Genomic DNA, 140,520 nt, shown 5'->3' on the forward strand with positions numbered 1-140,520 from the left:
GAGGGAGTAGTTACTTCCATGGCGTGTGGCCATGCTATGTCCACCATGAGTCCATAGGCACCCGAGAAATCACAAATAGATATTGACCAGGAGGGGAGGGGTGAAGAAGGACGGTCGAGGTGACATCAAAGTTTTGGTTACTGAGTCGGTTACCACATTTTCCAGTTCCCTCAGGAAAAATGGGGTTATATTGAACAAAAACTCCCTATATAAGTAAATTTAAGCATTATCTTGTGGCCCTTGAATTATAAGAGATGGCTATATCCATTATACTATGTATGATTGTATTTGCAGAACGACATATCTGCAATACACATAATCATCTTCAAAAGGAAAATTAACTTAATTCAAATTTCGATTATAAAATCTTAACCGCTAAATGCCCGAGATTTGCCGGTTATTACGGTTACCGCAATTCCTGGTTTTCGGTCCATCCCCCTACATAGGAGCTGAATGAGGGGGAGAATCGTCCAATAATTTACTGATCGTGCATACTGTGTGATAAATGGATTGATCTCTGATTGTATTGGGAGGCCGGACTGTTGCAAGCCTACAACATAAAAGGGGTATAAAAGGATAACAAGTGGTAGAGGCCAGGGGATTTTCCTCCTTTTCAAAAAGAAAAAGTATAACAAGTGGTTAAAAAAATGGTATATCGTAGGCAACGCGCGAGATCACTTTTTTGCGAGAAGATGGAGAGTGATCTTCAGGAGGTTGCAAAAATCAGGAGCGATGACAAAGATGTAAATCCAGTAAAGAAAAAAACGAACTCGACGACGATCGGAATTATATATAGCATGGCAAAATGTGTGGCTAAGGATGTTCCAGCACTAAACGACATTCTTGAAGAGGACTAGCCACTTGCAATGTCTGGTGGAGAGACTGGAAGACGCCGGAGCAGAAAATTCACAAGATGACAAGATTAGTTTAGAATATCTGTGGAGTTAATTTTGACTACTTGCTCCGTCCAATAAAGGATGTCTCAACTTTGATTAAATTTGAATGTATCTATACATTAAGTTATGTCTAGATACATCCAAATTATCACAAAATTAAAATATTTTTGTTTTGTTGGAGTACATTAATTGTCCAGGAAAGCACACACTTCACGCACAATCTAGATACCTTCAATTAGAAAATCGTGGAAAGCGACAATGTCACTCACTCCAATGAGGAAGAGTCAGAGGTCCGTATTTGAAAAGAAAATGCACTGAAAGCTTCGTGCTGTGAATAGGTAGTTTTTGTTCACCGGCCGGTACCGCATTCTCGGTCCCCGGGAATAGGTTCATCAAGCCATGAATGAACACGTGGACATCAAATTAGGTGTTGAATTATGTGTCCAATATGTTTACAGGGTTACAATTGTACTTTGTAATAGTGGATGGTTAAGTGGAGTCAAACACGTGTAATCCGGGTTTATATATAAAAGCACCGTTAGTAACCAAAGAGACAAGACTAACTGGTGGGCATATAAGGGCGGTCCGTCGCGATGCGTGACCGTAGAGACATTCTCGGAGACCTTGACGGTTTTGTCGCCATGCTTCTATTATGTCGATTTAATACACGGGAAAGAGCGTCTGAGGTAGGCTCCCGAACATTTACGCTTCTGCGAGTTATGTTAACAAACATCGTCTCGCCATTTCTACTTTCTGCAATGTTCTCGAAATATCTTATGTCTAATTTCGTAACAACTGGAGTATCGCTCCATGTACCATCACTACCGGAAAACCGGACTTTGCTGGCGGCAACGGACTTTGCCGCCGGCTTTTTATCAGGCCGCCGGCAAAGGTACCGATATGCCGTGGGCCGACAAGAAGACCGCCGGCAAAGGCTGCACCGCCGGCAAAGGGCCAAATAAGCCGTCGGCAAACAACGGCCCACGGCAAATAGAAGCCTATGGCGAAGAATGCCTGCACGTGGGCCCCTGTGCGCGCTTAAGGGCAATCATCTTAAAAAACCTAAATTTTAATTTTTAAAAATCCCGTCCAATGAAAAAAAAGGAGCCAGCCAAACCCGGCTGGCTGTCATAAGTACACAACGTTCACACAGCATGTATGTATTGATTAGCCCTTAAAATGTCAGGTCAAAATTCAATTGACGCATCAAATAACCCAGAACAAAAACTCAAAGGAGATATTCTTTACGATTTTTTACCGTTCGTTTAATATAGCGAAATTCTGATCCCAAATTTAGAATGTTCCAGGTGTACACCTTATCTCGTGTGAATGTAAGAAAGTTTAAATCTTTGTGTACAGGTTTTCCATATGATAAACTAGCTAGAGATCTAGCGCACGTGACGATCCAGTAGTTTCTCTATTTCCATTTTCAGTCCAACATCCACAATTCCTAAAAAGTCCAACCTAATGTAGCTGACAAGGCAGTCCCAATCAATCAGTGAGACGTGCAACGACTTGCTCCTGGAGAAGGCTGCATCCAGTCGGGGCGTTGCTCTGTTTTTGTATGAATAAGCCTAATATGCAGTTTTCTGGAAAAAAGTGAGATCTTTATTGATCCAGTATTCCTTGGATGGGTTGATTAGTATAACACGTCTAACTCCAAAGAGCGACCATAGACTTTTATATATTGAAAATCAGTCGCTTTTGAACTTCAGTATTTACTATTACCTCCGATCCAAAAGAAGTGTCACAGTTTTGAACTAGGTTTGAACTATGCTTTGTTCAGACGTAGTTTAAAACTGCGACACTTATTTTGGACTGAAAGGAGTAGAATTTTAAGCAATAAGTATAATGACCCACAGATTCCTCTGCGGGAGAATTTGACGTTGTTTTCAAGAGAATAGCCAATTCTATTATTTTTAGAGAACTACTATATGCACATAAAAATTGTACAATTTTCGTACTATTGCATGATCACCATTGATTGCAGTTGTTGTGTGGCCTCGATGCGTTGTCATCGTAGGCATAGCCATTTTATTGTTTTTATAATTTCTTTTGGATTACAGGAACGCCTCTACTCTCTCTGATAACAATCCCTTGTTTTTCTACTTCTTTGAGTTTCTCTTTTCCTAAATCATACTGAGCGGACGCACAATCGTTCATTCTACGCGAACGCTTCAGACGCTTCGCACAACACAGATGCACTAAGTATTCTAAAGCATGCATGCGGAACCTTACGCGCAAGCAGAAAATTAGCTTTGGATGCATGGCGAATGCATGCATGCACTAAGTGTATTAGAGCATTTTGTACGAATTGATTTCCAAGATTCAAAATGTTTTGTAGCTCAAATCATCTGTCCGATTCACAATCCATTTTTACCGTTGGCTTCGTATCAACGAATACCTCAAATCTAGATCCCACTTTGGTGCGTTTCGACAAAAAAAAATCGACTATGTTACTACAATGCACAAGTTACCATCATATTTTGAAAGAAGTTTCTCCTTGTTAACGTGTTACTAACATAGTGGTTGTACTTTAAAAGAAGTTACCATGTGTGATAAATTATTACTAACATGATGTAAACATAATATATTACTGATCGGTAACTTCAACGCAGAAGTTACCATCCTATTTTTGTATGAAGTCACCATGCCATAACTTCATATATTATTCGATGGTGATTTGTTTTGTTGAAACATACCAATATGAGATCTAGTTTTGAAGGATCTCATTGAAACAAAGCTAATCATGCATGAAGACGGATCGTTTATTGGTTACACTTTGAGAGTGACAACATTTTAAAGCTTCGATTTGCAAAAGACCATGCATGGATGCATTAGATATCTACATGCCATTAGGTACGCCTCCGATCGTACCGTCGTCGAGCCTTCCCAATGGGGTGCACACTCTTTCTGCGTGGATGGTATGTAAGGTCGGAGGCACACAATTGTTATATGACCTACAAACTATATCAAAATTAAATATAAGATGTTAGGTATCCATGTTTTATCAGAACTGACTTTTTTTATCAACAAGACCTACAAATTATATTATTTACTACTCACTCCGCTTCTGGATATAAGATGTTCCAACTTTGTCTTAAGTTATATATACTACTTCTTACAATTTGAACAAGTTTATAAAAAAGTCTACCAACATTTAGAACTCCAAGTTAGTTTTATTAGACTGTCATGGTATATATTTTCATATTATACTTATTTGATATTGTAAATATGAGTACATTTTATATAAATTTGGTCAAACTTTAAGGACTTTCTTGACTTAGGATAAAAATAGAACATCTTATATTTAAAAACAGAAGTAGTATTTAGACCTGGTAGGCAGAAAACCCCAAGAGACCTAGTCTCTCCACTTGCATGAAAGATGCATGACGTCTATCTTGCAACATGTGTCCAATCCACTATATTAAAATCGTGATTCTAGTATTTTTTTTTCTTTTCTCAATTCTGATGTTTTGAAATTTGTTTCAAAGGCTAATCCAACTACGTGTCAATGCCCCCTCTGGGCTGGTCCACATAGTTCTCGATCTAAGAGGACGAAGAACAAAATATCCCAGCCATTGCCTTCCCGGATACATATATAGCCAAAAGTTTTACTCCGTATTAAAAAAGAAAATCCCAGACATGAGGGCCGAACCAAGCATAATTAAGCATCAGGGCCGAGCTACTATATCGATCATCAAGAGTGCATGTGCTAAAGAAAAAACAGCGCAAATTAAAAGAAATATCGATCACCGGCCGAGACCTGCATGCGCATGACGAGGTCAGAACTGTTCTTGGTCTGATTCCGGCGGCTGGAGAACTCGCGGCGGGCGGCTTCCACGGCTGGAGACTCGTCGACGGAGTCGTCAGGGTCGAACTCCCATACCTGCCTGCCAGTGTGATCGTTGGTGGTGCGCAGCAGCGGGTTGCCGCACCCCTCTGCGATCTTTAGCTTCCACATTACTTAACTACTATCGGTGGCACTATACAACGACGAATCTAGCCTGCCTCGCTCACCCCTCTAGCTAGCCGATATCTGGAGCGAGCGCGGCTAATTTATAGTAGTATAGACGTCAATGGAAGAAGTCTGAGATTATGCTAGCTGCAGGCCGGGATCGCGATGTTATGTAACCTGACGTTACTTAATTGCTTCGCGTAACATGATATGATAGAATAATGACTTACTGGATCCGTAGATGCATCGCTAGCTTGTGGCTGCGGGTTGGATCAACACTCTTAATTTACCACACTTTGCAATTAAATTTTGCAAATTAAACATAATCTTCGGAGATGGTTACAGTTTACTTCCTGGGTTCTAGCGGGTTCACCATGGCAGAATTTAGTTTGACGAGAAACAGTAATTAAGAGATATCCGGCCTACTGTAATAAGTTGAACCTAAAAATATTTCCATGGGGAAGGCCGGAGACAAAGAAAAGGAAGAATATGGGTGATGATGTATCCGACAATTGCAGAAAACCTGCAGGAGATTATTTTACTCTGTTTACATCATACTCCCTCCGTTTTATAATTCTTGTCAAAATATTACATGCATTTAGACGTTTTAAAAAAATAAATATATCCATTTTTTTGACAAATTTGACTCAAGAATTATGAAACGGAGGTAGTATCATGTTTGTATTAGGGAGTACTAATTTATCAAGTGAAAAGTCATTGTCGTCCTATGAGCTATGTTTCAGTTAGTGATGTGCATATTGCGAAGCTGCAGGGGTGGAAATTAGTCTCTGAGCTGGCTCCCCTGGCAGTTATTATACTCACTCTGTCCTGAAATAAGTGACGTGGATTTACATAACAATCTATACAAATCTACGTCACTTATTTTGAGACGGAGGGAATATATGTTTTTCTTGCACTAGCTATGCAATTGACAAATCTCAACGAGTGCTTCAATCGTCTTGTGATACGTAATTAAGTACGAGTTATGTGACACGAACTTGGTACGTGCTCAAACGTACTATTTATGACAGTGATTTGGTAATATAACTACTGACAAAATACCATAGAACAATTTTACAGTAAAAAATTGAACTAAGACAATCAAACATCTATATACTGGATAAACACACTGAAGTTATCCCTTTGGTGTCAGTTTGCTAATAAGATACACAAGTCTAGAAGGACAAACAATTATTGGTACAAGGCCTCGTGGGGCTTCGGTGGGGCCCTTTCTGAAATTACTAAATTAATGAATTTTAGTGAAAATAGAGTAAAGAACATAGTATAATCTATTTTCATTTACTTTTCGTTCCCGTTGCACTAAAATTTCAGTAAGATATTTTCAAATTTTATTATTATTTGAAACCAAAGTGAAATAAAAGTGAAACCGAAATGAATCATTAATGAATTTTCAAAATTTGAAATTAATACCATTCCAGTTTTACTAATATTCCACTTTGGATTCAATGTATTTAGCAATTCGGGGAGGGGCCTCATAGGAGTTGTCTTTTTGTTAAAGGAGTTGTCTTAGTTGTTAACACGGTGGATGGTAATTAATCTGTTAACATGGTTTTTGAATAGTAGAAGTTGCTGTTGCCTCACAATTTTTCTTAACTTTAACACCTAGTATGGATGGATAGTATAATTTTAAGTACAAAATAAAGTAATAGGTTGTTCCTTTTGGAATTCACTGAAAACATATTTGTCTAAAATTTCAGATTTTAAAATACAACCTATCAAATCTTGCATGGAGCAGAGTGGGAAAAGAAATAAAAAAAAGTCAAGAGGGAGAAGTAAATCAGATAAGGTGAACCCGGATTCATCCTGTATGAGTTGAATTAAAAGTCTTTCGGCATGTACATTCAGCCTCAATTAATGAGCTGAAAAGTCTTTCAGCCTGTACGTTACTCACTCTGTCCAACAAAAGATGTCTCAACTTTGCTAAATTTGAATACATCTATACATTAAGTCGCACCAAATTTTGACAAACTTGAGTGTATAGATGCAAGATTTTGACAAACTTTGAGACATTACGTGTACAAGTTGAGACATCCTTTGTTGGACGGAATATAAATAAAATAAAATAAGGGTAACACAGATTTGAGAAATTACGTGTACAAGTTAAGTAAAATTATAAAATTTGTTACATGCACTCTATATGTGTTTGTGCTAGTATCACATAAATATACAAGTAACTCTACTTATGATGAATGGCCGTACAAACTAATTGGACTTGCACAAATTGTTACATGCACTCTTATATATATGTAGTATATCATATATTATAAAAATTTGTAGAATTTTTAAAAGATAGAAGTGCCTTTGCATATGATGATAATTAAACTTAGATACAGCAACGGAAGGTAATACGTTTAGCTAGCTTTAATCTGGAAAGTCGAGGGACGCAGTCCAAATTGAACGCTACACACAACTCATAAGTCGTAGCGGCCGGGCGTCTAGGTCAAATCTATCTCAGGGAAGCTAGATGTAGATACCTGACATGACCGCCCACTAAAGAATACGGAAGATATATTCGGTTGCGTTCAGTTCCGGCCGCCACGTCGGGTCGCATTCTAGCAGCTGCTAGGAAACCGGCCTCTGGTTCCACACGAGTACACGATGGGGGCGGCTAATGATTGACCAAAACCTCGGTTTGTACACTGAACTTCCAGTAGAAAGCCACTCCTGTCCAGATCGACGGACGTGGTTCACGTGGGGCTGCCACGCACGGACAAAGCAACGGCCCTCCTGCAGATCCGGTTCATCATGTTCTGACTTCGATCGGCTCCCGTTGCTCGTGGGCTGCTAAACATTTACGTTGCACGCATAAATTCCACCGCGCTGGACCTGAATCTGCCCGACAGAGATGTGTATTTTTTTCAGATAAACGCTATGGAGTACTCTTAATTTTAATTACGTACCTCTGGTCCATATTGTTAACCTATTTGCACTTCTCTAGTCCCACCTCCCACGGCTCGTTGTCTCACCACGTTTGGCGCGCCGAACATGCGTACGTTTGCGTGCCACTCCATCGACGCCTTCCGAGTTCCGACCCTGATGTGATGGCTTCAACAGGAATCGTGTTTGGCGCAAGTTTGTTTGACGCCGCGGACATACGTTGGTACGTTTCGACTGCGGACTACCTACGCGAGGTAACGGACACAAACGTTAATGGGTGTGTGTGTGTGTGTGTGTGTGGGGGGGGGGGGGGGGGGGTACAGATGCTCAATCTCCCACCGCCTATGCCTCCGGCGAACTTAATTAGATGTTTTCCGCCTACTGCAGCACTTGCACGCTGAGTCAAGCGGCGTGCAACACCCAGGAGCGCCAAACCAAAGGACGCCAACACCTCCTATGGCTCTAGCCTCTCCAACACGCACCAACCACCTCAGTACCGTAGTGGACGGCGCGGGCATACTGACGAGGCGGCGTCACCATTGGCGCACAATCTTCTCAAAGCCTCTCGGCTGGATTTCAGGCAGTGATGTGAATGCCCTCGCTAATGGCACAACATATTGCTTGGAGGGCTTTGATACCTCGTAAACGTATCTATTCCTTTTGAAGTTTAATAGTTCCTCCGTCCAACAAAGGATGTGTCTCAACTTTGACTAAATTTGAATGCATCTATACAATAAGTCATGTCTAGATACATTCAATTTGTTTTGACAAACTTGAGATATCTTTTGTTCGACGGAGGAAGTATTATGTTTTCATTGATTTCTACAACCCTTTATTAGATTTTTGCGGTAAACTCTACTGAATTCTATTAATCACTGAAATGCAGAAAATACCGTATTCTTGCTATCATATTTTAGTAATCTTGAAGAGTAGATAAAGATATGAAAAAAATCAGCCATGCGTTTTGGATAGGTATGAGCTTACTTGCAAAAGGAGGTAACCAGGAGGGCTCCGTAGGCCTCACACGTCCTATTAATGTGGCTAGGGGCCCACCCGCGAGGATGGGCTGTTGGTCCCAAAGTGCACCCTTGAACGCACCATGCTTCGGCTGAGAGATTTCCTGTCAAGGAATAATCATATATATATATTGTATGTGTCGCATAAACAAGTCCTATGTGCCTGTGGGTACACCAACCCTAGCAACCCGACGTGGCCGGCAGCGCAACGCGTCGGGCGTAGGAAGAGGGAGAGAATATGAGGCCGGATCACCAGACTACGAGGCGATGGCCGGCGGGGAAGAAGAGGAATGCAGTGGCTACGGCGGCCGTCGAGGCGGTCGTTGTCGTCCGCCGATGACTTGGCGGCGGCTTGGGCTTGGCCCAGTGGCTGGGTAGGGTAGGATACGTAGGTAAGGTGTACAAATAATAGGCTGGTCCAAGGCTGACGAGTTGAATCCTCTGGATGACGTGGCATGCTCTTGAGGGACCGATCCACGAAATAGGTTGACCGACGTATAGGAGAGTGGCGAATGGCAGGGTTTTTCCATTTTTCAGGCTGGAAAACACAAAATGTGCTTTCTTTACCATTTTAAAACGCCGGTTTGAGTTAAACTATTCGGAAAATTTACGGGAGTATGTGAAATGTCATACCCTAAGCACAGTAAAATTTTCAAATATTTGGAGTATTGAAAAAATGTTTAAAACTTACTTTTGTTTGGAAAAGGTTGAACTAAAATGGAAATTAATTTGGACTTTCATAGGCTTGAATTAAAGTTTGAGAAAATTCCCAAGGGTCTAGCTTGTCCTTAAATCTCATGTTTGACATGTTTTGAAATATTTAGACAAATTTGAATATTAATCAAATGGAGCTTGAATAGAAAATAATTGGTTGAGCATTAAAATTAATGAGCTCCAAAATTCTAAATTTTTGCAGGGGGTCAACTACTATTATTGAGAGTATGTTATATATAGACGGTTGTAGCCTTGTGAACTCTGTTTGAACGATTTTGAGTAGAAAACCGTTTATCTTTATTACCACCGATGCATTCTCACAACCGTCTTTGATGGCCCGTCTAATAGAGGCATTTCTATAGTATTGTTTGTCCATGCCTAAAACATCTAGTAGTCTGGAGCTGCGCGTGAGAAGTAGCGATTGAGCACCTAGTCTTCTCTATCCATCTACTAGTAGCTCTCGGCCTCTTGCATTGACTTCATACTCGGATCTTAGTTTCCTTAGCCGGCTCCCTGTTTCCCTCGAATAACATCATGTTATATATAATCGACATACTTTGAGGCCTTCTTATTCTGGAGGCGTGTGTGCATGCATACTTCAACAAGGATCTATCTCCATACAGTGCAGTATTTCAGGTATGCTCGAACTTTTATTTGCATTCTCCGTGGCATAATTTTCGGTAGAATCTCTCTAACTTTCTCGCTGATACAAATTAAATTAACTGTTGGTCGATCGCCATCCAACTCCAATGTATATCTTCTTGCATGCAGTACAAAGATCTTATTGCCCTCGTCGCTACTCGCTAGGACCATGTTCATGACAAGTAGCGCCATGTGGTTCACCGTGTCTCTTGTTTTCATCACCATCGTGCTCATCAGGATCATCAGAGGGAAGGCAGCTGGTGGTGTTGATCCAACTTCTGGGAAACAACACCCGCCTGTGGTGAATGGCTTTGCTTTACTAGGACTTTTACCTAGGCTTTTGAACAAGGATCTTCCAACTAAGATAAATTGTCTATATAGTAAGTATGGTAGCGTGTTCACGGTAAGTCTGTTTGGACGGAACGTAACCTTCTTGATCGGGCCTGAGGTCTCAGCTCATTTCTTTCAAGGATTGGACTCAGAGATTAGCCATGGCAATCTTCTTGAGTTCACTGTCCCCATGTTTGGCCAAGAGGTCGCTCATGGTGTCGATACAGCCACTCGGAATGAGCAGGCCCGGTTCTATCTTGACGCATTAAAGCAATCAAAGTTGAGAAGCCATTTTGATCCCATGCTTCAAGAGGTAGAGGTGCGTAACATATTTTTGACATCTCACATTTCCATTCAGAAGCTCGAAAGTCTAATCACTCGTTCTCTATGTTTTGTTTTCAAAAAGGGAGAATTTGTTAATTAACATGCAGTTATGTTTCCTTTGTTGGTAGGAATACTTTAGCAAATGGGGGCAGGAAGGCATAGTTGATCTGAAGCACGAATTTGAGCAGTTACTTATGTTGATCTCAAGCCGATGTCTACTCGGCAAAGAGGTCCGAGAGAAGATGTTTGACGAGTTCTATACCCTGTTTCGTGACATTGAAAACGGTGTGAACTTGGTCAGTGTCTTCTTCCCATATATCCCAATCCCAGCAAACCGGAGACGCGACAGAGCACGCGTGAAGCTCATTGAGCTGCTCTCTGAAATCGTGAGGTCACGTAAGAGCTCAGGCAGAGTGGAGGAGGACGCCCTGCAGAAACTGATAGATTCCAAGTACAAAGACGGCCGCTCCACAAGCGAAACAGAAGTCACCGGGATGATAATTGGACTGATCTTTGGGGGAAAACACACAAGCTCTCATGCCACTACCTGGACCGGAGCCTGCCTACTCAGCCATGAGAAGTTCTTAGCAGCCTCATCCGAAGAGCAAAAGCAAATCATGAAGAAATACAAGGGGAGATTAGAATATGAAGCTCTGTTAGAGATGAATACACTCCATAGTTGCATCAAGGAGGCGCTTCGGATGCACCCGCCATCGCCGATGCTGGTTCGCAAGGCAAATAAGCATTTCACTGTGAAGACAAGAGAGGGCCAGGAGTATGATATTCCAAAAGGGAATACTATTGCAAGCCCTATAGTACAAAACAATATCATGCCATACATTTATAAGGACCCTCACTTGTATGATCCAGATAGGTTTGGACCCGCGAGGCAGGAGGACGTAGCTGGTGGGAAATTCTCTTACACGTCTTTTGGAGGTGGAAGGCATGTCTGCGTTGGCGAGGGCTATGCTTACATGCAGATTAAAATCATATGGAGCCATTTGCTCAAGAACTTTGAGCTCGAGTTGCTGTCTCCTTTTCCCAACACCGATTGGAATAAGTTAATCCCAGAGCCTCAAGGGAATATGATGGTTAGCTATAAGAGACATCGGCTGTTGGGCTAGTTTTTACTTGACAACACTATGTATGTACTTATGTGCAACCTGTGTCACGTCTGTTTCAGTGTTTGTATGGGTGTATCACTTATATTTCTGAAGAGGTTTGTATGTTTTTATGCCTTGTAGTCCAATTCACTATATATTATCTTCTCCCATGGTTGTGCTGATATTTTTGAAGAGGTTTGTATGCTTTTATGCCTTGTAGGCTTGTAGCCCTCTTTACTAATAAATATATTATCTTCTTCCATGGTTTGTGCTTATATTTCTGAAGAGATATGTGTATATTTTTTTGACAGCAAGGTTTCTATGCTTTATGCTTGTACTCTTCAATAATTAATATACGGCAATGCCTCTTCACAAAGGCTGTCAAAACACAGTTAAAGAAATGCCCTCTACAAGGAATTCCTTATTTGTAATAGTTCTAGTTATGTAACTCATATTCACATGTAGTTTATTGAGTTTCATGCATCGAACAAGTTCACTCAAAAAAGATCAAGTTGATGGGGTAAATGAGGGCAATTCACTTATACTTCAACAGTCTCCCTCCCTTGTGGCTTCCTCAGGTTTAACGTGGACCGAAAGTGGGTCGTGATTTAATGGCGTCAACCTAGTAATGAACTTAAGACCTCTTGGCTTTGATAGCATATTAACTTTCATGCATCGGACCAGTTCACCGAAAAGCTAAATCTGATGGGGAAATAAGAGCAATTTAGTTATACTTCACTCACATATGGCTCCCTCAGGCCTAAACGTTGATCGGAAGTAAACTGCAAAATCAACAGTCCCCTCACGTGTGGCTCCTTCAGGTCTAATTAAATGTCGACTGAAAGTGGGTCGTAATTTATTGTGCCAGTTAGGTCTTAAATTCAGACCTCTTGGATCCGATACTATATTGAGCTTCGTGCACAGATCGAACAAGTTCACCCAAAAGATCAAGCTCGTGGGCAATGAGGGCAATTCACTTACAGCTTGTTTGCCATCCACTCTTTCATTTCATTTGGTAGAAATGAAATGAAATCCAATTTTTGATAAGATTTCATTGGCTGAATTTGACTTCCAGGTTCAAAAATCATGTTTGTCTACCACGTGAATTTGTATAGTGACAGACAATTCCAAAAAAATGATGACTTTTAGAGAGGAATTGAGGTTAGTTATAATGTGATTCCATGGAATTTGAGATTGAATTCCTGTGACCAATTCTGTGCCAACCAAATAAGTTTGTTTCTGAAATTCAAAATGAATTCTAGAATTCTATGTCCAAATGATGGATGCCAAACGGGCTGTATACTTTAACATAGTTCCGTTTTACAAGCCGTTATTAACAAATTGCAAACTATATTTACCTGAAAATTTCTGACTGAATAAATAGCAAATTAAAATTTAGTCATCATTCACGATTTAGTCCTCTATAGTCTATTTTCTTCCACCCATCTGTCATCATTCACGATATACACTCTTGATGAGTGCTGCGGGGTCAGCCAAATGAATGATGACATTTTGGTAATTATTCTCTCCATTCATGTGTTCTAGCTTTGTCATAAGTCAAATATTAAAAAAAATACCGACGTCTATAACTTCAAATTAGTTTTACTAAATCTATTATGATGTGTATCTTCATAGCATACTTCTTCATATTGTAGACATTAATAAATTTTCTTTATAAACTTGGTCAAACTTGAAGCTTAGAACAAATCTAGCTAGAACATCTTATACTTATGGACGTTTTAGGAAAGGAGGTAATAGCATTTTTAGACAATGTTTTGTTCATACACTGTAGTCTTTTGTATGATTAAAATAATTAACTAAAAGGGCATTCTTGCAAGAGTACACGATAGGCGCAAAGAAGTCACACACGGCACAATCAGAGGACCCATTTTGTTTGACCACATGTGTTAGGATTCATCTATATTATTTGTTTATTATTAAGCGCTTTTGCATTGATGATGGCCAATATCTAGCCAGTCCATCAAATGTGAATAGATCTGTACTTTGCAACGGTACGATACATTCGATTTATTCAGTTGCAGTCATACACTCAAGGATGTCTAGACATAGGTTTATTTAGGTTCGGGTCCGGACATGATGGGTAACAGCCATACTCCATTTTGGTTGGATTATATAGAGATCATAGAGTACAATTGTGTTTGTAAATAGTAGTACCTTGCGAGTTGGAAAACTAACTCAACAGCTAAGATTCGTCAACACAAGAATCGGCTTATGTAGGACGACGTATCCTATGCATCCACCTGACTCCGTGCATCCCTGCACCCCCTCAATTTCAGTCATTGGATTAGAATCAAGCGCTTCAGCGTAGCCTCTTGTAAATTTTGCACTTGCCAGCCCGCCCCTAGCCTAATCCACCGCCATTGTATGACATATATAATGTATTTATATGGTGGTATCATAAATTTTCCTCACGATGCTTGTAAAAAGGAGCTCATATTTTTTCTGTTATGTTTCGCCCATCAAAACTAACATCCTTGAAACATAGCTGAAATAGTCAGCAGAAATGATTTGGAGTATATGTTTTTTTATCAACCTTCTTCTCATATTATTTCAACAATCTTATCGGTTGATAAACGTGCATCGTAGGAAAGAAACACAAGGGTCTTCCGTAAGACCTCGACTGTGCCGGGAGAGTAAGCATTTGTTGTCTTTTTCCCCCCCTTTCCAACCTTGTTTGAACTTGTCTTATTCAATAAAATGAGGCAAAACTTTTGTCTCCGTTTCAAAATAAGTAAATAAAATTAGATGCAGAACACCTAGTCTATGTAAAAGCCATCGAATCCGGAAGTTAATGCACAAAGTAAATTCCATTCACCATATGAAAAAACCTATATTATGGGTACTATTAGATTAATCTTGGGCAAATCTTGCAAAAGTAACAATATACACGTCCATCCTAAAATTGCACTAGCTTGTCGATAATGCATATCTGTTAGATCCACATAAGTCAGATCGATATATACTCAGTAGTCAGTAGACAAACATCCAAAAATAATAATTCTTCATTGCTTGAAGCAGACGATCGACCTCACTGACATTACATGAGACGCCGAGCAGTCACAGGCAAGCTGAATTCGACAAGCCCGCCATATCACCATCCTCTCTTGTCAGGGAGGGACGACCAAGCGGAATAGCATACAAACGAGGCGTGTACTAGGCGCTTTCTTCCGTGATAGAAATGTGTGCATCGTGTGGAGAAAAGATTGGATGGATGGTCTGCAACACCGTGCGTGCAGCCTCCTATCGTGTGACAAAAAAGTCTAGCTTGCTAGTAGTGACTGATAGTGAAAAAGATACGTACAGAACATTTTTTCCCCGAAAAGTCTAGCTTCTTTTATTGTCGCGATACCATTTTTAGTTCACCATCTTGTGACAAAGAGTCCTCCTGTATGCTGCAGTTGTCGGATGGAAGAATCTTGGACCACGGATTAACGTAGACACTACCGATGGAAATTATTTGGGGCTGACTCAAGATGTCATTGTACCCTAAATTGGAAGAGACTTTTCCTCCACAAACCAACCATGTCACAATCCTATCTTGCTTATCGGGGGCCGGGGACGACCAAACGGAGAAGCATACAAATGAGGGTTGTAATCTTTCTATCGTGATTGAAAATGTGTACATCGACGGGAGAACACAAAGTCTTGTCTTGGTAGGAGGGAGAGAAAGATAGGGAATTGAACATGCTTGTTCAAAAAGTCTAGTTTTTTGTTGTCACGAAACCTTTTTTTAGTTTAGCATCTTGTGACAAAGAGTCCCTCTCCATGCAACTGTAGGATGGAGGAATCTTGGACCACGGATATTTGCCCATAGCACTACACCACGTTTGAGATTTGGAGGCATATTAAAATGCCTCAAAATGATGAAATAATGCCTTCGAAAATATTTGGAGGCTTTTAAATATATGACAAGAAAGTTGGGGAGGGAAAAGTCATTTCAGGCTTTTGGAAAAAAAGCCTCCAAATATAGAAACTAAGGTTTTTTAGAAATACCTTCAATTGTTAATTGCGGTGTTTGCAAAAATGCCTCCGATTGTCAAACTAGGCTTCTACAAAAATCGGGTCTGACCAATTCTCCCTATTTCACTTTCCAGCCTTAATTGTGATTTTCACTAGCGCAAATCATGTTGATTATTATCTACCTTTATTAGTTACTGCGGAGTATATGAATTTGCTATAGGACGTGATTGGCCTCTTTTAAGGTAAGTTCCAGATTTTCTTACCTTCCATTCTTCGTATGGCCTTCTATACTGGTGGGAATTTTCGTTGATTGCCGATGTGGGACTAAAGATACCATGCTCCAGAACAATCGAAACCCATATGATGGCTTGCCTTTCGTCATGTGCGGAAGCCAGAAGGGAGCAGCGCATGTGCGCCGGCGGCCGCAGCGTCTCTGATGAAGGGAGAGGATTTGGGATTTGCCGACGGACTGCAGAGAGCAGTGATGGCGGCGGCGGCCTCCGTGGAAAAGAGTGGCCGGCGGGGACGGCAGAGGAGCAAGTGCCGGCGGGGCGGCTAGCACTTCAGCGGTACGAGCCACGCCGTCGCCGGGAAAGGCGTGGTCCCAGATCTAGGCCCGGCGGAAGCGGCACGAAGGCTGCTCGTGGGCGCGACGGTGGTGCTGCCGCCAAGGCTCGACGATGCGCGTGTGAGAGATCTCGAGAAAATCGGGAAGAAGACCCTGTGTCAAATTGGTTGAAGGGTAGGTTAAAAAAAAGGAAAAACTAAGGTCTTTTTTGCATAATGCACAGACATTTGAAGGCATTTTTATTGAATAGCCTCAAAACTTGTCGTGGCATTTTTCAAATAGCCCCAAAATGATTATATATGTGGCTATTTTTCAAAATGCCTTCGATCATTAGATTTTTATGAGGCTTTTTCCTCCTAATGCATTTGATGTTAAAAGTTTTTGAGGCTTTTTATTTAAATTGCCTCCTTATGTTTGTTCTTTCTGGGCTTTTTATGAAATTGCCTGCCATAATGAGTAATTAAGGCAATTTTAAAAAAACCCTATAGCAAAATGCCTTCAAAGTTTGTACGTGTATAGTGTAGAAATTATCAGGGGCTGATCTCGAGATGTCATTGTACCGTAAAATGGCAAGGTACCTCCGTGGTGCATCTAGACGGAGGAAGTAACGTACGCCACTACGAGATGCACAAAAGTTAGCTGCCCACGAGAAAAATGGAATCGCAGCAGGCAGCACCATGTCAGAGTAAAAGTTAAATTTAGCAGCCCACGAGCAACTGGAATCACTCACTTGTGCTAGCAGAAGCCGTGCACGCGCACCCGAGATCGGTGGACACAGGATAGCAGCCCATATTGCCCGTCGATCTCTACCAGTTGGAGGAATGCGACGTGGCGTGCAGCAGAGAGCGGGAATTAATCGCCACAGAATCGATGATCCAGGCTGCCTAATTTTCCTATCCGAAAGCAACAGAAAGGGATTTAATTAGTCAACTAGTCACCATCATGATACTAATTTTGGCATGGCGGCTCGGCCGACTAACGGCCGTACCATTGCACGTGGACAACTATTTGCTGACCCATATGCATTTTTCGTTGAAGAAAAAACATACGGAGTACTCCAGCCAATTTTTTATTGGGGGTTTGAAGATTTGGTTCAGGGATTTAGTTTAGCTCAGACCACGAGTAACTTAGAGCAACAAGCAGCTGACAAGTCATCTATAGTTTGTGCAATAGCTAACATGTATAGTAGTTGGGTATAAAATTGTACTACTTTATCAATACATGGCTCATACTACATTCTCACATGGTTCCTACGAGCACGCGCTGCAGATGGCTACTCCATCCATTCAAAAATACACTTCATATACAGTTTTTTTATTTGTTCCACAATACATCTCATTTTTTTCTTGATACCCGCACCCGGTCAATATATAACTACTCACATTCATTTACTATTAATCTAATATGAGTGGTCAGACACTAGAAACGAGAACTATCTTGGTCCAAGTGCACAAATCTATATAAGGTGTATTTTGAAATGGAGCGAGTATTAGGTAATGATATAATTTTTGTGATATAATATTTATATTATATTGATTGATATAAATCTACAAAAAATATCATTAGAAATTTCAAATGTTCTATTTTTTAATGATATAACTTTTGCGATATAATATTTATATTATATTGATCGAATTAATGATCTTGTATACCGGAAATGAGTACTTTTTCTATCTTCAGTTTTTCTCGGACTAAGAGGCGTTTCCTTGCACATTAGCGTCTGTTCATCTACAGCTCAAGCCTAATTGAGGATAGAAGAAGAGTAAATTTCATGAACCATTTTTTTTTGCCATTGGTAACATGAAACCATATTTGTGACCAATTTTCTCATGACAACGCAACTTTTGAAATGATGCTTCTCAAGTAACCCAAATCTCCTAATTTAGGGCAATTGAGAGGATTTCTGAACATATGAGTCCCACTTGTCAGATGGCAGGCTACTAAAAGGCCCAATCAGCTATGGGACCTGACCTAACCTTTAAGCACTACTAGAAATGTGCTGATTTGTGACCCTCCATTTTGGTCACTAAATCATCACTGTTTTCTGTTTATTAACCTCCACTTGTTAACTTCTATCCAATCCCCGAACCTACCACCCTCCTCTTCCCAGACACCAAGACGACGACTTAGCTGTCAGAGAAAGAGAGTAGTGTGGCAGACGAACTAGCCGCGGCAACTTGCCCGGACAGGTTTGCGCCTCGCCGATAATAACGTACCGTAGTAGCACCGCCGCCATGTCTATATGAAGCCGCCTGGCCGCCGCCGCCGCGCCTGGACGGAGCTGCCTGACCACAATTGCAGACACGTCTGGCCGTAGCCTCCGCTGCCACGCCTGGAAGTATTCCGGATAAGGGGTGGCCCGATCTTCTCAGAGAGGAACGTGGATAACTTGTATGATTCTACAAATTTTGCGGCTGTTCACCCGTCGCCGCACGACGAACTTGCAACCCAATGGAAATTCGCAATGCCACACACTTGCGCAGTCGTCCGCCGACCACAAGCGGTTTCGCAATCTTCCAATTCCCAGCGGAACGACAGATTACGCTCGAAATTTCAGTAGATAACAAACACCCTATCGAAACGAATATGCATGGTGTATAGGATTCCAGATAAATGCTTCTCGCAATCAACAAGAGTCTCAAAAATAGCTAAAACGTGGTCTAACCCTAACACTTGGCGTACCCCTTGTGTATATATGCGAGGGGCAGCCCAAACACACAAACGGACTCGGACTCAGACTCAAACTCAAATTAGGTTCGACTCAAAGTCATACAACCAATCCAAATAGGACTGGGCATCAACAAGGACTCGCAGGTCCGGGCGCCCCTTAGACGTGTCGGGCTCGTCGTAGGCTGTCCTGGTGCACCTCATAGTCGTACTCAACTTGTGGTCGACAGATCACTCTTGTCGTTGGCTGCCCCTTGCACACAAGTTGCTCTTCTAGCGTTTTGTATCCTCCATCTTCATTTGTGGTGCGCCTGCCTCCCTATCCTCCCTCGCGCATATCTTGATGTTGGATAACAGCACATGATGATCCTCACACGCGGCTTCCTCTCCTCCATGCTCCACGGTGCCTCAGCCTCAAACCTGATTACACAAAGATACAAAGACTTAGGCAATATAAAATTCTCATCAATATAAACATTAGGTGCAGCGAGGAGTGAGTTCACCTGTTGTTCTAATAACTTGGCACGTGCTCGTGTAATTGGTCCAATACGTAGATCATTGGGTTTATCTTGAACAGCAAGATCATCATTAGGCAAAGATGACAAACGACTAGGGATGCCCTCATCATCCTCCCCCTCTTCAAAAGGCGTCGACCTCGACGCTCCAAGGTCTTCTCCATCATATGGCGTCAAATCAGCAAGGTTGAACGATTACTCACACCAAACTTATCGGTTGGAAGATCTATCTTGTAAGCATTATGATTGATCTTGGCAAGCACCTTGTATGGTCCATCTCCTCTTGGCAGCAACTTGGACTTACGTTGTTCAGGAAATCTATCCTTGCAAAAATGAACCCATACTAGATCGCCGGGCTGAAAGAGCACTTCTTTTCCCTTTGTATTGACACGTGCAGCATTGTACTTGCCCTTCTTCTCTATTGCTTCTTTAGTCTTCTTATGTATCTTCCGAACAAAATCAGCACGCTTGGACGCCTCCATATTCACACGCTCTTGACTTGGAAGTGGCAGCAAATCAAGCGGCGTAATGGGTTTGAAACCATATACCACCTCAAACGGACAGAGCTGCGTTGTGGAATGTACCGCCCTGTTATATGCAAATTCCACATGCGGCAAACACTCCTCCCATGCACGCAGGCTCTTCTTGATCATTGATCGCAACAACGTTGAAAGTGTGCGATTCACCACCTCCGTTTGGCCATCAGTTTGGGGATGACAAGTAGTGCTGAACAGCAACTTCGTTCCTAACTTCCCCCAAAGCGTCTTCCAAAAATAGCTCATGAACTTCACATCACGATCAGAAACAATCGTCCTTGATACTCCATGCAATCTCATGATGTCCCTGAAAAACAGATTAGCAATATGCGACGCACCGTCGCTCTTGTGGCAGGAAGTAAAATGCGTCATCTTAGAAAAACGATCCACTACCACAAATATAAAATTATGTCCTCTCCTGGTCCTAAGCAATCCCAACACAAAATCCATGCTAATATCTTCCCATGGAACACTAGGAGCAGGAAGAGGGGTATACAAACCGTGAGGCTTCAGCTTGGACTTAGCCTTATGATAAGTAATACACCTTTTGACAAACCTGTCCACATCACGCCTCATCTTTGGCCAATAAAATTTCTCATTAAGCATAAGCAAAGTCTTTTCACGTCCAAAGTGACCCATCAAGCCGTCGGCATGTGATTCTTGCAGCAATAACAAACGCACAGACGACTCGGGTACACAAAGTTTGTTAGCCCGAAACAAAAACCCATCATGTATGTGAAACTTATCCCATCATTTCCCATCCTTACAAAGAGTATAAGGTGCAGCAAAGTCACGATCAGAAGTATATAAATCACGTAAACTCTCTAATCCAGGAACTTTAACATCTAATTGATTCAAAAGCACAACTTTCTTAGAAAGAGCATCAGCAACCACGTTTTCTTTACCTGTTTTATGCTTAATAATGTAAGGAAAATATTCAATTAATTCCACCCACTTAGCATGTCGTCGGTTCAACTTAGCTTGCCCTTTCAAATACTTTAAAGCCTCATGATCAGAATGTACAATGAACTCTTTAGGCCATAAATAGTGTTGCCAAACCTCAAGAACACGAACAAGAGCATATAGTTCTTTGTCATAAACAGATTGTTCAATTGTGCACCATTCAATTTCTCACTAAAATATGCAATCGGACGACCCTCTTGCATCAAAACACCACCAATACCTATTCCACTAGCATCACACTCAATCTCAAATTATTTAGCGAAATTAGGTAAAACAAGCAAAGGTGCAGCAGTTAAACGATTCTTTAATTCATCAAAAGCATTATCTTGAGCTGGTTCCCAAACAAAATCAACACCCTTTTTAGTTAGTTCATTCAATGTAGCAGCAATGGTGCTGAAATCTTTCACAAAATATCTATAAAAACTAGGAAGGCCATGAAAACTTCTAACTTGACTAACATTGACAGGAGTAGGCCAATTTTTAATTGCTTCAATTTTAGATTCATCAACCTCAACTCCATGGGCAGAAACAACATAACCCAAGAAAATGACCCTATCCTTGCAAAATGTGCACTTTTCCATGTTACCAAATAATTTAGCATCACGCAACACTTGCAAGACTTGTCTAATATGATCGACATGTTCAGATTCGGTGCGACTATAAATAAGTATATCATCAAAATACACAACCACAAATTTGCCTATGAAATGCCTTAAAACATCATTCATTAAACGCATGAAAGTATTAGGTGCATTAGTTAACCCAAAAGGCATGATGGACCACTCAAATAAACCGAATTTAGTTTTAAAGGTTGTTTTCCACTCATCCCTTTCTTTCATCCTAATTTGATGGTATCCACTACGCAAATCAATTTTAGAGAATATAGCAGCACCACTCAACTCATCTAACATATCTTCTAAACGCGGAATATGATGACGATATCGAATAGTGATGTTATTAATCGCTCTACAATCTACACACATGCGTCAAGTACCATCTTTCTTAGGCACTAAAATAACAGGAACCGCTCAGGGACTTAAGCGTACGCGAATATAACCTTTGTCGAGAAGCGCTTGTACTTGTTTATGAATTTCCTTCGTCTCGTCAGGGTTCGTACGGTATGGTGGACGATTGGGCAGTGACGCTCCTGGAATCAAGTCAATTTGATGCTCAATCCCTCTCAACGGTGGCAAACCGGCGGGGACTTCATCCGGAAACACATTGCTGAATTCCTGTAAAACATGACAAACACTAATAGGCAGCGGGGTTATCTCGTTAGTAGAAAGAAGGACACCTTTGCACATAAGCACAAAAGGCTCCAAAGTAGGATCCTCACTGAACTCTCTCAAATCTGATTTGGTGGCTAGCTACTAAGGAATTCTCTCCCTCACCATTCTGTTTACCACTCAAATTTGGCTTATGGCACTCACTCACCGAAAGTGGAATCGCTCGCCTATCTAATCTCTCACGCTCATTCTCACGATTTACTTCAACTTTCTGTCGTGATTCATTAACAATCTGTTGTGGTGTCATCGGACGCAATATCACCTCCTTGCCATGCCAATGGAGACTATAAGTGTTAACTCTCCCATTGTGACGAACATCTCTATCGGATTGCCACGGACATCCCAACAGCAAATGGCACACGGTCATTGGAACCACATCACACTCGACGGTGTCCTTATTTGGTCCAATCCGAAACTCAACACGCACCATGTGGCTAATCTTCATCTCGCCGTGATCACTAAGCCACTGAATATAGTATGGATTGGGGTGCGGTAAATACTTCAACTTCAGTTTCGTGCAAAGCTCTTTACTAGCTAGATTGTGACAACTTCCTCCATCGATAATCATCTTGCACACCTTGTCGTGTCCCACAGCGGCCTTGGTTTGAAACAAATTGCAGCGCTGCTCCTCGGCCGAACTAGGTACCACACTCAAAACTTTCGGCGTACAAACTATGGTTGGAAGATGTGTAGCATCAGCATAAACAGTAGCATGGGGATCGTCCTCATCTTCCTCAAAAACAGATTCGGGATCAACCTCATCATCGGATTCATATTCACCGGTTTCTTCATTCACAAGCATAATCCTCTTATTGGGGCAATCTCGCTGGATATGGCCTCGTCCGCCGCAGGTGTGGCAAATTGTATCCCTGTTACGAGCGGTAGAATTAGAGGACGACGCAGAACTATCAGCGGGCTGCACCGGCTTCTTGGCATTAGAAACAGCAACCTCGGGCTTGGTATTGAAAGGGCCATGTGACCCGGATGCCGTACTAGGAGTAGACGTGCTGCTCGCTGTCCGTGGTGTAAAACGACCCTTGGCAGCAGTAGTACGTGCAACAAACTTCGCATCCTCCTCCAACTGAGCCTCCGCTTCACGTGCTTGATGCAGCAACTCCGTGATATCATGATATTGGTAATGCCGGACAATGCGCTTGACATTGAAGTTCAGACCAGAAAGGAAACGCTGCATGGTTTCTTCGGCATCTTCACACACTCGGGCACGCTATATAATAAGCTCCATCTCCTGATGATAGTCATCCAGGGACTTGGTACCTTACTTCAAATTCTGCAACTTATCGTAAAGAGAACGGATCATTGGGTTTATCTTGAACAGCAAGATCATCATTAGGCAAAGATGACAAAGGACTAGAGATGCCCTCATCAATTCCTCATGCCCGCGCCAAGATGTAGCCGTCGCCGTGTTCTTTTGCGGGCTGCTGCTTTCGAAAAAGGTCGCCACAGGCTGCCGCTTTCTGATTTCTTCAGTGGGTCGGGTCGGAAGGTGTACTATGACTCGAGGATAATTATTGTAGCTTTATAATATTATTAAACCTACTACATTACAAATTTTCAATATTCTTAAATGTACATTAGTGCCTAAATAAAATAGAACGTGGAGCGAGTTGTCCTTCCATGGAGCACAGGGGTCTGAAGTATAGGTGGTTGGTTTAGTCATCACATACGATAATTATGGTGGCTTGAAACAATTTTAGATGACTAATAAGTACAAGTTTTAAGATATTTGAAGGAACATTAATGCCTATAGAAAATACTAGAATGTGCATCGAGCTGTCACTTTTGACGGATCTCTCTGCAGATCTCTTAGTCACTACTGCACATAGGCGCTTTGCCGAAGGCCACAGACACTCAGCAAAGCCCATTTGGCCTTTGGCAAAGCTTTTGCCGAAGGCTTTAATTTTGTGATGGCTCACGACAAAGAGCACATGTCGTAGCTCCTCATGGCAAACGGGCTCTTTTTCCAGTAGTTAGTGGTGACTCAGTCGGTGTTGTTTCACCCGAGGATGGAATGCCAAATCACCTCTAACAGTCCATAAACAAAGCCTGTCGACGATGACCCGGCCTATCAATCCTGACGAGCCTATTCCAGGTGCAATAGAGATGGGAATCCATCAAGTCTGCAAAACTCGAAGGTGCTACAAGAAGTCATTGTGGAAAGCTCTTGTAAAGACCTATCAATGATGACTTTTTAATGTGGGTCATGGGCAGTTATGGCTGACAAACTGTCAGTGACAACCTATAATGTTGACATCTCTGCTAGATCCGTCAGAGATAGCTTCTATGGCTGACGGCTCAGCTAAACTCGTCAGGGATGAGCTGTCAAGACGAGGGGTTTTAGAGTAGGGCTCATACTACAGCCTTGGCTAGCGACCTAGCATCCGCATCGCAACTGTTTCCAGTAAGTTTATTTTTTTGAATGTAACCCATCATAATCCATATTAATTATATAGCCAATTGTAGCCTGGATAATTTAGTTTATATAGGCGAACATGATAAGTTATTTTGCCATTGTTCTGTGATAGATAGATCACTGATTTAGCGACACAAATAAAGCAAACACGGCTGATTGTACCCTAAATTGGAAGGAACTTTTTCCTCCACATACCAACCGTGTCACAATCCTATCTTGCTTGTCAGGGGGACAACCAAACGGAGAAGCATACAAACGAGTTTATTTGATGAAACAAACATTTTTTTAATGTAAATACAAACGAGGGTTGTAATAAATTTTCTTTCGTAATAGAAATGTGTGCATCGACGGGAGAAAAATGGTAGGAGTGAGAAAGGTAGGGAACATACTTGTTCAAAAAAGTCTAGTCGCTTGTTTTCTGTTTCTTTTTATGGCTTTGTAAGTAACTTTGTTCTACTTTCTTAAGAAATGAAAAGCAGCGTTGCTGCATTTTCGTCAAGAAAAAAAAGTCTAGTTTTTTGTGGTCGCGAAACCTTCTTTTGTCGAGACAAAGTGTCCCTCTCCATGCATCCTTGGACCTTGGTTAGCAACTTTGTACATATGTACTTTCATAGTATTAATAAAATTTGTTAAGGTCTTATGACCTAAAGCTTTCCCTAATCTGTAGGATGGAGGAATCTTGGACCACGGATTCACCCATAGTAGAAATTATTAGGGGCTGACCTCAAGATGTCATTGTAGCGTAAAATGGCAAGGTACCTCCGTGCCGCGCGAGAAATTTTTCATCCACAAACCAACCATGTCACCATATTATCTTGCACGCGAGGGAGAGGGACGATCAAACAGAGAAGCACACCATTGCCAATTTACCTGCTTCTGGACGATAAATTTGGTAAGGTTGATTGCTACCCCTCCGATCGACGACCGATCAGGCAGTGGCGAAGATTGTTTTTCCTAGATAAAATAAATAAATGTAAAACTAGAAAAGTTACTGATGCCCGGAACACTATAGCCTATGTAGGAGGAGGATTATGCTTTTGCTTTGTAGAAGATTAAACTAGAAAGGTTACTGCCGCGCGATTAACCTTTCTTGATTATGCTTTTGCTTTAGCAGCCCACGCGAAAAGTGGAATCGCAGCACCATGTCAGAGTACAAGTTATATTTAGCAGCCCACGAGCAACTGGAATCACTCACTTGTGCTAGCAGAAGCCGTGCACGCGCACCCGAGATCGGTGGACACAGGATAGCAGCCCATATTGCCCGTCGATCTCTACCAGTTGGAGGAATACGATGTGGCGTGCAGCAGAGAGCGAGAATTAATTGCCACAGAATCGATGGATCCGGGCTGCCTGATTTTCCTATCCGAAAGCAACAGAAAGGGATTTAATTAGTCACCTAGTCACCGATACTAATTTTGTCAAGGCGGCTAACGTCCGTATCGTTGCACATGGACAACTATTATTTGTTGACCCATATGCATCTTTCGTTGAACAAAAAACATACGGAGTACTCCAGCCAATTTTTTATGGGGTTTTGAAGATTCGGTTCTGGCTTTAGCTTAGACTGATGCAGAAAGAAGCGGCTGCGTGTGGGAGGAACTCAACATGCTAGGCTGCTAATGTCGTGCCTATCCACGTGGTTTGAGTTTGACTAAGACTGATCGAGTGCCGACTTGCCGTCCATGAACGGGTATCTTGCTCCTCCGTTCCATAAAGTGCCAATCTTCATGGAACGGAGGGAGTAATTAATTAATTGCTACTCGTTATTTTCTGGTATACAAAGTCTACATATATTCATACATCGATTTGATCAATGTAACATAGTTATATATCATAAAAGATTATCATTAGAAGTTTAAATTTTTAGTGGTATAAATTTTGTGATACAAATTTATAAATTGATCGAGTTAGCTGTCTTGTATACCGCAGAGGACGGAGTAAAAAAATTTCTTCGTTTTTCCCGGACTAAGAGGCGTTTCCTTGCACGTTGGTATCTACTCGTAGACAATTCAAGCCTCATAGAGGATAGAAGAAGAGTAAATTTCATGAACCATACTTTCGTGTCATTGGTAACATGAGACCATATTTGTGACTAATTTTCTTATGAAATCGCAACTTTTGAAACAATGCTTCTGAAGTAACCCAAATCTCCTAGTTTAGGGCAATTGAGAGGATTTCTGATAGATGGGTCCCACTTGTCAGATGTCACGAGCTAAAATGCCCAATTAGCTGCCCGACCTAACCTGAAACCACTACTAGAATATTAGATGACTAAGTACAAGTTTTCAAAAGAATTGAAGGGCGATTAGTGGCTACACATGCATCAAGCTGTTACTTCTGACATATATCTCTGGAGATCTCACACTCACCACCGTGCATAGGCGCTTTGCCAAATGCCAAAGGCACTTGGCAAAGGATTTGCCGAAGGCTTTTGTCGTGGCTCACGACAAAGTGCACGTCGTAGCTTACTCCTCGCGACAAATGGCTTCTTTTCTAGGTAGTGATTGGTGACTCATTGTCACTGTTCCCAAGGATGGCATGCCAAGATACCTCTAACAGTCCTTAAACAAAACTCGTCAATCATGACCCCATTAGGGTCCATTCGAGATGGGAGCTCATCACAGGTCCGTAAAACTCGAAATTAGTGACAAAAAAATCATTGTGGATAGCTCTTGTAAAGACCCCATCAATGATGGCTCTTTAATGTGGGTTATGGGCGCTCATGACCGACGGACCGTCAGTGACAGCCTCTACCGCTAGGCACTGACTGCTTTGCTAGATCCGTCAGTGATAGAAACTATCACTGACAACTCGGCTAAAACCCACCAATGATTAGCTGTCAACTACGAGGGTTTTAGAGAGTGCTCATACTACAACCTTGGTTAGCGACCTAGCATCCTAATCGCAACCGTATTGTAAAAAATACTTTTGATAACGGATCTAACGATACTAATTTCGTGCCATATAAATCATATCTTAACATAATAATTTGTGGTTAAACCCTTGTCTTAATGAAAGCTAATATGCCCAATTTGAAGAAACAGGAGGAGTACATATTAGGGCGCGTACAATGAGGTGACATCAGCGTTTTTTTAGCGATGCCCACATAGATAAAATCTGACGTGGAAGATAGAGAAATGAAGAAAAGGCACAAACCTTCTCTTAATTAAGAGATGATATTTTCACAAGAATGATAAGGCAAATTCACCATTGTACTAGATTTCACCTTTTCTTAGCATTTATTTGGTTAATTTTATTCATTTAAGCATTAATTTTATGATATACATTAAGAGATAACCCATTGTACAACTTATTTTGCTGTTTTTTCTAATTGTCTTACCAACCATTGTACATGCCTAGTCGAGAAGACATGTAGGGCCTGGACAGAAACGCTGACGACAAGAGGAACAAAAAGAGCTAGAGAAAAGAAAAGAAAATACTACTCAGATCATGAATCAAGTAGTGCTGGCGTCCTGCTGCTTAACGCTAATTCCGCGAGGAAGGCGTCGGCGTGCTCCTTCCTGACGCAGCCGGACAGAACGTTGGCCCCGTCGTTCCCACGGAACGGCGGGCACGCCACGCAGGCCGGCGCCGTCACCTCCTGCCTGGTGTGGCTCGTCACGCGCGCGGGCCTCCCTCCCCCGAAATCCGCCTCGTCGACGCCGAGGTTCCGCCAGCACGTAACGATAAACAGATTGTACCCAACCAAACCGTCAACATTAACCTGCTGCTGCCGAACGCCGTCGTTGCCGTTGCCAATGCCGGCGCCTTCCTTGAACTGCTCGGGGATCTGCTCCTTGGCCCGCCGGATCATCTCCACCACGTCGACCAGGTCACCGTTGGCCACGGTTCCGCCCGTGGCCACGACGAACCGCCCGGTGACGCAGTTCCCGTAGTAGCCCTCTCTGGCCCCCGCGTAATTCCGGGCGTTCACCGTGAAATAGAGCGCCACCACGGGGTTTATTTCCGATGAATCTGAGGAGCTGCCGGAGAGGATCGCGCGGGTGCGGCACCGCCATAGCACGGCCGCGACAGCCTCGAACGTCGTGCACGGCGACTTGCCGCGGCGGCGGAAGGCGTCCTTGACGGAGCCGATCAGCCGGGACGGGACGGTGACGTCAAGGATGGCCACGTCCGCCATGGGCTTGAGGCCCATCATGAGCTCCACGAAACCGGCGGCGGCAGGAGGGGCCGCTTTCAGGGCCGCGTCCCAACGGACCGGAACGACGGACGACGCCAGCGTCAGCCCACGGGCCCGCTCGCCGACGGCCCGCAGGAACTGGCCCATGCCAGCCGCGTCGGCGATGACGTGGTTCCACGTCACCCCGACGACGAACCCGCCGCAGGTGAACTCCGTCACCTGCATCAGCAGCAGCGGGTCGCCGAAGCCGCAGGCCGCCGCCGGGTAGTACACGGCGAGCTCGTCCAGCAGCGTGCTAGTCAATGGCGAAGACCGGTCAGAGAGATCGACTTCCTTCAAACCGCAGCTCGCGGCCGCGGCCACGAACGACACGCCCTGATCGTCGCCGCCAAACGTGATGTGGACGGCGTTGTTCTCGGCGGCGAGGCGGCCGGAGAACGGGAGGTAGGGGACGAGAGCCTGGGACAGAGCACTCTTTATCGTCTCGGCTGGCTCGTTGATCGGGTTGTCGAACACCAGGAACATTGTGACCGGAATGCACATGTGATTCTTGTCGTAGGAGGACAGTTTGAGGAGGTTGCCGGCCGTGGATGTCGCCGGTTCCGACGACGGCCGAACAACCACCGGCGAGGACTTGCTCACCGAGACGCTCATTTTTTTTTCTTTGGATCTGTGTATTTGCGAGTTAATTTCGTGCTGAGTATCTCCAATTCATGTTGGCCGGCTAAAGCCACCAAGTTTATATGTTAGCGCGAGATTGCTCGGTCTTGGGCACAACGCTGATTTTTCTAATTTGCAATACATGTACTCGATCTCCAGGCTGTTCATGAATTCGTTAGGGGAGTGAACGCTGGGTAATTTGTCCGGAGCGTCCATTTTCACCCAACCAAAATAAATATATATGACACGTCGTTTATTTCTCTATGTATTGAGGAAGCTCCTCTCACTTAATCCAAATTGACGAAGGAAAGATAGGGGATGAATGCAAAAACAAGGAGGCAAGTTAGGGTACTGTGGCACATACTGTAGATAAATCATGGTTAATTAGTTGACGCAATTACTGTTCAGATAAACAATGTTTCTTAAAAATTATAGATAAACCATTGTTAGATGATCACCGTTTACTTAATCACTTGACATAAACTAATATATGCTAAATACTGTAGCAAAAATAAAGGAGGAAAGTAGGGGTATTGTAGCTTCCCTGACTTTCCTATGTAAGTTAGACGGCAAATTTCAGAACCACACGTTTTAGTTGCATCAAGCTTCTCACAGAACCACAGTTGTGACTAGTTGTCTCAAGAAACCACCAATTTTCGGACAAAACTTCTCGAAAAACCCTAATCCACCGGTTTTTCAAGCCATCTTGTATATAAGGTGTTTGCCAGTTTTCTTCTACCCACAGTATTGTCGGTTTCTCTCGCCTTTGGCATCTTTTTGGCAACCGAAAGCAGCCGAAAGAACTGTAGTTAATTAGATGTATGCACTGATTAAATTTCTCTTTATATGCTAAAATTTTGCTGCACCGATTAGTTTTTGTTGAATGTATTATATAAGTCTTTGTTGGTTGAATTGGATGAATGGTCTCTCTAATAATGTGGATTCTTCTGTAGAGAAACAACAACAATCGTAAGTGATGGCAATGATAACAACTACACTGACAGGTGAACACAGTACCCGTCAGTGATGACAATACCATCGCTCATGGATGAACAACTAATACCAGAAAATTGCGCCCAAAATTTGATTTGCGGGTGGGGAAGACCCAACTAACAGTTGGTCGGCGTTGTTTGCCGACCAACCGTCTGATACTAATACCAGAATTGCCGACCGACTGTTCGACAGCGTTGTATTTTTCATTCCCAACCGATTGTCCGTCGTCATACATATAAAATGCCGACCTAAAGTCCGAAGATAAATGTCGAACAACCGTCTATCGGCATATATACACTTTTCCCAACCAACGACAGTCGGCAATTCTATGCTGTCGTGTAGTGAATGGTGACGCGAAATTATGACTAGTCGCTCACCCGTCACGGGTGAAGGCTTATGACCAGCCAATGATAGCATATTTTGTAACGAAACAAGCAAGATTACAGGCGTATCCTATCATTGATATGACTCTTGACACAAGGCCCAAAGTAAAATATGAGTTAGCATCAATGGAATGCTATATAATACTCCTGTTCCTAAATATAAATTAAATTTTAGAAAACCACACATTTTGCATCAAGTTTCTCACAGAACCACGGTTATGACTAATTGTCTCAAGGAAACATCACTTTTGAGGCAGATTTTATCAGAAAACCCTAATAACAGTTTAAGCAATTTAACACGATTTCTAACAGATGTGGTCCAGTGTCAAGTGCCACGTGTCAACCCAAGGTGGGGAAAATAGATAATGGGACACGAAACCCTTAACGAGGCTGGTCGAAAGCCTGTGTGACAAATTAAACGGATCCATGTTGACACGTGACACCTGACGGTGGGCCACATCTATCAGAAACTTATGTCAGAAGTCATGTTAAACAGATTAAACTGTCTTATGAGGATTTTTGAGAAGAAATGCCTCAAAAGTAGTGTTTTTTTGAGACAATAGGCTATCAACAACAATCGTTAGGTGATAAAAATGATAACAAGTGCACTGACGGGTAAAACAACCGCTAGTGATGACAATACCATCACACTACTGGATGAACATAACAGCTAATGGTGACGAGAAATTGTGACTGGTCGCTCATGCATCCGTCACAGAAAGGGCTTATGACTAGTCGATGATGGCATAGATAGGATTCTTGACATAAGTCCCTAGTAAAATATGAGTTAGCATCAATGGAATGCTAAATAATACTCTTTCCGTGTCTAAATATAAGAAGTGCTAATTTTATCATAAGTAATAAAAATTACCAAGTTTATAGAAAAATCTATTAAGATCTACAATCAAACTTGATGAAAGTTGACTTAGCACAAAGGTATGATTTTTTATAGTTAGAGAAACGAAGGGAGTATGGCTAAAGGAATATGATAACTCAAAATAAGATATCATGAATTCAGAAGTTGAACTTCAAATCGTCATGCACTGAGAAAGAAAGGGATGGAACGTTGCGTGGTTTAGGGTGCGTTTGGTTCCTTCTTCCAACAGGGCTTAGCTGAGCTAGGCTAGGTGGTCAGCTCGCATGGGCGAGGCCCGTTTCAGCTATCCGTTTGGTTCGATATGTTTGCCAGCAAGCAGGCGATCGTGGGTTGCGGAAGAATCGGACAGAATTTCCTTTGCAGCGAGGCGATTGCCGTCCAGAACGAGCCAATTCCGCTCTCCCTCCAGGGCAAGGTTTTTCTAGCCCATCGTGGCTAACTCTCCCTCAAAAGCAAGAAATTAATTAGCGTACCAAACATCAAGCCTAGCTTAGCAAGACTATAACTAATTTTGCCGTGGAACCAAACAGACCCACACCTCTTGCGGTCTATGGGAGGAAATTTCTAGGCATCGCCTCAGCTCCCCTCATATTTCCTTGCACGTGTATTTGCTTCTTCAAAGCCCATACGAGAGGAGGGTGAGGTAAGTAGTACACGTCGCAAAGAAGTAAGGTCGTGGCACTACATCTTTTAGTTGAGTCTATGCACAAGATTTTTCTTCTTCATTTTCCATTATGGACTAGTGCTAGTGGACATACATTTTCCACTATGGACTAGTACTAGTGGACATAAACGACACTTGGGTTTGTGAATTCCTGATCCGACGAAAGACCGGTTTCCAAAAGGATTGATTACAGTGGCTCGGGATGTATCGTGGCAAGTCTTCTTTTTTCTCTTTGTTTGTAAACCTGCGAGTCCGTGGGCGCGCTCAACTCGGTAGCAATAATGGAATTGCCGACACTACGGAACAAAGTAATCAACTCACGGTCACAAGTCCCAACAGGTTCGAACAAAATATCATGCATGCATGAGTCAACCCGCTTTATCTTTTCTCAGCAGCACTCTTGCAATACATCATAACTTAATATTAATACCCTCTCGATCCATAATAAGTGTTTTCGTTTTAGTATAAAGTTGTATATATGTGTAGATACAGCTTCATTTGTATCTCAATCTTTGTATCTAAAAAATCCCCGCTTAATACACAGATAACCAAACCACTAACCAATATTGATCAAAGAACGTCATTGGCTACAACAATTTTTTTCTTAGCTTGTTGTCGCTTTGAGTTGTAATAATTGAGATATGTTCGCTTTTTGTGACACCAATAGTATTATCGTTGTGTGCATCGATTGATGCAGAAGTTGAAAACGTCTTCCGTTTTAGAAAAAAAAAGATAAATTACTAACATGATAATTAACTTAGAATAATAATACTGAGTCGCATAAGCAGCTCATGAACAAATTATACAGATGCTTAAAATCATAGTATTATGGATTTCGTAACAGAAATTGGTGTGCTTATGCATGCAAACCTTTAAACTCAAAAGACAATCTTTTTTTATTGTTTTTTATTGCTAACCACGTTTGCCACGCGGTAACTCAAAAGACAATCTTAAACTAAAGGAATTCAGACACACTATCTCATTAGTCTGTTCAGCTCTGAAACGTTGCACGTATGTGCCTTAGCCTATTGAGGGAAAACTTAGATCAGGGCAAGAAAATGGCAGAGAACAAATGAATAGAACCGGGTCTGAGCATTGGTGCAGATTGATGCCACGGTGTGACGATGGTGTTGCCAGAGTTGTGGCAAACACGCGCTAGATCGGACGCCGGCGCTCCATATCTAGGCCACCTACCTTACTGCCGCTCCATTCCCTCGTTTCCCGGCCAACTTCCCATCAAGGAGATTGACTCAGCGGATTTGGGATGACAGGATTGGGGAAAATGTGCTGCTGAAATGGTGCCTGAAAATGTGCTGTCCAAATGTGATGCTGAGGTATGGGTGTATATGTACATTTTTCTGGCTTTTAGGGGATGTTAGTCCATGCTCCACGGTGGTATTTTGGAATGAAAAACTGGACTATGGTATTCCCTCTGATCCATAAAAAATGTTGTACACTTGGTACAAAATTTGTACTAAGTTAGTACAAAATGGGCGACATTTTTTATGAATCTGTGGGAGTAGTATTTTAGAAAACTTGACGGTGGTATTTGGAACTTCAAGTTCTTCATAGTGGTACAATGGCAATTCTCTTAAAACGAAAAGTGTTGAGATAGAAGACGAGAGAAGGAACGAGGACAGGTGGATTGAACGCATGATCATAATGCAAATTAATTTTCATAGTTTTAATTAACCCTCCAGGTCAGGTTTAATCCTGTCTGTCATGGTTTAGATATGCTCCACGTTAGAGCATTTCAACTTCCCTAGTGGACATAACTTTAACTTTACTCTTATAGAACGCTTCACGGTGGTGGCGATCTGGTTCATATACGCCACCGCAATTTTGGTGAAATTGTAAAATGCCACTCTGATTTTCACCTTTCAAAAAATGACACTGCAAATTTGCATATTTTTCGAAAAATGTTGGGTCAAAAGATGACACCGCAGTGACATTTTTCGAAAGATGAGAATTGCGGTGGCATTTTTCTAATTTGCAATGCCATATTAACACTTTTTTCTACCATTGTGAAAAGAAAAAAATTGTTTAATCCTCTAAAAGACTTAGTTGGAACATGATTATATAAAGTACTACAACATTTTCTTCAAACCTATATTTCTTGATCTAGCAACACACGGTATTGTAGTAGCACTGGCTAAATGCACGTGTGTTATTATGAAAATGTTATTATTATAATTTTCATAAGTTGTTTAAATGAGCTTTTGTCCATCTGTTCCCAGATTTTGTGCTAAGTACTAACAATTATCACAAAATATACGTCAATCCAGTCAATTGTAGTCAAAAGATCATGATACGCAGATCTATCATATTGAATGAGTGCAGTTATATTCATTTTCTAGAAAAATAGAGAATAATCACAATGGAGTGAACGGACGACCACCAACTTAGACCTTTATAAAGATATATAGGGGGGGGGGGGGGGGTTGAACCTTCAAGTACTCAAATCATAGATGTCGGAAACACAGGTACACCATCTCTCAATAAAACATGTGGACATACAAACAAGATCAGACGAGTTACAGCATAACGAAAGGCACATACATGCATATAGATTGCGCATAGTAGTTCAACTAAGTGCTAGCACGGCAGCCATTTCTCTTATATCTTACAAACAATGTTCCTTCTGGCTCTGGTAAGAATTTGCTCCAATCTGTCTTGGGGAAAGGTGAGATCAATTTGAGTTCAAAGTTACTTAGCAAATGACTCCATATCACCTTAATTTGCATGTAAGCATAGGCCTCACCAGTGCAAGTGTGCCTTCCACCACTGAAGGACGTATAAGAGAACTTGCCACCTACCTTGTCCTCTTGTCTTTTGGGACCAAACCGGTCTGGATCATAAACCTCTGGGTCTTTATAAATATAGGGGATATTATTGTTGACTACAATAGGACTCGCTACGGTGTGCCCTTCTGGGATGTCATATTGTTTGCCTTGTTTCGTCTGCACCGTAAAGTGCTTATGTGCCTTGCGAACCAGCATTGGCGTTGGAGGGTGCATCCTTAGCGCCTCCTTGATGCAACTATGCAGGGTATCCATCTCTAACATAGCATCGTAGCCGAGCCCATCCTTATATTTCCTACCGATTTGTTTTTGCTCCTCAATGGCAGCTCTTAAGAACATTGGGTGGCTAAGCAAACAGGCTCCAGTCCAGGTGCTGGTGTGAGAGCTGGTATGTTTTCCAGCAAATAGGAGACCGATGATCAACCCGACAACCTCTGGTACGGTTGTGGAGCGGCCATCTTTATACTTGGAGTCTATCAATTTTTGGAGTGTGTCCTCCTCAACCCTGCCTGAGTTCTTACGCGACTTGACGACATCGGAGAGTATTTCTGTGAGCCTGGTGCGCGCTCTATCTCGCCGGTGGTTTGCTGGAATCGGGAGATATGGAAATAAGAAACTGATCACGGTCACACCGTTTTCGATTTCACGAAACAGTGTGTAGACCTCATCAAACATGGTTTCTCTAACTTCTTTTCCGAGTAAAACTCGGCTTGAGATCAACATGAGTAACCGCTCGAACTCAAGCTTTAGGTCCACTATGCCCTCGTTTCCCCATTTTGCGAAATAGTCCTGCACAAGAGAATTGCTGATCACGCCGTGTTCCCTACCTTGTTAAGTGCAATGTAAATGCATGAGCTACAATATATTGACCAAAGATATGTTGGTCAATATATATATTGTAGCTGTCGGATCTATTTCAACAAAAAGTTGTTCCTTTTCCTATTAATCTTACATAGCTAAGTTGCCACTGATTGTTCCCATGGTAGGTTTTTTAGAGTAGTAAGTTATTTTTCGTAATGTAACGACTAATATACAGTACATCCTCTTCTTTGATTCAATTTTCCTGAAAATCATATGGGAAATTAAACAGTAGCTTCATCGGCCTATGTGTAAATAATACTCTAGCTATATATAGCAGATGAATAAACAAATCAACAGTTCAGTTTGCTATACCCACCTCGACCTCTTGAATCATGGGATAGACGTGGTTCTTCAACCTGGATGGCCTCAGCGCCTCGATGTGGAAGCGGGTCTGTTCAATTCGGGTGGCGGCATCTCTGCCGTAACCAACCGCTTCGCCAAACATGGGCACGGTGAACTCAAGCAGATTACCGTGGCTAATCTCCGACTCCAGACCTTGGAAGAAGTGAGGGGTCACCTCTGGCCCGATCAAGATCGTTACCTTGATCCCAAACACGCTTACCATGAACACGCTGCCGAACTTCAGATACAGATCGTTCACCATGGCCGGCAGACCCTTCTTGGAAAGGGTGGGTAACAGTCTTAGGAGAGCGATGCCATTCACCACGGGTGGAGGTTGAGTCGTCGTCGTCGTCGTACGCGGTGGATCGACAATGGTGATTCTTGCTCTTGCTATCTTGGTAGCTAAAGCAGTGATGAGAAGAAGAGCGAGCGCCCATCCCACGGCGGCTGTGCTTGCCAAGTCCATGCTGATCGATGAACACGTACGAATCAGACTAGCTTGGAATCAAAAAAATGAAGTTATAGTTAGCTTTACAATTCAGTAGCCAATAGCCATAGAGAAATTTAAACAGCAGATCTAGCATATATGTATACCTGAATACTAAGTTTATAACTCTTTCATGGACTAGTGAAATAGCATATGTCTCGAGAAGGAGAAGCCATCAAAGAGAGCTGCGGCTCACAGTTGGTTTACTGAAGGTTAGTGTGTCACATAAATAACTGGAGAAGCAGCATGCCTGAATCAGAGCATATAAGTTGAAGAACGCCGTGGATAGAGAATATTAGCAAGGCAGGCGGCTAAGGACACTCACTAAGATTAATAGATATACATATATAAGCTCAGAAATTGATGCTGTCCATGTGGACAACGTCTAGATGTAGATGGAGTTGTACTGGTTGGGTAGTCCAACACTCAACTGGAGTTGCAGCCAGTCAATAACCCAACAAATTCAGAGTGGAATCCGTGGTCGTTGATGGTAATTGAACTGTGACCGTCGGCAATAAAGGCAGTAGTGACAACTTGTGTAGGCTTAGCGATGGATGCTCCGCTTGGCGATCTATTCCACAATATTTCGTTTTTCGTAAATATTGGTCTCCGAGACGGAGATGAACCTTTAACAGCTCCTTGGACTTTATGGATTCATCAGCCCCATTTTCTACTTCAGAGATCTACGCTAGTGTCCAGATCTGGCTTGCGTGATACTCCCTCCGATCCTAATTAATTGTCTCAAATTTGCCCAACTATGAATGTATCTATGTCTAAAAAATGTTTAGATACATGTAATATTTCGACAATTAATATGGATCAGAAGGAGTAATTGAGCTGTGACCATCAGCAATAAAGACTAGCGATGGATGCTGCCGTGAGGCCCCAAATTTTGTTTTCTGAATTAGTGGAGGTACTTCTTTTTACAATTTTAATATTTCTTATATTTACTCTTATAAAGATCTCAATTGATGGTGTCGATATGTCAGATGACACGGGGTCATCTTCCTTTTCTATATAAGATCACACCACTAATTGATTGGCCAAAAACCATTGAAAGGAGAATATATGTGGATTGCCTTTTAGTATAAATGAGTATTTTTTGTCTTTACTACTGTAAATACAATTTTTCCGTGTATAACTTGTCGATTTGACACAAATTATTAGATAAGAACAAATAGGGATTATATGATGGACCTTTAATTCCAAGCTCTACGCTTGTTGGACTTTATGGATTCGTCGGCCCCATTATTTGCCTTGAACATTTAGATATGTTAAAAATATTGTTATTACCGCTTTTCCAAAAATCCAAGTCTTGATCTTTCTGATGTGACAACATCTCTGCATTCTTTCGAAAAATCTGGGATGTCAGTGGTCATAGGGGCTGCTAGCTTGAGTGTTGGACTACCCATGTTCTAACTGGATCCATCATCTATCTTACTGCTGTCATTAGCCGCCTCTTAATATTTGAAGTTTTCTTTTTGAGCTAAATAATTTATGCTTATTTTTTACTCCCTCCGTCCCCAGTTAACTGATGTGAATACAAGAGTCTGTACAAATCCACGTCAGTTAATTTGGAACGGAGAGAATATTTAATTGGAATCTCTCTTTTTTTCCTTTTATATAAGGGACATCCATCGGTTCCTGCTACTTGCTAGCCCATCGCACTTAGAAATCTCTTGCCGATGCAGCACTATTGACGCGTTCTTATCTTGGAGGCCCATTGTTATTCAAGCGGACAAGATTGTATGCATATTCAGGTATGTGAGATCTATTAACATGATGTATGTTTTACTGCACTGAATTCTCTGGTTTTTGTTTACTGCATATAGTTAGTTTATTAGTACTGGGTTTTATGGATGTTTTGTCACCATAATCAAGCTGCTTCGGTAGTCTGAATTGTCTGATACATCCTGGGCCGAAGAAGGAAACAACAGTCTCCCATCTGAAGACTTAAGCATTCTGTACTTCGTTGCGTAGCTAGGAACTGGTCAGGGGTTGGATATCTCCTTCAGCCATGGATGATGGTTCAGTGGGATAATACAATCATTCTGTATTAGCCGAAGTCATGTTAATCCCTGTGAATGGAAGCATCAAACATAAGAAAGGGGCACGGAGATAACGGGAAAACAATATTCCCTCCATTCCTAAATTTTTGTCGTGGTTTTAGCTCAAAGTTGAACTAAGACAACCGGAAGAATCTAGGAACGGAGGGAGTACATTAAACTGCTAGCGTAAATAACATCGAAATAGAACAGATCTTTGTGCAAGATCCCCAAATTCCCCACCTCCAAGAAGCAACGAAGGTCCTTCAAGCACCACCACCACTTTGGCGTAGCTTAGAGGATCGAAAACCAAACCTTGGGGGGTTCACAGGCACCCGTGCAGGGGACGCGAGCGATCCTGGAGGCGAATGGGTTTCAGATCCCCGAAGTGAGGAGTCGAGTCGGGCATGTGGCAGCCGCGTGCTCCATGGATCCGCGCCTTGAAGTTTTGTTGTTGAGCGTCCGTGTTCCGTTTGGAATTGGGATGCAAGCGATACCATGATATAGGCTCACGTGGGCTTTCGTTTAGCAAAGCGCAGCTACGATTCAAACCCAGCAGCATTCGTCTGGGCCGCCGACCAGCCGAGCCACACAACATTTCACCAACACCAAGTATCTGCTTTCGACGATATACGAGTCTGAAATCACGAGATTTTTTTTTTGAAACTAAAACTATTTCAGACTCGTATATCGTCGAAAGCAGAGATTTCACCAACATTTCACCAACACCAACATTCTATTGATTAAATCTCTATTATTGTGTATCGTCTTTATTTAATTAATTAACAAAGTCAATTGCATGCGTGTAAAAACTAATAAACTTCGGCTGTCGGCAATTGGCGTTAGATGCTTGATAGAAATACAATGTATGATTTATTTTTTGTTGAGTTCAACTGAAGGAAAAAAAAAGGGCTTCCGCTGTTCTGAAAAAATATATATGTTGCTGTTAAAATTGCTACATTTGAGATATGTTTAGTTGAAAAACAGAAGAAAATGCCCCTTCTTCCGCCCCCTAAAAAAGAAAGAATAGTGAAAAGAAAGTATTAAGACGTTTCTGACCCGGAGTACAAATAAAATAAGATCTACTACTACTCAAATCCTCTAAAAAAAATAAGATCTACTACCTCTCTATCCGAGTTTATAAGTCTTCCACGTATTTTAGATCATCAATTTGATCAACTAAAGATATTATATTTCACACAAAGTATATCATTAGGTTCGTGCCCGAATGAACTTTTTAACAATATTTTTTGGCGTATAACTTAATATTATGTTAGGTAAATTGGTGATCTAGCAACACGCGCAGGCTTGTTAAACCGGATGGAGGGAGAAGGTTACTTTGGCCATCCAGTTTGATCTGTTGGTTCAGGAATTAAATCCAAAACCTCATTTTTTTCTTAATAGCATAACTAATCCTCAACGTCACCTTATTAATTACTTGTAATTATGTAGGAGTACTAATTATAGCTCTTATTGCTAAATAAGTACTCCTTCCGATCCATAATAAGTGTCTCAGATTTAGTTTACTGAGACACTTATTATGGATCCGAGGGAATACAATATTATTACCCCTCCATCTATATACCACAAAACTCTCTCAATAATAATTATGCCAAGATGAAGAAGACATATAGAACAAGCGAGAAGCGAGGTCTACAATGATTTTTTTCAAACAAGAGGTACCCCGTGGGGAATAGTTACTGTCACTAACTAAATCATATCAATAATCCTGAACACCAAGCCGTAGGCCCCTTGGGTGTGGAGCATGCAACATGAGCATTAAAACAAGCGAGACGCGAGGTCTACAATGATTTAATTCAACTCAGCAAGAGAGAGGGAGAGAAATATGACCTTTTTTTGGATAAGCCAAATTCTTTTAGAAATTTGTCTTCAAATCTAGGCACAAGACTAAAGAGTAAAAGTTTGACAAAACTTCACATAGTTCTAATTACAAAATTTATGTTTTGCGGTGATGTTAAATACAGGTATGTGACAAAATGATGTATAAAAAGAGAAAAAACAAATCAGAAACAATCAAGACATGATTGAATTGATGAGGTGACATGCAATTGATAGATTAATGTAAAAAGTAAACAAAACAAGCATGACTTGATTAGATGACATCCTTTGCACGGCAATGTCATGGATCTACCGAGATGGCATGCTTGAATGTCGAGAGAAATGATATAAAAGATTGTTGCTTAAGTCGTCTTGAAGTAGCATGTAATTGGTCTATGTGCATGCTTTTTTTTTAGTTTTTCCATATATTTCTAATCTGCTTGTTCTTTATTTAAGTCAACTTTCTAACCTTAAAATTACAGATTAATGTGTGAATAAAAGTGCTGACTAATTTTCACTTACAGCATGGAATTTACAAGTGGCGACGTGTGGTTCGCCGTAGCTGTTCTCTTAATTGCTACGGTCGTCACCAAGATTGCAATTGCAAGAGCTACCGTTGATCCAACGTGCACAAGACCACTTCCACCTGTGGTGAAGGGCGTTGCTCTCCTTGGACTTCTACACGCCCTTGTTACCAAGGATCTACCAACTGTGATACATGATCTGTATGAAAAATTTGGCAGTGTGTTCACAGTAAGCTTGCTTGGACAAAAGGTGACCTTCTTGGTCGGGCCAGAGGTGTCGGCCCATTTCTTCAAAGGGTTGGAGTCAGAAATTAACATCGGCAATCTGCTGAATTTCACCGTGCCCATATTTGGTCAAGAGGTGGGTTACGGCGTGGATCTCGCAACTCGGAATGAGCAGGCCCGATTCTGCCTTGATGCACTGAAGCCGTCCAAGTTGAGGAGCCATGTTGACCCCATGCTTCAAGAAGTAGAGGTACAGCATGATCTTCTATGACCCCTTGTTTCATATTGCGGCTAGTTTAGTAGAAGTCGTAATTAATAAGCTTTTACAAACTGTCTATTGTTCATGTGTTCTTCAGAAAAATATTGGCTATTCAGCAATTGAGTCCACACAGATATTCAGCTATCCTGCAAAATTTCAGGTGCACCCAACTTACGATGTGTGTAATTTTTGTTATACAGGAGTACTTTGCAAAGTGGGGACAACATGGGATAGTTGATTTAAAACATGAGTTTGAGGTGTTACTCATGTTGATCTCAAGCCGGGTTCTACTCGGTAAAGAGGTCCGGGAGAAGATGTTCGATGAGTTCTGCACATTATTTGGTCAGATCGAAAACGGGGTGAACCTTGTCAGTGTCTTCTTCCCATACATCCCAATTCCATCAAACCAGAGACGCGACAGAGCACGCGTCAAGCTCACACAGATACTATCTGAAGTTGTGAGTTCGCGCAAGAGCTCCGGCCGAGTTGAAGAGGATACGCTGCAGAGACTCATCGATTCCAGGTATAAAGACGGCCGATCCACAACGGAAGCAGAGATCACCGGGATGATAATTGGCATGCTCTTCGCTGGGAAACACACGAGCTCTCACACTACTATCTGGACTGGAGCATGCCTCCTTAACAGTCCCAAATTCCTGGCTGCTGCTGTCGAGGAGCAAAAGGAACTCGTTGTGAAATACAAAGACCAGATCGACTACAATACCTTGGCAGAGATGGATGCCCTCCATTGCTGCATCAAAGAGGCACTCCGGATGCACCCTCCGTCGCCCGTGCTGGTCCGCAAGGCACAGAAGCAGTTCACCGTGAAGACGAAAGAAGGTAACGAGTATGACATCCCAAGGGGGCATACCATTGCCAGCCCTACGATAGTTAACAACAATATGCATTACATTTATAAGGAGCCCCAAGTGTATGATCCGGATCGTTTTGGCCCTGGAAGAGAGGAGGACATAGTTGGTGGCAAGTTCTCTTACACGTCATTTGGCAGCGGAAGACATGCTTGCATTGGCGAGTCATATGCTTACATGCAAATTAAATTGATATGGAGCCATTTGCTGAGGAATTTTGAGCTTGAACTGGTTTCTCCTTTCCCGAGGACAGACTGGAACAAGATTGTGCCAGGACCTCAAGGGAAGGTCATGGTAAGTTATAAGAGATCGAGGATGTCAGCCTAGCTATCTAGCTAGCATCGACATGAGAAATTACATGCCACTTCAAGGAATAAATATCTGCTTATGCGGAACCTATATGCATGTTTGTGGATTTCTTTTCTTGGAGGAACACTTGAAATGATTATATCGCTTTTATCTTTGCGAGCACTCCAATAATCTGTTGTTTCCCACTGAATAGCATTTACATGTATTGAAAAAATTAGGAATTTTGTATTCATATTATGAAGTTAATCTAAATAATTATTAGTGTCATATCATTATTCAGAAAGCTTTATTTATTCTTTGGTCGGGACCAGTGCTTCTGCCTTGTTTTGATTTTGCTTTTTCTGGCAGCCAACGTACTACTGTAAAAAATTCGCTAAAATAAACTACTTTTCTCGTAATTAAAAAAACTGCTTTTGTTACCAGCCAACATTCTCCGTTCACAAATAAGTGTACTTCTATATTTGTTCTAAATCATGGATTCATTTACGACACTAAATTAGTACTATTTGATCCGTTTTAAAATATAATGTCATAATACGCCGATTTGATGTCATATGTTCTTACTTTTTTCAACAAAGTTGGTCACTGAAAAAAAGGTTGACTTATAACAAGGAGAAGTACGCTTATTTGTGGACGGAACAAATATTTTGCTTAGGAAAAAAGTAATTTTTTTTTAACGAATTTTTTACACTAGTATGTTTTTTTAGAGGTTTTACAGTAGTATGTTGGCTGCCAGCAAAAGCAAAATCAAACAAAGCAGAAGCACTGGTCCTGACCAGCAGTTATAGCGGGCTGGCCGCTGGGCTGACTTTGTTATTACTTATGGCCTTTTTGTAGGTTGTTGGGCTGCAGTCCCTTATAGGGTTTTTTCTGGACCCAATAGCCTGTTTTCAGCCCGTTAGGCCGATTTGGGGTGCTGTTTTAGCTCAGCGGTCAATTTCATATCAAGCTTGTTCTATAAAAAAAACATATCAAGGACCTTTTTTGACAAGCGTCAGCTTTTGTATGGTTCCAAAATGTGACTGTTGCTGAATTACTCCCTCTGTCCGTTTTCGTGAGACGTGATTCATTTTGCTAGTTGTCAACAAATATCAGGTGCATAGTAAAACCATCCAATCAAAAGACATGCATCCAAAAGTGCTCCAATTAATAAAAGAGTAAGAGTTTTTTTTGGTACTAATGAAAACATTATTCACACCTGGTATAGCCGGACATGGGGAGTAGAAAACAGCTAGCCATTAATAAGACACTCCCATTTCTTTTGGACTTCTCCCATCATCGCATACATGATCTGATTGCATCACACACTAGGGGTCCTTTCTATGATCACCAATCAATTTCTTCGTGATCACAAGGGAACAAAGGTAAACACCAAGAAACGTGTGGTTCCTAGATCGATCTTTTAGCCACCTCTTACGAAAAACACAAGGTCGGTCCAGATCACTACGTAACCCTTCATAAAAAAGAGCACGATGGCCATTAAACAATATTTTTTTCTCTCCTTTCCGCCTGGCTCCGAACAACACTTGGTGTTTTTGCTTTTTTCGGAGATTTCACCTTTGGATCGTCATGAAATTTCACGAAATAGTAGTAGACACAATTTCACACAATCCCACCGAACGGATCAGCGAACAATTTCTTGAACCAGCGGGAAACATGCGAACAAGTTGGATGTTCGTTATGTCCCGCACGAGCGCGAGAATCCAAACAACACTCGTTGTTTTGAAGTTTTGGAGTTCCACCGTTGGATCACGATGAAATTTCACATTGTTAGTAGTAGACAAAATTCCGTACAATCTCATCGAAGGGATCGGTGCCTATACCGAGGCATCGGGAAACATGCGAACAAATCCAATGTTCGTGTTGTCCCGCACGGTCGGAAGAAATCCAAACAACATTCGGTGTTTTGAAGTTTTCCGGAGATTCCACTGTTGGATCGCAATGCAATTTCTAGACAAAATTCCGCACAATCCCATCGAAAGGATCGTTGAAACATTGGTCGAATCAGCGGAAAACATGTGAACATTGTGCTATCATGTATGGCCGCAAAAAATCCGAAGAACACTCGGTGTTTTGAAGTTTTCTGGAGATTTCACCGTTGGATCGCGATGAAATTTCAAAGCGTCATAAAAGACACAATCCTGAACAATCTCACCAGAGGGATCGTCGAAATAGTTTTTGAGGCAGCAGATACCTTGCGAGAAAAAAAGGAGATAGGAGGATGGAAAGAGTAGAAGACTGAAGAGCAAGAGAAAAGAGAAAAAAAACATGAAAATACCATCCTATCTTTCTGAGTTTGGGGAGGAAGGGTCTATTGAATGAGGCCTCGTGACTTAATTAGGTGATTTGTGTTTCATTTGTCTAATTGCCTTTTTGGCACAACACTTGCAGCCGGCCGTAATGCTGACCGTTATTTAGGAGATACGCCTCAGACGTGGAGGCCCCACGTAGACCTAAAACGTGGGTTGTCGAAAGAGCAAAACTGTGTCAAAATAAATTAAATAAGATAAATGAAAACATTTTTTCTAAATGAGGTAAAATGTGTCAAAAAAGAAAAGGTGAAATTCACTATTGAAAATATTTGACATTACTGGATCCATATTTAGGAGCATTTTTCAACAACAATTACCACAGACTCTAATTTTTAAGTACATTGTTGAACTCGAGATCGAGAAAGAATATACCTTTTCATAATCAACTTGTGCGCATCCTGTGTCTGGCGCCCAAGCAACAGTATTACTAGTGTGTAGGAGTAATATACTGCCAGCCGCGCTAAGTTGACATTGCACATATTTTACGACAAACGAGAAAAGTAGTAACTAGTGGTATGATCATGTCTTGGATCTACGATTCAATCTCAGTGGTCTCAACCATAGTACCCCAGGCTCATAGCAGCAAATGCACCAGCAAGCAAAAACAAGGGCTCAAACAACACATCTAGACATGAAGGGCTCCTGCATCAACACTATCCAAGTGGTCCTAGGTGCCATGCTTCTCGCCGGAGCCGGAGCCCCATCCATGGCCGTCCCCGTCGACACCGCCGGCGTCCCGGTTACTCAGCTCCCGACCGGCTACCGCGGCAAAGGCAGCGCAGTGATCCAGGATCAGACGACGACGTTGAGGGCTAGTTCTGGGGAAGAAGATGAGTACAGGGAGTCGAGTAGGCCTTGGTCATGCTGCGACAGGGTGGTGAACCCCAGGGGTGTTTACCCGCCCATACTTCGCTGCTCCGACGAGGTGGAGCGGTGCGCCGGCGCCTGCGCGGAGTGCGAGGAGGTGGAGGAATCCGAGCCCCGCCGCTACATGTGCGTCGACTGGTACCGCGGCGACGACCCTGGTCCCAGGTGCACCGGTGTGCACCATCTGTAAGCAGCTCGCTGGTATACCACCTGGATCCCAGGTTTGCTAGTTTTGCTCAATCAGTTTGTGCCAACGGACGCTCTCTTGCTACTCTTGTTTTCGTCGTCGTCTAGCCCACTCCCGACGTTTCTTGCCCAGTTGTACTGAACATCTCTGCTTTTTTTGGAAAGTCAACGAATAATTTTGAGAGTTTGCATGAATTGCGTGCATGGATCCGTGCATCCTTTGTTTTACAAATGCTAATTATCTCAACTCTCAATTAATGCTCCTTTCACTACACTGAGTTCCTTGATTCTTAAAAAGAGAAGAAAATAAATCGTCAGATCCTTTATCATAAGTCGATCATTTAAATTTTAATCAAGTTTATAGAAAATACACTAACATTTACTACGTAACTAAATATTATTTTTATTAAATCCATCGTCATATTATTTATAGTGTATATATTTGATATTGTAAGTTCTATAAATTTGATCAAATTTTAAGAATTTTGACTTAGGACAAAGTATAAAAAAACAGGTTAATGTAATATGATTTTATTTCCATGTTCTAGATATCAATATTTTTGTCAATCTATCATTCTATCGTCTAAATCAACATGTGTCCCAATGCACGCTATTTTTTTCGAAAAGGAGGGAATACCCCTGGCCTCTGCATCGGTCGATGCACACAGCCATTAATTATTAAAACATTCTCAGTACAAGTCTCAAAGTTACATATTGTAAAATAAATTTTTTTTTGAAAGGAACACATCAAGATCCTTCCAACCTAAAGCTAGCGCGCCATCCAAACCGAATGAAGAGTTCCCGTGCGACCATCTTCAAACGGTTGCACCCAGATTTCATAAACCCCTCTGCCTCTGTCTGAAGCAGTAGGAACCATGTACGGAGCTAGTGAGACGCCCGAAGAACAACATGTAAGAAGATAGATGTTTTTTTGTTACGGAAAACAATATCATTTCTACAATTTCATATAGACCAACAAATCGCACAAACCCCTACAAGGATAAGCGATTTAAGCAGCTTTCCAACTCCCCCAAGCCACCGACCAAACATATTAGTGATATGGGAGGAAGGAGGCAAATTAAATGTCACAAAGACGGTTCGCCCTACCAAACGTGCGGTCAGACAGTGAAAAAATAAATGACTCGTCTTTATCACAAAAGACACATTTTTTGCTACCGTTCTAATTTCTTTTGGCCAAATTATTGTGTCGAAATGATTACTTAGTCCATAAAATACGAGTAATGATTTTGAGAGGGCCTGGTCTTACCGGAGTGTGATAACCGTTAGGTGTTTATGTGTATTTTTCTGGAAAAAAAAGAATCATCCGAGTTCTCGGCCTCAATTAGCGAGCTCTCTAGGTAAATATTTAGGCTAACCATGCTTGATATGCGTGCAGCTAAGCGTGGAACATGTTCTTCAAATATCGATGGCCGCACTGCAGCCAGGAATGAACGGTGTCGACATAGCTCTGATGACGTGATTCAAATAAATATTAAACCAGTCTGGATTAGCTACCATCCCTTGTACGGTGCTAGTTAAGTAACCCATCCAAGATTCTGGATGCACCGAACTGGGCAATAAAGTTGTTTCTGGAGCAATGCGCAACTAGAATATAAGATTCTGCACTTCTCGATTCTATACACTAATGCGATTTAAGGAGCAGTGCTCAGTACTAGCTTAGGGTACCAGCAGTGCTCAGTACCAGAATAAGAAACAGCTTGTACTAAGCAAAGGAACGAGCATATATAGGTATCTAGTTGGGCCATTCATCCGTGTTGATTTGGATGAGGAACAAAAGAATTTTCTAATTTTGTAGATTATGGGTATGTTTATTTTTTTTATTTTGCTAGAAGATTATGTGTATGTTTAGATTGGTGTCATGCATTATATATCATGTATTTTTTTTGTCAAGATAGAATAAATTTTTGTTTGGATAGTTGTCAACTTTTAGATAACTCTACTTTTTGTCCAAAGCAAAACCATGACAAAACTTTTGGCTAGTCAAATTTTTAGTACGGCAAGTTTGGCTGAACCCAAACACACCATATACCCTGAATTTCAGTCGCCATCAACGAATAAAACCAGCTTTTTCACCAAGTGCTTGTTATGTGGTTTTCTCTACTCGTCCAATGTTTATGTTTTTTTAGGGGCAAAGACAATAGGCTAAAAGCCTATTGCCATAAATTATATTAATAAAAAAGGTATATTTACAAAAATGAGAAAAGAAGGACGAAAGGCGAAAGAAAGATTAAATCATCTGAATGTGGCAATCCAGGCCTCGAAGCCTCTAAGCTTTTTTCTCTTAGCCCTGTGCCAAACAAGGTTCAGTTCTTCAGTAAAGATCTTCCTGCAGTGATACAAGCTTGGTTGTTTATTGTTGAAGATATAGTCATTTCTAGTTTTCCAGATACTCCAGCAGGCAATGGCAAAGGGGCAGTGGAAGAACATGTGGTCTCTCGTCTCAATGAGAGACTCTAGTGCCACACATCACACAGGTGTATGCAGGAAGATAGAATTGCCGTTTCAGAAGCATAGCTCTAGTGCATGTTGAGTCTGTCAATTAAGAGTGGCCAGAAGAAAATTTTGTGCTTCAGTTGGCAGCATGAAGCCCATAGCCAGTGAAAGCTAGCCGAGATCTGAATGTGATCAATTTGTGCTTTGTAGGCCATAGCCAGGATGAAAATACTCTTGTTCCAGTTATAGGTCCACTCATCATTTTCAGTAGCTCTGGTTAAGTTTAGGATAGCGTCATTCAGTTGAACATATTGTCCATGTGCAGTAGCAGAAAGCGGTAGTTGGAATTGACTAGTAATATCATCAGTCCAGAGCATTTCATATGCTGTGATATTTGGGTTGGTAGAAAATGAGTAGAGATGAGGCCACTATTGCTGTAGGATAGCGATGGTCCAGTTGTCCTTCTAGAAGAGAACAGATTTGCCATTTTTCAAGCTGCAGAGAACAAAACTTTTGAAGATCTCAATTAACTTGATGACATCCTTCCACCAGAATGAAGAATTAGTAGCGAGGTGAGGGGTAATCGAGTTTGGTAATGTAATTCCCAGATGAGTTTGACCCATGGCGTATCATGTTTGTTGAAGAATTTATGTAAATTTTTAAGCAGAAGGGCTTTATTCTGGAGACTGATATTATGAACACCAATACCCCCTTCAGATTTCGGACGACAAACAATATCCCAAGCAGCCAATGGTGGGTTCTTTTTGGTCAGATCCTATCCTCTCCATAGACAATGTCTTCTGAGTTTATCAATTTGCTCAATGACTCCTTTTGGAAGAAGGAAAGTACTGATGTAATAAGACGGCAGAGCAGAAAGAACAAAGTTAACCAGTTGGAGCTTGACACCGTATGTGAGCATGCTAGAGAAGATGTAAGTCTGGATTCAATTCATTTGATGAGTGGCATATAGTCTTGGATAGTTGGTCTGCTGATGCCCAGTGGGCCAAATACTTGAAGGGAAGTGAGTTAGTCTTGCAACCAAAGATCTCTGATAGAAGTTGTGAGAAACAGAGGTCCATATTAGAGTGATCAGGTTTGTCCTATGAAAGTTAACTTTCAGTCCAGTGGCGTTGTGAAAGTTGAGGAGCATACTTTTAAGCGGCATAACTTGATGGACATCTGCTCTCATAAAGATGAGAGTATCATCAGCATATTGCAAAATGGGAAATCTGGATGACAATCAGAGTGGATAGACCTTGTAAGCTGGTTATGTTCCATGTGATGGTTGATGTATGACTGGAGGACATCGGCCATGATGACAAAAATCAGGGGTGAAAGGGGATCTCCTTGCCTCAGTCCTCTTTTACAATGGATGATTTTCCTAGGGACACCATTAAGAAGGACATTTGATGATGCTGATGATTGGATTTTCTGGATCCACCCAATCCATTTATCTCCAAAGCCCATAGTGTGAAGGACCTTGACATGGGCAGCCTGTTCAACAATGTCAAATGCTTTTTCAAAATCAAGTTTAAGTATGATCTCTTCATGTGTGTTATGACATGCATTCAAATACTCATGGGACCATGCCATGCAGTCCTGAATAGTTCTGGTTTTAATAAAGTCATATTGATTTTTTTTAAAGAGATCCTTGATAACAGACTGCAACATTGTCGGGGCCTGGATTCCGACACCCGGGCGGATCGAACGGACTAAGCAAGTTCACACACCGAGCACACAAGAAGTTTACCCAGGTTCGGGCCACCGAAGCGCAATACCCTACGTCCTGCTTGTCTGGTCGTTTATGGTGGTAAGAAAGTGGCTACAAAGGTCCTGAGGGGGCCTGAGTGGCTCCCGGGGGCTCTCCTTCCCTACTTGGATCTAACATATCCCTGTCTACTTGCCTCCTACTGTACTGCCAACATATCATCCCACACGGTGGGCACGCTACCTCCTACATGTGTCTCACGCCTAGGTAGACAGTGCCTGCCTTCGGAGTTTTTCCTCCACGTGTTCCTCCTTCTTCTGGCTTGACGGGACCGGACAGTCGGCGCGTGTCTTGTCTTGTCGGTGAACAGGGAGGATTTCCTGCCTGTGTGCACTAGTCGCTGTGCGCTCCCTCTGCAAAGCTGGTGGCCGTGTGCAGGTGGGAAGCACCACACGTCGTCCCTCCCCTGCATACACGCAAACTACCCCTGGGGGCTCATGCTCCCGGGCGGGTCTGTTAGTCCTACGGGGGTCAATCCCCCGCGCCTTCCTCCTTACCCCGCCGGGCAGCCAGTTGTCAGCTGTGTCCTGGGTGGGCTCCCAGATCAAAAGTTACGGTGGCCGCAAGAGGGGCAACTTGCGCTGCGGGCCTTGCAATGCTCCCTTCCGCGGCACCGCAGCTTCGGGCCCGGGAGGCCACCATTCCTCTCCGGTTCACCCTTCCGCCCCGCGGGCTAGGTCGTGGTTTCAGTATAACGCCGGATTTCTCGCCACCGTGATGGCGAGGAGGGAGCTCTTGGCAGCTACCGCTGGCTTCCCCTCGCCGCGGTGGCGAGGAACTTGAGGGTCTGTCGTCGCCTCTTCACATATACTTTCCCCGGTCTTCAGAGGGAAACGCTGGGGGCGCAGCAGCAAGAGCACGCCGCTATCTCAGTGATTCCCTCGCCATTGCTTGTGCTGTTGATGGGGCGGGGCAAGGGTTTATATAGCCCCTGCCCGGCCCCGGGAGCTGATTCCTTCCTGCTCCGGATTTTGGCCCCTTCCCGGCTTTAGGGCGCGCATCAGGGCGTGCTTTTACTGCCCTCTTTGACGGCAGGGGACTTGTCCCGCCGCCCACGCACCGGTGCCACGTGGCACCCCTGGGGCCACGGGCACAACAAACATGTTGGCCACTAGCTTGGTGATGATTTTGAGCGTGCAGTTAAGTAGGGAAATTGGTCTATAATCCTGAAAAGTTTAAACTGGATCAATCTTTGGCATGAGAGAGATTAAGCAAGTGTTGAGGCAATCAAGGGAAATATTTCCTGCATGGAATTGGTGGCAAAGATCATAAAAGTCATGCTTAATAATATCCCAGCTAGCTTGGATGAACTCAGAGTTGAACCCATCTGGTCCAGGAGATCTATTGTGAGGTAACTCATGAATTACTTTATCAATCTCATCATTAGTGAAAGGTGCTTCCAAGCAGGAAAGATCAGGATGTTGCAGCAGGATATCATTGAGATTGAAAGGAAAGGAAAGGAATGACCATTAGATTTGCCAAGTCTTTCCTTAAATGCCTCCCAGAAAAGAGGAGCCTTGACATCATGTTCAAATTCCATGGATCCATCCAGCCGCTTAACACCTGTGATGTGGTTCCTTCTATGCTGGATGATGGCGAATGAGTGAAAAAACTTTTTATTTGGTGAGGCATTCAGTAAACTTTTTATTTGTCCTATAAAAACTTTTCATAGGACATGTTTCTGAAGCATAATTCATCAGTTGAAATTCTTCTAGCATCCTCAATACCATCAAGAAGTAAAATAGCACTGTTGGGATTATCGATAAGAGAGTTCATATCAGATGGGATTTTGGTCCACTTCCTCATCATATATCTAAGTGTTTTCAGCTTAGCTGAAATTCTTTTGCCACAATCAGCGATGTGGTGATGGCATTGCCAAGCCTCTTGAACAATCTGTTTAAAACCTGGTTTAGTGACAAAGTAGTTTTCGAAACGAAAGATTTGTGATCTTGGGGTATTGGTACCAATTTTTATCACATATGGGACATGATCAGAGGTAGATTTAGCAAGAGGGTATGATTCAGTAGCAGGATAATACAGTGTCCAACTCAATGATGTGAAACACCAATATAGTTTTTCTAGCAAATGGGTCACTCTGCATATTACTCCAGGTATATTTTCTTCCTTTCAAGGGCAATTCTACCCAGCCAAGGTTACTGATGGTCTCATTAAAAGTTAACATCTCTGTGATATTACCCCTTGATCTGTTTTGATCATCTGGAGATCTGATAAAATTAAAATCCCCGAGGACCAGCCAGTCCATGGTATCTGGCATGCCAATCTGGTTTAACCAATTAATGAAATCTCTTTTCATGTCTTCGGTACAAGGACCATAGAGGTTTTTCAAAACCCATTCTTTGCCAGACTTGAGGCAGGTAAAGTTGATAGACAACGAGTAATCGTTTGAAAAAAGTGAGCACCCTAGTGAAAAGAGAGCCAACCCAGGCAAGTAATAGGCCCCCAGACCTTCCCACAGATGGTAAGAAGTGAAATTTGTTGAATCTTCGTGGGAAGAAATTGTGAACAAAGTTGGGGTCAAATGATTCTTTCTTGGTTTCTTGGTTTCTTGGCAATAAGTGCCCTCTTTTTATCGGAGTTAATACCCCTTACATTCCAGGATAAGATTTTCCATTCTGATGTATTCATGGGGCGGAACAAAGAAAATGTTTGGGCATTATTTTGGTGGCCATAGTCATCGCCACACACATAGTCACAAAATATGATGTTTTCACACAGCAGGCATAAGTTCTAGGAATTATTACATGAATACTATCAGAATGTAGACGGACCAAAATGTGTCATGTGGCCACCATCAGGTCAATGGTCCAGGTGCATCTATTTCTTGCTCCTTGGTTCTTCTGGTCTTGTTTAGGCTTGTTGGCTGCATCTTCATTATGAGTCTGCTTGGGTTTCTTTTTCTGACTCTGAGCTTCAGGGTCAGGCTTGTCCTGGAGTCCAAATCTTTCACTAAGGTTTCTGATGATATTCTTGGAAATTTCTGTTGGCTTGGCAGAACAAGCCAAGCAGTGCCTATCAACACATGTCTTATGCTTACATCATTTTTGTTGTTAATTCTCTCACTTCTTCTCACCTCTGTAACAACAAGTGGTGTCTTTTTGCCTCACTTGCCCTTGATGGTCGAAGTGGAAGCAATATTAGGAAGCATAGGGAGTTTGCTTAGTGCCTGTGGGGTAAGAAACCCTTTGCTAGTCATAGCAGCTCTAGCTGTGAGATTACACTTCAGGGGAGATGTGCTAGGGCAGTTATCAGAGATATGGAAATCCTTGGATAATGGAGCATTTTCAGAGAAGATGGCACACATATGTGAGAGGAGAACCTTTCTAGCCCATGCAAAGCTCTCGGGTCAGATGAGATGCAGTAAAAAAATCAATCCATGGTCCCAAGAGAGTAACAGTGTTCATGCAATTACTGGGACAGAAGTGCTTCTTTCATAATTCATGACTTTCATATGAGGTATGAAGCAGTTCTAGATTTGGCTTGGTAAGGTGAGGACCATATAATGCAGGAAATTCCTCTTGTGAGTGATTGAATGGTGGAGTGATAACTCTACCAATCTGCATGTTCCACTGACCATCAATATGCATATTGTCCTTGTCAACATTAGCACCTTGGCCATTATGTATCTCAGCAAGAGGGATATGTGCTTGTTCATCAACAATAAGTGGTAATTGATGTTGGGCATCCTCCTCCAGCTCTACATCATGGACAACTAAATTTTGATGTGCGTGCATGACCTGGGGGATTTGAAACAGAGCAACCTCCAATTGCATATCTTGCCCCACAACATTGTGCTGGTGAGCTTGGACCTCCACCAGGGGTGCATTGTCTAGAGCCAATATATCATCATTTTGCATATTAGCAAGGGGAAGCTCACCAAATAATCCAACATTCAGATCCAAATTGTGTTCATGGTTGACATTCTAGTCCACAACTTGGTTGGGCCCTGGGGGTGACCACTGACTGATCCTTCAGATATAAGAGGTGCTCAAGCATTTGAGCTAAGTGTCAATGTAAGGGCACGGTCATCATCCTGATCTGGTGCCTGATTAGGCACATTTTCTTCAGCATTTTGATGTTCCTCAGGAAGGAAGAGCAAGTCATGAGCATTTGCACCAGCATTCTGGAGAGCATGGTCCCATGGGCCATATGTCAGCATCCATATTAAGATCAAGTATAGCAGGGGCATGGTTGACATTATGCCCATGGTCATCCTCAAAAGGCAAAGTAGGCAGGGGTGAGGTGTGTCCCCATTGTCAGGTGGTTCATCTTCATTACGTGGGAGAGCACCCAAAAAGGTCTGGTGGAGTATATAAACAGGAGCTTCCCAAGTATCTCCCTGGAAATTAGGTCCATGGGATAACAGCAAGCTATAAGGAATGAGAGACAAATCCTCCACCTTAACCTTAATGATGATTCTACAATAGTTGCTCACAGTCCTATCCCACATGACTAGTTTTCCCCAATCTGCAATAGTATTTGCAATTTGTTCAGACGTCCAGATGTCAATGTGAAACCCTAGAATCATAAGCCAAACTTCCTGATTGTAAGTGAAACCCCTCCAGTTCTGACTACGATTATGCTCAACGAAGGTAACGGTGGTGCCGCTGATGGGGGCCATTACGAATTAGCCAGTCCCTATCAATGGCAGAGTGCAGACGAACAAAAGCATGGCCAATCGCATTGCGCTGAATTTGTTCAGCCCGGAGCTGAAGGTGTTCGTCAAGAAGATGATTCAGCATACCTCGGGTCACCTCGAAGAGAGCAAATGGATTGGGGGTGGCTGGAGAGTCACAATCGCAACATCTTCATTCTCCGGCTCAATGTGACCACGGATGTGGTACCTGCTATGGTGAGGTCGACCTTGGACATCGATGATATCGAACAGCCCATGGACAAATGGAGCCGGATCGATGGCAAAGTTCGCCCTTGGCGAGTTCGGGATGGTCGAAGTGGTCGAGGGCGCACAGGTGGAGTGGGGTTTTGGCGGAGCTTCAGTGGAAGACGAAGGAGCTCCCTTCTGAGCAATACAATATTGTCCATAATCACCGAAGGACGAGTAGTAGCGTGGGGCTTGCCGACGCTAGACCGTGGATCGGAACCATGTGTCAATCATCCCATTCGGCCAGTGAGATTTGGAGACTTCCGGAAAGTTTGGAGCAAAAACAATTCTTGTGAAATCCCCTGAATTTGGGTGCATGCCAAAAGTAGATATTTCCTTCCTTGCACGGCAAAATCTATGCGTGTGCACGGGTTTATAACGGTGCCTCAATGAATTGCGTTTTGCATCGGCTGAAATGGTGGCAAAGGCATCGGGCACATTTGGGCTTGGGCCCATTAACGCCAGGTAAATTGCGAAATCCCTCTCTTACGCTCGTCCACGCAGCACGGACAAAATCCGACCACGCGCGCCTTGTTGTTTTTGCCCGTACAAGTATAGCATCATCTAGACGTACGCCACTCTCCCAGGTGCACGCTCTTACGATCCGAATTGTGCGAGCTTGATCATGAGCAACTAAATTGTACTCTTTACTAACCTTGTGAGCTTCAAGATCTAGCAACATGAAAAGCAAACCTCTCGTGAAACAAATTCAGAAAAATTGTGCGGGCAATGGCATCACTCCATAGGGCCATGAACACCACTAAACAGTAAAAGGCACCACAACCGTGAGCGACTTGTCACCACTAAACAGTAAATGTACTCCATAGGCACATCGTCCTGCTAAGTGCTACATCCCAAGCCCTTCGTTGTGTAGGCCAACAAGCCCTTCGAGCCAGGTTACGACTTGAATCAATATTATGTGTTTTATGGGTTTATTTCTAATCATCCAGTTGTGTGTAGAATTGACTGATGAATTAGAATGACGTGTGTTCAATTCACAGTGCTTATATTTTTTAGGGTGCCACGCTTCACAACTTAACAAATTAGAATGCAAGAACAAGAGAAATTCCTAGAGTATTCTAGAATATCAAACTAATTAGGAAAGTATCTAGTATAGTATCTAGTACTATGATACTTTCTCAAAAGGGTGTAGAAAGTTTAGATATTATATATCAAGAGCTATGACCTTGGCACTTGTCAAAGATTTACTATGCGTGTCTTGCATTGTCATGGTGAAAGAGCATAAGTAGTACTACGAAGAGAAGAGTGCTGCGTAACATTCCTGTATAACGATTCTATATTTATTATTATATACTAAACATACGTCCCGGGTTAGCAATGAAAAATATAAGAATGTTATAAAATTCTATAGAAATGCAAAACAGCTAGCCCTTAATAATTTAGTGGACCTTCTTTTGATCAACCAAATTATGACCATTGGAACTTTGAAATTAGCGATATATGTGTATCACGGCAAAAATTCTCATGTGTCAGGTCAAGTATAAATATGATGCTTACCGACCAGGGCATATGGTGTTAAAAATTGACGTCGTATTTAAATGTTTTATAATATCTTATATGCACCTTATTTTTATGGTTATAAGTATTATTAATGTAGTACTGGTTGTAGGTCTTCTTAATCTGGTAGTGGTTGTAGGTCTTACTTGACATAACCGAGAATTCTACTGTAAATTAGTACAATCTGCTGGAATTTTGGGCAGATTTTGGAATTCAAATTCCTTCGAACCTTTTGAGCTTAGAAAAATGTGAGACCACCACCATTAGAACCATCTCTGCTTTGTTCCTCAATCTTGATAAGTGTACATGTATGTGGGTCTGGTCCCACCAACCCCTCTAAATTCTCCTGATCGCTGGGGATATCTCAACCGATACCACAGTTTTCAAGCGAATCCCAAGTCTGTGGAGAGCTACCTCTGCTCGTCCAATCCCAGTAAACAAGAATGACACGGTCATACTATTGGGAAACTTGTCCCTCTGCACAAAAAAATTAGATTGTGAAGATTCGAGAACTATCAACCGGAGCCTTCTAAGGCGTTCTACACCCGGGAAGTCTACAAGTAATCTCTATACTGAACTTAACCATAGCACCAGTGGGCCTCTCCTACATGAGACATAGAAACAGTGGGCCTCTGGTTTTCATTTGCGACAGCGGAAGATCGCACTACACATTAGTGTTTTAACTGTAACACACTCAATTTTGTATTTTCTAATCCCATGCTTTATTAATAAGCATGAATTGAATTAACAGTCTTGTTTAAACGTGAACAACATTTGGAGTTCTTTGCATTTTGTTGAAATTCAAGTTCTTGGAGTTAATAATTTTGTCAATACTCAAACTTATCTTTGCTAACCAGAAATTATTTTCAAAATATTTTTCATAATTATTTTCCTACCTTTAGAAATCAGCCAAAATCAAATTTTGGCATTCCTTCAAGACTTGTAATGTCCAAAAAAATTCATAAAATCACTCTATCCTATTTGACCCATTCCTGACAAGTTTAGTTCAAATTTTTAGAGTTACCATCAAACAACGTGTGACCTTCTGAGCTCAGAAAAATGTGTGACCACCACCATTAGAACCATCTCTTCATCCTGAACTCAAATATGCAAAAATATGAAATCACCAGTACAAATTTCGAGCACATCTTTAACTCCAAAATCTGGCCAGAAACTGAATTCCACTTTTTTTCATCTCTTTCACTCATCTCCTACCTAACCCTCTGCCATTCTCTCACTGCCCTCGGTGGGCCCAAGGACCCCCTGATACCCTCTGCCCTTCCCTTTCTTCCTCCTTTGCTCCCTGATTCGCCAAGACCACAGCTGGCACGCCCTTTTGGCAGAAAAGTAGATCCACGATTCCTCAACAATCCTTCCAAATTTTAAACGGTAATCACAACAACAACCATGAGAGGTAGAACCATAACAAAGCAGAATTGACACAGCTTCTGTTCCCTTTGATAGTCTGTCAACTGTTCTTAAACCGCTGATCCAAACAACACCAAATTTGGTAGACAAGTATACCCACAAGTCCTCAACAGTCCCTCCAAATTTCAGATCAGTCGGACACCATTTGCCTACCCAAATTGTTCGCCTATCGAAATCTACTCTGTTATAAAACTGCACAACTCTCAAATCTGATGCTCCTCTAATCCAACACTCAAACCAGCCAATCAGATCGAAGTACTCAAAGTAAGGAACAAGACCACCAAGTTTGAAGCCAATCCAAGCACATTTGAGCCTTCAATCACTAGCTTAAAGACAACCGATCTGGACTCACCAATCTGACCAGAAATCACCTCTTGTTTCTTGTTTCTCTTTTCTTACAGGTTGTGTTCTTGTTGCAATCTCTTGCTCCTCTTTCTCTCACGATGGCAGCCACACCACTGAGGTTTGTGGTGGGTAGGGTTTTCTTCTTCTCCATTCTACAACAAGGAGCAATCTCAACCGTTGGATGGGCCTGAAATCAACGGTTCACGCGAGCTGGACTTTTGGGCTTCATTTGGGCTGCAGCTCACCACCTCCATGTGGAGGGATCAGGACAACACGACCAAGGCGAGGAATCAACATCAATTTTTGATTGCCTGATAGCTCGTCTTGTGTGATGCGTTGTGTTTGTTTCTTTCAACCTTCCTCCACCTCGTAGTATTTCCAACATGTTTGGGAAATGGTTGGTACGGCTCGACCGGCCTTTCAAATCTCTCATCTTACAGGGGCGAGTGTGAGTTGTTGGTCTATTTGGAATTGCAAGAACGATCATGTGTTCAACAAAAGAAGGCTCCTAATTTATTGCATGTTATTCTTTTGGCGTCACACTTGATCCGTAATTGGTCCCTACTTCAGTGTAGAGTTGTGGGCTTTCACGGAAGAAAGATGGCCCCAGGAAGAGAGAGGAGAATCAGTAGAAGAGGGTCGGGGACTAAAAATGGAAGGGCATTGATGGGTTGGAAGTCGGGACTGGTGTTATGATACAAGGCTTACAATTTCAAGAACAGTTAAGTTTAGCAGTCTGAGAAACCGTTCTACTCCCTCCATCCGGTTTTAGGAGACGCGTTTGCTTTTGCACCCATACCAAGGAGCCCAGCTACGCATGTAAATGGGACGAAATTGACCCTCATGCGCTGGCCCGCATGGGATCGATTGGCAGACAATCAGAGCAGAGTCATATCCCTCCGTACGCACGCATTGCACCAATATTTAAAGCCCGTGCATGCAACCCATCGTTACAACTGCGGCCGCTTCATCTCCTCAGCAAGCACTGATTGGAGCCTCTCCTCGTTGCATGGTGCATGCAAGATCTCAGCCAATCTCTACCCTAGTCTCTACGCATACTCCCGGTGTTTCAAAACACCTCCCGGTGCAGCTTCTCCGGCACGGCATCGAGATGCTGCATGCGCACGGCGTCGAGGCGCTGCATCTGCTCCTCCATGACCTCGAGGCAATGCAGCCACGCAAACACGGCGTCGAGCGACTCCAGCATGTGCTTGCTCTCCATGGATGTATGGAAGGAGGAGGAAGGAAGAAGATGAGACAACATCATGAAGAATGAGCTGCTGGAGTCTGATGCGGGAGTGGAGGAGTAGAGAGGAAAATGTGCCTTGTCCGGGGAAGAGAAGAACAGCCTTAGAAAGGTATCTTAAATTAATCCGACCCAGCATGCATGAACACAATACGAAGGAGGGTATCTTGGTCCTGCAAGGCTGCAACTGAAGTGCTAATGGGTCTCCAAAATCTGGACAAAGCCACTCAAATTTTAGGCCTCCTAAAACCGGACGGAGGCAGCACATCAGCTTCTCGAAATGAGGTAGAGTTAGAAAAAAAAACAGAAAAAAATGACCAAGCTCGAACCGTCCCCACCTCCAAGTCAGCGTCGCCAAAGTCCAAACCTGACAGCAAATTAAAGTTTAAAACTTCCGAAACGTTCGCCACATCAAGATCACACTCACTTCCTCTGACTTGCGGGCTCACTGAGCAACAGAAGGAACCTGAGCCACCATGTCAGTAACCGTGCACGACAAACAAGCACACAAAATCGTTCGTACGCCGAGAACTACTTCCCTTCCGGCTTCCGCCACTTCCCTCCTCCGAAAGGACCCAAACCAATCGCCACCACCACCGCCACCGCCACGCCACCGCGTGGACCGCCTCCCGAAACACCCGTGCCCTGCGGCCAGCCACCGGAGCAAGCGCGCATCCCGAGCATCACCCCGCAGGCCCTGCCCGCAGGCGCAGGGCGTGGCCTGGCCTCCGACAACAGGATGTCGCGCGGCGGCGGCGGCGGCGGCGGGTGCTGCCCGCCAATGGATCTAATGCGGTCGGAGGCGATGCAGCTGGTGCAGGTCATCATCCCCGCCGAGTCAGCGCGCCTCGTCGTCTCCAACCTCGGCGACCTCGGCCTCGTCCAGTTCAAAGACGTACGCGCGCACGCACATTTGCTTCTTCGGTTTTGATCCATTTGATTGCGCCCCTTCCGTTCGATCGTATTCCTCATATCGCTGCCGCTAACCGGTGCCGGTCTCTGGTGCGATCCCTAGTGTTTTCGATTTGGACAAGGTAATAGTCGCCAAAAGGGGATGCGTAGATGGGTAATTTGGGCGTGCTGTGTGTGACACGCGAGGACGAGGTCCAATGCTAGGAGTTGAAAGGATTGATGGATGCTAATTATGGTCCGAAACTGATAGTTTGGGATCAGCAATCCGTTCCAAAATATGCAGTGGTCTCGAATGAGATAAATTTGCACATAGTACGATTCAGCAAAGAGAAATGCTTGAAACAGCTAAAATGATGTCGCGACGGGTGTACTGTACAAAGTTGTTGCTTCTGAAAATAATGTTTTGAATAAAAGTAAAAAATGAGAACAACTCCCTGTTGGAATTTAGAAACGTAAAATCAAAACATGGGCATTAACAATCCGAAACACCAAAAATCAACTTTCTATTGCATTAAAAAATATTATTATTAAAAATTTGCTTTAAAAATAACTTGTGGATTCAGTTTGTCTGTTTAGCTGATGTTTAATTTATCCCAAATTTATTGGCGCAAAAATACGCAAGATGCTGCACAAGGATATTTACTTCGGATTGAATTTAAAATTCCTTTCCCGAAATCACAAGGGGCATAATACTTGCATAAATCAGGTCATAAAGTTTGAACTATAAACATTTAAAATTGATTAATGCTCTGAGGACATGACTATACATTGTAGCACTATCAGCATGCGATTATGTGATCTCAGGAGAACTTAGTTTACCATGTAATTTGGCACCACCGTAAACCAGTTGACACAGGCGATTTTCAAGTTATGAGCTGCCTTAAATCATGTCTATTTCCTTTTGGCTTAGTCCAGGGTGTCTGATATCTACTTGTTATTTCAGCTTAATGGGGATAAGAGCCCATTCCAACGGGCTTATGCCGCCCAGGTACTCGACTATTTCTTATGCTTTCTTGTTACTGTGAAATGTTATGTTATATGACCTTATATCTGTCCTGCTTACTATGGGGAGCAGTTTCTTGAACACTTGATTGTGAGCCCCTCTGTTTTATTAGGGTTAACCCAGCTGTTACAAAATCTTTACTTGCAGGAAATAATGGAAAGCGACTGTTATTATTTTCAGGAGTTTCTTACTCTATGTTGTGCTACAAATACTAATCATATCCACTAGAATATGCTGATCTCAATTTTTTTTATTCTTATTGCTTTATATTGTGCACCTTGTTCAGATCAAGAGGTGTGGTGAAATGGCTCGCAAGTTGCGATTTTTCAAGGAACAAATGTTGAAAGCTGCGATATTGACTGGTGCGACACAATTTTCAGGAAGTCCTTTGGAAATTGATGACCTGGAGGTATTAAGTTGAAGAAACTTATGCTCTCATCATGTGTAGGATGTAAATCTAGAATTTTGTTTTAACATTGTGAACTAACAGATAAAACTTGAGGAATTTGAAGCTGATCTAATTGAAGTAAATAGAAATAACGGAAAGTTGCAGAGGACATACAATGAGCTCGTGGAGTACAATGTTCTTCTAAAAACGGTATGACTATTCTTCGCTGTAACCCTTTTTTCTCTTTTCATGCATGGACGATAGCATGATATATCCGTAACTAAAATGGATGGAGCTAAATGCAATTTCCCAGATGTGCAAGACAGAATGCAAGCTTACCTGTAAAATTTTGTTACATACAGGAAATAGAATTGCTTAGCTAATAGCACTGCCAAGTTTTTGCAAACCTCCGGGGTACTTAAAAATGAGACTACTCTTATATTATTGGTGATGCATTACTCTCGGTTTTGTTCTAGATGAATTCAAATTCCTGTTGTAGATGCATCAGTTGTCACCAATTCAATTTTCTCTAAACAGATAAAATAATCCAGTACATATCTTTTGACTAATCAGATAACAGTAGTATCGATGATGAATGAAAAGAAACATCCCTTAACACTTATGAGAGGAGACATGGAGAAAGGAGTCAAGGATGTGGCACATAGCAGCAGCAGCAGCAACCAGCAGGGTGATTAGGATTCACATCAATATTTGGTTATTAGCGGAGGAGGGAATTAGTTAAGTTTCTATCCTGTTAGGAGCCTTATCTTGGGACTTCCATAGTTTGACCATATTAGTTCAATTTGCGTGAGTCCCTTGTAATCTTTATGAGAACCAGCTCGTCGATGAAGAGAGTGATGTCATGTGGGGCCATCCACATCCACATACCTGCAGCCACAAGGATAAGGCATGCCTTGATCCCCAAGTTGCCCTGATCATCACGTTAGGATCACATTTATGTATTTAGTTTATTTCCAAGTTTCTAGTTGCTTGCCTTTCCTCTTAAGCTTTCTCTACATAAACAGAGGCTAACTATGTAATTATCCTCAAGTTATCAATAACCCTAAAAGGAGACTAGGCTTCAAAACTTATGCTGCTTGCCTGACCGCCTGTATGCCAGGAAAGAACCACTGAACGTAAAGGTTGCACACCTTATTTCAAAACCCACCACGATTACTACATCCTTGAGTAACTTTTATGGTTCTTGGAAAACTCGGTTCTTATCAGCTTATGGTTCCTGGACCACTGAACGGGTGCTCCAGGTACTCCCTATTATAGAGATAATTGTATTCTTGTAGGACCCTACTTGGTATTCATTTTGTATTAGGGTTCCTACAGGCCTACCTTATCTCTCTGCTATACTTGTATACATTTGTCCTAGAGCCCGTGGAATAGATCAAGTTGCTATTCCTCGTAACACTCCTAACTCTGAAACACCCTAACAAAAATCATGGAAAATTATAAAAAAATTGCACCACTTGGACCTCCTATATTATCATCAAACTTCCTTTTCTAGTTGACATAGCAATGTTGAGGAATGTCATTCTTCTTTACTTATGGTATTTTCTTTCAGATTGGTGATTTTTTCTATTCAGCTCAAAGAAGTGCGACACGGCAACAGAGGGAAATGGTGGCAGATCAGTCTGGCGACTCTTCTCTGGAGAGTCCTTTATTAGAGCAGGTATGGAGTACGAAACAATATTCCAGGAAAGCAATATCTTAAATCTCTTTCTTCATGTTCTATTTGCATTTTTGTTTCAGGAAATGGTGATAGATCCATCAAAACAAGTGAAGCTTGGTTCCCTGAGTGGTCTTGTGCCAAAGCAAAAGTCCATGGCCTTTGAACGCATACTTTTCCGTGCCACAAGGGGCAACATGTTACTCCGACAAGAATCTGTTGATGAACCTGTCACTCATCCACAGTCTGGAGAGAAGGTTATTAATTTCCTATGTTTCCAAATTCCTTTTCAGAAATTTGAGAAGTTACTTCTGAAAATTCAACATAACGCTTCCCATGCCAGCTGATTGAAAATCCACCTAATCAGCATGTTGTATACCATACCAAATGAACATTAACTCTTAAGAAGCCTATCATGTAGCTTGTGGGTTTTACAAATTATTATTTTTGGCTGTGATGTTTATTATTCAGCTCTTAGCTTAAAGCAGCTTGCTATTATAGTTATATTTTTCTCACTAGTTCTATAGTTCCGAAATATTCTTGTTCCTCTTATGGTTTAAATAATATAACATATTGACAGGTCGTGAAAAATTCATTTGTCATATTCTACTCTGGGGAGAGAGCAAAATCAAAGATTGTGAAAATTTGTGATTCTTTTGGCGCCAACCGTTATCCATTTCCAGAAGACCTCGCTAAACAAACACAGACTATTCAGGAGGTTGGTATTTATCCCTGTGTGGTGTTCTTTAATTCTTATTAATGTTATCTTTTTCTCGGATTAGTTCTCTTGGAGAGATGCCTGAGACCTGCAGAAGTGTGTTGCTAACTTCATGGATGTGGATGTGCACACGTCACAACACACCATCCTTACCTTCCAGTATTTTAATTATTAAACCCAGATATTCTTTTAATGCTTAAACAAAAAATGTCATGATTTTTGTGAACTGGTGGTCATATAATTTTTTTGTTTTTGTCTTTCATGTTGGATGACATACATGATCTTGCTGAAATTTGTTTCTTTCTGTCTGAAGCTGCGAACTTTCAGAAGTTATGGATTATATTCCCATTGTTCTTGCTACTAAGTTTCAATATAGTTTCTGATAGTTTACGAAGTTACTTCCCGTAAAAAATGTTTACTAAGTTACTATTGTTTTGAAACATTTGCAACTGTGTAGGTATCTGGAAAAATATCAGAGTTGAAGGCAACTATTGAAATAGGTTTAGCTCATCGTGACAGCATCCTTAAAAATATTGCCTATGAATTTGAACAATGGAGTAACTTGGTAAGCTTGTATCGGAGGCATGCATGCTTTTGATTTATATATTTCAGATCATACAAATGAGTAGTAATATAATTAACATCCTTGGATTCAAGTTTTACTCTGATAGACTTACAAATGCTTCAGTTAAAGAAGGAAAAAGCTATTTACCACACCTTAAACATGTTCAGTCTTGATGTAACAAAGAAATGCTTTGTTGCTGAGGGATGGAGTCCAGTTTTTGCCACAGATCAGGTATCAAGATGCACTCTTATCCTTGTGATCTGACGTTTTCTGGCTAATATCTGGTTTCCATTGCTCTCTTTTTGCCCATATCATTAGAGTTTTCTTTCCTATTGCAGGTCCAAGATGCACTTCATCGTGCTACTACTGACAGCAACTCCCAAGTAGGTTCGATTTTCCAAGTTCTCAACACGCAAGAGTCTCCTCCAACGTATTTCCAGACAAATAAATTTACTTCCTCATTCCAGGACATTGTCGATGCCTACGGGTAAGTTCCAGAAATATAGAGATATCTATTTCCTCTTCAGGATGCATTTCTTTTTACTTTTTTTGAAATTAATATATTGATTTGTCTGTGCATTTGTTTATTGTATAGGATTGTTGTGTATTTCTGTGACTACATTAGTTTTCACTGTCAGGGGACATGTTTGTCTTTCCCAAAACTTCCTTGCCCGGTTCATTTAGGAGAAAACTCATAGTAAACTTTTGGAAACTGTCATCGCTCAAAATTTGGGTCAAATGTCCCATATTGGACATGGTAAGGCATGTTCAATTTTTCCATTACTTTTTTGTGCTATGCCCAGTATTTGGCATAAGTACATAGAAGATGATTACATGTAGGTATGACTAAGTTTGAAGATGCAAGATATTTATTGTTTAAACATATAGCTACCGTCAAACAGGAGTAAAGATAGACCCTTACTACTCCCTCCGATCCTAAATTCTTGTCGTTGTTTTAGTTCAACTTACTGTTTGGGTTCAGAATTTCCATTAAGTGTTGTTATTTACTAACTTTACGTTGAACATATGTTGCAGTATTGCCAAGTATCAAGAAGCAAATCCTGGTTTATTTACTATCGTAACATTTCCCTTCTTATTTGCTGTCATGTTTGGAGACTGGGGTCATGGAATTTGTCTACTACTTAGTGCACTGTACCTCGTAATCCGAGAAAAGAAGCTAGCTTCACAGGTTTTCTAAACAGCCTTCTTTATGTTTTTGTTTTTATATATGTTTGAACTTATTAATGTTTCATTCAGTACATACAAGTTTTTGCAAGGAACCTAGTATTAATTAACTTTGTTTTCGGCTTGCAGAAACTCGATGATATAGTGGAGATAATGTTTGGTGGTCGCTATGTAATTTTGATGATGTCCCTATTTTCAATTTACACTGGATTAATATATAATGAATTTTTCTCGGTGCCATTTGAGCTATTTGGTAAATCTGCCTATGCATGCCGTGATCCTTCTTGTGTGTAAGGAGCTTGATCTGCTATTTGTGCTCCTAATTTGATGTCTTCTGAAAATATTCTTTGAGTTTCCTCTGTGCCTTTTTTCTTTAGGGATGCTACAAGTGAAGGATTAATAAAGGTTAGGCAAACATACCCATTTGGTGTTGATCCTGTATGGCATGGTAGCCGCAGCGAGCTGCCATTTCTCAACTCCCTAAAGATGAAGATGTCAATCCTTATTGGAGTTTCACAAATGAACCTTGGAATTGTGATGAGTTTCTTTAATGCGAAGTATTTCAAAAATTCTGTTAATGTTTGGTAAGTTGATATCTCTCAGAAATAGACTGATTCATGAGTTACTAAGCTACAATGGTTATTATGAATTACGCATGTCCTCTTTTCTATTTCTATCCAGAGGGTTTGCTTAAAACAGTAGACCATACTCAGTATTGTCTAATTATTCGACAGGTACCAGTTTGTTCCTCAGCTGATATTCTTGAACAGCTTATTTGGTTACCTATCACTCCTCATCATTATTAAGTGGTGCACAGGCTCAAAAGCTGACCTTTACCATGTAATGATATATATGTTCCTTGGTCCAACTGATGATATTGGGGAGAACCAGCTATTTCCTGGACAGAAAATTGTTCAGGTTTGGTGATGTTCATTGTTGCTGGTTTGTCTTGAATCTGAATTGTTCTTATGCATAACATTTATTGTTTTATTACAGATTGTTCTACTTCTACTTGCTCTGGTGTCCGTGCCGTGGATGTTGATTCCGAAGCCATTATTCTTGAAAAAGCAACATGAGCAGGTTGCATAATTTTTTTCCCTTAACTGACGTCCTACTAGAAATTATATATCCCCTTGGTGATATTTCCTGTTGTATCCATTAGAGACACCAAGGCCAGCAGTACACCATGATCCAGGCCACAACTGAATCAGTAACGGGATTGCAAAGACACCACGAAAACCCACACCACCACGACGAGTTTGAATTCAGTGAGGTTTTTGTTCACCAGCTGATCCACACAATTGAGTTTGTGCTGGGTGCAGTCTCAAATACTGCCTCATACCTTCGCCTTTGGGCTCTCAGGTACCACTGACTTGTTATAACGCATCACCTCTGAATAAGTCAACTTTTTACTTGTTATGCAGGCATTGACAAAATTAAGTGCTGTTTTCATTTGTGTAGTCTTGCACACTCGGAGCTGTCCAGTGTCTTCTATGACAAAGTTCTTCTTCTAGCATGGGGGTAAGATGCTGTATTCTACTATGCTCTCTCTACTCTACTGTGTCCACTCTAATCCTCTGATGTGCTCCGTTTGCAGATACAATAACATTACCATCCTTGTTGTTGGAGTAATCGTCTTTCTCTTTGCCACTATTGGTGTTTTGCTTTCCATGGAGACCCTTAGTGCATTCCTGCATGCCTTGAGGCTCCACTGGGTCGAATTCCAGAACAAATTTTACGAGGGTGATGGGTACAAATTTGCACCCTTCGCATTCGCGTCGATCATCGAGGAGGAAGATTGAGTCCCACTCGTTGTATGTATATTGTATAATAATGTAAGATCCTATGAGGACTTTCCGCCGTGGATCATCATTGTTCATTCACCATTACAGGAAGATTCAGAAAATTTGTGCTCTTGGGTCAGAGAATGGTACGCTGAATCATGCATCTTGCATTTGATTAGCGACAGTAGGTTATTCTGTAAATTGTGATGTGTTACAAGGGTGATGGAAGCGGCTGGTGCGGATGCAAACAAGTCAAGTGCATTGCATCATAGTAGGTCTGTATCCATGTCTGCCACGGGAGCAATTTGTAATTATACTTAATAATAAGATCCACTATTTTTAATCCTATTTCCAGTCTTGGTTTAGAATTGCTCGCATGCATACTTAATATCATGCTCAGCGTAAACTGGAAAGTAACTCTACCACATCCTCCCACTGCGCGTCTGCTTGTTTACAGCGTTTGCAAGTCGGCAGACTGGACGAAATTAAACATTTTAGAGGAAATTTTGATATTGTAGTAACACGACTTGGCTGTAGTCTTGTGTTGTAATGTGCATATGTTTTGGGCATTTTTTTACTTCCAAAATGTCCTCGCTCACAGTCACCCCTGCACAATTACACCCTTTCCCTGCTTACGTCCCCAGATTTTACGTGCCTACACCTATGCTGTCAAAAAGAAGTGAAATGGATCCATGTAGTTGCACGTCTATTCATGCATCGATCAACACGTACATTACAATAGTCGGTTACGTGCAAAAGCAAAAGCAAAAGCAAGGTCAACCGTAGGTTGCCTAGGCAAGTAAAGCTCAAGCCAAACCAAGCTGCTTTGTAAACTACACAACCAGTTGATCTGATCATCCTCTCCTATGTCCTAAATGAGCTGAGCAGAAGATCGGAATAACTGAGCCGGCAGGAGCTGTGGAGGACACGGCCAGCCATGGCGAAGCCGTGGGGGCTCCTCTCCCGGTTCCTCCTCTTCTCCGTGGCGTTCGCGCTCGGCATGGCGTCCAACTTCCTCCTCCGATCCCTCCCCAACTCCGCCACCCCCACCACTACCGTGATCCAGCTCGCCGACACCGTCCCGTCGGCACCACCGCCGCCACCGCCTCGCGCGAAGAAAGAGGATCAGCAGCTTGGCAAAGAAGAAGGAGGAGGCGGAGGCGCCGGCAGAGTGGTGATGCTGCACAACATGACGGACGACGAGCTGCTGCTGCGGGCGTCCATGACCACAGCGTCGCCGAGGATCAAAGGGATCAGCGCGCTGCAGGCGCTGGGCGCGCCCAAGGTGGCATTCATGTTCCTGGTGCGCGGGGACCTGCCACTGGCGCCGCTGTGGGAGAGGTTCTTCGAGGGGCACCGTGGGATGTACTCCGTCTACGTGCACCCGGACCCCTCCTACGCCGGCTCGCCGGAGAAAGGGTCCTCGTTCTACGGCCGCAGGGTGCCCAGCAAGGTGATCAGCTGACCTCAACATATTTTCTCCTTGCGATTGCTTTTAGTACAAAGTACTGTCATTCATCTCGAAAATTTAATGCAAAATTATCCAAATATTGATAAACAAAATTGCTTATAATTTTCGGCAAACAATTAACAACACTAGCACCCACCCTATATATTGAGTCTCTGACTGTTACAACCTGTTTGGAACCCCTCATTTTATTTTATATTCGATACAAATGAAATGGAATCATAATTTGGATAGGATTTTATATTCGATACCAATGAAAAAAAATCATATTTGTCTATCAGATGGATTTGTAAAATGAGAGACTATTCCAGATGACATTTAGTATCACAATTGACAAAAACAGATAATTCTGGTCCTATCTCCCACTCAAAAACGGTATTGACGCCAACTTAGGCCGGTTTTGCCCCTAATTTTGCCATGTAGACCGCCAAGCACCTTGCCGCCCTAACACTATAAGCACATCAACAATGGTAGAGTTAGTATTGACTCTTCACGTCATATGGAGTCGTCGGTAAAATAATATTTGCAATGCTTTGCGTCTTTAAACCAGATCTACATGATTAAGCATTAAATGCAAGGTGTAAAATGGTAAAAGTTGACTCTTGGCCATGGTTTTCAATTTCTTTAGAATTTTTTGGGCCTCAACAGAAATTCGGTGGATTTAAGTAATTTTGATTTTCATTTTTGGCCTAATGACCGAAATTCTCAAATGAAATTGAGATATAATCAAATTTGAGTGTTTTCTTTAAAAAGTTGAAATTAATTTGAATTTGTCTATATTACCGAAGTTATTGAAATATTTTAACCGAAAGAGAATTATTTTGAGCTCAACCAAAACCACTACAGTTTCTGATATTTCAATGAAAGTGAAAACCATGCTCTTGGCTAAGAGTCATATGCTCTTCACGAAAGTTCTCTTCTTTCTCATATTTCTCTTTTATGACCGTAAATGTCAAATAAGAGTGGATTGAGACTCAGGTTTTGGTGATGCCAAAGTGTCTAACAAGGCTGGAGAGTAACATTTTGGCGGTTTACGTGGCAAAGTCAATGGCAAAACCGTGCTACTCACTCTGTCCACAAATAAGTGTACTTTTAGTTTTGTCCTAAGTTAAAAGATATCGAAGTTTGACCGATTTTATATATTGAAAAATGTAGCAACATGTATGACATTAAATTATTATCATTAGATCCGTTTTGAAATGTAGTTTCATAATATACTGATTTGATGTCATATGTGTTGTTAATTTTTTCAATAAAGTTGGTCAAATCTAAAAAAATATTGACTTAGGACAAACCTACAAATATACTTATTTGCGGATGGAGGGAGTACGTCGAAGACAATACCGCTTCAAACTAGACGAAGGACCAAATTCATATGATTTTGCCAATTGAGTGACTAATGTCTACGGAAAAGAAAAAGGAAGAAACAGTTCTATCCTTCCGCAATTGAGGAACGATGCACGCGGCCGTGCATTATTTTTATCTCGTTTTGCGGTACACGTTCTAACTTCACACTTCTGGTTCCGCTTGTTTGGTCACAGGAAGCCCGGTGGGGCAAGTCCAGCATAGCGGAGGCCGAGCGGCGGCTCCTGGCCAACGCGCTCCTGGACGTCGGCAACGCACGCTTCGTCCTCCTCTCAGAGTCCTGCATCCCTCTCTTCAACTTCACCACGGTCCACTCCTACCTCACTCACTCCACCACCTCCTTCGTGGAGCTCTTCGACGCGCCGGGCTTCCACGTACGCGGCCGCTACAGGCCGGCCATGGCGCCGACGGTGACGCCGGCCCACTGGCGCAAAGGGTCCCAGTGGTTCGCGGCCGACCGCGGGCTGGCGCTTGAGGCCGTGGCCGACGAGACCTACTTCCCCGTGTTCCAGCAGCACTGTGCCCCGCCCTGCGTCATGGACGAGCACTACTTGCCCACCTTCATCGCCGCTTTCTCCGGGAGGAGTTCCCGGAACGCCAACCGGACGCTCACCTACGCCCGCTGGACGCCCGGGAGCCCGCACCCGGAGAGCTACGGCAAGGACCTGGTCACCGCCGAACTGCTGGAGGGTGTCAGGAATGACCGGAACTGTACAACCGACGGTGGCCTGAGTGACGGGGAGATTTGTTATCTTTTCGCGAGGAAGTTCTTGCCGGCCGCGTTGCCGGAGCTGCTTAGGCTGGCACCCAGGATCATGGGTTACGGCTGACTGCAACCAATGCTACATGCTTTAGATTCCAAGATTTTTTTTTTTAAATATAGCAGTGACGTGAATCGCAGAAGTAGAAAAATTACAAATTATAAAAGTGTCATTTGTCAGTTAAAAGAAATCCAAATTACCACACATTGGTACCGTTAAAATTTGTTGAAATATGTTGCACGCCTTTTTCCCACCAACTCAGATTTTTTCTTAAATGATTAATGTCTGAAACTCGATGATGAAATCCAAGAAAGACCGAAGCACTGGATTTCTACCTTGCTGGACTCTGGGTGCGACCGGATGGGGATGGTAGTTCGGAAGCTATTCAGCCGGTTTAGATAACGTTTTGTTCACATAATACCGTTTGATATTAAAAAAAAGTATATTACTTTCCTTTAAAAAAATAAACTACTTTCCTTTTAAAAGGTACATTACTTATGTTAGGTGGTGTACCATTACAATATAGTGGTTAAATTAATCAAAAAACAGCGGGTCATGGCTTGTCCAGTGGCGGATCCACCTTGGTGGATGTGGGTTTAGATGCTTTGGATCCGCCCCTAGGTGGATCTGAACTTCAATTCCTTCGAGAGGACTCTCTTTGATTGATCATACCTTCTTACTTCAATTAATTTTCCTCTCCCTACTCTTTCTTGGTTTTGTTCCTTCTCTTCTCTTATCTCTTGGCTGTTGGATGTAGGGCAAGACATCGCCATCTACTCATGTACGAAGTCCGAATACCTTTAGGTAAAAACTCTAATGGATAGTGAACTCTTGCACATGTTTGGGTTTTTAAAAGGTTTCAAATGATCATATCCTCACACCTCACATGATGAGGATTTTCCAACACTATGGTTGTGTGCCTTCAACTGGAGTGTGTGGAAAGGAGGTTTTTGGTATAGTCCATGGATTGACATCTCATAGAGTTTTGTACTTTCTTACATTAGGACAGTTACTGTGCATACAGAACATAACATTTGAATTCAAAATTCCTTTAAAAAAAATCAGGTGCTAGTTGAACGGTATATTTTTTTTGAAATAACCATATTGTTCAATAGACAATTTATTTACAGATATTACATATATGGCCACACGAGACAAATATGCGTGGCAGGCAACTTTGCACAAAAAACTCCGCAAGTAAAATTACAATTCCACTCTTGGAGAAACTTGTGCCTCGTCGAATCGTCATCCATCGTCCTCCGCCGCCACCATGGCAACACCGGAAAAAGAGGCGAACAACCGTCATACCTAGATCTGGGAGAGCAGCATTGCATACAAGGATGCTTTTCGAGCCGATGAACCGGGTCGCCGCAAGCGACGAGTCCGAGACTTTGTGGCACATCGGCCAGGGATCTTCCCCGTGGTCACCAGATCCCAACGCCGTCATCTTCATCTGACGTAGTCGGAGAAGAGAAACGCCGCCGCTTGCTGTCTTCCACGCATACAACTGCAGGACACGAAACACAACTCTCACCGGATCCGTGAGAGTGCCAAACGCCGACCACCAGACACAAATCTCACCGGATCCGGAGACCGGCGAGAAGACAGGGCCACCTGCCCCCTGACGCCACCGGTAAGAGCAACGACGAGAAGGAGGAAGAGTAGGGGCAAATTGTTCCGACGCGGCGCAGTCTCCTCCATGAAAACAGCGCCCCAAGAAAGCACGAGCCACTTAACTAAAGGCTGGAGCCTTGGGTCCCCACCCCCTCCCTTCGCCGGAGCGGCGGATGGAGGAGGTAGGGACCGGCGGCTACCATGGTTGGGGGCATCGCGTGGGGGCAGTTATTGAAGGACTTTTGTAGCTACACTTGAACGGTATTTTCGGGTAACGATGGACCGCAAATACCGGTGCTCACTGTAAATTTTTCATTTGATAGGCAGAGACTGGGGTTTTGAACTCATTTCGATCGCTTCGCTGGACATTGAGTCAGTTTTTTTTTAGCGAAAGCAGGAGGGCTCAAAATTAGGTTTTGATTTCCTGGGCGAGAGTTGGTGGCTGCAGCCCAGATGCAAAAACCCACTCCTCACCCTCCACGCGGGCTCCCCTTAAAAAAATAAGCCTCCACGCGGGCTTCGCCCGACTTCGGGCGCTTTTCGGCCGCCGTTGTCTCCACATCGATTCCTTCATCGTTCTCCTACCTCTGCCGTCATCTGCCCCTCGAATTAACTCCTGCCTCTGACCGCCGCCGCCGGCCGTCCGCGCACCAGCCGCTGGCCGCCGTCCTCCCGCCAACCGCCGCCGCCCCATTTCTCCACTCTTCGGCCACCCCGGCCAGCTCCCAATTCTCCGCCGTCGCCGCTCGCACGAGAACGCGCCGCCTCCCGTCTTCCTCGTGGTCAGTTGCCGCCGCGCGCTGCACCTTCTCCTCCGCCGGCCGCCGCTGCTCCTTCTCCTCCGCCCGCCACCGTCTGCCGCTCCGCTGCCAGACACTGGGCTGCACCCACGGTTTGCATCGTCGTACCCGCCGTGCCGTGCAGGCCGACGGCTGCAGTGAAACCAAACAGAGTTTCCTCTGTCATGGAAAAAAACAACGGCGCTTGCTGGATCCGTGTGGGCCTCGCATGCTACTAGTTCAGGTTCTTGTTTTTTAACTCTTCTGTCGATGTGTTGCTTTGCTTAGTTTCATAGCCGCGGTCGCGTTCTTTTAACAGTTTTGCTTTTTATTACTCCCAGGTGACTAGAAATAACTATTACTTAATTGATGATAACAATTTTTTATTTAATCATTGAGATTCGTGTAAAATTAATGTAGATCTGACAGATAAAAAAAATTGATTGGATGGATACGATTGTTGATCGAGAAATAACGATTTTTTAGTCCGTAAACGACGCCCGGTCCAAACCGTGGCCGCCAAGTTGCCTATGCATATCATATTCCCCATAAGAAAAAAGTTGCAAGCCATATTGTCATTTTTCGTTTGGGCTATTGGCAGCCCTTGATTTACAAGTGAGTCACAGTCGCACCCATGTCCCGGTCTCATTTGGTCAGAGACAGTGGTAAGCAATTTTGGCTGAGAGCATCCAATCCCATGTGCCTAAACATAGATCAGTTTGTTCGGAAGTTGGGAACCCACGTCAAAACCTTGGCAGCCACGTAAGTCTGATCTATAACCTATGACTAGCGAAACACCACCGGACAAAATCTTTGTCCACTCGCGCCGTATGCTGGTTGCTACGCAGTTTCCGAAAGATTCTTGGGGATTAATTACTACCAGCCTCAAAAGATTCTAATGGAGCTACCTGAAGCTGATGCCCATAAATATCTTTACTCCTCTGCTTCATCGCCATCTAACCCCTCGATCCCGTTCCTGTCCTCAGCTGAAGACTGAAGCTACAAGTGTAAACTTAAGCCGGTGAAAAATGCAGAAGCCGGGCGTAGAGGAGCCCCTTCTGGCGGCGGGATCCGAGGAGAATGCCGTGGCAGGGGAGGCGAAGCAGCTCCTCCGGCTGGCAGGGCCGCTGGTAGCAAGCAGCATCCTCCAATGCGCGCTGCAGCTAGTCTCCGTCATGTTCGTCGGCCATCTCGGCGAGCTCGCCCTGGCCGGCGCCTCCCTGGCCACATCCCTCGCCAACGTCACCGGCTTCAGCTTGCTGGTCGGCATGGCGAGCGCGCTGGACACGCTGTGCGGGCAGGCATTCGGCGCGCGGCAGTACGACCTGCTGGGCGTGTACAAGCAGCGGGCAATGCTGGTGCTGGCGCTGGCCTGCGTCCCGATCGTGCTCCTCTGGGCCAACACGGGCCGGATCCTCCTGCTGATGGGCCAGGACGCGGCCATCGCCGCCGAGGCCGGCGCCTACGCGCGATGGCTCATCCCGTCGCTCGTCCCCTACGTGCCCCTCGTCTGCCACGTCCGCTTCCTGCAGACGCAGAGCATCGTCGTGCCGGTCATGGCCAGCTCCGCCGTCATGTCGCTGAGCCACGTCTTGGTCTGCTGGGCACTGGTGCACAAGGCTGGCATGGGTAGCAGAGGCGCTGCGCTCAGCAACGCGATTTCTTACACCGTCAATCTGGTCATTCTCAGCCTGTATACCAGGCTGTCTGGCGCTTGCAAGAGGACATGGACCGGGTTCTCCATGGAGGCCTTCAAGGACCTGCGCCAGTTCAACCAGCTTGCATTCCCGTCGGCCATGATGGTCTGGTAAGAGACTAGAGAGACAAAATTTCCGAAGCTACTTAATTTCTCAATTACTTACAACTTATAAGCTAGCTGGCTAGTCTGCTTGATCATCGCATGCATATTTGATTTGACTGATGCGGAAATTAACCCTACTTGCAGCTTGGAGTGGTGGTCGTTTGAACTGCTTCTGCTGCTCTCTGGTCTCCTGCCCAATCCTGAGCTTGAAACCTCAGTATTGTCGATATGGTACAACAATGTTTTTACATGTACCAGCAACTTAACAAAAATTTGAATTTCCTTCTTTCTAACTTGTCGATCAACCTTTTGAATTCTGCAGTCTTAACACTGGGGCTCTCATGTTCATGGTCCCATCTGGTCTCAGTGCAGCCATAAGGTACGTACTGATCTCATCGGCTCTACTGTCAGATCACAAACACAAATTTGAATGCGTATTTTGCACATCCACAATCCGATCTCTAACGTCAACCTTAGCTGTACTGATTGGTCTGTTTCCATTTTCCTCCATGCATATATAGCACACGCGTTTCGAACCTACTTGGAGCGGGCAAACCTCAGGCAGCAAAGCTGGCAACCAGAGTAGTCATATGTATGGCCTTGTCTGAAGGCCTGCTAATCTCTATTACCATGATTTTGCTACGCAATTTCTGGGGTTATATGTACAGCAATGAGGATGAAGTGGTCACATACATTGCCCGGATGATACCCATTCTGGCAATATCCTTCTTCATTGATGGAATCCATACTTCTCTTTCAGGTACGTACGAGCGTAAGTGAAATTAATTCCCAGCCGTGTCTCAAACATTGCCCCAAAATTATCCACACCATCGTTGTCTGAACATTTCAGGTGTCCTGACTGGATGTGGCGAGCAGAAGATTGGCGCACGCGTCAATCTCGCCGGCTACTACTTGGCAGGCATCCCCTTGGCTGTCGTACTTGCATTTGTTCTGCATCTGAATGGAATGGTACTAGAAATTTCTCAGCAGTTTAGTAGAATGAGCTCATTCTGTAACTGGCCAGATAAATATCTCTCTTGATTTTTCTTGCAACAGGGGCTTTGGCTTGGCATTGTTTGCGGCAGCCTCACCAAACTTATGTTGCTCGTGTGGATTGTACATTCTATAAACTGGGAGAAGGAGGTAAGGATTTGCGATGTGTATATGAGTATATCACTATATAACTTTTACGTTGGACAGTCAAATGTGATACATCTTCTTGTTTTGCAATGTGATTTCAGGTAATTAAGGCAAAGGACATGGTGCTAAGATCTTCACTTCCGGTAGCATGAAGATACTATCATGCAGCACCTAGTGATAATATTTTGTATGTGGCATGCTGGAAGCCTGGAACTCCGTTCTCCCAATGATCCGATTTCAGCTAGTAATATGTGGGAGTTCATTTCGCAGAGCCATTTTTCTGTCGAGATAGTCATTTTGATCACTTTGGCCATCTGGACGTAAAAATAACTGCATTTTCAAGGAGTTAGACCGATTCTTGTAGGAATATCTTCAAGGAGATCGCCATGGATATCCATAGGGCAACAAGGAAGAGTTACTCCAGGTTGCAACCATGGAGCGACAACTTTTTGTAATTTGTTTTCATTGTACATGTCAAAACAAAGCTAAATATATAAATACATGTGTGAGGAGTTCACTGCCTGAAAAACAACTATCGGTGATCGATCACCACAAACTACTGCCCAACGGATGGATCGATGTCAGTAGTACAACTCACCTCTGATAGGCGAGGTTGGGGCCAATCAGGAGTGACTGCCTGACAAGTACCCTATGAAGTCACCACTAACGGGCACAATCCCAACCTGTCAGCAGGGTGAGAACAAGACATCCTTTGGTTAACACAATACTAACTGTTGCTCTGCATTAAGTAGTGGTGTGAGTATCATCATTCACGGGCAATACAACTACAAGTGTCTGTCAATGATATGTTGTACTAATGGCCAAATTATGGTCAGTAGTGTGACGTACTATCAACATTGATGGCAGATCAAGTCGCCCGTTGATGCATGGTGACTCTACCACCTGTGCATAGTAGCGGCCGACAGTGGAAACCCTAACCGACAGAGGGGAAGCATCGAGGTATGCAGTAAGTTGCAATTGTATTAAGTCAGTAGCGTGTAAAAATGCATGACCCAACAAGAGGTTGGCAAGCTACAGTTCATTAACAAAGGTCTTGCAATGAGTTTGATCCTTTTATCAGGGATTCAGCCAAACCGTTTTGAGTATGGACATATGGAACAGAGTATTGAACTTCAATCCTCAGTGCCATGCAATAGTCATTGAAAGCATGGGATGAGAATTTTGCAGCATTATCTATGCGAATTGATTTGATTCGACTTTCTAAATAATGGGCCTGTAATTTAATTACTCCCTCATTATCTTGACAAATGCATCATTTCGTGTGGATAAAAGGCACATGTGTGACCATCGTGTAGACGCATCTATAAAAACCATGAAATACCTAAGTAGTCAAGACAACAGTTGGATGGGACCACAAATGTCACCTTGAAGCGTTCAAGAAATTGAAGTGGTTCTGGTTGTATTTTGAGATGCGAAGGCCTTCAAATTAGCTTCCTTGTGGCGCATGATGTTCACACAAAGTCTGATAGCTGTGAAAATTTTGAGTTACTGAAAGCATGACCGTATGGAGTTGTTTCTAACTTTCCTCATTATCCCGATACTAGGATGGCCTAGGCAGATCATGCCAGGTTCGGAATGCATCGCATGCTGGAAAATTACCTTGCAAGTAACATGTGTTTATGGGCTTGATGTACGTATAGTACAATCCAAACGATGGAGAAGGAATTTTTCTCAAGTACTTGTTTGCCATGTCCGTAATCTTTTGTGAAGAGCAGAAACTCCTTTTTGTTGGTCTTCATGGGTTTCAACGTGAAAATCATTTTTATGGATATCTCGATAACTGATTAGGGTAAGTGAAGAATCAGGATACAACAAGGCATCCTTGATAGTCACTTGTGTACCATTTAGGAAGGTAAATATGGTACGTCCAGTGCCAACTATTACCGTATTGCGTCTAGTGATTGTCAAAATATCTCCATTTATCTTTTTTCAGAGTGCGAAAATATTTTAATTCCCTTAGGATTTGTTTGCATGTACATATTCAAGTGGTGGAATTGAATTGGGTAGGAATTCCAATTCTGAGTGGAAATGGAATTGGCCCTACTATACCATTGTAGCTGTTTGGATGTGCATGCAATTGATAGTTGGAATTGACAAGTACATTCAATTCCAATTCATGTTTGAATGTACAAACAATGAATTGTAAAGTAAAAACACATCCACTCAGAATTTGACCATTGTATGATTGTACAATGTATACCATTTTATACAAATAGAAAAACATGAAATATTCTAATAATTCTGTTACAATAGCAATATTGTAAAAACGTGAAAATAAACTCTCCATCCAGAATTTTCTCCATATAGCACAAATTCTCCATCCAACACAAAAATCAAAATCAAAGAGGAAAGGGATGAGCGAGGGGAGGGAGGTCTGGCACCGGGCTAGGCTAGAGATGGCAAGGCGGATCCAGAGAAGAACGGGGCGTCGGCGGGAGGGGACGGGGTAGCAGCGGGCGGGCCGAAGGGAGCGAGAGGCAACGATGCGCTCAGCAGCTAGCGGCGACGGATCTCTGCAGGGGATTTTTGGTGCGGCGGTGTTCCTTGCTATAGAGGAAGGAATGGGACAGAGGAGGAGGCTGCGGTGCGCCCGGGAAGCTCGTCGCGGCGGCGGCGGCGATGGAAGAGCTCCAGCGATAGTAGTGATGGAGGCCTCCAATCTATTCTCCATCGGTTCAGCATTTGTTTCCTTTGTTGTTTAGAGCCAACGAACAGGTAAGTGGGCGCCCGTGGGTAGGATGGTGGGAAGTGGGCGAATTCAGCCCAAAACTGAGCGAGAGGGGGTTCGGAATTTGGTGAGGGCGCTCGAGTGTATGCGATACCGGTTGAAATTGGAGGGGAATTGTAACGCCAAATTCTTAGACCATCCAAACAGAAGAACCAAAGGGATCCAACACCAATTCCAGATTCTGAGGCTGAATATCTACATCCAAACGAGGTGTGAGCGTCAAGTTTGTGGTAGCACCGTTCAATAGGCATAATTTCTCTTCTATCTGATTGTTCCTGTAGAAAGTTTTTTGCTTTCTTCCCCCTTTGTGTTCTCTCGAAAGGCTCTGAGAACGAATTGATAATGTGTGTAAGTTAATCGTAAAGAGAGAAGAATGGAATAGTTGTGTTTTATACCGTTGAAAATGTTTTTGAATATGAATCCATTAATATAATTTCTGTAGCAAGTAAGTCTCAAATCAATAGTCTAAGTAAATTCAAAATGTACTTGGCATTCTTTGTGAAAAGGAAAAGGTACATAAAGATACAAAAGGCGTCGGTCCTTGAGGCAATGCTCTAGAGAAATCAACTGCCGGTAGTTTTGATGATCGTGATGTCACGGTTAAGGTGTGATTATACTCCTTAATTAACGTGGATACCGTGAGACGGTTTCTTCTCGTCTCTCTCACATGCGACAAGGGCGGCGGCTTCTGCCGGTGAATCCTCGGTCCCCTCTCGCTCCGCTTGCCGCTCCGGCGGTAGGAGGGAGAGGGGACCTCATTCCTTGTCTTGGCCTAATTTTTAGAGTTTTGGTTTTTATGATGTGCGTCGTTGGGGTGGTGGGAGCGGCGCCCGGGCAAATAAATCTACCTCAACTCTACTCCCACACCGGCGGCGACCTTCATGGCGGCGTCTCGGAGTTGATGGAGATGTGTGCTTGTCGGTTCTCTAGATCGGCAGCTTGGTCTTCTCGCCGTTCTTCAGATCGTTCGAGATTAGTTTCTCGGAGTGTCGCTGGTGTTCGTCGTTTTCCACGACGACGCTGGAGGCCGGGACGAGGTGGTTGCTCTGGAACCAGGATGTTGGTCCGGAGGTGGTGGGTCTGTCATTATTCCCCAACTTCGTTGACGGGATGTGGCGGATCTGAGTCCAAGGCAGCACGGGGACGCTCCTGCTTGACGTGCCACATCGACATGTGCCTTGCTGCTTGCAGCGGGCCTGTTCATCGACTCACAAAGCCTCGTTGGCGATGATGCTTCTTTGGATCTGGCAATGGTGGAGACTTGATGTCTCGTCTAGTGCGCGTCTAGACGGCGTTGGAGGTTTGCGGGAGTCGCTGGCATCGGCAAGTGTAGGAGCCCCAATGGATAGTTTTGTATTTTTTATCCGTTGAGATCTTTCTGCAAATTTTCAAGGCAGTGGTTTTTTTCTTGGTCTGTCTTTTCGTTCTCATGTTATATTTGTTCATATAACTTGATTTTCGATTAATGAAATATGTGGTTGCTAAAAAAAGTAACGTGGATAACAAGAAGAAATCATGCGTGCGTAGGCGGGGCATGCCTCTCGATGCAGAGAGGGTACGATACGAAATTGGTGCGCACGTACAGGTGGCGCTGAAGCAGTTTCTACTGGCCCGCGCGAATCTGGTGGCCTGATCCGGCCTATGGACCAGGCCTACATTGACTTCTTCCCAAAATCTGACATACCCTTGCTTTACCGTCACTTATCGAAGTTAATTAATCATCAATTACGAGCTTCATTTCCCCACCGGCCACCGTCCTCCAGTCACCAGCCCCATCCACCCTTTGCTCCGCGCACCCACATCACACAATGCCACACACTGACTGTGGGTCCACCTAGCGGCCAGGACCATAGGACTAAATGCTAAGAGCACGCGTGACCCTACACAGCAGTGGGGAGTCCCGGACTCCAGAATTCCATACACACCCACCCCGAGTGACCCACCTGCGCAGCTGGTCAGAGACAGCTCATCCCGAAGACTCCAGCTCCAACGAACGAAGCTCATGGTGGAATTGGAAAGCCCATCCGCTTTACGGCGTCTCCTCCTCCCCACCCCACTCCCTCGCCCCTCCTCTCGATGCCCTCTCGCCAGCCTCCTCTCCCCTCCCCGCCGCTGCCGTCTCCTCTTGCTGCCCACCACCACAGCCGCCTCCGCCGTCTCCACTCCCTGGCCGTCGCCGCCGCCGCGGCAGCCGCGGCGCTCCTAGTGGTCGCGCTGGCGCTGGCCCTGCTGCTGCTGTGGCTTCGGCGGAGGAAGCGGCGCGCGGCGGCGGCCAGGTCCAAGGAAGGCGCGGAGAGGCTGGAGCGGCTGTCGTACCGGCAGTTGCGGCGCGCGACGGGCGGGTTCGCGGCGGGGGGCAAGCTGGGGCAGGGCGGGTTCGGCCCCGTGTTCCGCGGCGCGCTCCCGCCTCCCCGCGGCGGCCACGGCGTCGGGAGGCCCGTCGCCGTTAAGGTCATGGACGCCGCGGGGTCGCTCCAGGGCGAGCGGGAGTTCCACAATGAGATCGCGATCGCCTCCCATCTCCGCGCCACCGCCGCCGCCTCGTCGTCCTCTCCTGACCCCGACGCGGCTGCCAGGTCCGGTGACAAGGCGCGTGACTCCATATTGCTTCCGTTCGCCTACTCGATGCCGACGCGGACCGAGGGCCGGGCGCGCCGGATGATGCTGGTGTACGAGCTGATGCCCAACGGCTCGCTGCAGGACGCGCTGCTGGGCCGGCGCTGCCCCGAGCTGGTGGCGGAGTGGCCGCGCCGACTCGCCGTGGCGCGTGACGTGGCCGCCGCCCTCCATTACCTTCACTCGGTGCTCAAGCCCCCTGTTGTGCACGGGGACGTCAAGCCCAGCAACGTCCTTCTCGACACGGACCTCCGTGCTCGCCTCGCCGACTTCGGCCTTGCCCACGTCAATTCGGACCCCGACCCTGACTGCAAGCTGGAGAGCGGTGCGATTGCAGAAGGAGGTGATGTCAATGGGAATGCCGATGCGGGATGTGATGATGATGTCTCCGTGATGGCTGAGAGCACTGTCACAACGACGGTTGATGGGGAGGGGAATGTTGCCCCCAAGTCGCCTGAGGATGATGAAGGCTTCACATTGGCATCACCGGCGGAGGCTGCATCCACTTCTGGGTTTGACCAGACCAGTGTTGACAGTGGGATGAACAGCCGCAGTTGCAATGGTGTCGGTTCACGCACTGGTGGTGCTACCTCGTCGGGGACTGGGAGCGACTGGTGGTGGCGACAGGACAATGGTGGGAGCAGCAATGGCGTAAAGGATTATGTCATGGAGTGGATAAGATCAGAGATCAAGAAGGAGCGCCCCAAGAATGATTGGATTGCAGGGTCAGCTTCGACCAACCCAGGGGCAGAGAGGAAGAAGCAAAAGCGTAGAGCTCGCGAGTGGTGGCGCGAGGAGTACACTGACGAGCTGGCAAAGAAGCAGAAACGCAGGGCACTTGCTAAATCAAGGAGCGAGCAGGCTGGGCTGCAATGGTGGGAGCGTGATATTGATGACGACTTGGATGGGAAGGGACAGTCCAAGTGGAACATGGTGAAGAGCTGGAGTCGAAGAAGTAATGGTAGCAGTGGCAATGGCAATGGCAATGGCAATGGCAGCATCAACTGGTGGGTTAATGGTGCAAGAAGCAGCCGTGATTGGGCAAGTGGAGAATTCGTGCCCAAGAGCAGCGGAGCAGTGAGCAGCACGCCTAGCATGCGCGGTACCGTGTGCTATGTTGCGCCGGAGTACGGTGGTGGCGGTCCTTTGTCCGAAAGATGCGATATCTATAGCTATGGTGTCCTGCTACTAGTTCTTATCTCCGGCAGACGGCCACTGCAAGTGTCAGCCTCACCCATGTCAGAGTTTGAGAAGGCAAGCCTGATATCATGGGCAAAGCACCTTGCACGGGCAAGCCGCTTGATTGATCTTGTTGACCCAGCCCTGAAAGATGTTAACCATGATGAAGCACTCCTCTGCATTACGGTTGCCCTCCTCTGCATACAGAGGTCTCCTGCTCGTCGGCCATCAAGTGAGGAGTTGCTCCGGTTGCTGTCCGGTGAGGGCGAGCCACCTCACCTGCCGCTGGAGTTCTCACCGTCCCCACCTGGTGGGTTCCCTTTCAAGTCCCGCAAGAAAGTCCGGTGAGTTTGTTTATGTTCTTGCTTAGATGCAAAGGCTGCTTTAACCACTTAACCTTGTACCTTTATAGTATATGTTTTCTCCCATACACGTTCCTAGTTCGTGTCTTTATTACTAATAAGTATGTATACAGCTCCCTAGGGAGAAAGGGCAATCTTAATTCACATTTGACAAGTGTCTAGTGTTGATCACATACGCAATCATAGGCCCCTGGTCATGCATGATTTAGTACTAAAGAGAAGACTTCAAGAAATCGCCTTGTGGTGGGATATATCTGCCTTTTGTGCCTATGTATCGTCAAGCATCTTACCTTTTAGACAATCTTTAGAGGGCAGTGCTTTACGTGGGGCCTGGAACCTGTTATTGTCTCTAGCTCTTCTTGATAACATGTTGTGCTGAACTACTGTGCCCACAACCATATTTTATGATGGATCCAAGCTTTTGGTGTCTATATGTTTTTGTGCTCCTTTTGCATCGAGGTGGCATTGTCACTTTTTCATGCATAGTCTTGTCTGCACGGATTGCTACTGTTGGTTTGGAATATCAGTCAACTAGGCCATTATGCCCCCTCCGAGTTTCAAAGCTCCACTGAAGTGGACATACCACTCAGTCTTGTGACTGGACCCATTTGGGACATTGTACTTGTAGGTTGTCATTGCTTTTGGTATTGGGTCGTCCTGAACTTGATGTTGATAATCTTGGTGGTCGATCTGTGAGCTGTTTGATTGCAGGGGTAGGAAGCCTGTCAAAATTGGGGCATGAAAGTCTCACTTGCAGCATGTATTCTATAACCTACTATATATTTTGCTTAAGAAACTGGCAATCCGGGGCGCCTTTAAACAAAGTTCTAGAACTCTAAATCACGATCACTATAGAAAATACATCAACTGATAGCTAAACACCACCTGATTATCATTGCACGTTTTCTTAATACATGAAAAACTTAGCTTTCTTCTTTAAGTTTCACTTATTCATCCATATGTGTTTGTGCTGCCCATAATTTGGGAACCGCTAAACACAATATTATGCCCTGTTTGGAACGGGGGTATTTCCTGGTAACCCTTTGGATGGAGCCATGGAGGTTTGGTTGATTGGCATGCTTTGCCACATTTATTTTGCTAAACTCTGGCAGGCCATAGATAGTTTCGCACGAATTAATTGGTCATCACAACTTTGGTAAAGTTTGAATCAGTAGTCGATGGAACTGTCGGTTACAGACAATAGAGTTTGGCAATGTGGAGCTGTGAACATCGGCCCCTGGTCCTGGTTAATTCCCGTTTAACAGTGATGCAGCAACATCTTATGAGATGTGAGCTTAACATAATACCCTTTTTTTTCTCATTGGCTCGCCAAAGGTTGGGGTCCTAGTGTTCTGTTTCCAGCTGACCATGGCGTATCATTATGTTTTTTATTTTGGAACTCATCAGCACGCTCGTGTTGGCAGTGCATACTGACTTGTAGATCCTTCAAGTGGCTCATACTGCAATATTTAAGGGTGTCCTGTATTTGTAGTCTAGCACTGATTGTCATCAGCTTAGGGTTACTTTTATTTTATTTTATACCGGGGAAGCATGCTACCCCTCCTCTGGTCATTGTCACCATGTCATGTGGAAATTGCTATATTTTTCTTAGTTTTGTTATTCTAACAATTTCCTTCTACTCTCTGCACAGTGTACTTAGTATACTTAACTAGATGAGATGCACCAACTGTATCATAATTAAATTGACATGCACTTTACTACTACTTGATGATGCCTGCGCATTGGTGTGAAATCGTGTTGAAACAAATCCATAAATATATGCTTAAAATTAATTAAAACTAATGGGAAAATGTAAAAGTGTTCTTGGTTTACATTTAAAATTAATCGGAACTTCAGTAGTAACTTTTAAATTTGTTACGAGCAAGAGAGCAAAAATTGTGAAAACACCCCAGACCCAGAGACGCTGAGCTCCATAACCAGTTCACACACATCGGACTTCTCAAAGAGATTACCGAGATCCAACCACCAAGCTGTCTAGTGGGTAGTGGCCTACAGGATTCACAAGCTCCTAGGCTTCCACTCAAAGACAATGTAACCATCCTAACAAGTGCAACACAAAGAACACACTCATATCGCACCTCAAGCAACACATGCCCTAAACGGGAGGGAAGAACAAGAAGAACTCACAGTGAGAACTCCAAAGGCATGATCAATCATTGCAAGCCAACCAGGGGGATTTAAAGACATTCCAAAGAACTAGCCTTCTGAGTTCAAAGATTGGTCAGACGTTCTGACTTGAACAGGTTGGGAATTTGAAACACTTCTCAGTCGATACTACTGAAAAGGAACATTTAGGTACCTCTCAGTCTCACCCAGGCCAGTTTAAACCATCCTTACAAGCAAGTCTAAATCACCATGCCAATTTAAACCGCTCAGAGCTCAACGGTCAGAAACCCAACTCTTGGACACACTCCCACATATAGAGAGCGCTTGATACTACCGACTCTCAGTAGCTCGGTACTACCGACTCGACAAACTTTCACATAGAAGGAATTCCAAACATCAACATCCGGAACTACCAAACACCAATAAAGACTCAGTGACCACTAAAGGACGGCTTCAGAAAAAAAAAAACCTTGCTCAGTTTCCCTAGAATGTTCATTCTTTGAGACAAAAAAAAGATTGTCACCCCTATCGGTTCTACCAGAAATGAACATTCTTTTTTTTTCAACTAAGAAATGAACATTCTGGGGAAACTGAGCAAGGTTTTTTCTTTCTGAAGCCGTCCTTTAGTGGTCCCTGAAACCAACCATCTTTGGACAGCACCTTCAGTGCCTCAACTTCAGAAAAAAAGACAACACTGTACTTCGACTTGATCTTAAAAATCGTGTTCGCTCGGACATGGAACTCACGCTTGTAAGCATGCAACCCAGTACTACTACTCCCTCCGTCCCATATCAAGTGAATCAAATTTACCTAAATATGGATGTATTTATGTCTATAAATTGTTTAGATACATGTAATAGAAAGTCACTTAATATGGGACGGGGGGTATTACTTATGTTACACTACGTGACTAGTTAACCTATGGTCTTATTTATGCAGTAATGTGTCGCTGGACTGCATATATCCTCTGTTTTTATAGGTATATACAATGAACAGAATCACATAAGTATCGCAAAGGAATATCATGTCAATAAACCCCTTAGAAGGTACCGTACAATATTGTTAATTGAACTCTCTTGAACAGAAGTAGAATTTGGACGTGCATAACGAGAACAAATATGCAACTTGGTCTATTGCCAAAGCTCTAGACCAAATATATACAGTACAAAGAGATAAACTAGGAATACTATATATGAAAGGAAATACAAACTAGTCCTAGTACAACAGGACCGTCTTATTGAATTGCAAGCGCTATACATCTGAACCAAAATCCCGAACTGATAGAAATTGGCTAGACAATTTATTTCAACACATCTGTCTAACAACGGTGGTCGGATTTGATGGGTTGTGGTTGGGGGCTTCGTGTGTGCGTAATAACCGGCCTCAATGTGATGACATTGTGTTCTTCAACTCCCGCTGCCGGCTCCATCTTCTATTTCTGGATCTATTTTTATCTAGTTCCATTCTCCTTGAATGACGAATTGCAGAAAAAATGCATTGTGATTTCTGGTTTACTAGTTTATTTGATTTAAATTATGTCTTCTATTTTGTTCCTCTACAAAAGTACAAATGATGCCGGCGCAAGATTTCTTAGGGATGTATTTTTGTTGTCAAAGGTCAGACAGATTGAAACCTAATATTTTGACAGTTCTATTTCTGTCGTGGTGTTAAAATCTGAGCAACATTATGGTGAATGCATAATTGCTGGAATTGATAAATTACATTCACGGGCAGTGCTTAATTCTACTTAGTTCATTGTTGTTTCTGTAATGCTTAAGACTAATATCCGAATTACCGTGGATCATCAATTATATCTTGATGATACCCTCTCTGTTTCAAAACATAACTCATATAGATTTGTGTACTTGAACCAAGGCAGCTCTCATTTCTAATGACTGACCACTTATATTGATTAATAGTAAATAGATGTGAGCAGTTATTGACCGGGTGCGGATTTCAAGAGAAAAATGAGATGAATTGTGAAAGAAATGAGAAAAATCTATATGAGTTGTGTTTTGGAATGAAGAGAGTAATGATTAATGAGTATTCACCTCTTGTTCGAGTCACGCGCTATGTATTACTCCCTCCGATCCTAAATTGTTGTCGAAATATTACATGTATTTAGACATTTTTTAAGAATAGATACATCCATATTTAGGTAAATTTAAATCTAAGAATTTAGAATCAGATGGAGTAGTAATTTTGAAATCGCGCTGATATACTACACTATGGCTGAATGACTTGTGTGCTTCAGCAGTAGACTATACCAAATAGTGTCACTACACGAAGAATACAACCCAGATTCTACAAAGCACCATGCACCTTGACTTACTTGCCTGGCTCCGACAAAGAGCGCACGCGCTCGGGCACTAAATCTGGTTCCCGGTAAAGAAGGCCATAATTTGATATCAAACCAACCATTTATGCTCGCCTTATCATTCACCATTAGGCACTACATGATTGCAGCCATGGACCAAACATACAAGAACTCTTCTAGAAAACCACATATACTAATATTATTAGATTTCTAGAAGAAAGCAGCTGTAACTGTAAGAAGATCCAGATAGCATCGTTAGAATAAAAAACTCTTCTAGTGATAATATATCACACGGATATTATCTCCAGAAAGACACAATCAGGTTCACACACAAGGAAAGCCACTTCGGTTGAGCTCTTCACTTCTTATCCTCTCTAAGGACGACATAGTTGTGACCATTAGTCTTCTGTATCTTCGAAATTTTCTTCAGAATTTCAGCAAAGGCGTTCTTGTCCTGCAATGCAAGAAAAACTGACGTCAAGACATCACCCAGCTGGCATATCACACAGCTGCTAGAAAGACCTCCATGTTCAAGAGTTTCGGAATATCATAGAAAAGGACTTGTAGTTGTTGAAGCACAAAAGCAACCCAACAGTGAGATTTAAATGATTTCTCCTATGAAATATGAAGCTTGGCATAGCAAATTAGAGCAAAGTAATGTGTTTGCTTTCCAAAGAAACGACCCCCCACTATCTTTTAATAATCAGTGCGAGCAAAATTAGAATACTGAGAGGTGGCTAGAAATAAGTGTAACAGGAAGGACAACTTTTCCTGTAAGGCATGAGGTTCAAGAAACTGGAGGTAGCTTCGTGCAAACGGTTAAATAAACCATGATTAAATCCTTCAACGAGCATAAGTTAATGATAAAACATGACTGGCTGAAATTCCTAACGTAAGTGGTTAGTACAGTGCTGCATTATTTGGTAATTACTACAGTGCTACGTTTGTCTTTCCTTCCCCTCTTCTCACTCTTTTTGTTTGAGGCTATAATCAACTTTATTCTTATCTATTGCAATACAAAGCTTTTGCGTTTTCTTGAAAGAAAAAATAGAATGTGATATCAGAGATGTCATGACTTTAAAAATTGAAATTCGACAAAGCTGAAGAAGCCTACCTCTGGACCTCGGAGTCTAGACTTAAATCTGGATACTAAATCTTGTGTAGTGACTGGAGCGACTGCAAGAAGAACAGTCCTAATTTCATCCTCTGTCACAGGAGATACGTTCGCATTTCTTGATGAAGCAGAGGCCTTTGATGTATGTTTTAAGGAAGATGGCGCCTCCTCTTTGATGGATGATGTTTTGGTATCCTATGCAATCAAGAAAATTCATCACTTCAATAATTATCAAAAGAAGAGCATACATGTCCATGCGAATTTGAAGGTTCACCTTTTTAAAATATAAAGTGAACGCAGTTGTCTTACCGGTTCCACCTTTGCTTTCTTTGAAGCTGCACTCCCAGATGTTTTCGCATCATCACCACCTGACTTCCTCTTTTGCTTGGATTTGGATGCAGGAGGTGTGCTGCGAGCATGTCCTGATGAAGGTGTTGGTTTAGCTGGGCTGTTATCAACAGGTTCATCTTTAGGTTGATCATTCTGCTTTGGAGCAAGCACTGGAGATGACTCATCATCCTGCTGAAAGAAGGAAAGAAGGAAATCTCCTATCACAAAAAGTAGCATGCTTTCCTTCGAACAATACCCTTCCAATACATTGTGAAAATAAATATTAAAGCTCCACGAGAATAAATTACATCATCATCTTCATCATCCTCGTCTGCATCTGACTCATTTTGTCCAGAAGCACGCCCAAGCAGCTTCTTTAATTCTTTTCCTGACTTGCTCAGACCACCTTCTTCTTCATTCTCTTCATCATCCTGGATGTATCATACTCGGAATATCAACAGTTTTCTCTTGAACAATGATAATTGCAAGAGTAAAATGCACCGTAGGTCCTACAACTATACGGGGTGTGTCAAGTGAGTCCTAATTCTATCAAAGTGCATATTTGGATCCTAATTCTTTGTAAATTGTTCACGCGTGGTCCTAATCGAGCCTGAGCCGCTGCTGACCGGCCAGGTGGCAAGTTGACTGCCACGCTGGCTAACCGTGTCGAGTTGCTGGAAAATGCAAATAGGCCCAACCTTTCCATTTTGCAATTTCAAACGGGGTGGGGAGAATCGGGGAAAGGACCTCGGGATGAGTAAAATTGAAAGATTGGGCCTATTTGCAATTTTCAGCGGCCCGGCAATTAGCCAGCGTGGAAGTCAACTTGCCACCTGGCCAGTCAGCAGTGGCTCGGGCTCGATTAGGACCACACGTGAACAACTTACAAAGAATTAGGGTCCAAATATGCACTTTGATAGAATTAGGACTCACTTGACACACCCCGAATAGTTTTAGGACCTACGGTGCATTTTACTCATAAAGCAAGTACCACATCATGACCTAACAGCAAGAGGGGAAAGGAACAGCATATTTGCTTCAAATAGCTTCAAAAACAGCATTCGTAGAAATGTAATTGCAGCTCCAGCGCATATTTGTTAGATATTGTTTCCCATAATTCGTGCTAGCATGCAATGGTCAGATTCTCTAATGAAGATTCACGAAAGATTGGCTATCCAATAGACTAATACTTACCTTAACATCGAACAAGAATCTTATCAAAAAGCAAAGAAGCTTACTATCACTTCCTACAACTTATGGCCACAGTGTTCTATTAAGTATTATTAACTCCAACACGAATCACATGTGAATTCCCATCACAGCACTAGCACCAGCAAAGCAATATCATGATGCATGCTAACAGGCAAAGACACCTAGGATAAATCAAGTCTCTGCAAATATCTTACATATAAAGAAATTTATTTACAAATGATAAGTAACTTCTTATAGATGTGTGCACAAAGAACATACGAGAAAACAAGACTGGGGATAACTAAACTAAACTACACTAAAAAAAACTCTTGACGCATTGCTTGATTGATATGGGATACACACTCAGAGGGGTAGATAACTTCTTCTAAGAAACTAATCCTATTTTCGTAACTTCCGAGATCTTATAACTTATTGGACATCTCTTATCCCCTAACTGGATAACTACGGCATATGACTAAGCATAGTAGGCCAGTTACCTGTTCGCCTCTTGTAAACATTCTGAGCGTTCCCAACTTAGACATTCATGTCATCAATTTTCAGATTTTAGTACTGACTGAAGGTGCTTTATAAGTGAGAAACAAAACATATTGCTAAGAGACACAACTATGAATTCATAAATATTTCCGTAATAGTGTACATATATGTAACAACCTGCTTAATTTCAGGTGGAGCAGGAATTTCAGGAGCTAAATCAGCCCGTTCCTCTGGGTCGATATCCACAGCCTCATCATCATCGGTGAATGTTTCTTCGTGCTCCCAGTCATCACCTGTAAAGGCAAATCCCCACAATAATGGCAATCTGAGGCTTAGAAAAATGCTCATGAAAAATGACAGTGTTGACATTTTCTTTTCAGTGCAACATTTGGGATAGCTATGCAACAGAGCAAACTCAATCTAGATGTGATGGTTTAATCATAGCAAACTCAATCAAGATGTGATGGTTTAATCATGTTAGGTATAGTTGCTAAGACTGTAGCTATACAAATATGAATAAAAGCAAACTGTGCAATTCTTATTCAAAGTCATCTAACCTGACAAAAATATGGTATGTATCATCTACGTTGCACCGATACGGAGACACAGATACGGGGACACGGCTACGGTGACACGGGATACAGCTTTTTCAAAAGACAGTCATACGGGGATATGGTGTCATCTATAATTCTAAGAATAGTTATTGACGTGATATACTTAAAATGAGATAAAAAGACATTAGCAGCAATAGACAACTAGCCTAAGTTCCTAATGGGTATAAAAAGGAAAAACTCATCACGACAGCCGACAACAGCAATAAAAACAGAGGTTGAGGGGATTCGGTGAGGGAGAAGAGAGAAGTAGCCAGAGGGGCTGCCTGCTGGAGGCCGGAGGCTGCAGGCTGGACGCCTGATGGCGGAGTTAACCGGCGGCACAGCATGGCTACAGAGGAGTCTAGCGGCATCGGGAGTCGAGTGGCTGCGGCCGGCGAGTCCAGCGGCGGCGTGGGCGCAGCGACTAGCGTTGCCCGCTGGTCGAGCCTCGAGCGATCCTCACTTTCCCGTATCACAAACGTGTCAGCCACGTATTCTGGCTGTGTCCCTCTTTTTTCCCTTTTTATTAATTCAAAAATCAGGCGATTCTCGGGGACACACGTATCCAGGCGTGTCCCCGTATCCCGGTGTGTCAGCACGGGGTTCTGGCCGTGTCCCTCTTTTTCCCTTTTTTTTAATTCAAAAATCAGGCGATACTCGGGGACACACGTAACCCGGCATGTCAGCACGGGGATACGGCAGGTCTGGTCGTATTGGTGCTCCAGAGTGTATCATATAAAGAAAATTAACAGACACAGGAACTGACGCAAGCATATGCTTCAAAGTATATAAAGGAACATTGTTGGGGAGGTTGTTACAAAAATTATACATGAGTCCTAAAATCTAATGCATAAGTGCTTTGCAAGTAGTCTTATTCACACTACCAATTGTAGTATGATGTGAGAATATTATATGCAATTAAAACAGAGACAACGTCATCTAATAAGCAGTAACAATTAAAGCTCAAAGAAAAGAATATCAACTAAAAGGTAACAAAACAAGAGTAAACTCCAAATTGTGCAGTGCTAGACAATGGATAAAGCTTGTAGGTTGAAATATAATAATATGATCAAAATAGAGGACAGACCTTTCTCAATTTCATCATCCAAATCAAAGTCCAGATCTTTTCCACCTTCCTCGTCATCATCCATGCCACGTTTAGAGAGCCCAAGCCTATCTTTTCGAGCTGCTTCATCTTCTTCATTTTCCTCACCTTTATCAGAATTATTACCCTCCTCATTATCTTTCCCCTTCTTAGGACGAGCACTTTCTTTTTCTCCATCATTTGTAGGTTCAAGTTTCTTTATATCTGAACCGAAGGCAGCTGGCCCATTTGTAGCTGCTTTCATCATCCAACGTTCATAACCAGTTGCACTAGTCTTTCTCTTATTCATCTTCTCTTCGGCCTCTTCCAGAGTCAGTTGTTTGTACTGTGCAACTTTACTGAAGTTATACCTGGTACAGCAAACACAAATAAATTCATGACGATACATTTCATCTAGCTTCAGCTCTTACACAAAAAGTAATTGTGATCGCAATCCGTAAAGCATTGCTAAAACAATTGAGGTTCTCATAATAAGGATTATCTTCACAAAACTTGTACACTGCTGCTACTTCCTAGTTCCTAGAATGCTTGCCATAAATATTTTTTGTTCTCTACCAATGATATCATGTCAAGACACATGACAATTTTGTAAATTTGTTGCAGAAATTACATTCATAGGCATTGATTCTTTGTTGATTTTGTTCAAGTATATGATAACAAAATCCACTGGTCTAAATTGCAACAAATAGACACTGAAAGTCAAGCTTGACACTCACTTTTTCCCCAAATCAAGAGGTGCTGGAATCCTGATTTGAGTTAACACAATGAAAAGCGTAGCAAAATGAGGAACAAGTTTATTACCAGGAACCAGCAGGAAATGCGTGAAATTCCTTGCCCTGCATCATTAACAAGTAGTATGTAGCTGTTGCTGACTGTGATCCCTCCATATGACCCTGAAACTGGTATTGACCAGTTTCATCTTCTAAAATCCATGGCTTCCGGTTGTATTTCTCCTGGGATTTTCAAAATGTAAATACAAAAAGTAGGGAATGGCCAGCTACACAAAATTTCCACAAATTTCAGGATTGCCATGCCTCAAAACAATTACGAATGATGATCCACAAATACATACCTGCATTTTGTCAGTAAGCTGCCGTCCTTGCAGGCCCTCCTTATGAAGAGACCATTTGTTCTCAGCATTCTTTTTCTTTGAGAAAGGAGGTAAACCAGTGACGAATCTTCCAATAGAGAATGCCTTATCCGTGCTAGCATTTGCCCGCACATTGTATTCCTGCATGAGAAAGATTCACCCAATTCACAAAACTGACAAACCGCATGAGTTGTGCTGTAGATGAAACATAATAATCTAAGTGATAATTTCCAGAGCAGTAACTGTATAGTAAACATGAAGAGCGTGCATCAAACTGTGAAACTAGAATGAGGTGTATTCTAGCTCGCAGCCACACCACGAACAGTGAACGATAATGGATGTTGACAGCTTGCTCCCAAAACTTTATGACACAAAACAAAATATGCAGTATCTTCAATTAGTGCGCAGCAGAGGTTATGTAGCATCGAAGGGATTTTTAACCAGAACAATACCTGTCAATTTGATAGATTTTGTTAACAAAACTTTTTAGCTCTCTCATATGTTTAATACCAAAGTCAGGTCAACTGCATTAATAGATGATACAATATTGTCTAAACGGTCGATATTCCAAAATTTATAAACTTCAACATCAGAGATATCAGTAACAACTTTGATAAAATTTGGAAACATGTATCGCTTCCTTGCAAGGTCATAACAAGGTTGCACAAACAGGTCAGTGAAAGCTAGAAAATTCTACCGTAGTCCAATTTACCTCCCAAACTTTGAAAGAAATAGATGAGTAATGTAACTTGTACAGTATTAGTAAAAGTTTAAGATCAGAATCGCTAAAGTCGATCAATTTATACCGGTCAAATCCCCAAACAATGTTATTGGTTTTCTCACACGTGCCTTGAGCAGCATCAACTAGTGAAAAGTGAAAACTAAAAACAACCATTTGCATACATCCTGGTTATTGCTTCTTGACCGCAAAGTCTAGGAAACATGAATAGCACCAAGATCCAGACAAAATTCTCTTTTTAATTCATGACAACTTCTTAGCACTTTTTTTTAACTGTGATGATCTTGTGACATGATGCAAGCCAAAAGGTAAATTCAATTGCCAAGCAAGTCAATTTAACAAACTTGTCATGGCCATTCCTTATTGCACAAAGGTTAAAGAAACAGCAGTCCCTTTCAGCTCATAGAATCGTAGTGGCAAACTAAATTTCAGTCTATCGACACAATTTAACTCATTCGAGCGTGGAGACCCTAAATTGCACAATCCAGCATCTCAATCGCCGAAATGACCAGGCTTTCGAACCACGAGGCACCGCGCCACATCCAGTTACCAGAGCAACCGAACGGCGAAACCCTAGATCAAGAGCGCACGCGGAACCCGCACCAACGGCGATTGCCCGCGGAAACGGCTGGATCCATACCCTGATGAGGTTGGTGATGGGGGCGGAGCAGACGAGGCATCGGGCGCGGGAGAGCGCCATCGACTTGCCGCAAGAGCTGCAGAGCGTGGTGTGCTTGCACCCGGTGCCGTAGAGGTCCGACGGGGAGCCGCAGCCCTCGCACGCCGGCTTCAGCACCAGGTCCACGCTCCCCATTGTGCCGGAGGGGTGAGCGGCGGGCAACGGGAAACAGAGGGCGGTTCAAGGTCCCGGCGACCTCGACGGAGGTTTGAGAATCAGGGATTCGGTCCAGGTCTCGTCGTGCGTGATTTGCAGGTCGAAATGGAGAGGGTTCCTTTTTATCGATTTTTTTTCATCCGAGAGAAGAGGGTTCTGCACGACTGCGGGATGGCACCGAACCCGGTCCGGCCGTCCGGTGGGCATGTACGCAAGAAGAGATCGAACATAATAGTCTTCTATTTAATATACTACTGGCTCAAATGACTTGTAACAGGAAAACAAAATAAAATGATAAACTTAAAGACATGCATCAAAATTTTCTGTTTGGTCTTCTTTGACGAGCACCAACCATCCTTCTAAAACAGGTTTTTTTAAAGATATTCTCACTATATTCTTCTCTCAGAAAATAACAATCAAAATTTATAATGAACAAACATCCGCTCCTTAGTCTTCCGGAGCAAACAAGAATTGGAATTAGCATATCATATTGTAAGTTTTTGTTCATATACTTCTCTACCCTTATTTTAGAAGTTCTTTTTACCCCCTTCCTTGACATAGAGAACAACATTGAAGATAATGCCACAAGGGGTATCCATGTGGATACGATGCCACATAAATAACATGCAAAACACTATATATGGTTCTTCTAGTTATAAGTATAAAAGAGAAGTTATGGGAACTCAGTTCAGATAATATATATGCTCTTCAGGATTCAAGAAAACAGGTTCTAAAGACATAAGACACATTTTCAGTGAATTATAGAAATAGGAAATTAACAGAGATTTGTAACTTATCATTCACACTAAAACATGAGTGCATTTTTGAATTTTTTGACAAGGTTTAATGTAGTGAACAGTAAAGACACAAGTGTCAAGTATGCTCACGTTCCAAATAAGTGTATGCAATATTAGTGGCAATATATGATCACGGTTTGCATAATAACAAGATCATGTCTATCACTTCTCAGTTTCCATACAGATAAATTTCAGAATAATTCAAGAAACTAACACCTGACTCACTTGCAACTACAATTAAATCCGTATACAATGCTGAATTGTATACAAAACTATATAGAAGAGATTCATATCAAGTGTAGCATCAATTGCTAGTATTAAAGATTCCAATCGATAACACCTTGACTTAAATCAACAAGCGGCATATCACTACAAAGTCACACGGAAGAAAACATAAATACAACTGCTTCACAGAGGTCCAGAGTTTGGGCAAACATCTGTTTAGAACGAACAGGAGTTCATAAGCAAATGCTGCGAAGCTTAACAAGAGCAGGAAATCGGAACCATGTGAAGGTAATCTGTTACCTCTAGCAGGACGATGACGAACTCCATGCCTTTGTTGCCGGGAGGTAGGTCTAGGACGACGGGGAGCAGCCGGATGCCAATCCGGCGACAGACAACGAAGTCGTTGCGCCGGTCTCCTCCTCTAGCTTGCAGCGCAGCGCTACGAGTCTCTGTCCATCGAATGTGAAGTCCTTCCACGTGCCCTCGTCGAAGCCGTCCACGCCGCCGTCGTCCCTGGCCGTGTTGTAGAAGATCTGCCACATGCCCGACGTGTGGGAGACGACGGAGGAGTATGGGAGGAAGGTGGCGAAGCTATGGGGGAGGCTGACGGTGGCGATGCCAATAGGGCTGGGGGTGGGGAAGGGAGGATGGAGGAGTTTGGAGGCGGGAGGATGCTGGGGCGTGCGTGCGGGGATGTGAGGGAGATGGAGTGGTAGACCGTCCGCCGTCCCTAGTCACCGCCGCGGCCGTCAATCAGGAGATGGAGTGGTAGACCGGGAGGCATCGGGGTGAGAGGGAGAGGTGAGAGGAGAGGTATCGAGTGTGAGGGGAACGAGATACAGACGAAGGGAGGGAGGCTTGCTGCGGCGGAGGAGGAAGGCGACCGGGCGGGGGTGAGGGGATATTTTGTTCATGAAGAGGTACGGGACGCGGGGGGACGAAGAGGTGTTTGACAGACGACGAAAACGGGTGGTGAAAGGAACGGTCCGTATTTTTTAGATAGGTATAGATTTTTTTTAAAACGATCTCCTTTTTTGTTGGTTCATAAAATATATATAGTTCGATACAATCAAAATGAAAACAAACAATGAAAATTCTCAATAAAACTGAATATTGTGGTCCTTTAAAGTCAACTTCCGTAAATTCATCATTCGTGTTTTGGTGTTTCTCCACGTATTTTGTGATAAACCATATTTTGCCAACATTTGGGAGTGTTAGTTTTATCACAAACGAAATGTACCTTCAATCTTCTTTTTGTTAGCTTCTCATGAATCATATTGAATCCATATATTCAAATTTCAATGGTACACGTTAGCACCTTTTTACGTATGTGATTTAATTTTCTAGCATTATCGATAATAATGTTGTGTTCCAGAGAACTCCGTCACCATCTAGCCGTTGTATGTTACTTCAGTAAAGTTGTAGAATCATACATAATTTGGACAGTAGATGTTACCAGCGACAGACATCTTTGTCACTCTTCATTATCCATACTATAATGTTATGTGATGCCATCTATCATTCATAGATGCATTAATTTGTGAAAAAGCTTGAGACAATGATAGAACATAATGAAGGGAACACCTTGGTTCCTCACCTGGTCACAATCACATGTAGTGACTTCAAATATGTCACCACATAAGATGCAGGTCCATAAGTAAAACATAGTAAAGAAGGCGTAAGCATGGTGAATGTTTCAACCAAATGCTAGATTGACCTCGTCAATTAGTCGGGTCAAGGTGTTGTTTGATGTGGAATAATAGGAGAAGCTAACTGGTCATGCTAGTTGCCTCGTCAACGACAATGTTTCATTGTGACATGTGTACTCCATTATCTATTAATGCCGAGGCACTTAAGATATCATAATCTTAAGTATAGGATCTTCATAATTTAGAATGGCCGAGTTGAAACACCTTGTCCATAAGCAGCATGTGGTAAAAACAAAATGACATGCAGCAAAACAGCGACAACGAAGCTAAACCTAAGAAGCGGGTAGAAGAGAGAAATAGAGGTGGAGAAGAGAACATGATTGTACAGTATGGTCTCGAAGAGAGAGAAAATAGAAGTATTAATTATGACGTGACAACAAATAACAGGCATTACCATGATTGATAAGCGCGGTGTTTATGTATCTTTGTTTTTATAGCCACCAATTTTTATGTACATAAAATGCACTCGTATTCATTTGACAATTTGTATTCTACAGTATTCGTTTACTTTCAGAATTGGAGTCTCTTCAGAATTCGAAATATCGCGCTCGGTAGAAAACCTGTGTTTTGTTTCGTTCAGGACTCGGTGTTGCAAGGGTAGAGCACAAAACGATGAGACGGATAAAAATCGCTCGAAAGCCAGGCAAGACATCGCGGCGCACCAACCACGGCCCCCTCCTCACCTCCCCAGATGGCCGACGCCTCTTCAGGCGGCGGCCGCGGCCGCGGCGCACCTCGTCCATCGACCGCCGCCAACCTTACGCCGTCGACGTCGGCTCCCTCGTCCCTCGACGGTGGCCTCCTCCTCCGTCTCCTCCAAAACCCTCCCCCGCGCCCGAACCAACAACAAACCCCCGTCCAGCCCCTCCCCGAGCAGCACAACTTCGTGGACCCCGCCGTCGCCGCCGTCGGGTCTCTGTTCCCATACCCGCCGCAGGTTCACGGCCGAGGCTTCGCGTGGCCCTCCTCCTCCGCCGCCACCCAACCGCAGCTCCGGTTCCCCGATCCCCGCTTCGCGCAGCCGTCGGATCCCTACGCCGAGCGTGGAGGCGCTGGCCTCGGATCCGTGGATGGGGTCGCGAGGAGCAGGGGGGAGAAGCCAAGGACCGGGGCGCCGCCACCTGGGTTCGGCAAGGCGTCACCTCCTGGGTTCGGCAACGCGTCGCATCCTCGTGAGGTGCAGGATGTGTTTGGTGGAATGCAACAGAACATGGAGCAGGGAAGGGAGTCGAACCATCAACATCCGAAGGGTTTCGGTAGAGCACAGAATAATGAACATCAGATGATGCCCCCTTTTGCAGGAGGCCAGGGCGTACTCGGCAGATTGCCCCACGGGGAGCACCATACACCTCCAATCACAGTTGGCCGTGGAACAGCTTCTGGAATGCTGTACATGGAGCAGCAGCAGGATCGCATATTGTCAAGGACGCCTCCTGATGCAAATGCCCATGGCATTGTTGGCAGGATGCCGCATGGAGAGCATCATATGCCTCAATTTGCTGGTGGCAGGTTGCTCCCTGGAGATCATCATAGCCATCCATCCACAGGTGGCAGGATACCGCACCAAGGTCAGCGGCAGCAACAGCCTGGCTTGGCAAACATGTCACAACATGAGCCGAGGTGGCAGGGTCATGGCTCACAGAAGCTGCCCAATGCGAATGTGTGTGAGATGAAAGTGAAAGAAAAACACCAGGTGATAGTACCTGCTAGCACTTCAGTTGGCGTAGATGTAAGGGAGGATAGAGGTAAGAAGATGCTGGCAGAAACAAATGGTTTGGAGGTTGATGGAGTCGGGGAAGTAGGTTATGAACATGGAATGCATGGACGGGTTGTAGTGGAGGGCAGCAATTTTGAAGTACCGTATCATAAGGGTGAGGTTAGATTTGCTGGGAAGACTGAACAAGACGATGAAAGCAAGGAGGAAGATGCTATAATTGAGCAGTTCATGGACACTGTGGTGATTGAGGGAAATGGTGAGGCCAATAACGTGGTGGTGCAAAGTAGTGGCTCAAGGAGTAAGGTAAACTGGAAATTTCTAGACAGCTTACTGTGAAGATTTAGGCTCAGTTTGGCATTGCTGAACTGTGCTGCGCTGAACTTATTTTATAATCTGCTGTGAAAAAATACACACAAAAGTAGAGAAAAGTTAGTTAGCCAAACACGAAAATAGTGAAAAGCGGGTGAAAAAACGGGATTATGGTAATCCACCGCAATGCCAAACGGAGCCTTAATTATGATCAAGTTCAACTACATGATTGTCTTGCATTTATTGCCTGATTCAGTTAATTTCTCATAGCCATCAAATGTACTAACTGTTAATTATAAGCCATCTGTTGCAAAATGGAAGGTGCCCACGCATCTGAAGATTTAAGTTTGACCAACAATTAGAGTAAGAAAATGTGGATTATTTGATGATAGATTTTTGTATCATGTTTTCCACCCTGCTCACTAGTCGCGGGAGCCATAAAATAGAGGCGATGGGGGTGGGATCTGCCATGTGAATCAAACGTGCCAACAATATTTACAAACAGGGCCAAACTATAGGAGCACCTGTCAGCAACCCCGGAGGTGTCTCCTCCACAATTGGGAACACTACCATGGTATTGTGGATGAATATTCATAGTTCTGTTGCAACTAAAATTGGAATTTAGCAATCCTAGTACACACGTTTTACACCTTCCTTTGATTGTTCTAGTATCTTGCTAGGTGCTGTAGGAATAGGGTGCAATTGGATGTTTAGGAGCTGTAAAGGTGAACCATGTAGTCGCAATTGCTCCCTCTGTCCCATATTAAGTGACTCAAATTTGCCCAAATATGGATGTATCTATACCTAAAAAGTGTCTAGATACATGTAATATTTCGGCACTTAATATGGGATGGAGGGAGTACAAGTTAATATTCACATTTTATTTGCGCTGGACTACTCGCCCAGTCGCCCACTGTCCAATTTCTTTTTTGGATTGAGATTTCATCCTTCAGCAGTAAATCATAAATTATGACGCAGTTGGAGTGTGGACTGACTGGGAATAGTGGATGGTGATTGGTGAATACTGTTAATATGTATAGAACTAGCTGACTGCGTTGTTAAATAAACAAAGGAATAACGTGTAGTGCAGAAGCTATACTGGAAGGTGGAAGCCTCTTGTAAACATGAAGTGTTCCGTTTCTTCCGCTATGTTTGTTCGCTTGCATTCTAAAACTGTTTCTCGATTACTGGACACCCAGATGAATAATGTAGGTCCTTATGTAGAAACACGCGTGGCCACCTGACACTTAGAATGGACACGGTTTTCTGCTTGCTTAAAGGGCCTAGCAGATGTATAGTTCCCTTTTGGTGTTGCTAGTTTAGTGTTTTCTCATTTTGTTTTCTGTGGTCGTGTGTGTCCTTGAGCTTTGATGCATTTGCCACTCTGGCTTTGTTCTTCTAATTCAAAGATCTGCAGTTCTCCTGGCTTTTGTGAAAATAGGTTCTTTAATGGACTGATAGTATCTATAATTAAGTTGAGCCAGGGTGGAGAATATGTTCCTTGGTGTAGGTCGCTGTACGATATGAGATCATGCTTGATAGGAGAATTATAATTGGGGTAGACAAACATTAGGGAATGAGCTGCAGGATGGGAGTGATGGAGGCGGGGCACGATGGAAGTACTGTAGCTTGTGTTTAATCTTTGCTTAAATCATTAATTGATATAAATGGATTTTGTCTCCCCTTTTATTGAGATAGGCCTGTTAACTGAACTGAAAGATACAATGTAATCTAGTCTTACTCGAATGAAATCTAACTTTATCTCAGCCGATTTTGTAAGGACCAAAAAATACATATAACATTCACTAGATGTTTTTTTAGCCCGCTTTCCTTGTATGCTGGTAATGGCCCATGGCCACTATACTTTCTTTACTCCTATAAAAGACTCAATTGGTGGCTGAGGTCCGTCATTTTCAGACCGCGTCACTTTTTTTCTTTTTGCATCACTTATTGATTTGGCAAAAATCATTGAGATGTGAACGAGATTATATGATCTAAGATAATAGAATAGTATACCATTCATTTTAAACATGTATTTCTTAAATCCGTAGCAACTCATGGGTATTGTCCTAGTGTATAAGAAAGCTTGTACGTTAGGAAACATAAATGGTATTCACTTAGATATTTAATTCTTGCTTCGATAAATTGACCTTCAGGTTGAAGGGAAACAAAGGAAGCTTTGATTGACAACATGTTTGTGCTCTAGGTCAAACACGGTCGAATGTATGAGTCCATTTGGGCTGAGCTAGATCCTATTCAAATTCATAGGCAGTGCGGCCGACCTGTTTCTAGAGCCTGGGCAAAGTCTAACAGCAACAACATAGACTGACTAGTAGCATTTGCCTATAAAAACTGCTGATTAACATGTGTGCTATAAATTTATAGAAGAGCTCTTGTGGAGCTCAGGCAGTCACTTGTGGTTGCTGGTTGGTGGTTCTGCCACTAATCATTGTTCAAGAAATCGGTAACTGCTTGGTCGGGTAGGGATTAGTGATATTTCGGACCGATTAATTGGTTTAATCGGTCGACCATTAATAGGTCCGAGAAGCGGGAAGCAGCAGCAGAGAAGGAGAGGACAATTAGAGGGAGAGGGTGGAAGACACACCTGTAGAAGAAGGTCTTAATCGGACGGGGAGAATTATTAAGGGGGAGAAATTTTTATGTATTTTGGGACAGAAATTTAATCAGCCCACCATGATTAATCGGGAATCGGCTGATTAATTCCTATGATTACCATTATTCTACACGGTGCTCGGCGATTAGTCGCTGAATCGGTCAATTTCTTGAACAATGCCACTAATCATAAGCCTAATTGAGTGCTCGTTAAGCCAACAATTCAGTCTATTTGAGCTTTTTGCAGAGTTGGGCACATTTAAACCCCTCAGGTAAAATCCATTTGTATCTATATGTTGGTAGAACAATGGACCAGCAATTGTCCTTCTGTCTTTTTTGCTTCATGTATAAGCCAAATTGGTTAATTTATAGCTGTTTGCCCAGTTGCATTCTCAAGAACTTGCCACTTGCAACTGATAATTCAGTAATTGATTTCACAACTTGGAGATTAACCTTAATTCTTCGAGCACACATAAAAATTTATTTGATTTTGCAGATAAACCCTTATGAGTTATGCTTATGTTAGATTTTGTCTTGTACCCTAGTCATGATCTATTATTTTGCAGGACTTCAGATCAGACTTCTCTAGAGGGCATCATGTGTCAAGCCAACGTGTAAGATTTCAGAGGAGAATCAGGGCATGTCGGTATGACATAGATCAATTTTCACCTAGTTTCTTGTCAATCTTTGAATCATTGGTGCCATCAGAAGAAGAAATTGCAAAGCAGAACCAGTTGCTGATAGCTCTGAGCAGACTAATAACCATGGAATGGCCGAATTCAAAACTTTACCTCTATGGATCGTGTGCTAATTCGTTCGGTTTCTCCAATAGTGATATTGATCTTTGTCTCTCTATTGATAACAATGAAATGAGCAAGGTTGATATTATACTGAAATTGGCAGATATCCTCCAAGCTGGTAATCTCCAGAATATCCAGGTGAGAAAAGTTTCTCCTTCCATCTCGTGTTATGATGGATCAGAGATCTTTTGAGTTGAATAGTTTTCCCTCCCGTTTCTTTTTACTTCTACATGCAGTCTTTTCAAGACTGCACCACTCATTCAATTTCTTCTAATTTCTTCTCCCCTCCCCTCATCCAATAGGATGGTTGCATTAAAATCGTTTGTCTAGGAAACAAAATGATTAATTGCGCTTTGGGAATCTAATGTACAAGTATTTTTAGAAAACTTTGCTAGCTACGTGTACAACTAAAATGAAATGGAGGGAGTATGATGAGATCTCCCGAAAATGTTCTGATACAACTTGTAGTATCTTTCTAAATCATATCGAGGGTTTGGCCCTTTATGAACTACTATGCACACAACAATCTCACAGAAGGTCTCTTTTTTTATAGAAACTGGAAGCTTTATTACCTCCGGCCTCTGCATCTAGGATGCATATAGCCTAAAGTCTTACATTATTCGTGACAACTTGAAACACATGACACCATCAAAAAGTGTGACAGGCCACAAATGGAATCGACCTACATACTAAGTAACCTAGAGCTAGCATGCCACCCAAACCGGGACATAAACTCTCTGGTGATCCACTCTAGTCGCTTGGCGCCAAATTCCATCGATTCCTTGTGTTGCACCTGCTGTAACAACGCCCACAATCGCAGCCAATCTGTACATAAGAGCATACAAGAATGCACCTTCTTTCTATCAAAAACAATGTCATTACGACATAACCAAATAGACCAAAAAACTGTTGCGGCCCCTACTAAAATGAGGGGACGCAAATTCTTGTCCACCCCCCTGCAATAAGATCACAGAAGGTCTCTATGTTAGCTATTTAGTAAATATTTCTGTATTTCATTTGGATGAACCATGAAATATAGCTTCAACGTCAAATCATTCTCATTTTGGGAACCACTCCAATATAAGTATGGAATTTGATCTTATTTCCTGAAGTTCTGACTCATATTAATGAAAATTACAGGCATTAACTCGAGCAAGGGTTCCAATAGTGAAGCTTATGGATCCGGATACAGGGCTTTCCTGTGATATATGTGTCAATAATCTTTTAGCAGTTGTTAACACAAAACTTCTAAGAGATTATGCGCAAATAGATCGAAGGTTACGGCAATTGGCTTTCATTGTGAAGCATTGGGCGAAATCTCGCCGTGTAAATGAAACATACCAAGGAACACTTTCTAGTTATGCGTAAGTTGCCCATTTCTAATGATTTATTTAAAAATTATTACCCTTGTCTTCACATGATCATGATCTGAATTTCTTTCTTTTCTTTACATTCAGCTATGTGATAATGTGCATCCACCTCTTACAGCTGCGAAGAATACTCCCATGCCTACAGGTATATGGAATGTAGTTCAACTGTTGTACACTCACATTCAGCTTCACACTAATATGTGTCTACCCCTTACATCTGTGGATAATACTTCGCCCTTCAAGCCCCCTATTGTGTCTATCATTGTTGGATAACTAAGAAGTACATATTGAGACTTCACAGTAGCCCAGACTGACTTTAGAGAAAACTAAGATATGATGCATTTTGGACCTAATATTAGCTGTGTAAAAATTTGATCTTATAAATATCTATACCGCCAGTTAAGTTAAAGAAAAGCATATGTTGGTCAATGATTATTTTTCCAGATTTTTGTCACTTGTGATGTTAATTAGGTGCGACCTAGACTTGCCGAGGCTCTCTTTACCATATTAATGCTTAATGAATAGGTCTTATGCACTGTCATTCCTTCCTGATGACATAACTCCTGAAGGCTGATAAATGATTTATCAAAAGCTAACTTTATTGGTTCGGAGTATTCTTTTGGATTATTTGTGTGCTGAAGGTTATATTTGTTTTGATATTTGGCCCTGTTGATATTTTTGATGTTTACCCAATTTAGAAAGGTGAACTAAGCCATAGTACTTTACAGGAATGCTATTATAGCAATATGGTTAGAGTCTAGAAATATAAACACGCTTAAGTTTTTTTAAGAAAACATCTTTTGATCATCGATAGCATAAGGGTGCTTGTCTGGCCATGTAGAAACTATGATAAGTACCTCGCAAAAAAGAAAAAAGAAACTATGATAAGTAGCAGCTTGGGTACTACAGAGTAGTAATTCTTTGCACTATGTTCTTGCATATTATTCCTCTTTTGTTCTACAATGGTGCCATTTTTTGGGCCAACTAAATGTGTTAGAACTGCCAGGAAATGGAGGCGACTTGTTATGTCACTGTGGATGATAATCATTGCGCTTACTTTGACCAAGTGGACAAGCTAAATAACTATGGCGCTCACAATAAGGAGACTATCTCAAGTCTGCTTTGGGCCTTTTTCCATTACTGGGCCTACCAGCATGATTACACAAAAGATGTCATATCAATTCGTACTGGAAGGATCATTAGGTATGCTTTTATTACCTCTTCAGAATCTTGTGATGCCCAATTTCGTGCAGCTGCATATATGTTGCAGTTACATTTGGCATGGTAGTTTCTGTCTCAAGCAACCGATCATGCAAGCAAAGTAGCTCACTTTCTTTATTCTGTAACGAACATGAAGCAGCATAGTAAAAAAATTCCCCATCCATTTTGCATTTCTTTCAGTAAGCACATGAAGGATTGGACAAGACGGGTTGGAAACGACAGGCATCTCATTTGCATTGAGGACCCATTTGAGACATCCCATGATCTTGGTCGTGTTGTGGACAAGTTCAGCATCAAGATTCTCCGAGAGGAATTCGAGCGAGCTGCCAATATATTGCAGTATGATCCGAATCCTAGTGTGACACTCTTTGAGCCATATGTGCCCCCTCCTCCGTCAACAAGCATGGAACGGGAGGGGACGGCAAGCACCGCAGGAGTTGTACTCTGATGATAACACATATCGTAGTTAGACGTGCTGTATCAAGGAGCCCTCTTGTTATACAGGATTTTCCAGTGGCTCGCCTCATATGTGCATATCTGTACAATAGGTGCATAGTTGTGAAATATCTAGATGCCGGCGGCAGTATGCAGCTGCTATGTAAGGGTATGCCAGGGAATTTATTTTTATCAAATCTAGAGTCCTGCAGAAGGCGATGTCAGGATCAGACTATACTGCCCATTCTTGATTGCAGTTCAGCTATGATTAGAGGCTTGCGCGAGATGGTAGAACATAATATTTATCGTTGTGTAGGACACCAAGGCATGAATACATCATCATCATTTTATTCGAGGGATAGTCCTGGCCTGACAATTTTGCTACCCTGCTTGTGCAAGCAGCTTCTTATTAACTGCTCTCTCCGTCCCCGTTATAACAGGCTTATTTCATTATCTTTGACTGAACCTTTGACCAATAATGACTTTGTTAATATATGATTTATCTGAACTAAATTTATATCATTGTACTCGCATACAAAAATACTTGTTTATGGTTATGATTTACATGTCAAAGGATTGGTCGAAGCAAATGAAACAAGCCTATAGCAGGACAGCAGGACAGAGGGAGTAGAACTATTACCTGGATATGGATGGATTGTTTTGATCCCACGACTTGACTAGCTAGATAAACACCAAAACTATTATTTCTCGGCTTCTCCTTCCTCCATGGTAGCACGCACGGTTCCCGACCGACTCCGCCCTTGGATCTCGTGCTTGGTGCAGCCCCTCTTGTCAGCCGCTGGCAGGTTGCTATGGCGGCTTTAGCCTCGCTCGGATCCTTATCGGTTGCTTACGGTGTGTTTGGTCGGTGAGTAGAGGAGAATGGATTGGTCCCAACCAGATTTTAAGGGCGGGGCAAACCAAAATTTGTGTTTGGTTAAGACGGAGTGGAGTCGATCAAATTTGATGTTTGGTTCGATGGGTCGTCGTCGAGCGCTGTCATCTCTTTCATCTCCGGCCACGTACGCCGTGTCAGACCTCGCCATCTCCCTCATCTCCGGCCCCGGGCGCCGCCGCAGACCTCGGCGCAGGCCCCGGGCGCCGCCGCAGACCAGGCCATCTCCCTCGTCGCCGGCCATGAGCGCCGACCTCGCCATCTCCCTCCTCGCCGGCTGCCGTCTTCACCATCTCCCACGTCGCCGGCCGCCGTCCTGGCCATCTCCCTCGTCGCCACCCGCAGACCTCGCCATCTCCCTCGTTGCTGTCCCCGACCTCGCCCTCTCTCTCGCCGGCTACAGCAGTAGTAGCTTCGCCGCCTCCAACCTTGCCGGACAGCTACGCCGCTGCCCTATCCGCCGCCTCTGACCTCGCCGGCCGCCTGTGCGCCTCGCCAGCCACCTGCCCCACCTCGCCGGCTGCCTCCGACCTCGCCCGCTGCCTGCCTTGCGCCCGCGAGAGGCCGCTCGCGTCCGTGAGCCACGTGAGTCGGCCGATTTGGCCGGTTCACGCGGAACGGCATAATCATGAAATATTCCCCTTTGGGCCAAACTGCTCACGAGCCAAACGCGAAGAAAAAGGCCTTTGGGCCGTGTGACACGGCGCGGGGCGGCTCGGACTCATAAACCAAACACATCCTTAGTGTATATGATTCCTTGCATATTTCTATTGATTTTCACATGTACACGTCATGTAATTTTCTTTTGCTTAGAACATTACAAGCATACAAAGTACATGGCCGTGGATATATGTAGATAATCAGTTCTTTTTTACGCTTTAAAACAGTTTTCTGTTTTATTGTTTTCTTCCAAAACCACTCGCTCCGTTTCATAAATGTAAGATGTTTAACTTTGTATTAAATCAAACTTCTTAAATTTTGATAAATTTTATAAAAAATCTAGTAGCATCTACTATGAAGTTGTTTTGTTAAATTCATCATGATATGTATTTTCATAGTATACTTATCTGATATTGTAGATGTCAACATATTTTTTTTAAGACTTGGTAGAATAAAGCTAAAACATATTATATTTAGGAACAAAGGTAAATGTTCAGTTTTTTTCATTAAATTTTACAAGCGTACAAAGTACATGACCCATATATATAAGTAAACCCAATGGATAGATGATGCAGCAGCACTTTTTGCTTGCAGCGAGCGCACGCACGTGCTAGCCGTGCGATCGCGCGTCCGCGGTCGAACCGCCCAGGCTGCAAACCGACCAGGTGTTTCTGTTCCCTCCCCTCCTAGGTGTGGGTCCCACCTCCAGACAACAGTTTGAATCTCGGGGGACGAGCCGTTTGGTTCTCTCCTCCTATTCTCTGCCGCCCCTCTATCCCCAACACCCCGAACCCAAATCTCGCTCTATCGTCGGCATTTTCGGGTCTAGCAACCACCGCGCGACCGAGGCAGAAGTGATGGAGAGGGAGAGGGTTCCGTGGCGGGCACTCCTCCATCCGTCGCCGGGGGTTCCACGGCGCGTCAGGGCCTGCGAGTTCGTGGGGAGGCGCCGGCGGATTCTAAACCTACCCGGCGACGAGCGCAACGCGGGGGACGGCGGCGCTTCAACAGCGACCCAACGAGCGAGGTGTGTTGCTCCCTCCTTCCCCTTCCGTCTATCGGCAGTGTTGGACCCCCCCAATGGCGACGGTTTGAAGGTGCCTAAGGTGTTGATACTCATTTCGGGGGTGCCGGATTTTGTGTGTTTAGGCCGGTGTACTTCTCCCCCATAGGTGTCCCCGTTCATCACCTCCCGCCCATCCCCTTGTTATCTCCTAGCCCCCGGGGGAACTGTGCTGTTGCAGGGGTTTGGGGGTTTCAATGCAACGGATTTTGTGCGGGATTTTGTCCGGTTTTTTGAGGGGGTTTGGGGGTTTGCATGCAGCGGCTTTGAATTGATTAGGGGGTGATTAGGTTGATGATTTTGCAGGTGATCGTTAGGTTGATTTTGTGCGCTGTTGCGGGGGCTTCGCCTTGTTATCCCCTAGCCTAGGGAGAACTGTGCTGATTTGTCCGGTTTTGTGCGGGATTTTTGCTCGGTTTTTGTTGCATGCAGCGGCTTCGAATTGATTTAGGTTGATTAGGTTGATTTTGTAGTTGCTTCGAATTGATTAGGTTGATTTTTGCGCGGGAGGGGGGGGTGTCATTAGGTTGATTTTTTGTGGTAGGGGGAGGGGGGTGATTAGGTTGATTTTTGTCCTTGAATATGTTGCTATATATGATTGATCAGATGGATCATAGGGGTTGCCTAGTTTTGTGGGTTAGTTGCAAAATAGTTCTATATGGGTTGCAAAATACCCAATCCTAAGATGCTATATATGGTTGCTCAGATGGAACATAGATGCCTAGTTTTGTGGGTTAGTTGCAAATAGTTCTGTATGGGTTGCAAAATAATCCTAAGATGCTATATACGGTTGATCAGATGGATCATAGGGGGTTGCCTAGTTTTGTGGGTTAGTTGCAAAACAGTTCTATATGAGTTGCAAGAATACCCAATTCTAAAATGATATATATGGTTGCTCAGATGGATCATAGGGTTGCCTAGTTTTGTGTGTTAGTTGCAAAACAGTTCTATATGGGTTGCAAAATGTAGAGTTGCTATATGGTTGCTCAGATGGACTATAGAGTTGCCTAGTTTTGTGGGGGTAGTTGCAAAATAGTTCTGCATGGGTTGCAAAACAGTCCTAAGATGCTATATATGGTTGCTCAGATGGAACATAGAGTTGCCTAGTTTTTTGGGTTGGTTGCAAATAGTTTTGTATGGGTTGCAAAATACTAGAGTTGCTATATGGTTGCTCAGATGGATCATGGGGGGTTGCTTAGTTTTGTGGGTTAGTTGCAAAAATAGTTCTACATGGGTTGCAAAATACCAAAGTTGCTATATGGTTTGCTTCATTGAAATGTGAATCACATATTCAACCTGCTTATTTTTTTTCAACCACAAGGATTTTGTTCTGCACTAGGTCCGAGGGGAATAGTTTATGTTCTAACATGTTATTGTGTTTTTCCTACAGCCAATGGCTTCCGGTGACGACAACACGGATACCGTTGGCGAAGATGATGGCGGAGGCAGCTGCGCTCAACCAGCTGTTGAGACTGCACAGGTACAGCCTACACAACTTCACTTTTATACTAGTAGCATCATGTCATTTTTTCTTGATCTAGCAACTTTAATGCTAGGATTAGTAAGCCTTAGGTTGTTTCATTTTCATGAATCCGCAGCCCAACATGAAGGATTGCCCGTGCCGGTTAATGACAATGAAGGGGGCAAAAGACATGTTGTATTGGTTCGTGAGGTAGGTGGTGTCAAACGATATGCAATTATGGTAAGACTCTGTATATGCTTTCCTCGCTACGCCATCAACCCAGAACATCAACTCCACCCTCTCCTCCTCATCCAGCTTCATATTGAAGTAGAAGGATGGGTCCTCTTTCTATTTTGCCATGAAGTATGACACTGTTTCAGCCACGTCATCACCCTTCCTCTCAGACCTAATCTTCGCGCGAAAATTGCTTATTGTTTTTGTTGTGTACGGCACAATAAACCGTTCGCATAGAACGTGGACATGAGCGTCATCATCTGACCTGCGGGATGGGTGGACAAGCAACAAATCAGCAACAAAGCAAAACAAATCAGCAACTTGAATTTTCTTAGCAACAAGCAAACAAATCACCTTTTTCAACAGTTCACATAGCACTAAATTTGCTGCCCAAAATAATTTGCTAGATGCAGTCTAAAAACAACATTTCTTTTTGCAAGTGCGCGCTAGTTAACCAAGTAATGTAGCAACTACATCACAAAATCCAGCAACATAGATGCCAAAGTATCAAATCTAAGTCACCAAGTCACTCACAGGACTGACACACAGGTGCATGCTATCTTTTTTTTTCATGGATTCTGTGCTACCAGCCATCTCATACAACCAAAAGGAAGATGCATTGTTTTCCATGCGTAGCAACTACACAGCAGCAGACTAGCAACTACATCACAAATTACAGCAACATATTCAAATATAGTCAAGCAACCATGTGTCTTTTTTACCTGTCTCAAGATTGCAGTCGTCCAATATTCTCAAGAACGCTTCTTGGGGTGATATATTCTTGTGTGATAGTAGGTATTTTGTGAGAGAGGGCTTGGTCATCAACTCATGGTTGTGCTCCGCCACAAAAAAAATTACCTCCCACCTTCCATCCATTAGTTTCACCGTCATCTTCGCTTTGCATCCCGTTTGCTTGATCGACTCCCGTTTTCTTTTTTTCACCACCTTCCTAAATAGCAACAGATCTTTATTAGGTGCATCCACATGTTCCTCATCACTAGAGCTGTCGTCGCGACGTGTCTTAGATGAGTTGCCGATGGGATTAGATGATTGGCCGGCAGCATCGTCCATAGGTTTGGGCTTTCTAAACTTGTTGGAAACAAACTACTGCTTCTGTATCAGATTTGTGTAAGCCGACCGCCTTGATGTGTTTGATTTGATAGAGAAAACCAACTACACGTGCATGAGCATTGTAATGCGCCTTTGCACCGGCCAGGGTGTCAAACCGCATGCCCAAGAAAGGCTCATGTGGCTGAGAGGAGTATTCAATCTCTTGTTCAATGTTGTCAGGAGCATCACAAGCAACTCCGGTTGTGTCTTCAGCAACACCCGCACTGTCTTTAGCAACTACATCGTTGTGATCAACAACTACAGTACTGTCTCCAGCGATAGGCGCCCTAACCAAGGGTTCGTTCTCAGCAATGCGAATAGTCGCAGGAGACTCTCCCACTTCCTCATGCGTAGCAACCGGGATAGTTGGGGTGCAATAGGCCGGTTCAACACCTTCTCTAAAGCCATCATCTAGGTCACATGGGATTTCGTTCAAGTCCAGCATTTTTTTTGCAACCTGCATTAGGAAAGTTGCATATTTCTCCATCAGTTCCATGTATTTTCTTGTCACACATAAAAATAGCAACAAGACAACATTTTACACACTAACAACAAAAAGCAGTAGGGGCAAGCAGCTGTTAAAGAAAAGGCAGCAACTTTCCTTGCTAAGCATGCAACTGTTCATATGAAACTAGTAATTTAAAGGTATCTAACATTTCGACCCGTGTACCTTTCATTCACACAGGTAGGTGCCATGAGTATGATGATGATACAAGACAAGAATGCACATGGAATTGAAGTTCAAGGATCTTTTTATCTTATATACAGCTACTTTTGATGTGTTTGTTTTATCTTTTTTCTTGTATATGGACGCTATGGTCTAGACAGAAAAATGCAGACATATGGTGTGCTACAAAAATATGTTTTGTACCTATGATTATCTACCAACTTCCCCCATAGTTTTTTTTTCCTTTTTTATGTGCTATGCCGTTCATGCTAAATAGCAGATGTCATACTTCCTTTTTTCATGTTCCCAGAACAGTGGGGTTTATGATATATGGCATCTGCAAAAAATGTCATGCCACTTGTGTTGTTATCCTTGTTATCTAGTTTGCACACATTTTTTCTCTCCTTTTTTTTTGCAACTTTTAATTGTGACGCAGCAACTTGTCATTTGTGAACTAGCAACTTCTCCACTCTAGAGTACACAGTTTTTTTTTCTTTTATGTGCTATGCAGTTCATGGTAAATAGCAGATGCCATACTTATTTTTTTCATGTTCCCAGAACAGTGGGGGTTCATGATATATGGCATCTGCAAAAAATGTCATGCCACTTGTGTTGCTATCTACTTTGCACACATTTTTTTCCCTTTTTCTTGCAACTTTTAAATGTGACGCAACAACTTGCCATTTGTGGAGTAGCAACTTCTCCACTATAGGGTTGCAACTTTTGACCAAAATAAACAGGCTCCCCTGCAACTTTTTTTGCTAGGGGGGGAGGGGGGCATGAATCTGTCTATTTTATAGAGTTTGCAACATGACGCTTTTTTTTTGCACTTTGATGCTCTCACGCAACTTTATTGAAGAACACAATAACTTAGCACACTGTGACTGGGAACTATCAACGTTAAAAGCGGCAACTTTCTTAGTAAACCCAAAAATTGAGCCCAAAATAGAGCTAGCTAGTATCTTTTCTCGGGGAACTTGATTTTTTTTTCTCATCCAAGCAACTAACCAGAACTTGCAACTCACAAGATCGGACTTGCAATTTCCTGCAACTTTACAACTTGTAGGCACAAAACGGACTAAAAAAGAGGGCAAGCAAGAGGGGAGAACATGATCCCGCACAGGCTGCTTTGGGTAGGAGGGAGGAAGGGACGCACTTTTTTTAGGGCAGTTTCTGCTGGTTTTTAGCGTTGCAGGGTGGTCGCCATTGCCAACGCTAGGCCAGATCCACCGTTTGCTTTCGTAGGGAAGAAGAAAGAACGAGTGGAAGAGAAGGGGGGGGGGGGGCGAACGCGGGCATGGTTGGGCCAGCCGGCCACGTGAGTGGGCGGCGGCGCGGGAACCAGATGGGGTGGCGCGGGGACGCACGAAAAAGGTGGACCGGGAGGCGTGCGGGGCGCTGGGACCAGGTGGGGGTTGGTCAGGATGGATTTTCCCTACCTTTCTTTTTCTGGCCACGCGGGATGAGAGCCGGGTCCGCACGTACCATATATGGCCGTTGTATGGCTTGGCCTAACCAGCCAACGGCCGCGCACTAGTCACGCCCACAATTAAATGTACAAACATCCTACCATTTTTTTCTTGAAAGTACGGAATATACAAGTATACTCGTGAGTCGTTCTATTCCGAACAATGTTTTCATAATCATCCGAGGACCCTTAATCATGGGACATAGTGCAAACTGCAAAGAATTTGATCGAGGTTAGTGTTCCCCTGCCGGAAGTTCTACGGCACAGCTAATTTTTCAGATCCAAGTTTTCAGTCGTTAGGTCGTTCCCCATTAAACGATCTCTAACTCAGGGACTCTGTCCTGTCTCTACTACACACAATAGCGCGTTAGAGAAAAAGAAGGTAGCAACAAAATCAAGATACAAGGTCGTCGCAAAATCAAGATACAAGGAGGAAGAGGAGATCCGGTGAAATGGCGGCGCCGCCCAGGCCGTCTCTGGAGCCGGAGATCGGCCCCGACGGCCTCGCCCGAGACTCCCCCGTTCTAGCCTACACTGAGAAGGTCTGCGGCCGCACGCCATTTCCTTCCCCTCCCAACTTGTTCTTGATCCGTAGTAATACAGTGTCTCATCGCTCGGTCTGTTGGTTTACAGGTCATCGCGGAGGAGCAACTGCAGCTGAAGAAGTGAGCCATCCCTCCCCCCTCCCTATCCACTACCAGTTTCGTGTCTGCTCTCTACAATTCTTGGATCTGCGTTTAGCTTCTTGTTTTTTCGTGTGTGTGTGAATCCACATTGTCCGTTCTTGTCCAGTCCTGGAATTTTTTATACATAGATCAGATTTGGGGTTGTAGGAACAAAAGAGAATTGGGCCTTTCTCTGCCTTCCTACTCATGTGTCATGCTAGTGAGAGATAATCATAAGCTCCTCACTCATAATGAATTATGGAATTTAAGGTTGGTTGAATACGGTGAGTGAGCATTGTGGTAGGTGTGCATGAAATTTGTTTATCCAATGAACACAAATCAACTTGTTGAGCTACAGAAATAATCTAGCTTTCACTACTGGGTAAGGAACTATTGACTGCGATCGGGGACAACCATTGTGGTAGGTGTGCATGAAATTTGTTTATCTAATGAACACAAATGAACTTGTTGGGCTATGGAAAATACTAGCTCTCACACCTGGGGTAAGGAACTAAGGACTATTAGCTTTGACCCAAAGAACATATTGGTATTGGCAACAATCGGGGCATCTCAGAAGTACTGTTATATTAATAACATCAACAACACTTAACTGTCTGAAGCTGACATGTAAATTAACAGCGCACTTGCAGACATCCATCATGTGCCACCAAAATAGGATTTTGATATATTGATAGTTCGTTTTAGAACAATATAGTGATGATAGATTTAAGTAGCCTGCCTTAACACAAATTGCACAATGATTCTTCATGTACAGATGCCGCATATTGTTGACGAAGATTGTGACAGTCATGCTCTTGAACAATTTTTTATTAAGGAGCATAGCATTAATTTTACTTTTGTCAGGGTTAATGCAATCCATTAAATTTATTTCTGATAGTCAGGGGCATTTTTATTTACTTTACGTTACAGTTCTGAGAACTGAGGCGCATCCAGAAAGGTTACTCTGTTAGTCTGTTCCATGCTGATTTCATTTTAGGCTATTTTGCTTGACCTGTATAGATATGCTCTCAGAGTCTCAGGTTTCTTATTTCCTGCATTTTATCGTTTTCACATTATAAACGCATTTCAGTTTTCTACTAATTTCATTCAGGTGTTTTAGTCTAGCTCTAGAGGAGATCAAAATTTACAATCATGTGAGGGATCATGGGACTAGTCCTCCCTACTAAAACGCATCCAAGGAAACCTCAGATGTTGCTGAGTGCTGTATTCACTATTCAGTAGGGAGGACGGGTCCCAAAACCATTGTAGTTGATGTCGCTCTCCTCTAGAAGTAGAAGCGGACTTATCTAGACAAAGTTGGGAATTGGTAAAGTCTCCTGCATTGGTAAAATAGTAACAAACGGTGGCAAATTTATGGCTCGACCTTGAATCATTGGAAGGTGAGCATCCAGTTGGATACTGGTTGGTCATCGTCAGCAAGGGCATCTGCTGAAGACTTTAGCTGATGACAGTAGGGAATATAATTTGGTCACCTTGCATGAGAGATTGAAGCTTGACCTTCAGAATCAACACTCTTTGTCATCGAAGAACTGGCCGAATTGTCTTCCAACCTTTAGGCCATGCTATTCAGGGTCATGATGATGTCGGTAGCTTACCAGAAATTGCAGCGTAAATCCACATTTCAACAGTGAGATCAGCATGAGTCCACCTGTTTTCGAGGAATTGGCAGGAGCAGCACGGACTGAGCACGAATCCATCACCATGCTGTATCTCATCATCGTCGATGTGGTAGAGAATGCCATGTTTGCTGACATGATGTGTATGAAATTGTGCTATTTTGTGTGGTCCTTTTTTTAATATCAAGATAGAAGGTAATGGGACTTTTCATGTTGGTTACATGATAGGATGGGGTAGATGAGGATATGACTGAGCCAGAGGTGCTATTCCCCATGGCCAGATGAGTAGAGGAGACTAACCAGATGGGCTCTGAAACCATGAAGTGTATAACTCTTACACTGTCTGTTGATTCCTGTGTGTATATAAACATGTACTTGGAATATTAGAAGAAAGGGTGAGATGTGCACTTTGAAGAGTGTATGACTGTCATGTTAGTCATTTAGATGCATGCACCCACTAGACCACTCAGGCTGGTGGACTCTGTATATTTGGTTGAGTAGACACACTGTGATCTGTACTCCCTCTTTTCAGTTTATAAGGCATGCGGTTATTCCTAGATCATCAATTTGACCAACAAAACATGTATTTATTGTACAAAAAGTACATGATTAAATTCGTGTTCGGAAGAAGTTTCTAATGGTATACTTTTTGTGGCATATAACTCATATTTTGTTGGTCTTGGTCAAACTGGTCATCTAGGAATATGTGATTGACTTATAAACTCGAAAGGAGGGAGCACATCATATGTGTCATCATGATTATACGCTGCTGGCAGGTTCTTTGCTTCTATACAGGTCAATTGCCATGCTACATATCTTTCCTTGATTTACCTTGAAACCTTTACTTGGAATCTTATCCAGATTAAGCAGAATGTTACTTGAAACTGTTGCATTCCTGGGGACATATTTACCATGGAAAACAACAGCCATTTAGTATTGGCTCTTCTGTGTTTAGTTATGAATCTATACACAATTTTGTCCATGGACTATCATCCGTGCCTCATTTTTGTATCTAAACTATCAAACTGACCAAATTGGTCCCTGAACTATCCGTTGTGATTCATTTTGTCCTCTTGCTCATGTTGAATGGGCAGGAGGAGGCCTTAGAACATGTTGTACATGTGGAATTTCTGAAGTACCTTTCTTTGAGCTAAACCTTTAGTAAAAACTGCATTGTACTACTTTTATTTGAGTTATAGCTCTCAACTATTGTTGGGCCCTTCTGCCACATGAACTCATTGTTCCGCACTTTATTCATAGAAGCCTTTTTCTTGGGCATTTTGGGGTTTTCGTGCGCGCAGCACCGCATGGGCAACAGGATGAAAATGAGCCACAATCGTTCATGGACCAATATGGTCACTATGGTAGTTTAGGGATGGAAATGGGCCATGGGTGATAGTCCAGTGACAAAATTGGGTATTAAGTCAGTTATGCATCAGAGGTCACACTCATTTGTGCATATCAACGTTCTTGCTATCTTTGCCAACTGTGGTGTGTCTCCATGATTTTAATTCTCTGTTCTCATTATTTTTTTGACATAAAAAATTTCAACTGACTATACTGTTGAACAGATACATTCAGGAGAATTATTCTAAAATTCGTGATGTTGAAAAGGAGCTAGAGAATCTGACTTTGGAAGTGAAATTGACAGCTGGACCCAAAAAAGCAGGTAAACTAACAGTTCTTTTCAAAAGCACATCTGGTTTAGGTTCTTCACATTGAATACTCTCACTTGGTTGACCTGTTTCTGCTTTTGTTTGTTCTGGTTCCAGCGCTTGAGCATTTAAGGAAAAAGATTGAAATGTCAACAGAGAGAATACGATTGGCTAAGGTGAAAGAGGAAGATGCAAAGAAGGTTGGATCTGTTCACTCCCGACTTAGATACAATTACTAACTGTTATCTGATATAATTTTGTTGCTCCCTTTTTCCATTTTCATCTATTACATTTTGATTTGCTATCTGCCTGTCTTTTGGAGGAAATGGGATGATACAACTTATTTTGCAAGGAAAGCAAACTTATTGCTGAGAGTATCACTGTGACCTATAGGGAAGATCCTAAAATGTTGTTGGCTGCATCTTTCAGCAAATGTCACATGCCAAAATTAAGTTCACGAGGAACAATATTAAAGGTTCATGGAGGATAAATCAATTGTAGTATTGAATAGACAGAACTTCTATTTTTTCTCCCAAACTGAGGCTATCATGAATCCATTAGGATTAAATGTAACAGTGATATAATACCATTATGCCCTTAACAGCATTTTGGAGAAAAGTGTATTATTGTATTGTAAGTCTTAATACATGACAACTAACAGAATTTTGAAGATAAAGGTGTTATTGTATTTTGAGTCTTCAATACCTGAGAGCTTAGAAATAAAGTAAACTTAAAATTCTTACCACCATTTTCTTCGCTCTGTCAGTAAGTTCTGAAACCAGTGACCATTTTCTTCATTAAAATGCTTTTTTTCAATCTTTATTTTTCTCTGGTTACCTAACATGATTTAGCTGTTTGCTAGTTTAGGCCTGGGAAGCTGCTGCTCAAGTTGTTAAAGAGGAAGAGGATGCAAAGCAAAAGCTATGTGATGATCTAAATCGGCTGGTATTTGTTTTACTTGTTCTTATTCATATACCTTCTGAAATTTTCTTGTCACACCATTAGGTTCAGATTCTATTGTTCTCTTGGTTATTTGTTTAAACTAGGTCCAAGAGAGTGCGGCTTCCCAATATTCGAGGTTAGAGGAGCTAAAGAAGCGTTTAGAATCCCTAAACCCCACCAGGACTTCTGTTGACGCTTCTGTAAGTTTAGACACGTCATTTCCTGATATCAAGTACTTTACTCTTTTCAGCTGTTGTTTACATGCACATTCAGGTTCCGGTCTTAGTTCAGTTCTAGGTTGTGTGTGCCTCTGCTGACCTCATTATTTATAATCATCAGGGTGTTAACACTGCACAGCAGGCTACCGCAAATTCGGCACCTCAGCAACCCACCTCGATAAATCCCTCGAATGTGACTGCGCCTATGAGTAATGCCGCCGAGCCTGCCTCCAGCGGACCGCAGCAGCAAAGACCCGCTGATGCAGAGAGGAAGCGAAGACCATCAAACTCTGGAGGAAGAGGGAGAGGTGGTGTGATGATCCTCCCCAAAGGAAGAGGGAGCTCTGGATCAGGATGGACGGGTGCTGGGTTTGAGACATGACGGTCTCCTTGGTATACAGCGTTTGCTTGGTTGGAGCAGGAGGGTCAACAGGGTGGGACTATCTATGTACTCCCTCTGTCCCATATTAAGTGATAAAATATTACATGTATCTAGATGTTTATTTTTTGTATAGATACATTCATATTTGGGCAAATTTGAGTCACTTAATATGAGACGGAAGGAGTATATGTTGTGCAGCAAATAGAACAAGGCAACAACGTATTCAAAGCTGTGACATCTAGTCAAACTGCCCATAGAGTCAAAAGATTATTTTTGTATCAATAGAACAACTATGCAATGAATATTTGACTTGCCACTCCAAAGAGTGGCCATCAAGGAAAGACCGATTTCTTTTCTTTTCTTTCGAGGGGGCTATTAGGGACATGCCGTGACCCCTCCTGTACGTCCCGATGCGAACCTTCCTCTCTTCGTGTAAAAAAAATCTCTCTTTTGTCTTTCTGACCAGCGCTCGCCGTCTCTTCCGACCGTTGCTTTTTCTCCCTCCGCCACAAGCCTCGCGTCTCTTTCTGCACGCGCGGCCGCCCTCCTCCTCTGTGAGTGCTGTCTTTGCCGGCAAAGATCTATGGATGGCCCGTCGCCTCCGCGTTCCTCCCCTGCGGTGTCTCTGAAATCGCTCACCGCACGCGAAAGTCAACCATGGCCGCCGAGGCAGCAACAGCAGAAGAGGCGCCGCATGAAGCGGCGGCGGCCCTCACGAGCTCGCTGCAGTCGCACATGACCTTGGCCTTCTTTGCGTTGGCTGCGTGCACCGTGGCGAGATCGGCAGAATCGGAGCGTCGCCCCTCTTCCATGACCATGCCCCATTCCCTCTTCCTCGACCACGGCGTGTCTTAGTTGTCCTGTCTCTAGAGGCGAAGCACCGCAATAACGAGGCGCAGTCCGGCGAGATCCAGGCACAGACAAGGAGATGTGGGGTCAGTGAGGACAGAACGATCCACTGCCTTGTGCTTCACCTCTCGTGAGCTCCTCATTCAGATTCATTCCTTGATTCAACAAATCAATGAACTCAGCCTCTATTAGGACATAGGGCGATGGAGATTTTTTTTTCTTTTTTCTGAGATTCTGTTTTGGTTGTTTGTTCTTTCCAGATATTTGTTCTTGCATTTTTCTATGACAGATCTTGTTACTTTCCGTTCATGGTTCAGATCTTTCTTCCAAATGTTCATGTTTCTGATCTTATTTCATTTAGTTCTTACAATTAGTTCATGGTCACGGAAGACAAAGAGAAAAAGGAAATTACAATTAGAATATAATAAAACCATAATAGCAGGAAGAGATTTGGTCAATTTGAGCCAGCCCAACCTGATTCGATTTCCCAATCAATAAGTATCTTTTGCATCTGTTGTATGAGACCACCTTGTGTATTTATATGCATGTATTCACATCCTTCAGATTTTTAGTGTGTTAGATTTATATGCTTTGGGCCGGAAAGATTAGAATCCTTAGATAATGTATACAAGTGACGACCATCTTGTGTTTGGGTCGTGGCAGTGCACAGGCATTTCCACTAGTTTAAAATACATTAATGGCAACATATATGCATCCGGAGGATTTGTGTGTCCATCCGACCGCCCTAGACCATTCGATCCAAATCACGCGCTCGATATTCTTGTGGGGCTCTTCTGCACTTAAACACCGGCCACTGCAAGGCTATTTACAAAACGACCTAGACGGTAAGGCCATGTTGCATCTCTTCCATGGGAGCAGGCCGACAGACGACATTGAGCAACAGCAAAGGCGGCAGCTAGACACAGCGATCGGCAGGCGGTGGCAAACCGCCGGCGATCACCAACAGTTTCAGAAAAACTCGTAATTACATGCTACATCACCTGCTACCTAGAGCTAATTAATTCATCCACTACAATGCGCTGCGATTGATCTGGTCACCGTGCAGCCACGCTTCGAGCCACCACTTTCAACGAGGGCCTATGTATCTCATGTAATTTCTTAGAGCACCTCCTCCGTTTTTTATGCCATTTGGGGTGGCGCCGGCGGGTTTTTTTTAGGGTTCCGCCGAGACCCAGCCACGCCCCTAATAAGAGACACCCCCCCCAAAAAAATTGAAAATAGACAAAATTTAACTAAACTCGGCGAAATTTAATTAAACATAAACTTTTTTCATTACATAATTCTAAAATAAAAAAAAAGGCGTGGCGGTCGGCGAAGAACGCCGCCCAGTTGGCCCCGGTGGCGCGGTTCCACCCGGGGTCGTCGCGCTCCGCCATTAGCCCGTGCCACCAATGGGCATTTATGGCGGCGGTCCGGGCACGACCCGTTGGCACCGGTGGTGTCGGGATGGCGTCGATGGAGAGCGTCCAGTGCGCCAGCAGCTGGCAATCGGGCGGTACCGGGTACTCGTGCTCGTGCTCGTGGAGGGCCTCGGCCTCCTTGAGCGTGAGCGTCGCCCGGCGCCACGTTCGTCGCCGGCAGCCATGGGTCTCGTCGGTGGGAGGGTTTAGGGTGAGAGAAAGGGAGGGTTTGGGCGAGAGGGGGGAGAGGAGGCGCCGAGAGGAGAATGCCGAATGGTCGCCATAGTCGCCCCTTTTTATATCGCCGGAATGCGAACCGGCAGGCGTGTGAACACGGCGATAAACACGGCCGCGTGGCAATCACCATTAATTTCCACTCGAGAGCCGAGGAGGGGCCGGTGAGAAACCGGTGGGGCGTTTAATTGGTCCCTGACAAGGCAGGCCCGCCGCAATAACGCATTGCGCCGCGCCCCAGCTCCCCCCCCCCCCTCGTGGGCTGGGTTCGGCCTGGGGGCGCCGGATAACTTTTTGGGCCGCGTCGGATGAAAAAACAAATTGGGGAGACCGGCTGGGTGGATTTTTGTGCGCCGAAGCCCCCCAAGCCCGTTTAGGAGCCTTTAGGGGGGCTGATTGGAGATGCTCTTAAGTTTGCAGGGTCTGCTATCCTCCGGCAATCATTTCCCCATAACAATCCTTCCAGTTTTGTGGATCTGGGGGTGGTGTGATACGATGTCGGGGACTCCACCGAAGTTCCGGACATAAAAGCATTGAGTGACAGTTGTTTCTATTTCACTGAAGCTTCGGGTGTTCAAGGATTACATAACAATCTTTTTTTAACCAACCAAATTTAATTTATTTCAAAAGAGAATTTTCAATTTTTTCAGTTCATTATTAGGAGTGGAGTGAGCAATTCAGCTTCTTTAATACCCTCCGATTCATAAAAAGTGTCGTCCACTTAGGCTATTTTTTTTTAAATAATACGAATTATTTAATCATTATTGAAAATAATACACGTTTTAGAATTTTTTTTAAAAATAATACACCCTTGGTTTGGGCCAGGCCGACTGGAGCTAATCGGCCTGATCCAAGCCGATTAGGCCCACTTGGCCTCGCCCAGGCCGATTGGAGGCCGGCCTGCCAGCCCACAGGCCGACTAGCCCTTGTCAGCATCGCCCAGGCCGATTAGGGCCCCGTAGGCTTCGGCCAGGCCGACTGGGTGCTCGTCTTCCTTGTACGTGTAGGAACAAAATGCCATTGCTCGCCGGTTGATCTCCCTTCGATTCCCCTGGTCTCCACTCATTCTCATCGCATTAACACATGAGAATTAATCTCCGCTATTCCACGAATCAGTTCAGGCGCTAGGTCTCCCATTTTCCTTCTTTAATGGCCACTTCCATTGACACGCACTGAATGTCGACCGTCGGCATCCGCCTCCCGATCTCCCTCCTCCGCCTATAAAAGGCGATTCCTAGCGCGTCACCCTGTGCCTCTGCCCTTCCTCTCTCATTATCCTATTGAGAGGTTGTCCCCTCAAGCTCTCTACATCTCGTGCCACGACCGTTTTCCTCCGCCATCCGTCGCCTCCATTATTGAAGGGGAGCTCGCTCCGAAGTTCTGTTCCTCGATTCCTTTCACCGGGAGACTCGTCTGACCCCCTTCACCTTTTTTGACAAGGTTTCGCGAACAACCGTCGCCGTTGGCCGTGCCGTCCCCGAGGTCATGCCGAAGCCGAAGCCGTGCCTGGAGCCCCGACCCCGGCCGCGACGGGAGACGGGAAACCGGTTCGTGGAATAGTGGGGATTAATTCGTATGTGTTAATGTGAAGAGAATGAGTGGAGACCAGGGGAATCGAAGGGAGATCAACGGCATGAGTGGCGGTCGAGCTTCTGTTCCTCTGTACGTGCGAGCAAGACGAACACCCAGTCGGCCTAGCCAAAGCCGACTGGGGCCTAATCGGTCTGGGCGATGTTGACAAGGACCAGTCGGCCTGTGAGCTGGCAGGTCGGCCTCCAGTCGGCCTGGGCGAGGCCGAGTGGGCCTAATCGGCTTGGGCCAGGCCGATTAGCTCCAGTCGACCTGGCCCAGGCCGAGGGTGTATTATTTTTGAATTTTTTCTAAAACATGTATTATTTTCAATAATGATAAAATAATTCGTATTATTTAAAAAAAATTAGCGTCCACTTAGTACAAAATGTGTACTGACTTAGTACAAAATGAGCGACACTTTCTATGGATTGGAGTGAGTACATGGTTTCAATTTTCTTCTCAATACTTTTTCTTCCTCTCCACCATTGTTAACAAAAACTTTTCGTTTTTCTTTCAAAACAAACCCATGCACCAAGCCGATATATTGGAAGTTTCTAAACAAAAGATTTTTCTTGTAGAAATTTTGGAAGTTAAAACAAATCTTTTGTATGAAATGATTTTTTTTAAAACCAAGAAAGTTTGTTCAAAAGATTGGAATTTCTATCCTATAAAAGTTTGTCCAAAAAATTGGAAGTTCTACGTCATGATTTTTAGAAGTTCGTAAAAAAATGTCCTCTAAATTTTGAATTTTGTTAGCAAATTTAAAACCTCAATTAATTTGAAAGTGTATGTCATTTTCAATTGAAAGTGGTATTCCCTGCCTAACTCCCTGAAAACCACTCTCCTAGAAAAGGAGAAGAAGAAAAATTAAGGCCAAACAGCAACACGTTTCTGTATGTAGTATGAAAAAAAAAAGGAAAAACAACGGGCAAAGAGGAAAAGCCAAAATAGGCCTAGTGGCAGGAGATCCAGTGCGGTACAAGACCAAGAGCAGGTAAAGCGATCTTTTTACCGAAGCCAAGACCTACCGTAGTTTTATCCACCATAAAGTTTCGTTTTCCATCCGATGACGATGTACCTACCACATGCAGGTGTAGACGCGGGACCGGCCACAGTGCATGCATAGGAAAGTAATTAATTGATTTGTACTTTGCTGCTAGCTCCGACCATTGCATGCATGCGAGCATTTATGGCTAGGTACTACTAGTTCTGAAATTTTAAAGATAACTCTTCGAAAATCCAAACATGCGATTGTTTCATTAATGCATCATTCAAAAAATATGTGTGCACCGTTGAACTTTTATTGACAAGTCATTAAAATTTCGTTAGCACCGATCATTATTTCAATGGTCAAATATTGAACTAACATTGAAACACTAGTTTCATTGAAACACAAATATTTTCATTGATCGTATATATGAAAGTTTATTGAAACACTACTATTTCAATCGGCAAGATTTGACCTTATTCTTATATGGTCAAAATTGTATAAGAAAGTTTCATTGAGACACCAATGTTTCAATCGGAAATCCTTAGGACACTAACGTTTCAATAGTTAGATTCTATTTCAAACCTCTGTAAAACACATCATTTTCAGCTTTCTCGTTTTGAACTTGCAGCACTACTGTTTCAATGAAAGTTTCATCTTGAATCTGCTCCAAAAATTTTGAAACTTTTTCCGTATGTCAAAAACACCATCTCAAACCAACAATCAAATTTTCATCAAATTTCGAGTCCGTTTGGACCACCAAATAATTTGTACAACTATCAAAACGTGTTAGTGTAGAACTAGTATCGGTGAAGATCAGCCGAAATTTTGAACTTGCTCAAAACTTTTTGACACTTTTACTCTAGGTGGGAACGGCCTCTTAAACAAACCCTCAAATTTCATCAAATTTTGAGTTCGTTTAGACCCTCAAATAATTTGTATAAAAATCAAAATGTATTAGTGTCCTTGCCTTCCTCAACCAGCAACCCCGTCCCATCTAGGGCCTGAGAACGAATACCTACCGGCTCCGGTAAATTAGAATTTCCGGCAGGACGAGAAAGAGCAGAAAAAGGGGGAAAGAGGAAACAGAGGGGCGCGAGGAGCTTCGCCAGCCCGGATGGCACCTGGTGGAATCGTCCGCCAATTAGTTCCGCTTGACTTAAACCTTCAAGGTATGCCATCCATCTGGAAACTTATTTTCCCGTTAAACAGTTTATTCTCTGCGATACAAGTATGCCGTCAACTCGACTAAGGTCCCATTATTTGTTTTTCGGCTGGAAGGAGGCCATAAAAAGGAACAAATGAATACACAGGTGGTGGCGCTAACATCGATGGTTGTTCATGTTATGACAGTAGGCTGATTTCTACCCGTGAAGTCCTTCAGCTTCGAAATTGACAATGCTAGGTCTGCATCAGAAAACATAGGAAATTTAAGTGTTTGGCATATGCACATAATTTTAGAAAACAGATGCAAAAAAGGTTCTTATGACTGAAGATAGTTGTTGTAACCTATCAAAGGTTTCAAAGCTATTTGAGCATCGAGGCCATGCTTTGAGGCATCGGACTCAAATTGCTCGATGTACAAGCGGATCGTTGCTCCAGCAGATCCAGTTCCCTGGAAGATCACAATTTTGATGAATCAGAAATAATGTTACCAATGGAAAATCTTTGAAAATCCGTGTTAGGTCTGTACCGAAAGGCGGAAGATAATCCTTGACCCATCGGTGAAAACAAACCGCAGTCCCTGTTTGGATACAGTACTTCCATCTACCTGTAATATTGATATCAAGGGAAAATGTGAACTTCTGCTAACCTTTTCACACATTCAAATAGGGAGAGAGGGAGGTAGAACCCACGGGGTCAGTATAACTGAAATCATCAGCAAATTGAAGGGTGTAGTCTCCTGTTTCACAATAACAATGTCATCAGACTTTGAGGACACTATCATCTACACAGAAAATACATGCAGAACTCTCTATAAAAATACAGTATATTATGCAAACCAACCATATTTCTCTCCAGGGTTGCTCTTCGCAATCAAATCTCTGAGGTGCTCCATCATCTTATTTGCACTCTCAGATTCACACTCCTGTACAAGTGAGGACCATGTGTTCATGGGAATTTTCATGATGGGTTATGTTGCAGATATTTTGTTGGGTGGTCTGAAACATATATGCTCGTAGATAAAGTTTCAGGAATCCGTTTGATGAAATACCTCATAATCATATCTGGAAAAGAAATTTCTGCCATACGTTGCCCAGTGCTCCCTAGCTACATCTTCCACCGATACTAGCCTCTCCCCGACCTTCTTATTCTTGTTTCTATGTGCAAGTATGTTGAGCCAAGCCAAAACAGCCCTGGAAGTCAAGAGTTGACCAAGAGTATGATGGGTAGCTTACAGACTTTTCTCACGCGAAAAAATGAAGCATATCATAGTAAGCAACAATATCTTTTCACAGCCTGGCCTTTCAAAGCAACTAACCAAGAGTCTGATTTGTTGTTTATAGACATTCAACTATTTGTTTGATCATAGTAAGCAACAATATCTTTTCACCTGGGTTACCAGATGAAAGTTAACAGCCATGTATGAGCAATTTACTTCCTACCAGATGCCATCCTTCTCTCTGATGTGATCAGATCCTGTCCCAAAACTTTCCTCTCCACATATAGACAATTTTCCTGCATCCATTAGGTTCCCAAAAAATTTCCAGCCTGTCGGAACCTACAAAGTGACACCTCATTATGTGAGATGTTCTGGTGAAGTCTACAGCAATGTGACAATAGTACCTCAAAAAATGGAACATTTAATTTCTCTGCCACACGGTCAGCAGCACCACTGGTTGGCATTGATCTAGCAAGTCCCTAAAAGACAGTCAATGCCCAAACATTAAAGAAGATCCTTATCTATCCTGAGACAAATACTGAAATGAGAAATCAGCAAGAGACTGTAACATCTCATTACTTTTAGGCCAGACTTGAAATAAGGAATGGCTGCCTGCGCATTGGCTGCAATTATTGCCACAGAGTCTGATGGTGTAACAAAGAACCTTTTTCCGATAATCATGTTTCGATCACCGTCGCCTGCGATTATTTTTATTCTCCAGTGTTACCTTTTTATCATGAAAGATTTCCTTGAATTACTAAAGAAAGAGAAGAAAACAAGACATAATCAAAGGTAAAGAGATGATTGAATGGAGTTCTGCAGTTCACGGTAGTAAACTTACAAATTTGAAGAGAATTTTAAGAGGCAACATTAAGGTAGACACAAAGCAAACTTCATACCAGATGAGGACTCAACATGTAACTAATGCACTCTGTGGAATTTGATTATGTAATAAATGTATGTGTTATGATGATCAGCAGCTTTTCAGACTGAGGGGTATCATTTCAGGTAAATTGGCTACAAAGTCATCACTATCTGGATAGTTACTTTATGGTCAGCAAAAAAGAATCAGAGTACTTATGAGTATTTCTCTTGCAGTTGCGAAGAATGCACATGGCATGAGCAAAGGAAATACAGTTTGGGAGATCCCATATTAGACAATGCGAAATAGACAGTAATTTAAACATACCATCACTTGCTGCACCAAAGTCAGGTGCACGGCTTCCGAACATTATAAAAACAAGCTCTTTGGCATAACTGTAGAAAAATATAAGTGACTGAAACATGGAAACTCGGTTACATAGATGAGTAATCTACATACGTTAAATTAGGATCTGGGTGACCATCTCCAAAATCTTCAAGAGGCACCCCATTCAGTATGCAGTCCTGCAAACCAGGTTTAAATTCAACATCAAACAATGTGTTTCTTCATTAACGTTTCATCTAAAGTAATTGGTACCTACCGGATCAGCTCCAAGTTTCTCTATAAATATTGGTCCCGCATATGCACCAGTTACTGCATGCATGGCATCAAATACAAACCTGAAAATCACGGTAAATTATTATTATGGTTATAGGATTAATGGATGTGGTTATTGGTGTTGCGATACAAACTTTTAATACTTCACGCAGACAATATTCTTGGAAAAAAATACTTCACCAGTTCACCCACCTTTCTTTCTATCTGAGTTCTACATCTTCAAGTACTGATTAAGTCACCACCTTTGATGTTAACACTGACGCTTAGTGGTTAGACGATCAACAGCTTACCTATTATATTGGCGACTATCTGAGTTCTACCTCTTTCCACTTTCAAACTACTGATTAAGTCAACACCTTTGATGTTAACATCGACGCTTAGCGGTTAGACGATCAGCAGCTTACCTATATTGGCGATGTATCAGGTGCAAACCTCTATTCAGTGAAATCTTGAAAACTTTCAATCCTAACCACTTGATCTTAAGAAAATGGATTGGCACCTCTAATCACTTAAACGTATTACTTTTAAGTGATTAGAGGTTCCACCTTTTATCTGATCCGTTTTGAGATCTAATGGAGAGGATAGAAAGTTTTCAAGTTTTCACCTGATACGTATATTATAAAATTGTATTTGGTCATTTCGGTTTTCTAGATTACCTGACATGTCTCGATCACTAATTTGATTGTTCGTACAGAATGCCTTTATGCTTGATACTAAATCCTCAAAGTTCTGGGCCCACCGCTGACGAACGGTTCGAAAAGAGAGTGAAGATCACTGGTGCTAGCCAGCCGGTTTACTGCCAGTTGATCTGGTTTCCTCCTAGCATTTCAACTGTTTCTATAAGGCTAGCGAGAGGGGAGCTCCATGTCCCCATCAGGTAAGATTTGTTTGGGTTGAGTTTTTAAACTAAACTAAAACCAGTAAGGAAACAAACTCTCACTTATATCCGGTAAGGAGACAAGTGTCTCTCACAACTTGACAAGTTATACTCGGTAGCGGAGAACGAACTAAAAAATTTGGTATGGCCAAATTGAGTTCTTGGGTTCTCATTGCTGGACATCTTGCTAAATAGCTCTTCACTTCCGCAGACCAAATCATCAAGTTTAGCAATGAGAAATATTTCATTGTACTTGCAACAATTTTTTGTTGAACCGACAACAAATCGCCAGATCCTGTCTCTTAAGCGTGCACCATGAGGCTTATGGAGGTAGCAGTAACATTTAGCTATGGGACCATGTTATGTGCTCCACCACTGGTTATGCTTAAATATATGTCAATGAAAACATGTGCATTATGGGATCTAGTAGTTATATTCTCAAAAAAATATTCTCGAAAAAACATGTAAAAAGGAATGGAAAATATGAAGAACCTGAAATCAGGGCGAGAAAGCAGATCCTTGATAAGTTGGAAGTCAAACACATTCTGCAACACGAAAACTAAAATTTACTTTTAAAAGAGAACAAGATATTACTTCCAAATTATTTCACTGTGTACCTCCATTAATTCAAGGTAGTCTGAAACAGGATCTATCACTTCTACAGTGAAATCACCGTAGCCTACGACTCCCAGAGAGGTCAAATCAACATCAGGAATATCTGCTGTTTTTATTTCAGAAATCTGCAGCAGAAGATTTGTATTGCTTAAGAGGACCAAGAACACCGGAATGAAGCAATAGACCAAAGGAACATGACTAATAATCTACTACTGGAAGCTAAAGCATTACTGTATACCGAAAGTGTATTCCCATATATTTGGTCAGTAATCGTCTCTGGTGCTGGTTGCCCACTGCTATAGTTAAACTGCAAACAAACATTACATTAGAATAGTGTAGTATGTCACCTATTTCACAAGGAAAAGTGCACCACTAGGATATATCACATTTTTCACAAAGTTTAGCGTATTTGGTTTCATTAAGACAAGGCATTGATCAACGATAATACGAAACCACAATTATTAGCAAGAACTTTTGAAGACAGCCCAATTGATATAAATGTCATGTATGAAAAAACACATATTAATATAGTAATTCTTGGTCAAAGGTTTGTCTTAACGAAACCAAATACGCCGACCTTTGGGAAAAGAAGGGAATATTTCACAAGGAAAGGTGCCATGTTGTTAACTATTTGATTCACAAGAGGTTAAACAAATACGACAAAAAAATATACATGCACACAACAAATTTGTTGATCCGAACTAAAACACAGAATAACCCTTTCTTCTCATTTCAGCCAAGACCCATGCAAGAAAATATATACAAATACAACAATAACACAAACACGAATATATCTAGTTTTCGGGTTGGCATTACTCATCCTTAAAAGTCTAAGATAGGCTACTTAATTTATAGACACAGCAACGTGTTTCTTTCATATTGTTTCCTCAAACATTCCATGCCATTTTGGTAGTGACATTACCTTTATACCCCAATCATTGTCTGGTCCACCTGGATTATGACTTGCACTCATGACAAAGCCACCACTGGCCTGACAAAAAATGAAAACTGCAACTAATAAAAATAATAGATAAAATAGGTGGTGATGCACATAATGAGACGAAAACGATACTACGCATACTTCTCTTTTACGAATTACTGCTGATACAGCAGGTGTTGACAGCAGACCATGCCTGCAAGCAAGATGATACACATTTAAAAAAAATTAGGACACCAAGTAAAATCGCGCATAAGATAGAACATCAAGTGGCCAACAAAGTTTCTATGACATGGGATAGTTAATTTTGTTGGAAGTATTTGCAACTGGCAAGTTTAGAGTGTGTCTGGTTTGTGCCCCAACTAGCCCTACCAAATTTTTGGCATGGCCAAAATCATGGTAAACTGCAGATGTTTGGATAATAGCCATTGCATTTGTGCCTACCAAAATTTCAGCAAAATTCTTAGACCTCCGTTTGGTTTGGTTCATGAGGTATGTTGGTCTGCAATTTGACTGTGGTTAACAAGACTTTTTTTACGGATTGGTAAACAAGATTTTTATTTTCAAGATATGGTAAACAAGATTGGTTTTGAAGATAGCTTAGTGATAAACAAGATTAGTTACGTACGGTCGGCTCTTAATCGATGAAAAGCTCATACATGCCTTCACATCCTGTAGGCATATAGCTCACTACCAGTGCTTATTTGTACTGTTAATCAGCCGCACAGTCGGCTTAAACAACACTGAACAGCGGGGCCCATCACGGAAGAGCGGCGTGCTAATTCTTGCACAAAGCATTCGCGCGCTGTCAGTTCGCCCATGAGTTGGCGAAAATAACATGGGTGAGTCAGGGCAGACCTGGGCTAACCAAAGTTTTGGTTCCCATCAAAGCAAGCTGAATCTTCCCATCCTACCCATTACCCAATGCTTTTGATATAATTTCAACAAAAGCTCCTACTTCTAGAAGTTATTGCTGCATTCCCTTGAGCCAAGAAGGTCAGCTACTGAGTCCTCACCTGCCAACAAGGATCTTCCCAACACCATTTCCAGCCGCAATCTTTATGATAATCTACATTCCATGGCAACATAGTCACATATATAAGCAAATTTGGAGAAAACACATGTTGATTGATGTTTCATTTCTAGGAGCACCTGAGCAGCCTCCACATTGAAGTACCGGCCATCACCCCCAAGTACAAGGGTCTTACCCACGTAATCCTCCGGGGGCAATGAATTGAACAGAGCCTTTAATACCATGCAAATTCATAAATCACATAAGCTGAATCTTCAGAAGTGCCTTTGCAAAAAAAAAAAGTATTTAATACTTGCAATAGCATGCAATTCACAGCCCACCTGAATCCAATTGGCGAGATAGTTCTCCTCCTGGAACAGTTTGACCTGAAAAGAACAGCAAAGAACGATGTCGCAATTCCATTCTCGATTAAGAGATGAAACAAGTCTATTTTACACCCATCAACTCCCAAGTGTTCCAGAAAACACCTACAGCCCAAAATCACTGGCTTCTCGCCCCAATACTATCCAAATAATCCACTTTTCACTCCCGGCCCTGGGCTAATTTTTGACACACTGGCTGCCTGGCCGGCGATCACATCCCTCGGTTTTTCTTACCTGGTATCCAATAGGCAACTCTACATTGGTGTGGCATCATATGGAAGTAGAATAAGATGAGAAAATAGGCACGTTGATATGGACGCACATGATGCCTGCCGTTACTGAACATGTACACAAGATGCCGCGTGGTTTATTGTAAGAGTTGGTAAAGTGAACAGTTTCAGGGTTGGGAGTGTTTTTGGATTTTGGAGGGTTCGAATGGACTTGATCCTTGAGGCTTGAGGGTACAAGCTCAAACAAGTCATCCTAACTAGCGAGATCTGCATGAGTGTGAAAAAGAAAAAGGTGCACCTTTTTTCTGAGTCCGCTAGTTCCAGTCTTCTGCCCCTCCACGGGCTTGGTAGGGATGGACTTGATCTGCACAAAAGGTTAGAAACTTAAAATCATCCTTTGCTATTATTTGTGTCCCAACCACGCAACAAATGCACATGAACAATCCCCAATTCATACAATGAACATTGATCATCCCAGCATATAGAGTCCATATAGGAAACTCGTGACTGACGTAACTACAACGTACGTAGAGAAATCATAATCTTAAAGGCCTAGAGAAATGGATGGCAATCACATAGTTAATCCAAGAGACATCAAGGGAATCGCTTTGTGTGGTGTTGGAAGAACCTGAAAACAGCAAAATTGAGCAGAGATCGTCGCAAAGAAAAGAAAAAAATGTGCAGAGGAAGGCCCTGTTGTAATGTTCACATGGCCCTGTACAGAAAGGTAGTCGCTGTGTGGGAAAGAAGCATTGGGGCCCTAAATCATCGAGAGAAGTCGATATTTGACAGCAGAATTCCGTAGAGTAATATCCTGGCCTGTACAGCAGTACAGACCCCGGCGGGGCGCTCACGGACGACACAGTTCCACCACACAAAACCCCCTCGCGTGCTCGAGACCAACGGAGCGGGCGGTTTTTGTATAATTTATACGCTACAGGGGAGGCACATCCATACCATACCTTGAGCGCCTGGGCGGCGGAGGAGCAGCGGACCAGGACGAACGCGGCGCGGCGCCTGGGCGCGGTCGTAGGCGTGGGGCGCGCCGTGGAGAGAGGCGGGCGGAGGCGGAGCGCGTGCGAGGCCATCATCCCGCGCCTCAATAATCCTAGGACGACGAGGGCAATGCCTAGAGACTAGCTACGTACGGCGCTATGCCGGGAGGGTGCTCGTGGATGCGGCGGAGGAGGAAAAGGAGTGAGGTGTTGAGTGCAAACCGGGCTGCGGGGGCGCGAGATCTTATGAGGAGGAGACGGCTTCCTTCGTGGTGCGTGTTGGTAAGTCTAGATACAAAACGAACGGACCCGAGCCGTCGCGCGGTGACACGTTCCGGCATTTCTCTATCTCTTTTCACCGAAACGGTTTTGGCTCATCGGTGATGGTGGCCCACGGATTCCACTTTTTTTTAAGACAGCTGCCCCACTGCTTCCTTTTACTGTCAGGCGCGAACTGCCAAAACAATATGGGCCGTCAGTCGACGCTGTACACACGTGGAGGGTACGGTCTTGCGCTTAAAAGAATTCACGAGAGCTTTGGCTGTCAGTGTGCTTTGATTTTTCAAAATAGAAAAATAAGAACAAAATTTGAATTGAACAACGACAAGAATTTGGGATCGAAGCAACCGAATTAATATTCCCTCTGTTTTCTTGGTAAATTTTCCAACCAAAACCGAAATATAAGGCGCAAAGACGTTAATGCAACAGTGAGCAATCGTACATGGACATCAATAATGATAGATAAAATAACTAAGAATGGGTTCTACAAGAAGGCGAGAAGCTGCGTTTTCCGAAGGGCCAGTCTTTGCAAGCCATGTCGTCGTCGACTGCACGAAGGCACGTCGGAACGTCACCTGCACCGCCTCACACGGGACCCGTCGTCCTCATCGAAGACCGGTCGTTGAAGTAGATGACAGTTGACCCGTCGTCGTCGTCGCTGCCTCCTATGATTCCCTTCCCGCTCTCCATCCAAAGCATAGCTTGACAAGTCATCGCCATCACTGCTTCCAATGATTCAAGTTAAAATTAGTTGTAAATTTACAGATTTATGTTGTACGGAGACACAAATACAAATGCAAAAGGCCCAAACAAATACACATCTAAAACGATTAATTAATGTCGAATTAATCTAAATAGCCAACAATCGTATGCAACAGTTGTGACATCTAACGTGAGTTTGTACTTCTTTAATCCATGTATTCTTAAACATGTGATCGTTTTATTCAGAAACAACTTAGACATCCTGATTGACTCTCCAGCCAAATTGGTTTTATGTGAGACGTGATTACAAAGAGGTCGAAACTAAATTCGGAGGAGTCTGTTGTGTTGTACCGAGGATGTGCATATCAAGGAGCCGATCATGACCGACCTTATCGACTGCGATAGTACTAACAAGTGACATGATTCATCGAGATTTGCAAAAAGAATAAAGAATTCCATGTCGTATGAGTACAAACTTTGAAGAGTTTTGCAACTGCATCACCAGTTCACCACAATAGGTCCAACTCGCTACGACTAAGTTGACTGGAGCTGTGTCGGAATCGATTTCATAAAGAAGTCAGAGAAGAAACACTTCATGAGCCATGGTTAAAAGGAAGAGGAAAATAGATAAGGTCTACAATCAAAAGATAATTCTTAGTTTACGTCACATGAATTCTGAGGAGTAAAATACACCACCACTCCCTCCGTACGGGTAAGTAAGGCCCGTATGGAATTTTATGCAAAATTTTGATCAAAAATTACAATAGTTATATGAGTTTACTGTGATACAAACGAGATATCATTGGATTCGTAGTGAAAAACTCTTTCTAATGATACAACTTTTATATACATATCTTAAATGTTATTTGTATAATTGTTGATCAAATTTGGCACAAAACCCAAAAGAGGCCTTAAAAACCCAAACGGAGGTAGTAGTTCATAAGCTCAGAGCGAATGAACAGTTTAGTCCACGAAATCACAAAACACACACATAACACCCTAAAGCGGGGATTAGTGATATAGTTTAGCCCAAAAATAGTTCGGAAGGGGTTAAACTGACCATGTTGCCGCCGCTTCGGCATAAGGTCGGACCACAGGTTGTTGATGTGAGTTCGCAGGGTATTTTTCATATGCGTTAGGGGAGCCGAAACAGTCCTTGTCCCTCTGCTCGGGCTCTCACTCTATCTCTTTCCTCGGTATCTTTCTCCCTCGATGACATCGAAGACTCTTGGCTATCGTCATCGACGGCAACGAATTGACTTCGGGAAGTCCATGAATCGACTTCGGGGATTCAAAACTGGTTTTATCCCCTCCAGAGCATTTGCAGAAAACCCCTGAGAAATCATTCACAATAGCAACCCATGGTCTAGCCTTATGCCGACGTGGCTGCCACGTGACCGATTTTACACATTTGTAACTGTTTCTGACTAAACAGTATCACTAATCCCAGTTTAAAATGTTATTTGTGCAGTTTTAAATGCACCGCTAGTATATCAACTTGGCACGGATGTGCAGATTAGTCACCATACATGCAAAATGCCAAACTACGGTGTTACAACTTGGCACGGATGAGCGCACGCGGTCAAAAATACGAATTTGTATGTTTCCCTGGCGACGTGGCATGCCAGCGTGGACAGAGCGGGCTCTTTTGTTGGGAAAATTGTTTGGCGGGGGGTAAATTGCAAATTTGTATGTTATAAATATCCAGTCGGCCGAATCCCACCCAAATCCCTAAATTCCCAATTCGAGGCACAGCTTCTTCCTCCCCTTGCTCTCATGGTGGCTCTACGCTTCTTCCCGGAGGAGATTTGGCAGCGCGGCGAGCCCGACCTGCGGCCAGCTCGTGGGCATGTCCTGATGTCACGGACCCCGGGCATGGCTAGGTTGGAGGCCAGCTTCTACGGCCGCGCGCTCTTTGCCACCGTCCTTGGTGCCTGGCCGCCGATGACGCGGGCCGCCTTGTTGGATGCGCTAGAGCACCAAGGCCTTGTCGCACGCTCAGCGGACTTTTTCTTGACGTTTACCCACGCCGAGGACTGCGGCCATGTACTGTCTGTTTCTGGCCACATGAGATGCGCGGGAGCTGTCATGTCGTTCAGCCGGTGGTTGAGGGCCAGCTACTCGGAGGAGGAAAAGAGCCTGAAGTTTCTGACGAAGCTTAGCTTTGATGGACTCCCACCACAAATTTGGGACTATGATGCTGTGAATCAGCTGGTGAACAATCTTGGCGGTGAAATTATGGAGATAATGCCGAGTGTTGATAGATGGTGTTTTGGGGTGAAAGCTTGGGTTCGCGATGCTTGTGTAATCCCGAAGGAGCTGGAGGTAGAACTGTCGAGCCCGTCCTAATATCATCAACTCCGGATGAAGACGACCCTGAGTCCCCGCCGCCTCCTTGTTCTCTGAAGAAGAAACGCACTAGAACCTTCAATGTCATAGTCCATGTGCATGAAGTACTTGACAGTGAGCCTCTAATTACAGATCTGCCATCACGTTACATCAACGAAGATGAGGACGTGACTCGCCTTCATGTGTTTCCTGTGTTGGGTGGCACGATTGATGGTTATCCTTCCATCACTAGAGCTCCAGGTGGTGGCCATTTGAGCTATGGATCTATGTAACAGTCTATGTAATCTGAATTTGAAGTTGGTGTTTGTTATCTGAATCTGAATTTGAATGGACCATGTACTGACCCTGGTTGTGTTTGAAGTTGAACCTGGTTGTGTTAATTTTGAATGTTCTGTATGACATGATTGACTGAATTGTCTGTAAATTTTTAATGTTCTATGTGACAAGAAATGACTGAAATGTTGACAGATTGCATAAATCAGTCAGATGTAGAGATGAGAGATAACAACAGCATAGAACCATCAGAAATTAAAGAACACAGATGACAGCATGCATAAATAAACATACCATAGAGCATATATAGTTTTGCATCACATCCCAATGGAATATATAGTTTTGCCAGCAAAATAAACATCCCATAGAGCATCTACGCTGTTTACTTTAACAGCACCAAAATAAACATGATAGCAGCAAAGTAGACATTACAGTATGCATACATCAGTCAATGGAGAGATCATCAAGACTGAGATCATGCAGAGGTGCCCCTTGGGTGTTGTTCACTTCATCAGCTTCTACTCCCTCTTGCTGTACACCTAGATTAGCTGGACCTGCAGCACCATTTTCACCAAACAGAAAGCCACTCTGCTCTTCCTATTTGTCTTGGTGCCCCATTCTGAGTGTCTCCAGCTCTTCCTCTACCATTTCCTGTCCCAGCACCCACTTGGGCTCTGCCTCTGCTTCTGCCTCTGGTTCCCCTACTTGTAGATGTTGCTCTTCCTCTGCCCTTGGTCCCTGTCCCCCCTCTCCTTGCAACTGACCCTCTAGGTCTACCCCTAGATCTTGTTCTCCCTCTTAGTGCAGCCATGCCTTCAATGGTTGCAGTGGTTACACTTGCAGGTGGGATTGAATCTCTGTACTCTCCAACAAATGAAGACTCTTTTGGTATTGGTTCAAACTGTTGAGGCATTCTTCTTGGTACCTTGTATGATGAAATTTGTGTCACCTTGTCGTCGCTCGGTGCTCCGACACCAGGGGCGTGCGGCCACGTCCCCCTTTTAGGTTCGGTAGGGGCGTCTGGGGCGGAGACCCGGTGATCGCCGGCACGGGCGATGAGGCCATACAGGGCCGGCGAGACGAAGATATAGAGGTACGCGCTCGCCCAAGAACAGATGCACGCATGTTTTTTACCCAGGTTCGGGCCACCCAGAGGCGTAAAACCCTACGTCCTGCCTGTCTGAACTGATATTGATTACGGATCAAAGGTTTACAGGTTACCGGGCAAGCTTCCCGGGCTTTCTCTCAATGGCTAGGCGCTCCTCACCGCTCACCGTTGGCTGCCTACTGGAGCCAGTAAGCATCTATCGAGCGAGCTTCGTCCAAACCAACTAACTGACCAACTGACTAACCTCCCAACTGTCTGACCCGTCAACCCTCTAACCTCCTTGACCGTTGGTATGGGTCCTCCTTTTATGCACAAGGGGATGCCACACGTGCCACGGTGCATGGGCTACAAGTGTCCAACGGGGAGGCACGCAACTCTCCCCGGTGAGCTGGTGGCATGCATGGGTGCCACCTCCGCTGCTAGGGGCCTACTCAAACACACCCATACCAGCAGGACTCACAAAACAATTAGCTGCCCAATCAGAAAACTTCCTAAGCTTCTCTGTGACCTTGGGACAAAGAGTCCCTTTCCATTCTTCTAAACACTCTGTCTGCTTGGTGTACATCCTGTTCATAAGCTGACATCTAATTTTCTCTAACATTGACAGAATGGGAAGCTCTCTAGCTTCTAAGATGTATCTGTTGAAGACCTCAGAATGGTTGTTAATCAATACATCACACTTAGAAAACTCTGAGAAATAGGCCCTAACCCAAGGGTTAGGAGCATGTTGTTGAAGCCAATCATGTGCAGCAGGGCACTCTAACTGCATCTTTGCCATATTTTTTTTCAAATAATGAAATGTTGCTAGATTTGGCACATGCAAATACATGCTGCTTCACTATCTCCCCCTTGTGGACCATGTTAAGATTTTGCCATAGATGTCTAACGCAGAATCTATGCTCAGAATGGGGCCAGACTTCCTTCAAAGCATTAATTAGCCTCTTTTGCCTATCACTCATGATTGTGTAAGGATGTGTTGGTCACATGTAGATCATTTTTCAGAGTGTTGAGGAACCAAACCCAGTTATTGGTACACTCAATCTCCACTACACCCATTGCAATTGGGAATATACATTAATTAATTAGGGTCAATGCCCATTGCAGTCAATAATACACCCCCAAACTTTGTTTTGATATGTGTACCATCAAGAAAGATAAGTGGCATGCACCCTTTGATGAAGCCTCTCTTGCATGCATCCAAACAGAAGTACAAAGTGTTAAATGTGTTGAGCTTTAGCTGAAGATAGAAGGTGCTGCATGGGTTGGTTGTCCTCAACTCTTGACCATAATCCCATAAAAGCTTATGCTGTTTAAGTTCATCACCATATATCTCTTCCAGGCTGCTCTTCTTGCCCTTCCTAGCTTGAACCTGCTTGGTACGATGTTATACTCCCTCTGAACTTTGTTTGCAAATGCTTTCAGTGTCATCTTTTCATCATTCCTGA

The 140,520-nt window shown here is 43.2% G+C and overlaps 14 protein-coding genes and 1 long non-coding RNA gene across 24 annotated transcripts in view; 9 read left to right on the forward strand and 6 right to left on the reverse strand.

Moving 5' to 3' along the window:
- LOC100843581 (cycloartenol synthase) overlaps nt 1-4,942 on the reverse strand; it is a 12,281-nt gene extending 7,339 nt beyond the window's left edge. For 2 of the 5 annotated variants that reach the window (XM_024462394.1, XM_024462393.1), the window contains exons 1-2: nt 4,663-4,942; nt 3,774-3,863 (exon numbers count right to left, since the gene is read on the reverse strand). In XM_024462394.1, the coding sequence (XP_024318162.1) occupies nt 3,774-3,863; nt 4,663-4,860 (288 nt within the window). In that variant the 5' untranslated portion in view covers nt 4,861-4,942. Of the gene's footprint in view, nt 31-3,773; nt 3,864-4,662 lie in introns of those variants that run through there. The other 3 variants (XM_003573777.4, XM_014901537.2, XM_024462395.1) reach the window with 2 other exon arrangements.
- A 2,226-nt stretch (nt 4,943-7,168) lies between these two features.
- On the reverse strand, nt 7,169-9,589 carry LOC112271997. The gene is made up of 3 exons (XR_002965622.1): nt 8,737-9,589; nt 7,776-7,997; nt 7,169-7,707 (listed from the first exon to the last, which is right to left on the reverse strand). It is a non-coding gene; the product is annotated as an uncharacterized LOC112271997 (long non-coding RNA).
- A 162-nt stretch (nt 9,590-9,751) lies between these two features.
- LOC100844089 (obtusifoliol 14-alpha demethylase) lies at nt 9,752-12,143 on the forward strand. Its single transcript, XM_003573779.4, has 3 exons — nt 9,752-10,118; nt 10,254-10,773; nt 10,907-12,143. The coding sequence occupies exons 1-3, from the start codon at nt 10,072-10,074 to the stop codon at nt 11,900-11,902; spliced, it is 1,563 nt and encodes a 520-aa protein (XP_003573827.1). The 5' UTR covers nt 9,752-10,071; the 3' UTR covers nt 11,903-12,143.
- Nucleotides 12,144-28,066: 15,923 nt separating this feature from the next.
- On the reverse strand, nt 28,067-29,748 carry LOC100837888 (acyl transferase 15). The gene has a single exon (XM_010236356.3). The coding sequence runs from the start codon at nt 29,621-29,623 to the stop codon at nt 28,277-28,279; it is 1,347 nt and encodes a 448-aa protein (XP_010234658.1). The 5' UTR covers nt 29,624-29,748; the 3' UTR covers nt 28,067-28,276.
- A 5,239-nt stretch (nt 29,749-34,987) lies between these two features.
- LOC100844692 (obtusifoliol 14-alpha demethylase) lies at nt 34,988-37,497 on the reverse strand. Of its 2 annotated transcripts, none has more exons than XM_010236357.3 (3): nt 37,145-37,497; nt 36,525-37,044; nt 34,988-36,136 (listed from the first exon to the last, which is right to left on the reverse strand). In XM_010236357.3, the coding sequence occupies exons 2-3, from the start codon at nt 37,014-37,016 to the stop codon at nt 35,135-35,137; spliced, it is 1,494 nt and encodes a 497-aa protein (XP_010234659.1). In that variant the 5' UTR covers nt 37,017-37,044; nt 37,145-37,497; the 3' UTR covers nt 34,988-35,134. The 2 variants fall into 2 exon arrangements, with proteins under 2 accessions (XP_010234659.1, XP_003573829.1); XM_003573781.4 differs by having other exon boundaries at nt 36,525-37,048.
- Nucleotides 37,498-38,494: 997 nt separating this feature from the next.
- On the forward strand, nt 38,495-43,382 carry LOC100845001 (obtusifoliol 14-alpha demethylase). Its single transcript, XM_003573782.4, has 3 exons — nt 38,495-38,797; nt 41,446-41,920; nt 42,130-43,382. The coding sequence occupies exons 2-3, from the start codon at nt 41,447-41,449 to the stop codon at nt 43,123-43,125; spliced, it is 1,470 nt and encodes a 489-aa protein (XP_003573830.1). The 5' UTR covers nt 38,495-38,797; nt 41,446; the 3' UTR covers nt 43,126-43,382.
- A 2,545-nt stretch (nt 43,383-45,927) lies between these two features.
- LOC112271855 (Bowman-Birk type bran trypsin inhibitor-like) lies at nt 45,928-46,667 on the forward strand. Its single transcript, XM_024462053.1, has one exon. It carries the CDS (start codon nt 46,006-46,008, stop codon nt 46,474-46,476), a length of 471 nt encoding a protein of 156 aa, XP_024317821.1. The 5' UTR covers nt 45,928-46,005; the 3' UTR covers nt 46,477-46,667.
- A 13,998-nt stretch (nt 46,668-60,665) lies between these two features.
- On the forward strand, nt 60,666-68,712 carry LOC100845312 (V-type proton ATPase subunit a3). Its single transcript, XM_003573783.4, has 18 exons — nt 60,666-61,026; nt 61,987-62,031; nt 62,333-62,455; nt 62,537-62,644; nt 64,008-64,115; nt 64,196-64,369; nt 64,693-64,830; nt 65,288-65,395; nt 65,519-65,626; nt 65,734-65,882; nt 66,431-66,584; nt 66,710-66,870; nt 66,958-67,164; nt 67,315-67,498; nt 67,577-67,660; nt 67,743-67,942; nt 68,042-68,101; nt 68,178-68,712. Exons 1-18 carry the CDS (start codon nt 60,871-60,873, stop codon nt 68,380-68,382), a joined length of 2,472 nt encoding a protein of 823 aa, XP_003573831.1. The 5' UTR covers nt 60,666-60,870; the 3' UTR covers nt 68,383-68,712.
- Nucleotides 68,713-69,214: 502 nt separating this feature from the next.
- LOC104584106 lies at nt 69,215-72,068 on the forward strand. Its single transcript, XM_010238244.3, has 2 exons — nt 69,215-69,817; nt 71,374-72,068. The coding sequence occupies exons 1-2, from the start codon at nt 69,302-69,304 to the stop codon at nt 72,025-72,027; spliced, it is 1,170 nt and encodes a 389-aa protein (XP_010236546.1). The 5' UTR covers nt 69,215-69,301; the 3' UTR covers nt 72,028-72,068.
- Nucleotides 72,069-74,092: 2,024 nt separating this feature from the next.
- On the forward strand, nt 74,093-77,804 carry LOC100846014 (protein DETOXIFICATION 16). 2 transcript variants are annotated; one of them, XR_002964294.1, is made up of 7 exons: nt 74,093-74,595; nt 75,338-76,158; nt 76,297-76,383; nt 76,475-76,531; nt 76,674-76,912; nt 77,003-77,295; nt 77,394-77,804. XR_002964294.1 is itself a non-coding variant. In XM_003573786.4 (7 exons), exons 1-7 carry the CDS (start codon nt 75,380-75,382, stop codon nt 77,442-77,444), a joined length of 1,419 nt encoding a protein of 472 aa, XP_003573834.1. In that variant the 5' UTR covers nt 75,365-75,379; the 3' UTR covers nt 77,445-77,804. The 2 variants fall into 2 exon arrangements, 1 of the variants encoding a protein (XP_003573834.1); XM_003573786.4 differs by lacking the exon at nt 74,093-74,595 and having other exon boundaries at nt 75,365-76,158; nt 77,003-77,121; nt 77,209-77,295.
- Nucleotides 77,805-81,879: 4,075 nt separating this feature from the next.
- On the forward strand, nt 81,880-84,631 carry LOC100846320 (receptor-like serine/threonine-protein kinase At2g45590). Its single transcript, XM_003573787.4, has one exon. The coding sequence runs from the start codon at nt 82,118-82,120 to the stop codon at nt 84,182-84,184; it is 2,067 nt and encodes a 688-aa protein (XP_003573835.1). The 5' UTR covers nt 81,880-82,117; the 3' UTR covers nt 84,185-84,631.
- Nucleotides 84,632-88,704: 4,073 nt separating this feature from the next.
- Nucleotides 88,705-96,312, reverse strand: LOC100846625 (transcription initiation factor IIF subunit alpha). 2 transcript variants are annotated; one of them, XM_014901470.2, is made up of 9 exons: nt 95,940-96,312; nt 94,543-94,701; nt 94,272-94,423; nt 93,453-93,820; nt 91,950-92,065; nt 90,395-90,517; nt 90,066-90,275; nt 89,757-89,951; nt 88,705-89,096 (listed from the first exon to the last, which is right to left on the reverse strand). In XM_014901470.2, the coding sequence occupies exons 1-9, from the start codon at nt 96,111-96,113 to the stop codon at nt 89,001-89,003; spliced, it is 1,593 nt and encodes a 530-aa protein (XP_014756956.1). In that variant the 5' UTR covers nt 96,114-96,312; the 3' UTR covers nt 88,705-89,000. The 2 variants fall into 2 exon arrangements, with proteins under 2 accessions (XP_014756956.1, XP_010234660.1); XM_010236358.3 differs by having other exon boundaries at nt 90,066-90,278; nt 95,940-96,310.
- Nucleotides 96,313-99,497: 3,185 nt separating this feature from the next.
- LOC100846935 (UTP:RNA uridylyltransferase 1) lies at nt 99,498-107,714 on the forward strand. The gene is made up of 6 exons (XM_003573789.4): nt 99,498-100,885; nt 104,071-104,442; nt 105,445-105,668; nt 105,762-105,819; nt 106,681-106,877; nt 107,076-107,714. Exons 1-6 carry the CDS (start codon nt 99,557-99,559, stop codon nt 107,341-107,343), a joined length of 2,448 nt encoding a protein of 815 aa, XP_003573837.1. The 5' UTR covers nt 99,498-99,556; the 3' UTR covers nt 107,344-107,714.
- A 7,255-nt stretch (nt 107,715-114,969) lies between these two features.
- On the forward strand, nt 114,970-120,729 carry LOC100821122 (translation initiation factor IF-2). Of its 3 annotated transcripts, none has more exons than XM_010236359.2 (8): nt 114,970-115,121; nt 115,253-115,431; nt 115,523-115,554; nt 118,763-118,860; nt 118,964-119,046; nt 119,714-119,791; nt 119,893-119,988; nt 120,128-120,724. In XM_010236359.2, the coding sequence occupies exons 2-8, from the start codon at nt 115,342-115,344 to the stop codon at nt 120,386-120,388; spliced, it is 738 nt and encodes a 245-aa protein (XP_010234661.1). In that variant the 5' UTR covers nt 114,970-115,121; nt 115,253-115,341; the 3' UTR covers nt 120,389-120,724. The 3 variants fall into 3 exon arrangements, with proteins under 3 accessions (XP_010234661.1, XP_024318013.1, XP_010234662.1); XM_010236360.3 differs by lacking the exon at nt 114,970-115,121 and adding an exon at nt 117,892-117,986 and having other exon boundaries at nt 115,325-115,431; nt 120,128-120,729; XM_024462245.1 differs by lacking the exon at nt 114,970-115,121 and having other exon boundaries at nt 115,137-115,431.
- Nucleotides 120,730-126,611: 5,882 nt separating this feature from the next.
- On the reverse strand, nt 126,612-134,661 carry LOC100838190 (phosphoglucomutase, chloroplastic). The gene is made up of 22 exons (XM_003571669.3): nt 134,332-134,661; nt 133,668-133,733; nt 133,098-133,142; nt 132,897-132,989; nt 132,761-132,813; nt 131,889-131,940; nt 131,730-131,798; nt 131,046-131,114; nt 130,810-130,932; nt 130,685-130,737; nt 129,299-129,377; nt 129,157-129,221; nt 129,025-129,092; nt 128,415-128,533; nt 128,240-128,314; nt 128,059-128,174; nt 127,668-127,809; nt 127,460-127,541; nt 127,309-127,355; nt 127,146-127,223; nt 126,962-127,067; nt 126,612-126,859 (listed from the first exon to the last, which is right to left on the reverse strand). Exons 1-22 carry the CDS (start codon nt 134,458-134,460, stop codon nt 126,792-126,794), a joined length of 1,797 nt encoding a protein of 598 aa, XP_003571717.2. The 5' UTR covers nt 134,461-134,661; the 3' UTR covers nt 126,612-126,791.
- Nucleotides 134,662-140,520: the final 5,859 nt, after the last annotated feature.

The sequence above is a fragment of the Brachypodium distachyon genome, chromosome 3, assembly GCF_000005505.3.
Source record: "Brachypodium distachyon strain Bd21 chromosome 3, Brachypodium_distachyon_v3.0, whole genome shotgun sequence".
In the NCBI taxonomy this organism is placed as follows: domain Eukaryota; kingdom Viridiplantae; phylum Streptophyta; class Magnoliopsida; order Poales; family Poaceae; genus Brachypodium; species Brachypodium distachyon.

Coding starts and splice junctions, on each gene's coding strand:
- LOC100844089 (XM_003573779.4), top strand. CDS start 10,072: ATGCATACTTCAACAAGGATCTATCTCCATACAGTGCAGTATTTCAG. Junction 10,119..10,253: donor CATACAGTGCAGTATTTCAG/GTATGCTCGAAC, acceptor TCTTGCATGCAG/TACAAAGATCTTATTGCCCT. Junction 10,774..10,906: donor CCATGCTTCAAGAGGTAGAG/GTGCGTAACATA, acceptor CTTTGTTGGTAG/GAATACTTTAGCAAATGGGG.
- LOC100837888 (XM_010236356.3), bottom strand. CDS start 29,623: ATGAGCGTCTCGGTGAGCAAGTCCTCGCCGGTGGTTGTTCGGCCGTCG.
- LOC100844692 (XM_010236357.3), bottom strand. CDS start 37,016: ATGGACTTGGCAAGCACAGCCGCCGTGGGATGGGCGCTCGCTCTTCTT. Junction 36,137..36,524: donor CCATGATTCAAGAGGTCGAG/GTGGGTATAGCA, acceptor TCTCTTGTGCAG/GACTATTTCGCAAAATGGGG.
- LOC100845001 (XM_003573782.4), top strand. CDS start 41,447: ATGGAATTTACAAGTGGCGACGTGTGGTTCGCCGTAGCTGTTCTCTTA. Junction 41,921..42,129: donor CCATGCTTCAAGAAGTAGAG/GTACAGCATGAT, acceptor TTTGTTATACAG/GAGTACTTTGCAAAGTGGGG.
- LOC112271855 (XM_024462053.1), top strand. CDS start 46,006: ATGCACCAGCAAGCAAAAACAAGGGCTCAAACAACACATCTAGACATG.
- LOC100845312 (XM_003573783.4), top strand. CDS start 60,871: ATGTCGCGCGGCGGCGGCGGCGGCGGCGGGTGCTGCCCGCCAATGGAT. Junction 62,456..62,536: donor TGGAAATTGATGACCTGGAG/GTATTAAGTTGA, acceptor GTGAACTAACAG/ATAAAACTTGAGGAATTTGA. Junction 65,627..65,733: donor CAGTTTTTGCCACAGATCAG/GTATCAAGATGC, acceptor TTCCTATTGCAG/GTCCAAGATGCACTTCATCG.
- LOC104584106 (XM_010238244.3), top strand. CDS start 69,302: ATGGCGAAGCCGTGGGGGCTCCTCTCCCGGTTCCTCCTCTTCTCCGTG. Junction 69,818..71,373: donor GCCGCAGGGTGCCCAGCAAG/GTGATCAGCTGA, acceptor GTTTGGTCACAG/GAAGCCCGGTGGGGCAAGTC.
- LOC100846014 (XM_003573786.4), top strand. CDS start 75,380: ATGCAGAAGCCGGGCGTAGAGGAGCCCCTTCTGGCGGCGGGATCCGAG. Junction 76,384..76,474: donor ACCTCAGTATTGTCGATATG/GTACAACAATGT, acceptor TGAATTCTGCAG/TCTTAACACTGGGGCTCTCA. Junction 77,122..77,208: donor TTCTGCATCTGAATGGAATG/GTACTAGAAATT, acceptor TTCTTGCAACAG/GGGCTTTGGCTTGGCATTGT.
- LOC100846320 (XM_003573787.4), top strand. CDS start 82,118: ATGCCCTCTCGCCAGCCTCCTCTCCCCTCCCCGCCGCTGCCGTCTCCT.
- LOC100846625 (XM_010236358.3), bottom strand. CDS start 96,113: ATGGGGAGCGTGGACCTGGTGCTGAAGCCGGCGTGCGAGGGCTGCGGC. Junction 94,702..95,939: donor CCATCACCAACCTCATCAGG/GTATGGATCCAG, acceptor TTTCTCATGCAG/GAATACAATGTGCGGGCAAA. Junction 89,952..90,065: donor AGAAAGCAAAGGTGGAACCG/GTAAGACAACTG, acceptor TTGATTGCATAG/GATACCAAAACATCATCCAT.
- LOC100846935 (XM_003573789.4), top strand. CDS start 99,557: ATGGCCGACGCCTCTTCAGGCGGCGGCCGCGGCCGCGGCGCACCTCGT. Junction 100,886..104,070: donor GTAGTGGCTCAAGGAGTAAG/GTAAACTGGAAA, acceptor ATTATTTTGCAG/GACTTCAGATCAGACTTCTC. Junction 105,669..105,761: donor GGAACACTTTCTAGTTATGC/GTAAGTTGCCCA, acceptor CTTTACATTCAG/CTATGTGATAATGTGCATCC.
- LOC100821122 (XM_010236359.2), top strand. CDS start 115,342: ATGGCGGCGCCGCCCAGGCCGTCTCTGGAGCCGGAGATCGGCCCCGAC. Junction 119,047..119,713: donor AAGAGGAAGATGCAAAGAAG/GTTGGATCTGTT, acceptor TTGCTAGTTTAG/GCCTGGGAAGCTGCTGCTCA. Junction 119,792..119,892: donor GTGATGATCTAAATCGGCTG/GTATTTGTTTTA, acceptor TGTTTAAACTAG/GTCCAAGAGAGTGCGGCTTC.
- LOC100838190 (XM_003571669.3), bottom strand. CDS start 134,460: ATGATGGCCTCGCACGCGCTCCGCCTCCGCCCGCCTCTCTCCACGGCG. Junction 131,941..132,760: donor GGGAAGATCCTTGTTGGCAG/GTGAGGACTCAG, acceptor TCTTGCTTGCAG/GCATGGTCTGCTGTCAACAC. Junction 130,933..131,045: donor TATATGGGAATACACTTTCG/GTATACAGTAAT, acceptor CTTCTGCTGCAG/ATTTCTGAAATAAAAACAGC.